The following is a 136,805-nucleotide window of genomic DNA, read 5'->3' as shown; positions in this document are numbered from 1 at the left end:
CCCCTGGCTGCTCCCTGACCCGGAATTCGGCACCAGGATGGCAGAACACGCTCTGGCATTGCCCTCCTGTGGGCTGAGGCTGAACCGCGCCCTGGAGCCACCTCCCCGCCCCCAGCTGTGGAGCACACCTCCCTCCTCCCCGCGGGGGGCGGTGTCCTGCGGGTTTATGGATGCTCCCCCGTCTCCTCTCCCACCGCCTGGCCCTCTCCCCAGCCCGCCTCACTCAGGCTGCACAGTCTCCTTGTCAACCGCTGGCCCCCGACACCTCTCATGTATCTCCGTCACGTGGGGTGGCGGGGAGGCAGATGTAATGTCAGCCTCTCCATGCACCCTCCCTGGCCCCAGCGCTTGGCAGCCCTGGATGTGTGGGTCCTGGGAGCCTGGCCATCCGGACGCTGCTCACTTGGGCAGCCTGGATCCAAAGCCTTAAGCCTTTACACGGGACCAATCCTCAGGGACACAGCCCATCGCCCTGGCAACCACCCCCTCGCTCCTGGCCCAGGAGCAGGTCCCGTCTGACACGGAGGCGAGGGCCGGGGGCCTGGGCGCTCAGGGGCCAGGAGGGCAAGCAGCTGGGGCCCGGCTGCCGGGGGGGCGGGGGCGGCGCCTCGTCCTTGGGGCTCCCCATGCCTGGGAGGCAGATGATGAGCAGGGAGCCAAGCAACAAGCCATTTCCGGCTCCGAAAGAAACCCGCTCGGACTGGGACTGCGTGGAAGTGACGGACGGGGCGGGGACAGCTTCAGGGACGGGAGGGCCACCGTCGTGGCTTTTCGTTGATTAAGGGAGAGCCCTGAGCCCCGGGGACTGTCCACGTAGCCCTGTCCCCTGTCCCTCCTGGCCCTGCCCGGGGCCCGGAACCTGGGCCCGTGGAGAGGCGTCGCTGGGCAGCTCAGGTGGGGTGGGGGTGGCCCTTTCTCATCGCTCCCAAGGGCACAGGGGTCCCCTGAAGTGGGGTCTCTTCTCTCGCCTCCTTTCTTTCCCAGTTTCCACCCACAGGCCCAGGACGCCCCGGAGCCCCTAATCCCTGCGCTGCCATCAGCCGCCTGCCTTTCTTCCCGACCTTATCTGCCTCCTGCAGGCACGGCGGCTCCCCTGTGGCCACCCCCTCCCTGCAGCCTCGCTGCCGGGCAAGTGGGTGTGTCCTCTCCCCCTCCTCTCTTCCCTTCACCTCGGTCCTCCTCCCCCTCTGCCCCTCCTCCCCTCCTCTCCCTTTCCTTTCTCCTTCCCTCTCTTCCTGCCCCCCCTCCCCACCTCGGGGAGAGAAAGGCGTTGGGGGAGGGGCTGTGGGCAGTGACCACTGTTCGCCCTCGTCCAAGGTCAGCTTCAGGGGCCGCTGGACAAAGACCCCTGTGGCCACGCCCCTCCAGGGGGGGAGCAGCTAGGACACCCCAGGGCGGCCCCTGTGGCCACGCCCCTCCAGGGGGGGAGCAGCTAGGACACCCCAGGGCGGCCCCTGTGGCCACGCCCCTCCAGGGGGGGAGCAGCTAGGACACCCCAGGGCGGCCCCGGGGCTGTTTTGCTGTGGAGCTGCAGGGCCTGGGAGCGGCACATTTCCTGGGTGGGAGTGGGAGCCGTGGCCTGGGCAGGCCCGCCCCGCAGCCCGGCCGCTCCTGCCGTGAGTCCACGCCTCCGGCGCCCAGGGGCGGCTCTGCCCTCGGCACCACGCGCTGCAGAGCCGGGGCCACGTGCGTGTCCTTCCTGCTCGCGGGGCCTGTCCTCCCGTCCGTCCGTGTGGAAGGTGGGTGGCAGCCCGCCCGGCGGGTGGCCCGACCCGGGCTCATTTCCGGCCTCGGCCACTTCCTGCCGGGGCTCCCTAGCAAGTGGCTTAAAATCGCCAAGTCTCACCCCGCCCCCCCCCCCCCCCGCCCCGTGAAATGGGCCCATGAGGCCGCCCCGGCGCAGGGCTGTGAGGCCTCAGGACCAGAGAGCACACGGCAGCGTGTGCCAGACGAGCCGGTGAGCGGCGAGCAGAGACCCTGACCCAGCAGACAGCGCGGGGACGCCTGTGGGAGGCGGGGCCTGGCTGTGCCCTGGGGATGCATGGAACATACCAGGTGATATGTGTGGAACATACCAGGTGATGTGTGTGGAACATACCAGGTGATGCGTGTGGAACATACCAGGTGATGCGTGTGGAACATACCAGGTGATGCGTGTGGAACATACCAGGTGATGTGTGTGGAACATACCAGGTGATGTGTGTGGACATACAAGGTGATGCGTGTGGAACATGCCAGGTGATGCGTGTGGAACATGCCAGGTGATGCGTGTGGAACATGCCAGGTGATGCGTGTGGACATACATGGTGATGTGTGTGGAACATGCCAGGTGATGCGTGTGGAACATGCCAGGTGATGCGTGTGGAACATACCAGGTGATGCGTGTGGAACATACCAGGTGATGCGTGTGGAACATACCAGGTGATGTGTGTGGAACATACCAGGTGATGTGTGTGGACATACAAGGTGATGCATGTGGAACATGCCAGGTGATGCGTGTGGAACATGCCAGGTGATGCGTGTGGAACATGCCAGGTGATGCGTGTGGAACATGCCAGGTGATGCGTGTGGAACATGCCAGGTGATGCGTGTGGAACATGCCAGGTGATGCGTGTGGAACATGCCAGGTGATGCGTGTGGACATACAAGGTGATGCGTGTGGAACATGCCAGGTGATGTGTGTGGAACATGCCAGGTGATGCGTGTGGAACATGCCAGGTGATGCGTGTGGACATACAAGGTGATGCGTGTGGAACATGCCAGGTGATGCGTGTGGAACATGCCAGGTGATGCGTGTGGAACATGCCAGGTGATGCGTGTGGAACATGCCAGGTGATGCGTGTGGAACATGCCAGGTGATGCGTGTGGAACATGCCAGGTGCGCCGTGCAGGCCGCGCTGGGCTGTGCTCGCCTCTCCTGCTGCCCTGGCCGCTCCGGAGGCACATCTGCCTGCCGTGCTCCCAGGTGGGCAGACAGGTGCCACCCGGCGCTGAGACCGCCCACCGCCCACCTGCCGCTCAGCCACCCAGCAATGGGCTGGGCAGAGGGCGTGGGAGGCTCACCCAGCACCTTCTGGGCATCGGCCGCTGGGCTGTCTGAGTCCCCCACCCTCCCCCCTCCCCCACCCCCACCCCCATGAAGCGGAGACGTCAATCAGGGGGAGCCCGCAGGCCTGGGGACAGGAGCCAGGACCAGTGGGGGGGAGGGCGGGGGGCTCCCAGGGGCAGGCCCACAGGCTCGGGGAGGGAGGGAGCTCAGGGGCGGCACCACCCCCAGACGGTGGGGCAAGCGGTGCCTCGAGGTGAAGGGGGTTCCGACCCAACAAGGTAAGAGGCGCGGGTCAGCCTGGGCAGGACCGGGACCCCAGGAGGCGAGGGGGACCCAGGCCTTGGTCTCCTCTGTCCTGGGAGAGGGGCGCTCCTGGGCTCCCGGGAGGGGCAGGAGGCCCAAGCCCCCCCTGACTCAAACAAAGCCCCCCACCTCACCCCACCCAGCGGCTAAAAATAAAAGCAAGGATCATTTCCCTAAATGAAACCCCCACTTAAACACTTAAAAAGCAATAAAAACTCCATTTCCTTTCTCTCAATTATTTTACTTATTTCATTTTCCAAAGGCTCACCCTGCTATGAAGATGTATTTTTCCCCATCAGGGGCGGCGTTCCCCGCCATTACTCAAAGTGACTCAGCCTCTCTCTGCCTGGAGGGTCCCTGTCTCCCCGCAACCCGGCGCCCTGAGGGCCGGGGACGGGGCCACCTCTGCCTGTGGCCGGGACACTGCGGGACCCACCCGCCGCCCTCTAGCTTGTGCCTCAGTTTCCCCGGCCGCCCGGCCGCCCAGCCCACCCGGCGGTGCCGGAGGAAGACGGCAGGGCCGTGGTTGCGGCAGCCGCCGGCGCTCCATCACGCGCCCCGACACGGCGTCATTAGTGCTCGGTGACCGGCTCCATTTGTATTGTGCCCGCCGCCTCTCGGCTAATTGTTCTCACTCACTCTTTCCATTTTAAACGGCGTCTGGTTGGCTTTTAATTTTTAATTATTGCTGCGTCCCCTTCCTTCCTAATCGGCCGGGCCCTGCCGGGGGGGCCCCGGTGCCGGGGCTGCAGCGGGCGCCCTCGGGGGCCCAGGCCTGCCCACCTCCGGCCTCCGTCAGCCCCGGGTCACAGCCTCGCCCGGAGGCCGGCACACCTGGTTCCCGGTGCGGTGACGGCTCCGGGTCCGACCCAGACACACGGGCACCGCCTGTGAGGGCTGCGGTGCAGACCCCGCCCTGCCTGTGGCCACTGGGGTGCGGAGGGACGGGACCACTTGCTCTCCCGCGTCCCTCCCCCTCCCATCACCTCTGGCCGGCTTTCCTCCTGGCCCCGGGCCCTGCGGTTTACAGCACGAGGGTCCCACTGCCCAGAGGTCAGAGGCCACTCCGCCTCCCCTCTGGGCCTTAGCTCCCAGACTCCCGCCCGGGGTGCCCTCCTCCCCTGGGCCCTGCGGGAGGCTGCTCAGTGCGCCCCGAATCTGCTCCCCGGTCTGTCCATTTGTCTGCCCATCTGCTCGGCGTCTGCCCGTCTCTGCACGTTCCTCTCTCCATCTGTCTGCCCAGCCCGGGGGTCTCCCGGTCCGAGGTGCTGCCTCTCTCGGCATCTGCCGAGCTGGGCCCTCCCCGCGGAGCCTGCCCCGCGCCCCAGGCCCTGGCTGTCCCTTCTCCCCGAGGCCCAACTCCCCGAGGCCCCTCCCGCGTGTCTCCTGGTGGCGAACAAGCCACAGCCAAGTTGCTGGGAAGGTCCGACATTGACCTGACCTCCCTCCCCAGCCTGCGCTGCACGTGCTGCTGGCTCCGCCTTCGCCCCCGCAGGCATCCCTGCCGGGTGTGCCCGCTCCCCCAGCCCCCCCCCCCCCCCCGGCGGCCACAGACCCTGCCACCCTCCGGCCTGGACGGCTGGGCCCCGCCCCAGGTCTCCGCTCTCTGCTGTGTGACTTGGCCAAGATCCTGCCCGTCTCTGAGCTCCCACTTTTCTCATCTGTAAAATGGGAACAAACTACAGTTTCTTTAAAAACACACACATTTTTATTGATTTCAGAGAGGAAGGAAGAGAGAGAGAGAGAGAGAGAGAGAGAGAGAGAGAGAAACATCCATGATGAGAGAACCATCCATCCGCTGCCTCCTGCACGCCCCCCGCTGGGACGGAGCCCGCAGCCTGGGCCTGGGCCCTCCTGGTTCCTGGGGGGACGCTCACCCCTGAGCAGCCGGCCGGCGAGAAAGAACGTGAACTGAGCGGCTCCACGGGGCCAGGCAAGGCCGCCCTGACCCCGAGGCGCCGTCCGGAGGCGCTCTCAGCACCCGCTTTGCTGAAGCGCAGCCGGGGCTCCCTGCCCGGGCTGACGGGCTGACGGCGGGCACCGCGCTCCGCCCTCCTCCCAGGGGCTGCGGGAGCGGGCGTGGGGGGAGGAGGGGCGCCCCGCGAGGAGAAGGCGGGGGCTGTGGTCCGCGCCCCGCTCCCTGCCCCGCCCGCAGCGGCCCGCCCGACCCTGAGCGGACGGACACCTCGGGTCCCTCCGCCCCCAGAGAGGAGGGGGCCCCGCCTCCTGACCCCACCCCTGACCCCTGACCCCTGACCCCCGCCCACCTGGCGCGCCACGTGCCGCGGAGACCGGGCCTTCGGAGGGGCGCGGAGAGGTGAGGGCGGCTCCGGAGCCGCGGGGCGGGAGGGGAGGCGGGCAGGTGCCTCCAGGCGCCCCGCTCGCTGGCCGCCCCCTGAGCGGCCCAGGCGACGCGGGCTCCGGGCCCGCACCGGGCTGGGCCCCCCCGCCGCCCCGCAGAGCGCCCCGTGGGTTTCCGCTCTGCTAGTGCGGGAGGGGTGGGTGTGTAGTCAATGGGGGAGCGGGAGGGAGGCGGTCGGGGAGGGGTGGGTGTGTAGTCAATGGGGGGCGTGCGGGGGGCCGTCTGTCTCCCCGGAGCCGGGCTCGGCCACCGCACAGGCCATTGCGGAGCGCGGCGCGGCCCATAAACTCCGCAGCGGCCGCGCTAATGGGCCCGGCGCCCCGACAGCCCGGCGGCTCCGGCTGCGGGTGCGGCTGAGGGTGCGGCTGCGGTGAGGCCGCCTCGTCCTTTGAAAGCCATCGGGCACCGGGCACCGTGGTGGCCGCCGCTCCCCTGCACCCTCCATGGCTCCCTCTGCCGCTGCCATCACGGCCGCAGGCCTGCGCGGTGAGGGGCGCCCTCTGCCTCCTCATGGCCCGCCACCCGCCTGCCCGGACCGGCTGTTCCCCGAGTGTCAGGGCGGGCTTCCTGGAGGAAGGGGTGAGCTGGGACACCACTCCTTAGGGTTAGGGATGGGGTGGGGTTAGGGTTAGGGATGGGTTTAGGGTTAGGGTTAGGGTTAGGGACAGGGTTAGGGTTAGGGATGGGGTAGGGTTAGGGTTAGGGATGGGGTTAGGGATAGGGATGTGGTTAGGGTTAGGGTTAGGGATGGGGTTAGGGATAGGGATAGGGTTAGGGATAGGGTTAGGGTTAGGGATAGGGTTAGGGATAGGGATGGGGTTAGGGTTAGGGATGGGGATAGGGACAGGGTTAGGGATGGGGATAGGGATAGGGTTAGGGATAGAGATGGGGTTAGGGTTAGGGATAGGGATGGGGTTAGGGTTAGGGTTAGGGATGGGGTTAGGGTTAGGGATGGGGTTAGGGATAGGGATAGGGTTAGGGTTAGGGATGGGGATAGGGACAGGGTTAGGGTTAGGGATAGGGATAGGGTTAGGGATAGGGATGGGGTTAGGGTTAGGGATAGGGATGGGGTTAGGGTAAAAATCGATGAAAAAACATCCTCAGGTGAGGATTAACAAGAAGAAAGATGGATGACACAACAGGAGTCTCCTTCCCAGATGAATTCCATTCTGTGTACCGTGCACGTATGTGCACCAGTTTGGGGGCCAGTGTGACGAAGGCTCATGCTCCCTCGGGTAGGCACGCATGTGTAGGAGTTTGTGTGGAGAGAAGTGGCGCCTGGGGTGCAGGCAACTCTCACAAGAAGTTTAGAAAAGAAAAGTTCCCCGAGGGTGGGCGAGGGTAGGGGTGCAGGGGAGGGATGCATGAGAGGGGTGCAGGGGAGGGTCCAGGGGAGGATGCAGGGAGGGGTGCAGGGGAGGGATGCATGAGAGGGGTGCAGGGGAGGGTCCAGGGGAGGATGCAGGGGAGGGGTGCAGGGGAGGGTGAAGGGAAGGATGCAGGGGAAGGGGAGAGGGGAGAGGTGCAGGGGAGGGTGCAGGGGAGGGTGCAGGGGAGGGTGCAGGGGAGGGTGCAGGGGCAGGCAGCAGCTCCAGTGTGGCCGCTGCCGTTATGGTTGTGTGGGTGCAGCACCCCGTTCCCTGCACTGCGTCCCTTCCAGGAGAACCTCTCGGCTTCTCAGGAGCGTGTGAGGCTGCGAGGTCAGCTCTGTCATCACCCCCATTTGCTGAGGAAATGGAGGCTCGGAGGGGTGAGGCGACCTGCCCGAGGTCACACCGCAGGATCCCGAGCTGGGGCTCCAGAGCATGGCTGGGCCTGAGGGGCGGGTGGAGGCAGGACGGAGGGACATGGGCGCTGGGCAGTCGGGGCCGAGCACTGAGCTCTTGGCTGCTGCGGGCAGGAAGCGAGGCCGGAGGGGGTGTGCCAGCCGAATGGCCCAGCAGAGGCTGTCTTCACAGCAGTGGGGGACGCAGCTGCACCCCGACCCCTCCCCGAGCATGGCAGCCCCACCCCCCAGCCGGGTCCCCCTTCCCTTCCACCCTGTGAGCCTCTGCCTTCCCATCGGTACCGCAGGGTGTGGACGGGGCCGGGGCAGGAGGACCTTCAGGAGCTCTGTTGTAGACATGTGCACACGTATGTGGGTTCACGTTTCTGTGGGGGGCGGTGTATGCCCAGAGGGAAGTGCAAGTACAAAGTGGGATCCAAAGGAACGTGGGCATGTGCTGGTGTGGGGTCCAGTGCGTTCACATAGCGGAGGGGGCCTCCTGGGTCCGCTAGGTCAGCTCAGCCCACGGCGGGGGAGTGGGGGGGGCAGTGAGTGTGGGGGAGAGCAGCAGCCTGGGGCAGGTGAGGCCTGCTCCTGAGTCCAGGGGTGGGGGCCGGGGAGAGGGCCCAGGGCAGGAGGAGCGGGCAGAGGAGGCCCCTGACGTTCCCACCTGCTCCCATCCCTGCACCCGCTCCGGCCCCGCTGCTCAGGGCAGGCACAAAGAAAACCATTTTGCTCCGGCTGAGGCCGAGCCAGAGATGGAGACTGTGATAAGGGAACTGCAAGGTGAAAGCGGCCAGCCTGGCCCTGGGCCGGGCAGGGGAGGGTTCAGCGAGTGGAGGGGCTCAAAGGAGCTCTGGGGCGAGGAGGCTGAGGAAGGGGGGTGAGGGGAAAGGCTGCCCTGGGGGCCAGGCTGCAGGAGGGGAGGACAGGCTCAAGGGCAGACGCCAGCGATGGACGGATGTGCGCGGAGCAGGTTGGCACTGAGGAGGGGCTTCTAGGCCTGATCCCTGCGGAGGCCTCCAGGAGTCCCCGCCCCAGGCACTGCCCGCGTCCTGGCGTTGTCGTCCAGCGTGGGCATCGGGGCAGCCGGGCAGGGGCTGCAGGGCCGGGGAGCCCAGGTGGCAAGAGGAGGCCCGGGTGAGGCTTTGGCCCTGAGTGCCAGTGGAACATCAGTGCCAGCCTCAAGGCCACTGAGCAGAAAAGTGGGGGTGGGGGAGCTGGTACCAAAGGCCGCTCCCCTCCCCACTTCAGGAAGGCGGGCATCCTTCATCCCAGATGCCTGGCGTCTGGCGGGCACCTTCACCAGAGGTGATCCCAGGCCGAGGTCCAGGCGACGGCACCCCTGGGCCCACTTGCTAATGGGGAGCAGGGACTAGCGTGCAGGCCATGCCAGGCTCCCCTGGCCGACCTGCCCCGCGCCCCGTGCTGCCGCACTTGGAGGTCAGCAGACTGGGCGGGAGGCCTGGGGAGTGGGAGCAGCCGGATGGGTGGGCGGGGGCAGGTGAGGACGAGGGGCAGGGTTCCCGCAGGTGCTCCTGGAGATGCGGGATCTCACCCCCAGGGACCCCGCCCCCATCTCTGGAAGGATCCAGCTCAGGCCCCTGGCCAGCACCCTGCAGATGGCCCTGTGGGATGCCCTTCGGAGCGGGAAAGGGAGCCGGGCAGGCCTCCTCCCTCCGTGGCGGCGGCGGAGAGTGAAGGACCCAGAGGTTGTTCCTGGGAGTGGGGTTCCTTTTAGTGCGTCTCACTCGCTGCAGAAACAAATGGGCCCCCCAACCGGAAGCCCGGGATCCTCTAGAACAGTGGTTCTCAACCTTCCTAATGCTGCGACCCTTTAATACAGTTCCTCATGTTGTGGTGACCCCCAACCATAAAATTATTTTCGTTGCTACTTCATAACTGTAATTTTGCTACTGTTATGAATCGTAATGTAAATATCTGTGTTTTCTGATGGTCTTAGGCTCTACAGCAGCGGCTCTCAACCTGTTGAGAACCGCTAACAGGGTCGCCTAAGACCATCGGAGGACAAGGTACCGGGCGGTCAGGGCCTCGTCCGTCCTCAGCCCATCTGTCTGCGGTTGCTGCCCTGGCTGGGGCGGCCTCCGGAAATGTCCCGGCAGAGAGGAAGGGGACGAGGAGGGACCAGAGAGGAGGGTTTGTGGGAAAGGGGACTGGGAACTGAGTGGGTGGGGCGAGCTGGGCTCTAAGCGGGCCTCCCCGCAGGCCCCAGACACAGGACGAGAGGGCGGGGCCTGGGCTCTTCCTGGGTGACAGGGCCTGGTGATGGGTTCAGCAACGCGGAGAGCTCCTGCCTCCCAGGGCCCGGCCTGAGCCCCCCTGCCTCCCTGCCTCCCTGGCGGTGCCTGGGGTTCTTCCTGGGGCGTCTCATGGGTCTGTTGTCCCCCAAATGAGTGTACCCCCCGCTGCTTGTGCTCCTGGGATCTCAGGACCAGCATGTTTGTTGACCAGCTGAGTCCTCCTCCCCCGGCTCCCCCACCACGCCCAGCCTGCTCTCGGGTCCTGTGGACCATCTTCCCACACTCCTTCTTCTCAAAGTTTTAATGTAACCACGCCGCCCTTTCTTATCCCTGAAGAATCAATATTTTCTCTGTCTTTTGACACTTATTTTATTTTTACATGCGGCCTCCCAAAGGCTGTAATTTACAGCTAATACCGTACAATCAGACACAACGGCTGGGTGCCCGTGAGCGGGAGCAGGCCGGCTCCCTGCCGAGTGCCCCCCGGCCCCTCCGCCACCCACTCCCAGGGTGTCCGTGCCCGTGAAGCCCTGGGCGCAAGAGCCACAGGGAGCCTGGGAGAGACGTGGGCCATGACCTCAGCCACTGTCTGGGGCCACAGGAGTGGGTGGGCTCTGGAGACGCCAGGGCTGTGGGGGCTTCCGTGGCAGGCTGGTCTGAACAGAGGGGCAGGCAGGGTGCTGAGGGGCTCCCTGCTGGGCCGGCCTCAGCCGCCGCGAGTCCCCCCAACTGAGGAGCCAGAGCAGTGCCTCTCTGAGCCGCCCGCACCTCCTGTTCCCCTCCCGCCCCTCCTCTGCTGCTACGGAGCTGTTCCCGAGTGGCTCCCGCACTGCAATCTATGGCGCTGTTACTGTGTCAGTGATTTAAATCCTCTGATGGAGCCAGTGACAGCTTAAATGGCTGCCATCCCCTCCCCGTCCCCCCAGGCCCTGGCGAGGCCCCATAAGGGGAAGAGGGGTGGGCTGGGCGGGGATTCAGACAGTATTTCCCAAGCCCCAGGGTGGCCGGGCCGCTGGGTTTTGCTCCTCTGGAGGGGAGGGAGCCAAGCGTGTCCTCGCCCTCCCCTCACCGGTGATCGAGGAGGGAAGATAAAACCCTCCATCCGTTCCCCGGGAAATGGAGTGTCTGGAACGCGCTCGGTTCCCCCTGCCCGCAGGTGAGAGGCCGGGAGGGAGGGGGCAGGGTGCCCAGTGTGCCGCGGTCCTTCTCAGGGGCCTCGTGGCCTGTGACTGTGGGGAGCCGGACAGCCCTGAGCAGCAGGCCCCGCCCCCACCTCAGCAGTCACCCCCAATTATACTGATGCTCAAACTCGGGCCCCGCTTCCTCTCCTGGAGGCTCCACTCCACTCAGGTGTTGGACCCCGGTTCCATCTCTGTTCAGTGTGTTGGGTGGGAGGACATTATACGGATGGGGAAACTGAGGCACCTAGAGGTACAGCTGGCCAGGGGCACCCAGCAGGCCGTGGCAGTGCAAGTCCTGGCCCCCGGGTTTCTGGGTGGGCAGGGGAGCATCCTGAGAGTGGGGCTGGTTCCCTCCAGGCCGCCCCCTGGCAGCCGGCAGCAGAGCCTAAGCAGGGCACTGGGGGGGGGGGGCGGCGGGGGTCAGAGGTAGGGGACGGAGCTGAGAGGTCCTGTGCTGGCTGGGGTCTCTCCACACTGACTCAGAGAATCTATGAGCCCTGGCCCGATTGGCCCAGTGGATAGAGCATTATTCCTCAGACTGAAAGGTCCCGGGTTTGATTCGGTCAAGGGCACGGACCTCGGTTGCGGTCTTAATCCCTGGCCCCAGTCAGGGCACCTGTGGGAGGAAACCAATCAATGTGCGACACATGGATGTTTCTCTCTCTGTCTCCCCCTCCCTCTCACTCTCTCTCAACAGCAGTGGGAAGGTATCTGCACCGTCTGGTCCTCTGGCTCCGGGTCCCAGCCCCGCTCAGTGCAGCCCCGGAAGGGATGGCCTGGCCTGTAACCAAGCTCCAGGGCCGGGGCCGGACGGGCCGCACGTCGGGGAAGGGCAGGAGGCCTCAGCGCCGCTGCTGGGGGTCAGGGACAGGACTTGGCCTTCTGGAGCCCCGGCCTCATGGGGACAGAGGAGGCCCTGGCCGGGCACTGGGTGACGAGAGGAAGCAGTCCTCGGGCCACGAGACCACCCGGAGCCCCTTCAGGTCTTGGGGTTGTGGTTAAATCAGAGTCCCGAGAGCCGTAGGAGGGGCGGCGGGCTCCCGGGGAGGGGAGGTGCTCCAGGCAGAGGGAGCCGTGTGTCAAGTAGCCCTTGAGGGAGGAGCCCGGACTGTCCCTTGATGGAGAGGGGCAGAGGTGACAGTTCGGTCAGGAGGGACAGACAGACAGGAGGGGAAGCAAGGTGAGCTGGTTTGCTCAAGGTCACCAGTTTGCATGTGGCTGAGCCGTGGCTTGAGCCCGGCCTGCTGCTGCCGCTCGGCTCCCAGCCGGGCCGGGACTCAGCTGAGCGGGGCTGGTGGCTGGGCAGCCTCTAAGCCCTGCAGATCCCTCCCGGGAGGAGGAGGTGTCAGAGGAGTAATTAAATGACCGAGTGAGCAGGGCAGCCGCCGGAACGAGCGCCCGGCCACGCCAGGTGCCCTTCCCAATAGCCACACGTCCCCGTGGGGGCTCCCGGCCTGAGCGGGCAGGAGGGGCTGCTCCCCGCGGGGGGTGGAGTCCGGGGGACCTGGCTCTGTGCGGACCACACAGGAAGTGGGTCCAGAGGGACCCCTGCTGCCACTGCCCTGTCCCGTGGCGCTCAGGGGCGGAGGGACAGAGTCTGGGTGGCAGGGGTGGGGTTGCAGGGTGGGGCAGGGGCTGAGGTCTCCGGATCCCCGTTCCCCTTGAGCAGGCCCCTGGGATAGGGCTGGGCCTCAGCGTGAGGCAGGCCGGGGTCTCTTCCGACTTGCAGAGCTCCCCCTCGCCTACCACCTCCCCCCCAGATCCACAGCCCTGACTCAGCAGCTTCGCCCAGCTCCCCACACGTCCCACCCCAAGCTCTTTAATGACTTTTTAATAAATTGAAAAATTGTTTCAATACCAAATGCGATCCCGGGACATTGTTCGTGACTGTATTGAGCTGAAGTCAAACGCTTTGCATTAAATCCGGCTGATTAATAATTACGAGGAGCAAGTCTGTCTTTACTGTAATGTGTTTAGGAAAACTGATGGATTTAATTTTTTTATCGGCCAAAGTAAGAAAATGTAATCTTTCTGAAAGTATCTAATACAACAATGCACCATAATTAGTTTCTCTGGAAACAGGCATAATGGACTGGAATAATAAATCACTCCCTTCGCCCGTCCCTCTGATGGAGGAGAGATTGCCCCTCCGGGGGGCTGGGAACAGGACTGGGGAACAGGACTGGGGACTGGGGTGGCCGTGGCTCCTCCCTGCTGAGTCAGTGGCCCTGGGGCCTGCCCCGCCCTTCACTCCAGGCCAGAGGCCAAGCCTCTGTCAGGAGCTGGGGCCCAGGTTCCAGAGTGGGGGTGTTCACTCTCCTTCCCCCTCTCTATGCCCCCCACCAGCCAGACCCGTAGCCACGCCTCCGACAGTCCCCGGGCAGTGGTGACAGGTCACTCTGGGGAGTGTTTTGGGGCCCAGGGATGCGGAGGCAGAGGTGGGCAGGGGGCACCGGAGGGTCCGTCCCTGTGGCTGGGGCTGCTCACCACGACCGCCTTCCGCTGAGTCCCCTCCCCGAACGGGGGCGCCCAGGGGGAGAGGCGCCAGGCGGAGGGGAGTGAGCAGGAGGGTCTGGCCAGCCGCCCACTCAGAGTGGCCTCTGCCCGGCCCTGGGACTGGCCTGCTCCCACCTCCTCCACACACAGCTAGGCCCCTGCTTTGCCAGTTCTGGGTCCCGCCCCACTCCAGGGCAGCTCTGCCGGCAGCGTCCATAACCCTCACCCGCTATACCCCAACCTGGGCCAGCACCCCAGGTGTGGGCTGTCCTCATCAGAAGCTCCCCGGGACCCCAAGTGCTTTCCCGCAGCGGCTGCCCCTCCCCCGGCCCCCACTCAGCATCGGCAGGTGACTGTGTGTGTTATTGATCGTGACCAGCTCCTGTGGCTCGGGGATGGGTGACGTGGGGAGAGCCACCTTTGGCCCAGCACCGGTGGCCTCACCTGGATGCAGACCCTCCGGTCCTGCCACCTCCCGCCCCCCTCCCACCCTGGCCCCGGCTGTGCTGGCCGAGCAAAATGAGCACTAAGCTGGGAACCTGGGCCCTGGGACTGAGTCCCAGAACCCCAGACCCAGTCCCCGGAGCCCCACGCAGTCCCAGCCCCAGTCTCCAGCCTCAGTTTCCCCTGGGAAGCCAGTGCAGGTGAGAGGTTTGTGTATAACTGGGGCGCCCAGATGGTGCCCACAAATACCTACACCGCCCAGGACCAGCCAGCAAGCTGGTCCCCCGGGGTCCCTGGAGGCCCCCCTGGCCCCCCCACTCACCCTTCTCCTCTGCCTGGGCCTGTCTACTGAGGCTCCCACCCTCCGCGCCAGCCCCTTCCTCTCTGAAACCTCATGGGCTCTGCTGCTGGCCTCCGCCTCCGCCTCCCCCATCCCAGCCCTTCCCCCCCCCTCGGCCAGTCACAGCTCAGACCCCGGAGCTCAGCTCAGACCCCCTCCCTTCCGAGGGCTGCCCTGGGACAGGACGGCTCCCCGGTGCTCGGCTCACTCGGCCTCACCCCGGGGCATCCTTTCCTGAAGCAGGAGGCTCAGCGGTGACCCCAGGGGGGCCGAGGGAGCCCCTTCTTGACCCTTGAAGTCCTGCTGGGCCAGGGGCTGGAGTACGGGGCGCATGGGTCCGGGAGATGGAGGCAGAGACAGGACGGGAGTCCAGAGCCCCTGGCGGCAGCTGTCACGCTCCCGTTCTCCTTGCTTCCCCGCTACAGGAGGCCTCCCTGCTGCCTGCGGCCGGCGGGCGGCGTGTCTGCCCGGCGCCACCGCCCCTCCTGCTGCTGCGAGACCGCAGGCCTCGGCGCTCTGCCGTGACATTTTGCAGATTTGGGCTGTGCGCTCAGCGGGTGTCGGGGTGAGGATGACCGGGGACAGGAAGCAGGAAGAGAAATAACCCTTCACCAAGGGAAGCCGCTCCCATCGCAGTTTCGCGGCCTGCTGAGCCCCTCCCGGCGGTGGTGGGAGGGAGGCCCTGTTCCGGAAACAGGTGGCATCGGGAGGGGGAGGGGACGGTGGCAGTGATGGCCAGCGGTGTGCCAGGAGGCCAGGCTCTCACCGGGGTGAGCCCAGCGTGGCCTTCCCCGCTCTGTGCCTCGGTCTCCCCACCAGCCAGGCACCTGGGGTCTTTGGGGACAGGGGAGAGTCGGACGAGGGGACAGTGTGTGTGTCTCGAGTCGGGAAGAGCAAACACGGTGCGTGTGATTGGGATGGTGATCGTGGGCCCTGGTTGGGTGCTGATGCCACTACTAGGGTGACGGTGACGGGGACAGTGATGGTGACGGTGACGGTGACAGTGATGGTGACGGGGACAGTGATGGGGACAGTGATGGTGACTGTGATGGTGACAGTGACGGTGATGGTGACGGTGACAGTGATGGTGACGGGGACAGTGATTGTGACTGTGACGGTGACAGTGACGGTGACGGTGACGGTGACGGTGATGGTGACAGTGATGGTGACAGTGACGCTTACAGTGACGGTGACAGTGATGGGGACGGTGATGGTGACAGTGACGGTGACAGTGATGGTGATGGGGACGGTGACGGGGACAGTGACGGTGACGGTGACAGTGATGGTGACGGTGACAGTGACTGTGATGGTGACGGGGACAGTGATGGGGACAGTGACGGTGACGGTGACGGTGATGGTGATGGTGATGGGGACGGTGACGGGGACAGTGACGGTGACGGTGATGGTGACAGGGATGGGGACAGTAACGGTGACAGTGATGGGGACAGTGACGGTGACGGTGACGGGGACTGTGACGGGGACAGCAACACTGAGCCCTGAGCAGTGTTGACGCTGGTGTTTGTGCTGGCGATGGGGTGCGGACAGCCGTCGGTTCGCTCCTGGCCCCGGCCCTCACTCCCCCCGGGGCACGGGCGGCAGCGGCCGCAGGACGGAGGCCCGGGATGTTGATTACCTCCGCGGGGCGAGCTAATTGTCCGCCGACCTCTGCTCATCCGAGCCCTGCCTGCCTGACCGGGCGAGCCCTCCAGAGAGCACCGCACGGCGGGGGGCAGAGGTTCCCCAGATACGCCACCCCGAAGGCCTCTCCCCTGCGTTCTCCTGAGCTGGTGAGCAAGGCCCTGCGGTTTGGGCACGGGCGGGGCGGCTGTACAAGCATCAGATGGTGTTTCCTGACTCCTGACGAACACAATATGGAGTCGCCATGTGGCAGAGATGTGCACGGGGTGCAGGGCTGGGGGGTTCTCAGGGCCGTGGCTAACGAGTCTTCCTTCTCCCAGACACACCATCAGCAAACCGTGCCCTTCCATGCAGGGCCCAGTGCTGGCCACTGGGGGCGCCACCGACCCAGCCATGATTCTGCCCGGCTTGCCCTCCGGGAGGCCCAGCCTGGCTGACCGACAGGGCAGGTCTGGGTCCAGACACACCCAGGGACGGGGTTGACATGAGACCTGGATGAGGGCCGGGGCACAGCAGCTCTGATTGTAAGCACCTGGACTCCAGCCGCCCTCCCTCCTGGTACCGAAGGGCAAACTGAGGCCAGGAATGGGTGAGGTGGGTCCCAGGCACAGGGGACCTGGGGGCGCACTGGGCCTTGTTCCTGCCTCGGGGCAGGGCCCCTCACGCACCCCAGCTCCTCACGCTCAGCCTGTGGTTGCCGGAAGGCACAGATGAAGACTTTTTAATCCCCCGCCTTGTTTTCGCTGAGTCGGGCTTCTCCATCCCCATCTGAGGGGCTCGGCTTGTGTGCTCCGAGGGGGGAGATGCCTTCATTTGAAAGCAGAACTAAAAGAAAAGCATCCAGGGCCCCATTTCCCTGCGCAGACGTGATGAGCGAACCACGGTCGTTAACATGATAAAAGTCACTTTGTCTGGGTGTAAAATTCATTCTCCTCATTTGGCACATGGCGCATTTGCATCCTGCCGCAGCTCCTGGGCGGCCTCCTCCCCACGGCCCTGAAATTGTTCCCATTCCCCCAGCCGGCTGGGTCCCCGAGACCTGGGCCTGGTGAGGGCGGGGCCACGGCGCTGGGAGAGGCCATGGCTCAGGTGTGCCCTGGGCCTGAACCCTCCCACGAGCCTCGAGGGGGATCTTGAGGCCCCATAATCCTTGGCCAGACCTGGAGGGGACTTGACAGGGTGGGTGAGTGGGGCATCAGGGACCCCAAGGCGCCCCCATTGGCCCAGTTCTTGCCCTGGCTCTCGTGTAGAGTGCCCGTAGAAGGCCGCCTGCCCAGCAGCTTGCCCCCGTGCCCCCTCCCCCGTCCCCCGCTCAGCCCCAGGGGTCCTGCCTCAGAGGCAGGGCCTCACGGGGTTCCCGACTCCTCCGAGAGGAGAGGGCTTTGTTTATGGTCCCCTGAGCAACTGAGGCAGGGCTCTTTCCTTCCCACCACACCACGGCCAAATCCCACCGTCACCTGTGCCAGGCCCACCAGGGTCCAATGCCAGGGCTGAGGCAGCGGCCTGGGTCGGCCTGCCATCCTGTCCGAGAACACAGTCTTGGGGCCCCCCTGACTGGGACTGTTTCCTGAGCCCTGGTGGCAGTTCCATGGCCAGACGCTGCGGCGCTGAAGCGTTCAGATGTTGTCTGTTCAACCTGAGCCTCGAGGCGGGCGGGCGCCATAGGGCCTCACCGGGCACCATAGGGGCCATTGGACACAGAGGTAAAAAAGCAGAGCCCCCTGCCCTCTGCCCAGCAGGCTAAAGAGGACCCCCGGCCTCCCTGAAACCCCTGCCCCGGCGCCTCCCACAGAGCCTGGGCGGCTCCAGGAGGAGGCGGCATCAGCCTAGGCCCAGGTGCTGGCCACCTGTGCAGGGGCTGCGGAGGAGACGGCCTGGAGCTCTGGGGGTGGGGGCTGGGAACCCCCTTCTCCAGGCCCTGCCGGCAGGGCAGCCGTGGGAAGAGGGAGAAAGGACTGGGACCCAGGGCCCCCCCCCCCCCCCGGCCCCAGCTCTGGGGCTTAGACCCAGTTACTGACAGAGCTGCCAGCTGAGGTGGGCAAAGAAATAGAGAGAGAGACCCCTCTGGCGGGAAGGGGCACAGTGGGCTGGGTGGGGAGTGGAGGAGGCTCCAAAGGGGTTGGCAATTGGCCCCAAGGAAAAGGAGGAGGGGCCCTCGGGTAAAATGCTCACCCGGCCGGGGGTGGGGGGGGGCGGGCGCGGGCCTGGGCAGAGGGGCTCAGAAAATGCCAAGGAGCCGGAGGGAGTCCCGGGTCACTCGCTGCCCTGCCCCCTTGACCAAGAAGCCTGGGAGAGGCTGGGGAGGCTGGGGAGTGGCAGGAGGTCCCGTCACAACGGGGGACGCGTCTGGTCCAGGGGCAGCAGTGCGGGCTGGAGGCCCTTAGAGGTGACCTTGGCTTCCCTGGGAAAGGCAGGCCCGGCGAGGCCTGGTCCAACTGCAGTGGGAGGCCCAGCTGCGCCTCCTCCAGGCCGGGCGAGGGGGTGCCCTGCCCCACACCCCACCGCTTACTTCCTGCCTGCCAGCCAGAGCAGAATTCGGGGACCTGGGGTGCCTGTGGAGGGAGTTACGCACCCCCCCTCCCCCCCGCCACGAGGGTGCGGGAGGCGCAGTGCGCATGGCGGGCGGGGCCCGGCAACAGCTGTTCACTCACTGAAGCTATTTTATAATATTGCCGGAGCTTTTAAAATAATCCCATTTCTGCAGAATATTCCCAGCTAATTGGAGCTGTCTCTTTCTTATTAAACAGAAAGGTTATAAAAATGTGTGTTGAGGGTTTAAGAGCAATACCTCTCGGCTGCTCTGACTGTTATGACAAGGATAACGTGCCGGGAGCCGTGCGTGGCGGGCTAGACGGGGCGGGCACTGGCGGCTGGGCAGGCCGGGGGCAGGGGCCGGGGCCGGGGCCGGGGCCTGGGCAGGGAGGCCAGGCTGGCTCAGCCCGCGGTGCCCGCACAGCCCAGGCTTGAGGAATGGCAGCCTTCCCCAGAACAATTGCTCTCCAAACACTTAGGCTGCTGTGACAGGGCTGTCCATCACCGGCCTCTGACTGGGGGATTCGCATCACTTACTGAGGCAGCGGAGGGGGGAGCGACTCCAATTAGCGGAGCCAGGAGGCAGCCGAGTCCGCCCAGACCTCAGCGATCGCAGGCGGGGGACGTGACTAAGTACCCCCGTCCGAGATGGGGGGCCCGGGAGAGAGCGGCCTCTGCCCCTGTTCCAGCAACTGAGGACGGAGCTCAAAGGCCCCCCGTCCACCGGCGGGGGCTCAGGCCCGCGGCGGGAGGAGGCCTTGCCCAAGGTCGTCCCAGGAGCCTCGGAGCCAGCCACGCCTTGTTCGGAGCGGGGCCTGTGCCCGCCTCTGGCAGGGAGTGTGCGCGCCGAGGCTGCTCTGGGGCCTCTGGACACCCCTGGACCCACACCCTCCATCACCGCGCCCCACCTCAAACTGTCCGGTGTGGGGGAGCTGCACCAAATCGAGTGTGAAATGAATTCCCTGTCGCTTAGAGACCGGTGGAACCCAGTGTTCTGGAAGAGGCACGCGGGGTCCCCCGGGCCCTCCCCGCTGGGCGCTACACTCATGTGACCAATTTAACGGCAGATCTGTCTGGTCCCGCGACCCTTCCGGAACCGCTCTCACAGAAGCTTCCAGACTGAGCTGGGCACGTGCCTCCTCTCGCTATTTGTCGCATTGCCCCACGGGCCGCCCCTCCCCGCTGTGCACCTCAGCAGCTCCAGGGGGGCCTGTGCCCGTGCCCCGGCCTCTCTGACCGGCCACTGAAATGGGTGCCGCCCAGGCCTGCCCCCGGCTGGGGCTCAGTGCCAACCCCCCGGGGCAGCCTGGGCGCGTGCGGCAGCCGAGAGGTGAGGCAGTGGGGCCGGGACACCCCGGGCACCCCTTCCCCGCGTGCTGATGACTCGGCCAAGGATCAAGCCCCCGAGGCTTCCCAGCAGCTCTGGGAGGAAGATGAGGGGCTTATGGAGCCCATTTTGCCTCCAAGAAGACGGGGGTGCAGGGACCTTGGGTAAGGAGCTCCACGTCCCCTGGCCCCGTGGGTGTCCGCCTCCCGCCGCGCATCAGGCCGAGGCGCCGGGACGACTGTCCTTTCCACCCTGTGCTCCTGGGACATTTCTCCCATGATTTGCGGCCGCAGCTGTGTCCGCCCGACAGCCGCCGGGCGCCCTGGCCGGCCCGCTCCGGTGCCCGCGCTCTTTCATCACGGAACCGCCGCTTCTCGCCACAGAGCAGACCTTCGCCGCCTCGCTGGCTTTCCCGGAGCAGATCCCGCCTTCGCGCCTTCGCCCAGCCCCCAGCGCTGCCCTCACCGGGCACAGCCTCTCCTCCGCCTCCGGGAGCCGTCCCACATGCCCACAGCGGAAAGCAGCCCCGGCCTCGCATCCCAAAGTGCCCTGTTCAACGCTCCTGGGCCCGGGGTCCCCAGAGGGGAGAGGGTGGAGGAGGAGTGAGGGGCCTGCCTTCGCTGTGGGGCTGAGGCCTGCTCGCTGGGCCTGTGGAGTCAAATCCCCAGACCCTTCCTAAAGCCCAGCCTGGAAGTGTGTGGTGGGGGGCGGGGGGGGGGGGCGGGGGAGGGACAGGCAGAGCAGAGGGGCTTAGTCCAGGCGGGAGAGAGGGGCCTCCTGTTGGATGTCGTCAGACCCAAAGGCTGCGGCACTGCCTGCCACCCTGGCTGGGAGCAGACAGGAAGTGCTAATTTGCATGTCATGTGCATAGTTTTGCATATTGAAATAAGACGGGCTTATTCATACATTTTCTTTAAGGTTACAACACGCTCCTCGTGCCGTGACCCAGCGGGAGCTGCACTGGGAGCCAGACCCAGCAACGCGCTCGAACTCCTGGGCCTCGGTTTCCTCATCCGCTCAGCGGGGCTGACGCTGCCCACCTGGAACCCGCTGAGAATGGGGCGTCTTCCCGCCCAGGCCGGTCTGTGGTGGGAAGGAGGGGAGGAGGGGCGTGATGGGTTAGGGTCCTCATTCACGTTCAGGAGGAAACATTAGGAATTCTGCTTGGAAATCTCGGGAGAGCCAGGGTGACCCGGACAAGCCCTTGTCTTCTGCACAGAGAAGAGGAAGTTCTGGGTCCCCGGGGAGGTTGGGGTGGGCACACTCCAGAGGGGAGCTGAGCCAGAAGCTGCAGCTAGACGCTCAGGGAGGCCAAAGTGTGGTCCCCAGGCTCCGCCAAGAGCAGGCCTGGAGGGCGAGGGGGTCAGCAGGGCCTGTGGGAAGAGGTTCCAGACCCGCCCGACTCTGGGCAGGAGCCGCTGGGCCAGGGCTCTGGAGCCTCCCGCGTGTGTGTGGGGGGACACTGAGTGGCGACCTTATGCGGAGCCCCCAGGCCCATCAGACACACGCAGTTGGCCAAGAGCTGCACAGGAACCGGGGAGGAGTTCCGAGGGCCGGGTCCACCCCCCTCCCAGGGACCTGGCCTGCAGGACTGGCCGGGGTCAGCATAGAGAAGGCCTGACCCCAGGCCCGGCCTGATGGCGGCGATGGAGTGTCCCGTAGTCATTGAGCCTTCGTCAGCACTGGATATGCCCTCCCCGCCGGGGGGCTGAGCCTGCCTGGCACACATGCCTGCACTCCCGGTCCGGGCACCATCCCCCACGCCTGCCGTGCCTGACTCATCGCCAGCCTCCTGTCCACGGCCTGCTCCCGCACCCTCAGCAGCTGGCTTGGATCTTCAGCAGGACCCGCAAACTGCTGAGTCCACATCCTCAGGCTCCCCGAGGTCTCTGTCTCTCCGCGTGTCTCTCCGCCCGCCTCTGCCTCTCCGAAGCTCCTCCTCGCTCATTTAGAAATTAAGACCTCAGCAGGATGGCGCTCGGAGCTGCCAGGCCGTGCCGGGAGGCCTGGCGGCAGGCGGGCGTGGAGCCCTTCCAGCCGATGGGCACATACGCAGGCCGGAGCCTCCTCGCCCTCCTCTGACGCTCCCGGCCTGCACAGGGGCAGCCTCCAAGCTCCCCGCCTGCCTGCCTGAGCCCCGCACGGCTCTCTGGCCGCCGCCTCCGCAGGGAGGAGCTCGGCTCGGCCTGGAGGTTCCCAGACCTGCAGGGTCTGTCTCTGGGCCCCCAGGGGCCCTCTGCTGTTTGCATCTGTCCTGGCACCTGCCTGGCTCTGCCGGCCACAGCACTGGCCCGTAGCCGACACCCAAGATGGGGACGGGGCCAGATGTGTCCACCAGAGGGTGCCAGGTTGGCCCCACGCAAGGACCCAGGGCCTGGGGTCTGGTTTCCGGTGCCACTTCACTCGGTGACTGTGGGCCCAGCCCAGAGCGCCTCTGAGGCCGGGTTTGCCGTTGACGGAATGGAGGAGGGGTCCACAGCGGGCCTGCTGCCCTCGACAGCCACCTGGGGCTCCACCATCTCCAGACGCAGGTGCTTCCTCCCCGCCAGACCCTGACGGGATCCAAAACCCTCCAAGCCACGGTCAGCTCTGGCACTGTGCCCTGGACCACCTCCCCTTCCCCACCTCACACCTCTGGCCAGCGCTGCCCTCCCTCAGCTAGCCCACCTGGGCACCATGGCCCCAGGCCAGCCTCTGCCCTGCCAGTTTCTGGCCACCCTGCAGAGCCGGTGGCTCCTGGCAGGACCACCGCTCCCTCCTGTGCCTCAGCTGGTGCCCTTCAGGCAGAGGAGAGGAGGAGCCGTGTCCACCGGCCCAGCCCCTGCCTTGCCCCTCTGTGGCCCGGCCCGAGGAGCTGGAGGCCCGGCCTCTGCCTGCCCGGCCTGGGCCCATCTGTCTTGCGTGTCTCCAGGGCATCCCCGCCAGCAGAGTAGCCTCCGCCCAGCGGGACCGCCCTCAGCAGACCCTGGTGGCGCCCGCCGCCCTGGGCCAGTGCCACTGAGGGTCTCGCAGGGAGGGGACTGGCCGGACACCCCCTCCTCGGAAGGCCGGGGCGGCTGCTGAATCGTAAGTGCGCTCGGGTTCCGCTTTCAGCCAATGGCCTGGCTTCTTCGACCACAGATCCAGGCTGAGAGGGGCCCCTCGGGGATCTCTATCCCCAGGCCTCTCCCACCGACTGACCGACCCGGGTGATTCCCTGCTCCTTCCTCCCAGCTCCCTGCCCCCCCTCACCTCAGGCTGGGCCCCCGGGAGAGCAGCAAGGGCTGCAGGTAGAGACCCGGACCGAGCACCAACGGGAAAACGGACAGGTTCTTGGCAGAAAGCCTCCCGCTCCTCCCTGCCCGGTGCCCCGGAACCCAGGGGAGGCCCAGAGTAAGCCCAGAGTGCCAGCAGCCGGGTGGCCGGGCAGCCTCTCTGGGGCCAGCCACTCCCACCGCTCTCCTCCCGGCCGCTGCCGCTGCCTCCCGTGGCATCTGCCTCTCAGTAATCGAAGAACACCTGGCCCCATCCGTCTTCCAGGCTCCGCAAATGAAGTGCTAACTGCCCCTCACAGGAGCCGCAGCCATCAGTTAGATTAAGCGATGGCGAGCCGGGGCCTGCCCAACCCTAACCGCGCGGCCGCCGAGGCTGAGCCACTGAAGGGGTGACGGGCAGAAGCCAAAGATGCTTTGAGCAGACGGCGCGGGAGCTCCGAAGCCTTTGCTCAGGGCGTTCCCCCAGCCTCTTGCTCCAGCAGTTACTTCCTGGGTCCGGCCTGGATCTCCAGGGCCACGGCACGCCCATGGGTGCCAACTCGGTCCCTCGGCGCCTCGTGCGGCTGTGGGGCGGCAATGGCTCCCCCCTCGCCCACGCCCTGAGCAGAGCTGCCTCCTCCGGGAGTCACGTCGCCGGCCTGCTGGGTTCATTCAGGTTGCCAGAGCGCCCTGTGCCTCAGTTTCTCATTTGCAAAACGAGCAGGAGAGGGACCGCTTGCTTTCAGAATGGCCGACAACTGGATCCCGAAGCAGGCGGGGATGGGAGCCGGCCCGAGCCCTCCCCAGGCCCGTGGGGGAGGCCTGCGCCCGCACCTCCTCTCCTCTCTCTCCGGGGGGCCTGGGGCGGCTAGCAGAGGAGGCAATTTGCCGTGGCTGTTTGGCTGATGGGGCGTTAGGCGTGATGGAGCGTTCGGCGTGATGGAAGGCGGCTTCGCGGCGCCTGACTTTGAGCCGCTGACACTGCCTTCCACCTGAGGCAGGGAGCGCGTCTCGGAGAGGGAGAGCGCTGTCAGCTCCCGCCGGCTCCGGAGACGTTTATTTATTTGGAAGCTGAACAGACACCTAATGCTCTTCCGAGGACAGCGTCGCTCTTTTATTGTCCTCACTTTCTCTTGCCACCGTGGGCTGAGGGCCTCGGGGCGGGGCAAACGCAGCATCTGGGCCTGCGTGCCCTCACACCACCACGCGTGGGACGTGGGGTGGCGCCGTGGGACCCCCCAGCAGGTGTTCAGCTCAGGGTCCTCCCAAGAGGGGTGCTGAGGACTCTGAGGGCCCCGGTGGCTGGGAGGGGCCCGGAGGATAGAACCAAACCTTGAACCCTGAGCCCAGAGCCTAGCCTCTTTGTGTGTGTGTTTTTTAAATATATTTTTTATTGATTTTTTTTTTTACAGAGAGGAAGGGAGAGGGATAGAGAGTTAGAAACATCGATCAGCTGCCTCCTGCACACCCCCTACTGGGATGTGCCCGCAACCAAGGTACATGCCCTTGACTGGAATTGAACCTGGGACCTTTCAGTCCGCAGGCTGACGCTCTATCCACTGAGCCAAACCGGTTAGGGCTGGGGTTTTTGTTTGTTTGTTTGTTTGTTTGTTTTTATATGTATTTTATTGATTTCAGAGAGGAAGGGAGAGGGAGAGAGACAGAAACATCAACGATGAGGGAGGATCTTTGATTGGCTGTCTCCTGCACGCCACACACTGGGGACCGAGCCCTCAACCCGGGCCTGTGCCCTGATCAGCAATTGAACCAGGACCTCCTGGTTCATAGGTCAACCCTCAACCGCTGTGCCCCCCCAGCCCGGGGAGCCTAGTCGCTGCTCCCCACACTCCGCCCCTCTCTGGGCCCCCACTTCCCCGTCTAGGAGCAGGTTGGACCAGACCGCTCCGAGGAGACGCCAGGCCGTCCCGAACAGCTCCTGGTGGGAAGGGCACCACCGAGACGGGCTCCTGGAGGCAGCAGGCCCGGTGCCCCTCCGGCTGGGCACCCCTGCCCGTCTCCATCCTGCCTGGCCGGGAGGACTGGGGCTCTGTAAGGGCCGCGAGGGGCACGCTGGCTTCCCCGTGCCCACACAGCCAAGGGTCCTTCTGCAAGGACGAGGCCCCCAGGCTCCTGGAACCTCCTGTCCTGACACCCCGATTCCTCGTCATCCCTGGGCCAAGCCTGGCCCCCCGCCGCCTGTGAGGGCACCCCCTCGGCCTCCCCGCCTCTGCCGGGGGCACCCCCAGTGGGCTGTGTTCCTCTCTCCCCGCAGGGAAGCGGTCAGGGGAGGAGGCAGCTGGGGCCCGAGGAGCAGCCTCCTGGCTCTCCCCTGCACAAACCAGCCCAGTCCTGCCTCGGGCTACCTCCCGCCACCCATGTCAGCGTCAGCCCCCCCGTCCTCTGTGTCAGCTTCAAGGCCCCTTCCTTCACAGCACCCTGCCCCCCAGGCCTCCCAGCACCCAGCGGCCACGTGGTGTCTCACCCACACGACGCAATCACGCACGGTGTGAGGTGTTCCCGTTTTCCTTCGTGTCGCATCGCCCCGAAAGGGAGAGTCCCGGGGGGCCAAGGATCGAGCATCCTCCACCTGCCAGGGCCCACCCCCTCGCTGTGCCCTCTCGCAGTCAGATCATCGGAGGCCAGGGACTGAGGGTGAAGGAGGGCTACCGGGAGCTTCCGCTGCGCACAGGGACGCCCGGTTGCCCCGGGAGCTGCACCCTGGGCTCTTGGCCTCTCTGATGTCGGAGGGCGTGATGGGACCCCGAGGCCCAGGGCTGGGGCTCTGACTGGCCTCCTTCCTGGTCACAGGGAGGTAGATCTGGGGTAACAGCCCGGGTCTCCAGACTCAAAGCTCCCAGGGCCTGCTCTGCACTGACCGCTGGGTGGCCTCGGGCACGCCTCCTCCCCCCTCGGGGCCTCAGCTGCTCCTTCTGTCTAACAGGGTCTGCAGCCTGGGACGTGGCCCTAACCATGCTGTGCAGGCGGCGGCTTACCCTGCCTGAAGGGGGCACTGCAGCCCCTCCGTTTATTGCCATAAATGGCACTCCCTCACCCCGAGTCCGTCATTGTGAGGAGGGGCCCTGTCTCATTGCACCGGGCGGCCACGCTGCCTCTACACCATGCCCAGCCAGGGGAGTCCGTGGGACCACCGCATCCCTGGGGGTCCCCAAGGAGTGAGCGGGCGAGCACTGGCTGCCAGCCCATTCACGGAGCGTGTCCCGCTGGGGGCCCTGGGACCACGGAGTGGTCCTGCTGCCCCGCCCCTCCCAGCCAGGCACCTTGGCCAGGTGGGTAGCTCAGGCTTTTGCTGTCGAACACGGCCTTGTGCCGGCCAGGGGAGGCCCCGGCTCTTGGATTTACCCCCCAAGACCCCCACCGGGGGCTGGAGCCGCCGCCAGGAGACCGAGGGTGCTGTGCGTAACTCTTACTCCCCGCTTACTCTTAATCGCCTCCCCTCCGTATTCGTCTTCCTTTAACGGCCTGTCAACCCGAATCTCCCGCCTCTCCCTCGGCGCCCGTGGCTCGATTAGGTGCACATCTGTGGAGACTGGAGCCACAGTGCCCAACTTCCGCCCCTACTCGCGCCCTCCTCCCCCCCCCCCCCCCCCCCCCCCCCGCTCCGCCTGGACTCTATGGGGGCAGCTCTGCCATCCCAGGGTCAAAGGGCAGGGAGCCTGCCCCTGACATTTCTCACCTGCCACTGCCGAGTGTGCCTTGGAAAGGGGCCTCCCCAACCCCGGGTGGCAACCAGGAGGGTGAGGCCCTTTAGCTGGTTCCCTGGGGCCACGAACATGGGTGTTTGCCCAGCAAACAGCCGGCGGAGGATGCCGCAGCCTGGAGGAGAGAGACGTTAGAGATGGCGCCAGCGGGCGGGGCTGGGAAGCGGCTGGTTAGCCCAGGCTTGTTGACTTCTATGCAGGAGACTTTCCCCCAAATTCTGTCCAGCCTGGGGGTCCCCCTGCCCAGAGGTGGGCGGGAGCATCTGGCACAGTCAGGCAGTGGCTCAGTGAGGCCCGCTTGTCCCCCGCAGAGCCGGCCGGGCTCGGCCTCCCAGGACCCAGCAGCCCCTCCTGTTCACTAGACCCCAGGCCTGTCAGGAGTGTGGGGCCCAGGGCCCTGCCTTCCTCTGATAATGTTTTGGGGGCCTCGTACTTTGGGGCTGAGGACAAACCTGTCTGGCCCCTGAGGCTCATCAGGCCAGGAAAGGAGGAGGGAACAGCCCAGTAGGAGCGGGAGCGAGGAGAGGCTGTCCCCAGACCTGGCCCCGCCCTCCTCAGTCCAGGGGCCACCAGCTTGTCTCCTCAAGGGCAAACCCTCTGGAGGCCACTGTGAGTGGGTGATGGCCTCTCACCCAGGGAGCATGGGGGTGGTCTCCGTCCCTCACTCCTCGTGTTAAGCAGAGTCTGCGGGCAGTTCCTGCTCAGAGGGTCTGGCCCCATGCCCAGCTGGCAAGGAGCATTCTCACACCCGCTCTGCACCAGGGCACCTTGGCGGGGACCTCCGGGGTGCTCCCTCTCCCCAACCATGAGTGCTTGGGTTCACTTCCATTGTCACTTCATCCTGGGAAGGGGTGGGAACCCACACAGGCATTCACCAGGAGGAGGCTGAGGCTCGGAGGCCCGCAGGCGGGAGAGGAAGAATTGACAGCAGCCTCCAGGACAGCAGGGTTCTGTGCAGGGTGTCTGTGTGTGTGTGTGGAGGGGGGGGGTCCTGCCAGCGCTGGACGAGGCTAAGCAGAGGCCGAGCACACCCCCGGGGCTGGCGCTGGGGCCGTCCACGCAGAACTGACACGAGTGGCTGCAGAGGGCTGCGCCCTGCACCCTCAGCCCGCACAGCGCGCGGGGGGCCCAGGTCCCCGCGCAGGGAGCAAGGAGACTCGGCCCTTTCCTTCTGCCCCGGGCGGCCCGTCTCCCCTCGAGGGCCCTGGAAGGCGGCTGCAGCCACGGGGGTGAGGGCGAGCCGCTGCGCGCTCCGTCCGGGCTGCAGGCTGCCGTCCCCTCGACCGCTGCCCCCGGCCCCGCGGCTGAAGGTCGAGCCCTCGGAAGGCTGCGTCGGCGCGGCGGGCCGGCGGGGCAGCGCGGGGCCGGCGGGGACGAGGGCGGCGCGGGCACGGGCGGGCGCGTGGCCGCGGCGGGGGCGCGCGGGGGCGGGCCGGCGGGAGGAGGGCGGCGCCGGCGGGTTGGCGGCCGCAGCTATTTGAGCGCGGGTCCCGGGCGAGCGCTCAGAGCGCCCGGAGCCCGCGCGGCGGAGACATCGCGGCGCAGCCGGCGGCCCGCAGAGGCGCCGCGGCCCGTGCAGCCCGAGGTCCCGGCGAGGAGGCGGGGAGAGGCCCAGAGCGCCCGCCGCCCGCGCCCCCCTCCCCGCGGCGCCGCGTCTTGAATGGAAACATGGCGGTGCCGGCTCGGACCTGCGGAGCCTCCCGGCCCGGCCCCGGCGCCCCGCGCCCCGCGTGCGGGCCCCCGCGCCTGCTGCCGCTGCTCCTGCCGCCGCTGCTGCTGCTGCCGCTGCTCGCCGCCCCCGGCGCCTCAGCCTACAGCTTCCCGCAGCAGCACACGTAAGTGCCCGGCCGCCCGCACCCGCCCCCGCCGCGCCGGCCCCCCGCGCCCCGCAGCGGCGGCGGCACCGAGTCCGCTGCCCGCGGCGCCCGGGGTGGCAGCCCCCGGCCCGGAGGGCGGGCAGTCGCGTCCCGGCGCCGGTGGCTGCGTCGCGAAACTTCCCCGCGGTGCCTCTCCCCCCGCCGCGCACCCCGCACCCCGCCGAACGGAGCGGCGCCAGATCTCCCAGCCGGGGGTGGGCTGGGGTCCGAGCTGGCCGGCGGGCTCCCCTGCCACGGTCCCGGCGAGAGGGAGACCTGGGCTCGGGTGAGGGGGCGGCGCGACCCCCGCCTCCTGGGTGGGCACCTGGCGCTCTCCAGCCAGAGGCGCGGGCCACCCCACACCTGTCTTCCGTGCTTTTTCCTTGGGGGGGGGGGGGCCGGATGCAGAGAATGTGGGCGCCTGGTGGCGGCTCAGGGTCCTCTGTTCCTGGCCGCCCCCCTGCACCTGGGGGAAGGGTGCCCTGGCGAGCCCAGTTGGGAGGCGCAGGTCCCCGGGTGGGGGCAGAAGGTGAATGAATGGCCGGGAGCGGGGACCCTGCTGCGGCCCCAGCAGGAGCATCGCGTCTCCTGGGCCTGCCCAGCCTCTCCCTCCCCAGGAGCCGCCAACTCCGCTTCCTCCCTCCGGGTGAGCCGGGGCAGGTGTGCCCGGGCTGGGAGTGGGGCTGGGAGTGGGCATCCGGGGCACGGGGCCTCTAGGACGGCAGCTGTTTCTGTGGGCACCGTGTCCCGGCCTGTGTCAGTGCCCAGACCGCCCTCGCCCCTATCGGCTTGGGGTCACAGCAGCCACCTTGCTGCCTGTTATCGCTCTCGGCTCCCCGGGGAGCCACCTGTCCTGTCTCCACGGGGGATCTGGAAAGCGAGTCGCCGGGCTGGTAGGGGGAGGGTCTGGCCTCAGGGAGGGAGGTTGGCTGTGCCTCTGAGACCCGTCCCCCGAGGAGAGTTCCTGCTCCAAACCTGCCACCGCCGTGTGCAGGTCTCCCGGACGAGGCGCACGGGGAGGCGCCGCTCCCGCCTCCCCCCTCCTGCCCTCGCCCTCCTCGCTCAGCCTGGCGGTGCTCAGGCGGGTGATCAGTTGGCAAATTACAGGTGCCGCACGGACGTGTCCTCTGTCAACTGTCTGGATTTTTCGTGTGTGTGGAGGGGGGAGGGGTGCGCAGGGAGAAGAGAATCGCATGGAAGTTCGGGGCTTACGGGTGCGTTTTTGCCTTTCATTTGCTGGGAAGGAAATGGACTTCGGCCACGACGTTGGAAACGAGAGCGAAAGCGTGGTTTTTGTTGTTCCTTTCCCCGCACAGCCGAGCCCTGGCGGCTTCACGGGTCCTCCGTGAAGGTTTCCACAGACGCCCCTTCCCGCCTCTCCCCCCTCGCTCCCTCTCCCTCCCACCTGCAGCGGGTCAGCTGGCTGCGGGGCCTGCGGGGGTCTCGCCGGGAAGGACAGTGTGAGACCCTGGCAGGAGCGGCCACCTGTCCCTCGGCCCCCAGCAAGGAGACGGGAGGCGGGTGATGGCAGCCGGGTGATTTCCAGCTGGACGCTCTTCTCCTGGCGATGGAGTCGGAGCTGATTTGGGGGTTTGGGACACGTCTTGGAAACCATAATTCGAGGACGAGGTGGGGGTAGGGTGAGGGCTGTGCGGCTCTGAGGGTCCAGGGGGAGGGCACGAACGTGTGACGACACAGGGTTTGACCGTGACAGCCAGCGCCCTTCAGCCGCCCTGGTCCTGCCGGTGTGATGCCCACGGACGGATCCTTGGAGGGAGGAGGGGGAGGAGGGGGAGGAGGCCCTCCCGCCCTCGCCCCCATTCCTCATGGCCACCATGGCTGGGTGGAGTTGGGGCTTTCGTTGAACTGACAGAGGGCCGAGGCTGCTGGGGTTGGGGTGTGGGGGTGGCCGCCCTGAGCTCTGCAGGGTCGGCGTGGCCGGCCGGGGTGAGATGACACAGGTGGCTTTCTGAGGTGGGAGGTGGGGCCCAGCCTCATGGCCCTGGGGGACAGCCCTCCGCGGAGAGGCCCCAGGTGGGGAGTCACGTCCTCATTAGCGTCTGGCAGCGCGACGGCCCGGCTTCTCACGCTGCTGGGCTTTAAGCAAGTGCGGGCTCGGGGCTGGTGGCCGTTACCGCTGTCCTCGCTCCGGCAGGCGCGTGGCTCTGTGCCCGCCGGGCGAAGCGGGCCGAGGGGGAGGGCAGAGGCATTGGTGCTGGAGAGAGGACAGGGCTTTGGTTTTGAGGGGGCTCTGTCACCCCCCTTGGACCTGGATCAGGGTTTCCAACAAGGAGGCGGCCACATGGGCACAAGGGCACGCGTGTACATCCCTGCACGCGTGGGGCCGGGAGTGGGGTGGCTGAGGCAGAATCGGCGCACACGCCGGTCACGGCTTCCTCCTGCTCCCAGTTCTGCTCAGCCCCGCGTGGTGGCAGGTGGCGCGATGGCGTGACGGCGCCGCTTTGCCTCTCCTTGTCTCCTTCCTCCCCAGGCCGTGGGCCTCCTGCCCTCCCTGCCTCCTCCTTCGGCTCTCTCATCTTTTCTCACCGCCCTGCGCTTTTTGCTGGTCCCTTTCATCTCTCTGCCCCCTGCCCTGCCCGCTCTCCTGTCACCTCTGTTGGACCTCTGTCCCTGAACCCTGGGCCGCTCTGGCCCCTGCTCCTCGGGGCCCCAGCTGAGAGCTGCCTGCTTGGCCCTGCTCTGCCCCAGGGATGGTGCCAGCCAGCGCCGGCCTTCCTCTGGGTGTGGGTGGGCATGGGTGGGGGGCAGAGAGGAGCCTGGGGGTCTGGACGCCCCAGCAGATGAATGACAGCTGGGGGGTGCGCTCCTTCTGAGGGCCTCGACCGAGCATGCGTCAGTCTGGCTGCGGTTAATGGTGGGTGACGTGTGTCTGTCTGGGCCTCTGCACCTCCCTGTGGCTCTCCCGTTAGAGGGAGGCGGCGTCACACATCTGGGTCCCCGTCTCCCCAACAACCTGCCGCAGCTTTTCCAGGAGGGGGGGCGGGGGCACGGCGTGGAGATGTGCAGAGCTGCCAGGGCTCACATCCCTCCCGGGGTTGAGGGTTTGGGGGGACCCTGGGCTGCTGGCCCCCTGTGCCCCACCTTTATGGGGTGCCTCTTCTGGCCAGCTGTCCAGGCTAACCCCGGAGACGGGAGGGAGCCCGTTTGAAGATGAGTTCCCTCCTCGTCTGCGGCGAGTCTCACTCTGGGCTCTTAGTCACACTGGTGTCCCCAAGGAGAGACTGAGTCACGCGTGGAAAGAGCGGGTCTGTGCTGAGGCCTCCTCCCCGCTGCCTGCGCAGGTGGGCGCGGCCGGCTCCTGGCACCTCAGAGGCGGGCGGGGGCCGGCCAGCTCCCGGGAGGAGGCAGTGTGGGGCATGCTGGGTGTCGGGCAGGCCCTGGGGCTCATGCTTTGGTCTTCAGAGCTGACCCTCTCCATGGAGATGATCTTACCTCAGTTTCCCCGACTGAGATAACAGAATTGCTTTCGATACCGGGGGTGAGAATTAGTGGGAGAGGGCGGGGCCCCCGGTGGGCAGGGCGGGCTATGGTAACAGCCTGATGGGCCCCACCCACGAGGAGGCCTTGGGCTGTGCCGCTCGCTCAGGCTGTGCCCATCCACATGGGATGTCGGCTCCTTGAGGCCACCTCCCTCCCTCCCTCTCCTGACTGTGGGGGACGTCGCCAGGCCGATGGCGGCCTCCCCTCACTTAGCCCAGGCCAGGCCCCTTAACCTCAGAACCCAGGGTCCTGCCCGTCCCCATACGGGGACCTGCCCAGTGCCCACAGCCGCTGGGTGAGGACTGCTCTGGCACTTAGCTGCCCGGCCAGGGGGCCCAGGAAGTGGGCAGCGGAAGCTCACACCTCAGTCTGGACGGGAATGAGGAGGCCGGTGAGAGGCTCACGCAGGCCTCCCGCTGTGACCGTGCTGCCCCGGCTCTGCCCTCTGAGTGGCCTTCCTGGGCCGTGGCTGCCCTGAGCCGGGTCCTCAGGGCCCCGCGTCCGCCTCCGGCCCTCCCGCGTGCGCAGGCGGTTGTGGGCCAGGCCCGCCTGGCATGGGCGTGGGCAGCAGAGACGCTGTCTCGAGCGGCCGCGGTGCCATCTCCCCTCAGGCTCTAGGGTAGGGGTGGAGCGGGTCATGGAGACCCGGGCCGCATCCTCTAGTCCTGGGCGTTTCCGTCGGCCCCAGGGGCTGCAGAGGACTCGGTCCTTACAGACTCGGTGTCCTGCTACCTGGACAGGTGGGGCCGGGGGGCCGGGAGCCAGGGTCTCCTGGCTAGGGGACTCTTCACGGGGCAGCTGGAGTTCTGGGAGTCGAAGCGGGCAGCATGTGGCACAGGCCGTCTGGCAGCGTCCTGTCCTCGGTCGGTGGGGTCTCTTTCTCCTTCCCTCCTAGCGCCTCCCAGCGGCTCCCCACCTCCCAGCGGCTCCCCACCTCCCTGCGGCTCCCCACCTCCCAGCGGCTCCCCACCCCCCTGCGGCTCCCCACCTCCCTGCGGCTCCCCACCCCCCTGCGGCTCCCCACCCCCCTGCAGCTGTCCTCTCAGGCCTCCAGGCTCGAGATCTGCCTCTAGATCTGGTGGCCTGTGTCTTTAAGTGATGGGCCCGGGCCCTCAGGCCTGGGAGGGCGCCCCAAGGCCCAGGGTACCCTAAAGGCAAGGATGGGGGCTTTCCCACAGCTGGTCATGGGCCTCCAGCCACCTGAGGGCCTCCAGCCTCATGTCAGGCTGAGGTTTTTCTTGTGGAGCCTGCCAGAAGCTGGAGAATCAATATTCCTGTTCCCAGAGGGAGGTGCACGTGTGGTTTCTGCCTTTTCCCTCTCCCTTCCTCTGTTGTCCTGTGTAACCTGAGGAGGCACGCACGCTGCCTGTGGCTGAGAGAGGGGAGTTGGCGGGGCAGGTGCAGAGGCTCTCTCGGTCCCCACAGGATCTCCTGGGGCTGAAGGAGTCCAGGATGATGTCCTTCAGGCCCACAGAGCTGAGCCCGCCGCCCTGACCTGCCACTGCGGGGCTCAGGCCATTGGTTTAGTGTCCCCGGCCCTGGTCCTGCTCATGGACCACCTGGGCCCCCTCCTAGCCCACGGGGCCCCCGCCTTCTGCTGGTGCTGGTGACTGGGCCTGTGGGGTGGGGCCTCACAGAGTAGGAGACCTGGTCTTGTTGGGATTCGTGGGGGCAGGGGGGGGGGATCTTCACATGGGGGACCTAAGAGTCCCCACCATGGGCCGGCCTGGTCCTGGGGCCTCTGTCAAAGGCAGTCTCAGCCCAGCCCGCTCCTCTGGCTGGGGAAAGTGGTGGGGACCTTGGACAGGGCCCTCCCCAGGCCGCAGCGTCCTCTCCTCCAGGGCCCTGGGACTGAGGACAGGCCAGGCTCCCCACTCCTCTCCATGCGGACCCCCAACCCCATGGGCCTCACTCCTCCAGTGAGGAGCCCGCACCTCCCGTCCGGGCCTCTGGCTGCTCTTTGGGCGCCTGGAAGCTGCTTCCTGGCCTGACCCACTTTGAGCTCCGATCAGCCTCATTGTGTGGCAGAGAGGGGGGCGCAGGAACGCTTTCCTGCTGATCATTAAACCATCTCCCCCCCCCCCCCGCCCCCGGCTTTGGGAAAGGCTCCTGAAATAAAGGGGGAAGGAGTGGGGGAGGAGGTGGGGGGTCACTCCCTCTGCCTGTCTTCCCTGCGTGCACCCTGGGCCCGTGCTCCCGCCTCGATGCCTTCCCTCCCTCCTGGCCAGTCCTTTCTGAGGGAGCCCCCTCTGGGCACCCACGGAGGCTGGGCCGCGCCGCCCGCCCGCTGTTCGACCTTGGGAACTTCCTCAGCCTCTCTGGTCTCGGGCCTCATCTCTAGCAGAATTCCCTCGATGCTGTTGCCTCAGAGGGTGGGGGTGTGACAGGTCCGGAGGGATAGGCCTGGCCCCAGAGTGGGGTGATGCGGGTACATGGGCCCTGTCTGGGTCTAGGAGGGTCCTCAGTCCAGTCAGGCCTGCACCCCGAGGGTCAGCCACCTGACCCGTGGCCCATGGCACCCACCACGCAGCCAGGCCCTAGGAGCACCTGGGACTCAGTTGTGGTTTCTGGGTCTTTTCTCTTGTGCGTGGCCCTTGCCTGGGCCTGTGCATACATGTCAGCTTGTGTGTGGAAGTGTCTACATGTGTGTGCTCTTATGTTTTTGTTCACACGTGCTAGATGTGTTCATGTCTGTACACATGTGTACGAGTGTCCATTTGTATATGAAGACATGCTTGTGTGCCCGTGTGCATGTGTATGAAAGTGTGTGCCCGTGTGTGCATGCTTGCGTGTTGTGTGTGTATGTGCAGGTCTGTGTGTTCGTGCATGCTCAGGTGTAGGTGTGTGTGTGTACGAATGCGGGTGTGGGTGTGTGCTTATGCATGTGTGCACATCTGTGTGTGTGGGCATGTGCACGGTTTATCTCTGCCCCCGGATCGCGCCCAGTGCCCACCTCCTGCACCTGCCTTTGCGGTTAGTGCCAGGGCTTGGCTGGGCAAGTGCTGACAGTGAGCAATGAACCCGCCTGGTTGTTAGGACCGGTGTTTTGCAAACTTTTCTGTCAGAAACAGCCTGAGTTATGGCTGAGCCGGAAAGTTTGATCATCTACCAACTGGCTCGCTGACAGTCTGCAAGGAAACACACGGGCTGCGTCCTTGTAATCCCGATATTTGCAAGTTGAATCGTATGTAGATGCTCTGGGAGGCTTGGACTCAGAAGCGTGGTGAGTTCTTCCTGAAGCAAAGCATCTTTGCAACAGCCCTTCCCCGTGGGGACCCGGAGGGGGGGCGGGTCCGGGCTCGCAGTGGGGACCCGGAGCGGGGGGCGGGTCGGGGCTGGCAGTGGGACCTTGCGGTGTGACCTTGGGCTGGCGGTTCTCCCTCTCCGAGTGGGCGCTGTCCTCTGCACACAGCGGAGGGAGACAGGCTCTGCTGCAGGTTTGGGCTCCTCAGGAGGCATCTGTGCAGTAGCTGCAGGCGATCTGGGGTGCAAAAGCTTCGCTTGATGATCCCCGCGTGTTCCTCTGTGGGGGGAGGGGGAGGGGTCTGGTGAAGACACTTCCTTTCAGGCCATTTTTGTCACTGGCCTTTAGGAGCCGGGCTGCCTGAGGGTCCTGTGCTGGGCGCTGGGCCTGGGCCCTGGGCTGAGGGGTTCTGATGCCTGAGGGGCCGGGTTTGCTTTCCTGCATTCTCACGTATTGGCGGTGCCCGGATAGGCCGGAGTCCTTGGCATTCGGGCAGCGGTTTCCGCAGAGGACGGAAGAGAAGGGCGTGGGAGCCCGAGGGCAGTGAGGGTGCCCGTGGGGCCGGGAGCGTGGGCAGGGCCGCCTCCTTGGGCACCGTGGGCCTTGCATGGTTCCTGACTTGGGAAGGACACATCCCAGCCACAGGTGGGACCCCGACACCTCCATTGTGAGACAGGGAAACAGGCCTGTGGTGGCGGAAAGGAGCCTTCAGGGGTTTTACTGCTGGCTGCACGCACTGGGGGGGTACGGGCCGGGGGGGGGGGCAGGACCCAGTCCCCGCGCTCAGTACAGGCTGCTCTAGGCGCCATCCTGCTCCGCACCCCTGCACTGGGCGCACATCTGGTTCCCGTTCCCGTAAACAAACACCTCCTACCCCGGGGTGTGGGAGAATCGGGGTGCGGGAGCATCGGGACCTCTCCTGCAAACCCCGCAGAGCCAGGAGCCCGTGCCGTGCGGCCCAGCTCCCGCCAGGCCCGCGTGCGGGTTCCCAGTCGCCAGGCTTCCGGGCGGCCTCGGGAAGGACAGCTGCGTCGCCGGGCGGGCGGGCGGGAGCGGGCCAGGGCCCCCGAGGCGGGGGGAGGCCGCTCCGCTGCGTGTCTCCAGGCTGACGTGGCATTTAAGCCTTAATCACCTCGCCCGCAGCCGCGTGCTCCCGGCGCCGCCTGGAACGCTGCGTTTGAGGCCTTAAAGGTCAGCCTGGTGCTGCCACCCGTTCCCGCCGACACGGCGCACCGCCCACCCCGGCCCGGCCCGCTCCGTCTGTCAGAAAAGAGGAAGGAGCTGCAGAACAGGCCTGTGCCGAGGGCGCCCACAGGTGGGGCCCCCTTCTCCGCTGCACTCAGGCCTTCCCGGTCCCCCACCCCCATGCTGCAGTGTCTCCCGTGGAGCGTGAGCTGGGACCTGGCACCCCAGAAGCCTGTCCTGGGCGGAGCCCTGCTCCTCAGCCCGGCACGCTGGTCTCCGGCCACTAGCCCTGGACATGGCCAGGCCCCGGCCAGGCTGACCACCTGCAGGTCCCAGCGGCGCTCTGGCCTCGGCCCTCCTGCCCTGCTCGCCGGGTCCCTGGCCCAGCCGGCCTCCTCTGGCGCCCTCCCCGCCGGCCTCTCCCACCTCGGCCCAGTTCGCAGGGCCTTCCCAGGAACTGGCATTGAGCCCACTGCTGCCCCTCGAAAGCGGCCTGAAGAGTGCGTTCGGCTGCAAGGAAAGGCGGCCGCTTCTGTGTGCACCTTGGTAACCTCAGGTGACCGTTGTGCACCCTCCAAAGGGAGCCCAGGGGTGGGCGTGTGGCGCTGTCACGAAGGGGACAGCCCGCGCCTGCACGCGCCTGGCCGCCGCACCGGTAGTGTCTGTCTGTCTGTCCTGCTGACACCCTCCGGGCAGCGAGATGACGGCCACAGCTCCAGGCATCACAGGCAGAGACGTTAGCATAAAAGAGGAGGTGTTTCCTCTGGGCTCCTCCGAAGGGGAACCTCACCCAGAAGCCGCTAGCCAACGTCCCCCATTGGCTAGCACGGGGTCACATGTCCACGCTAAGCCAATCACTGAAGGTGCGCTGTGATCGGCTCCGGCTAAGCAGGGTTTACCCTTGAGCTAAGGATGGGTCACCTTGGGGCTGGCGGTGGGAGGTTCTTGCAGACGTGGGTTTTGTGGGCAAGCATTGGGGGCAGTATCTGTACAGACAAGCCATCTGCACGTGGGGTGGGGCCGAGGAGGACGGCGGGTGGGAGGGGAAGGGAAGAGAGGTGTCCATGCTGGAGGGAACATTGGTGCCGGAAGTAGCTATTTTAACCACATCATCCATCCGTGAGCTGGACCCTCACATGTGCTGTCCAATGCGATTGGTCCATGTCATTCCCATTTCACAGACAGGAAAACTGAGGCAGCAGGGCTGCGTGATGCTGAACTCACACCGCTGGGGGGAGGGGGAGGCAGGATGCACACCCGGCACTGGGGTCCGAGCAGCCGCCACGGCCTCACACCGCCCTCCTGCAGCTCACCGCCTCCAAGCAGCCCCCGCTGCCACAGGCCCTCGGGTGCCTCCGCCCTTCCCGCTTTTCCGTTACACCTGTCCCTCCGCAAGGCTGCGTGCAGCAGGCTGAGGTCCGCAAAGGGTGGCATCATGGGGGCTGCTGGCTTTCTCACGGACCGGGGTGGGGGGGTGGGAGGGGGGGCACCTGGGCTCCCTGGAGACGCTGACTGAGGGGCTTGTCCGCTGACGACCTTCTTCCCACACCTCACTTAGCTGTGTGCCGGGCCGGCTCTGGGGAGCTCACGGGCTGGGGGCTCCTCGGTGAAGAAGAAAGGGAAGTGAGGCTGAGGAGGTGATCATGCCTGGCTGGTGCTCCCCGAGCATGGGGTGGGGGTGGGGCGGACTCCTCTCCAGCCCCATTTCTGACAGGCGCTCTCAGGGTCCCCCCGATTCCCGTGGTCCTGGGCCTCCACGCTCCGGGCAGAGGAGGCTCTGGGGAGAGGGTAAGCCACTGATGGGGGGCGAGGACAAGGGGCAGGGGCGGGGGGGAGCTCGCCCGGCTTGATCCAGCCCCGGTTCCCCAAGCCCCAGGCAGGTCCCCTCCCTCTCTTGCTGACCTGCCCCCAAGGCCGCTGCACCCCTGGCCAGTGCCTCCTGGCACCCAGATGCCTTGGGCTGCCCACAGCTCATGACGGGGGCCTCCCAGCCTGAGGCCCCGCAGCCCGAGTTCCCGGCACAGAGCGGATGGAGAGGGGAAGCGGGGCAATCCCGGGGCCATCCAGCCGGGGGATTGCGTGGAGCCAGCGCAGGGAAGTGTATTTCACAGGCGTGTCCAGACTGGTGCCATCGGGAGGCCGTTACTCCAAGATGGAAAAGGCGGGCACTTCACGGGGCCGGGTAGTGGGACCCGGAGCCCTGGGCTCTGTTGGCCTCCCTGTCCCCCTGCTGCCCACGAGAGAGCCTGGTCCAGGGGGCAGTGATGGAGGGGGCGGAGCGGGGTCACAGAGAGTCTCCTAGGTGACCTTGAGTCACGTTGTGCCTCCTTTTCCTAATCTTTAAAATGGGATCCTATTTCCCGTGTGAGGATGGAGCATCTGGTCATTCGGCCAACATTTTTGGAGCACCTACTGTGTGCCAGGCCCTGTACTCAAGAGATGGTGTTTTGGTGACAATATCTACCAAAAATTACCAGGAGGGTCTTATTGCTGGAGCCCCGGGACCGGCGGGGGCGAGGAGCGGGGAGCGTAATAACGTCACCCTCAGCCTCTGGTGTGTGCTGGGCTGAGGCTCAGAGCTCTCTGCTGCCCCAACCCGGGGTCAGAGCACAGTTACAAAGTCCAGGGGGCGAGGTGGGCTGCCTGGCCGGGGGGCTCTGCACAGGGCTGGTTGATGGGCCCCGGCTGGTGTCTGTGGAGCACATGAGCGAATGGAGACTGAGCTCCCACCTCCCTGGCAGGCTTCGCCCCTCCTCCCCTTTCCCCGCCCTGCTCTGCAGTGCCACCTGCACCTGTCAGCCCCCGAGGCTGTTCAGGCCCCTCATGTACCTCCCACCCCACAAGGCCCCCTGGACTCCCCTCCTCCCTTCACTCCTCGGTCCGGACCAGATCAGACGCCTGCTCTGCTGGAATTCTAAGCTCCCGAGGGCAGGCCCACATCTGCCCTGCTCACCAGGGGCCAGCCTGGAGCCCGGCTCATACCCCGGTGAGTGAGTGAATGAATGAATGAATGAATAATGAATGAATGAATGATTAATTAATGAGCCCTAGCTGGTTTGGCTCAGTGGATAGAGCGTCGGCCTGTGGACTGAAAGATCCTGGGTTCGATTCCAGTCAAGGGCACATGCCTGGGTTGCAGGTTCAATCCCCAGTGGGAGCCGTGCGGGAGGCAGCCAATCAGTGATTCTCTCTCATCATTGATGTTTCTATCTCTCTCTCCCTCTCCATTCCTCTCTGAATTAAATAAAATATATATTTTTTTAAATGAGTGATTAATGAATGAATGAATGGTGAATGAATGAATGATGAATGAATGAATGAATAATGAATGATTAATGATGAATGAATGAATGAATGATGAATGAATGAATGAATGAATGGTTAATGAATGATGAATGAATGAATGAATGATGAATGAATGAATGAATGAATGGTTAATGAATGATGAATGAATGAATGAATGGTGAATGAATGAATGATGAATGAATGAATGAATGGTTAATGAATGAATGAAGGAATGACGAAGGAGGTGGTAGGGAACGTGCAGGATCCGGGGACACCTGCAGTGCTTTGGCAATGGCAAGCCCTGCTGGGTGTGCCTGACTGCCTCCCCTCGAGCCGGCCCCGAGGGCTACCCAGGCTGGCCAGGCAGTGGCTCCCGTCGGCCGGGACTTCCTGGGGCAGCCCCTGGCTCCCCGTCCTCGCTGCAGCCGTGGGCCCCGCACAGCCCTCGGGGGGGTTGCACTGCTCAGGGCTCACCACCGAGCACAGGAGGAACCTGCAATCGCACGCGATTGGCATGTGGCCGGCTCCCTCTGAGACGCCGGCACCAGCGAGAAGCCAGTCTCAGGGGGAGGGGGCATTCTTTCCCTACCTGGTCCAGGTTCCGCGGGGGGTTTGGGGGGGCTCTTCCCCGCACTGCTGCGACATTCCCGCAGCAGCGTAGCTCCGGGGGGGCGGCGGGGGGGAAGGAAGGAGTTCCCGATTGCTCCCAGCTTGGCTTGCTTGGGGAGGCCGTGGGGATCCTGATGCGGGGCTGGGCCCCTTCTCAAACCTGGAAAAGCTCATAAGTGAGGGGTGGCCCTCACCTGCACCCTGTTTCCGAATTTGAGTCTTGGCTGTTGGATTCCACCTTGGAATGGGGAGACTTCATGGCCTAGGGCAGTGGTCGGCAAACTCGTTAGTCAACAGAGCCAAATATCAACAGCACAACGTTTGAAATTTCTTTGGAGAGCCACATTTTTTAAACTTCTTCTAATGCCACGTCTTCAATATAGACTCGCCCAGGCCGTGGTATTTTGTGGAAGAGCCACACTCAAGGGGCCAAAGAGCCGCATGTGGCTCGCAAGCCGCAGTTTGCCGACCACGGGCCCAGGGGACAGGGCTAGGGCTCCGGAGCCATGCTTGGTTGGGTTCAAGTCCTGGCTCAGTACAGACTGGCCGTGTGGCCGGGTGTGTGGCTTCCCCCCCGGACCTCAGAGTCCATCCGTGAAGGGGCCCCGATGGGTCTGCGCCTGGACCAGGTGGGGGGTGGCTTCAGGGGAAGCACATGCCGAGCGCACAGTAGGGGCTCTGCCTCACCAGTTCCCTTCCTTGTGCTCGGCCACCTGCTGGATCCGACCCCCTTTCCCAGGCCTGGCTCCCAGGCTCTCTCCCCGGCAGAGGGAGGTGGCAGGGCAGGTACCAACCGGGTGAGGCGGGGGGGGGGGGGGGGGGGGGGCTGTTTGAGTAAATCGAATTCCAGGTGTTTCTGGAAAACTCTTTTCTTGCCAGGCAGCAAGCTAAGCTCTGCCCGGAGCTTGGTGACAGACGAGGCCGCAGCCCCCGCCTAAGGCCAGGGTCAGCATAGTGGGGTGAGGACTGTGGGGTGAGGGGGTGGGAGAAACCCGGGAAGACGTCCTGGTGTGGGTGGCTTGTCAAGGTGGACCAAAGCTGGCCCTGCTGGGTGAGTTCTGGCCTTTGCTCCTCGCTACCTGGCTGTCCTCAGTGGCCGGCCAGCCTCCACGGGGGTGGGCAAGTGGGGGGTCTGCACTGAGGAGGGTCAGAGGATCCTGCATCCTGAAGGGGGGTCTCTGTGCTCCTCGAGGCAGGAGGCTGTGTTGAGGATACACACAGAGGACGGCTATTTGTGGCTCAGCGAGGATTTGACTCACGCTGGGGGCTGGGGAGGCTGTGCAGGGGGGGCGACGGGGACGTGTGAATGACAGAATCTGGCCAGAGCGGGGGTGACACGTGCCCAGGGCTGTCTCGCCCCCCCCCCCCCCCCCGCCAGTCGGGGTCCAGCTGCAGGAGCTCCTGGGTCCTCCCTGACGCAACCTGGTGACCCTCACCGGTGCCTCCACCCTACAGGGCCGCCCCGGGGACCAGGCGTGGGCGGGGCTCCATCACAGCCCCTGGCGGGCACCCGGGGCCTGTGTCCAGGTAGCCACGTCCCGAGAGCCAGCCTGGCGGAGCCTCTGTGTTCCATGGGCCTGGGCAGGGGTTACGTTTCCACTGTGTCCGACTACCTGGAAAATGGGGGGAGAGAAGGCGGCGCTGCAGACCCCCAAAGGCCCCACGTGTCTGCAGGAGGCTAGGGCAGGAGGCTCGGCCGGGGAGCAGACCGGGGAGCCTCTCAGGGCGGCTGGCGGATACCCCGCGTCCCTGGCCTGGATCCTTCGCTTTGCTCTGGGGAGGCCGCGGCTAGGCCACCAGCGCCTCTTGCTCATCATGGAAGGTGACAGCGCTGGGGGACCGTCGGGTGGGCCACTCCTTCCCGCACTTGCTTCTGGCTTCTGGGAGGAAGTGGCTGCCCCGCACCGGCCTTTCTCAGAGCGCCATGAATTATGCACAGACACCACGGCCCGGGCAGGCCCATCATAAGTGAGCTTTAATAATTCATCCGAGAGCAGCCAGGGAGGCGAGGGCCTCCTGGACCTGCCCCAGGGCGGCCCCTGCGTCCGCAGGCCTCCACGGCACCGCCCCCTGCCCCTGCCCCTGCCCCTGCCCCTGCCCCTGCCCCTGCCCGCACACAGCTGGGCAGGGTGCGGAGGTCGCCCGACTGGGAGGCGCAGCCCGGAGCAGGTCCAGGCCGGAGAGCAGGAGCCTCCTCCGGGCTCAGCCTCGGGAGGAGGCCTCTCGGGCACTGGGTAACGCGTTGGCCCAGGAGGGCGTGCGGAGGTCAGCGCTGCTTGGGGAGAGGCGCGGCTTCACGTGGGGGGCGAGGTGGACAGGCCAGCGCTGACCACTCACGTGTCCTGAGAGAGGCTGGTGGCCCAGGCCGGGCTGGGGCCGGGAGCCGGGAGGTAGTGGGCACAGCGTGAAGGCAGGTTCCAGGCCCCCGGAGGCTTTGGCCCGAACAGAGGGAGCTGCCATCAGCTGAGCGGGGAAGCGGGGAGGTGTGTGTGTGGGGGGGGAGATGGAGAGAGAGAGAGGATCCAGAGGGAGGTCAGGGTCTCAATGTGGGGCCCATTCCCTTTGAGAGGCCCGTTAGCTTTCCCAGTGGCCGCCCCCACCTGCCCCACCCAGCGCTGTCCTGCCGTGCGCCCTTCCCCTTCATACACCCCGTCCCCTTCATACACCCCGTCCCCTTCATACACCCCGTCCCCTTCATACACCCCGTCCCCTTCACCTGGTGTTCCACCCTTGGGGGAGAGGGGAGAGGGGGGAGGAGCGTCGTAGACTGCTCCTAAGCCCCAGTGGAAGGGGTTTATCCAGGCAGCCTGCCTGGTAGAGGCAGCCTACAGCAGGCCTCCTTGGGAGGGGTGAGAAGGCCTGCAGCGCCCGAGGTTGGGGGTCCCAAGGGCCTCCCCTGCCTGCCCTCCCCCTCCCCCGCTCCCTCCCCCTCATCCCTTCTGCAGGGTCCAGCCGCCCACGCCTCCCCGTGCCCTCTGAGGGTGAACCTGCCGTGTCACCTGTCTCTGGATTTTTGATTTGTTTAATTATAGATGAGTTTTCTGCATAATTTATTCCAAAAGCCTGGATTATACTGTACAATTAAATCACATTCTGATCAACAACTCCACATATAAAATTAACAACTGGCAGCAGCTTAATCTATGCTGCTGCATCTGCACGCAGGCTCCCCGTCCCTCTCTGCCCCTTCTCCCCCCATCTCCTTCCCTCCCGCCCTCTCCTCCTCTCCTATCTTCTCCCCGCTCCTCCTGGCCCCTCCCCTCGGGGTGGGGGCCTGTGCAGCTGGCCTCAGAGCTGCAGGCCCCTCCCTGAGCCCTCTGTCCCGTGACCACGAGCCTCCCCAACCTTCCAGCTGGGTCTGCCTGCTGAAGGGGATCCCTCACCCCACACCTTGCCTGAAGGCGACACCCCCTCTTCCCTCCCACCTTGGTTCTGACCTTGCCCTGGAGACTGAGGCCTGGGGTCCCGCAGCCTCTGGGCCAGCATCTTCCTGCGCCCTGTGCCCACTCCTGGCCCCTCTCAGCGAGGGAGCAGGGGGCTGAGGGGAGCTGCTGGGGATGCCTTTCCACGGCACTCCCCCTCCCCACCTCCTCCCCCGAGTGCAGGCATTCCTGGGAGATGTCCTGAGTGCTGGGGGTCGGGCGAGAGGGGGCTGGATTGAACGAGCTCGCCCTCAGGGGGCTGCCCAATAATAGCACTGCCCGTCAAGGTGGCACGTGGACGTGCCGTTACTCAGCCGGTCATTGGCACCCTGCTCACAAACAGCGAAGCCGGGATCGGGGGCAGAACGCTCCAAGGTCACACACAGGACACACACACACACACACACACACACACACATGGCACAGCCCTGGAAGGCGGGGCCGCGGCCCTGGTGGTGCCCGGACCACAGGTCTGGCTTCTCTACGCACACGGCCCGGCACCCATCCTTGTCACTGGCCCCAGGTCTCATCTGTGCCATGGGGCGCCGGGCCAGGGCCCTCCCGGGGTGAGGCACGCGGGAGGACATGGCGGTGCTGGGCTCTGCCCCGGCCGCCGTGCCCACAGCCGTCACCGTGCCGCTGCGGCTCGGGCTGCACGTGCCGCCTCCCTGCGCTCCTCGCCGTCTTGCTAATTTGGCTCTTGGAGACACTTGCGGATGAGCAGTGTCATCTCAGTGAAGGGCCTGGAGCGTCACGGGTGCCAGGAGCCAGCAGGTGGGCCTGCCGCTGGGAGGGTGGCCCGGGCCGCACTGGCTGAGGTGGGGGGGGGGGTGCTGGTGGAAGCCCCACAGGATCTGGTCCATTTGCCTTCGACCCTGTGGGGCTGTGGTCCTTCCAGAGCCCTCCTGCCTCCTGCTGGGCGAGGACGACGATGCCGACCAGGACTCGGCTCAGGTGGGTGGGGGGTTTCTCCAGCTGCGGGGCTGGCACCGGGACACCAGCCAGACCCGGGCACCCACCCAGCCGCGTCTCTGTGAAGATGACACGAATGGCCCAGCGGGTGTGGCTTCGCGATGGAGCACTGGCCCAGGGGCCAGGAGGTCACCGGTTCGATTCCCCATCGGGGTACACCGGGGCTCTGTCCCTGGTAGGGGTGCATGCAGGCGGCAGCCAGTCAGTGATGTTCCTCCCTCCTCGACGTTTCTATCTCTCTCTAAAAATCAATACAAAACATATGTTTTTTTTAAAAGATGAAATGAAGGATCTGTCATGGTCTTTTAAACTCCTGGACACACACAGTGCTTTCCTGGCTGGGTCTGGTGCAGGTGGACGGTCAGATAACTTGCGTGCGGTGCACGGAGGGAATGGGCAGAGCAGCCGGGGCCCACCCACCAGGCCCCGAGCGTCCAGGAGTGGGCGGTGTCCTGGGGGGGCGGCCCCTGCAGCCCACAGCAGAGTGCAGAGCTGCTCAGCCCGGCGGGGGGGAGGGGGGCAGAGGGGAGGCTGTGCACGTGTGTGCATGCACTCGTGTGCGTATGTGTGTGTGCACATGTGTGTTGGGGACAGGGAGGGAGAGAGGAATGGAGGGAGGGAGAGTGAGTGTGTGTTTTGGGTAAGAACTGACTTTATCCTGAGATTTGGCTCTTCTGAAAAAGATGTTTTAGGGTTGAGATAGCCTGTTTTGATGAAATGGTGGTGATTATAATAATAATAATAATAATGTGTTGTCTGAGCAGAATAAAAACCTGACACCCATGCCTGGTCTTCCAGTTAATTTTCTTTTATCTGTGGAACCCTGGAACCGAAGACCTACAGACGCACTGGGACGGAGTCAGCGGCCGGGGATGGACCAGGGCTGTGCTCTCTCGCGGGGGAGGGGAGGGGGGACCGTGATTGGTCCCTTTGCCGACGTATACCTGTTCCCGCCGCGGCCGGTCTCAAGCTCCCAAGGTGACGCCCGAAGGCAGAGTTGGGTGGAGGTGCACCCTGCGTGGCGTTCTGTGTCCACCACTTCCTGGGTGGGTGACCTTGGGCTGGTCACTTGCCGTCTCTGTGCCTCAGTTTCCTCATCTGTACGTTCGGGAAGGTGGCGTTCGCCTCTTCCTGAGGATTGAAGCAAGGACGCCGGTGCCATGGCTTGCCCCGTAGGGGTGTCCTTGTACGTAACGGTCCCGGGAAGGAGTATGATGGGCATTCTGTCCCCTCAACCAGCCAATGGCTGAGGTCAGGGTCACGGCCAGGCAGAGCTGATGGTTCCCTTGGGAGATGAGCTCCCTGACCTCACCCATGCCTGTGCACCTGCCTCGCTGGACACAGGTCATCTGGGCGTGAGGCCCGCCAGGCTCCGGCTCGGGAACAAAACCGCCACCTGCCCCTGTCCACCCGCAGCCGGGGCCACGCCCTCCGTGCCTGGTGGGCAGGAGCCAGGGCCGAGCCGGGCCCGCGTTCTCCACCGGGCTTTGCCCTCCCCCAGCTGGCGGTCGATGCCTGATCACCCTTCGTGCCTGACATGCAGCCTGGCCTCTGCCCGGTGCGGGGTTCGCTTCCCCTGTGGTGGGGCGTGGAGGTGGGCGACACGCTGCGGCCCAGCCAGCAGCAAACCGAAGCTAATACCTCTTTCTTTTGATGTTGATTTTTTTTTTTTTTCATTTCGGTCCTGACATTCAGCTTGGCAAATTGCAATTAGCGATCCGCCCGCCTCCTGCTCTGAGTTCCCATGCCAACGGACCCGGGCACACACAATGGCACAGCCCCAGCCCCCAGCCACAGGCCTGAGGAGGGATGTGGGGCAGGTCTTCGGACCCACAGAGCTAGGAGGGTCCTGGCACCGCGTGGCACCGGGGGGGGGGGGGGGTCAGGGAGGCAGCAGGCCCCTGGCAGGCGCGGGACCAGGTGCAGTCCCCCACGTCCTCGGGCTCCTGGGCCGGCCCTCCAGAGGCGGGGGGCTGGCACCCCTCGCTTGCCCTCTGGGGCGTGCTGGACCCACGGCGTATTGCGTCTCTGGCAGCCCTGGGAGCCCTCGCTGGGAGGCCTCGTTCTGGCTGTGGGACTGGGAGGTTGAGATGCCTTTTCAGATGCATTCGGACGAGGGGTCCTGGTCCCCGCGGAGGCGCCTGTGGCCGGGGTTGGGGGGGGGGGCGGGACCATGTCTTGGGGACCCTGTGCTCACCGATCCGGCGCTGCCTGAGAGGGGTCCCAGGTTAGAACCTGGGCCAGGCCTCTCCCCAGACACCGCCCTGCGCGTGGGTTTGGGCTGAGAACACAGGGCCACGTGACCGTCTGTCCGTCCCGTCCGTCCCACGCTCCCTGGGCGGCATCCTTGGCAGGTCCTCGTGTGTCCTTCTCACCTCTCAGGCGGCCCCTGCTCAGGCTGGTGGCTCAGGTGTGGGACGCGGGGGGCTTGCCGTGTCCCCAGAAAGGGGCAGGATGTTCTGAACTGGCCCTGTGTGTGTGTGGGGGGGGTGGGTGGGGGTAGGTCCTAGGGAACATGCGGCCAGGGCCCTCGATCAGCACGTTTCCTGGGCGCTGGAAAGGCGAGGGCCGCCGAGCTGTGTCCACTGCTCCGAAGAGGCCCAGTGACTTGGTGGTGGCAGCAGCCACTCGTGTCCCTCCCTCCCCCAAACCCCACCCAGCCTTGGGGACAGGAGGCTCCGAGCCCAGCAGGCTCCCTGGCTCCCTCCCGCCCTCCTCCCCGGGCCAGTCCCATTTCGGGGCCGCTCTTCACCGCGCAGTCTCCCCGCAGATCCCGAGCCGCTGGGCTCCCTCCGGGCGGCTAAGGTGCCATCGGTCCTCCTGCCGGCTGCCCGCCAGGGCCTGGGCCTCGGGGCTGCATTTCAAAGGAGTCCCGGGGGCACGCGGGTGTTTGAAGGGGTGGCTGCTGCTGGGCCCCCCCCCGGGTGCCGGGCCGGGCTGTTCCGGGCACCAGGCGGCCCCCTGACCTCTCTCCTCTCTGCACGCAGGATGCAGCACTGGGCGAGGCGCCTGGAGCAGGAGATCGACGGCGTGATGCGCATCTTCGGGGGCGCCCAGCAGCTCCGGGAGGTAAGCCTGCCCCCGCTCCCCTTCTCGGACCCTCTTCCACGTGGGAATGGGGGGGGGTCTCCGGAGATGAGGAGCGAGGACGGTTTGGCGGGCCTGGTTGAGGACCCGGGTGGTGAAACATGCATGGCTGAGTCACTAGAAAAACAGCGACTCCTCCGGGTCTCGGCCTGCCCTTCCCGAGGTCGCTGTGCCAGGTGCCCCCGCCGCCCTGGTGCCAGGCTCTGCAGGTGGTCAGGTGGTGAGGCTGGTGTTGGAGGCAGCGTCGGGGGCGGCAGTCCAGGCCCTGGAGGGTCCGGCGGATGCAGTCGCGCACGTGAGCCAGAGGGACTGCCCGCGGGGCGTGGGGTGGCCGGTGCCGCCCGCCCAAGGCGCTGCCGGGCAGGATGAGCTGAGAGCTCGGCGAGATGAGGATCCAGGGGCGGGAGGGGTGATGGATTGGACCGAGCGGCCACATCCATCCTGGGAGATTATGTTAATGTTTGCGATGGGGATGTGGAGAGCGGGCCATCCGTCACCCCCGAAGGCTGCTGATGTGTCGCTGTCAGTGTCCTGAGCCATCGCTTCTTACGGGAAAGCGCAGAGGCCCAGGGAGCCGCGCTCCAGGCGGCCCGGGAGGTGCGACCAGGGGCCTGACCGGCATCTCCTGCCCGGGGTTCCCCCGCGGACAGCGGAGTACACGGAGCCACTCAGAGCCCTGGTCCGGCTCGGGGAGCAGATTCTCCTCTGTCCTGCCGTCCCTCTCGGTCAGGGCCAAGGTCAGAAGGTGGGACCTCCGTGGGGCAGCTGCCGGGGGGCTGTTCTCGGTCGTCTCCCCGCGCGGAGCTCATAGCAGGTGCCGGGAAACGGGTGGCAGACGCGGGCCGTGGATGGAGGACCCTGGACAGCAGATACTCATCTGGGTCTGAGGAGGTGCTCACAGGCAGAGGGGCTCCTGGAGCAGGGGATCGATGGCATGATGGAGGTCAGAGGTCGGAGCCGCCCATTTGCTGGCTGTTCTCCCCCCGGGGCCCAGCCTCCCTGAACCCCCGTCCCCGGTGGCGGTAACCCCCGCCCACTCTCCCCGTGGACTCCCCATGCCTCGGCCGCGCTCTCCGCGACGTAGGCAAAGCTGTTCCGGGACAGAAGCTGGTCTGTGCTCAGGAACGGCACGGGCGCTCGCCGGGGTCTGACGGGCAGGGCCACGTGCCGCGTTGGGTTAGTGAACAAACGGGAGTCCCCCGGGAGGTGGCCGCGCGCCCGTCCGGGCTTCCTGTCGGGACCTGAGGCGCCCACGTGAGGAGTAACCGGCGCCTCGGGTCAGGCGTGTCCCGCCCGGAATCACCTCCAGGACGTCAGGAGAGTCTGCCACCGAGAAAGGAACCCGCACGGTTCGTGCCCGGGATTCGGTTCTGTCTGAACCACTGAGCCTCCTGGTTTCGGGACCCGGGCGTGGCTGGGAGGCCTGGCGGGGGGTGAGGGTGAGCACAGCAGGGGCAGGCGGACACCCCGTTGTCAGAAGTCAGACTCCCTCACGGATCATCTTCCCTCCGGGGTGGGCTGTTTCTTTCTGACGGCAGTTGGGCCGTTCCAGTACTTTCATCAATGAGCTCATCGCCCCCCTCCCCCTCCACATCCCCCTCCCCCCCCCACCCCAAAGTCCCGCAGCCCTGGAGGGGCAGGGCTGGCATGGGCGGGGCTTCCGACTCCTGTCCGGGGGCTCCTCTGGAGTGCCTCCCTCTTGGAAGGGTGGGCCTGGGGCAGTGGGCGCTGGGCTGGGGCAGGGCCACGTGGGTGTGGCCGTGGCCGTGGCCGTGGCCCGCCGAGAAGTGCTGACCTGGCGCTCGGCTCCCCTGGCCGCCCTCCGCCTGCCGCCGCTGCCAGCTCTCCGGCGGCTCTGTCCTGCTCCACTTTCCTCACCTGCTTCCTCAGCCTCTCCCTTCCCGCTGACAGCCCCGGCGGCTTCTTGGCACAGGGCGCTCGGCGAGGCGGGCGGCCGGGAGCAGGTGAAGAGTTCCAGCGGGAAAGGGCCGCCCTGGGGGCCAGGAGGGAGCCCCCCCCGCCGGCTCCTACCCCCGCGCCCGGACTGAGCCCCCAGGGCTCTCCTTCCTGTGCCTAGGAGGGGGCCGTGTGCCCAGCCCGTGCCCGGCTCCGAGGGGTCCGGAGAGGCTTGCTGCAGAGCCCGCGGACCCTGGCACCAGCTCTCCCCTGGGGCCGCCCGCCCGGGCCTCCCTGAGCGGATTCTGAGCTGCCTCCAGCGCCCTGCAGCCGGGTGATCCTGAATCCGGGCACCTTGGCCTCCTTCCCCTGTCCCAGCCTTCGAGGGGCCCCACCCCCAGAGGCCGGAGCCACGGCGCTGGCAGCTGCACGAGCTCCGAAACTGCCGACGGTGGCATTCAGGAGCGTTTTCCTTGCCCGGGCACTTTCCTCCCCAACCTCACCACCACCCCGGGCGGGGGGACTGGTGCCGACTGTGGCCCATTTACAAGTTGGAAAGCATCACTTTTCCTCCTCTAACCCCAGAGCCAGCACATAGTAGGAGCTCCTGCTGTGGCCTGGAGCTTGGTGGCCTCCCTCCCTCATGCTTATGGCCAGGCACCATTGAGCCAGGCCCCCCAGGTACCCAGCCTCCCCTCCCCGGCCCGGTCCGACTCTGCCCGGGAGCAGGTCACAGAAGGGTGGCGCCTGCTGCAGCCTGCCCTGCCCACGGCCCCTGGGGGCTGAGCGAGGCCTGCCAGGCCGCCTCTCTCCCCTCCCCATCAGCACCATATTGTCCCCATCCTGGGGGGAGAGCAGAGAGCATATGCTTGGGCTCTGAGCTCATTTACATAATGAGGCTGATCAGGATGAATAATTCATCGGGTGCCTGGGGGTGCATGGGGGAGGAGGCAGAGACGGCCAGTCTCCCCACTCGGAAGCCCACGTCCCTCCGATGGGTACAGGCAGGGAACCACCCCCTTCTGACGGGGTGTCCGGGGGGAAGGGGGACAACTCTGTAGACTTCTGTGGTAAAGCACAGCAGGAGAGATTGCAGTCGGACTGAGGAGGGACCGGAGATCCTCAGGGGCAGCAGCCCGGGGATGGATCCTGACCGGGGAGGCACCGTCCTGGAGGGGCGGGTGCTGCTGATGGAAGAGAAGAGCCTTGGTTGGGGTGGGGGCCGGAGGGGAGGGAGGGAAGGCTGCTGGCCAGAGGGGGCTGGGAGCAGAGAGCTGGGACGGCCACGTCTGGGGACCACAGGCCACCCTCTGGAAGGCTCAAGCCGAGTCTGGATCTCTGAGGCTCTTAACTCCCCCGAACCTGGGCTCCTGGTCGGGGCAGACATGGCGTAGAGCCCTGCCCGTATCGCTGACCGCCTCAGCCCGCATGAGGCCGTAGCCCGTGGTCCTGACATACCAATGGGAACCCAAGGTCCTGGCCAGCTGTCTCCCCAGCCCGTCCCACCCGGAGCCCGCCAGGCCAGGCCTGAGGAGCTCAAGGCAGAGGTGCACCCGGGGCTGCCTGGAGGAGGCCCCCTGGACTGCTGAGCTGTGTCCTCAGAGAGCAGGGCCCCAGGCCTGGGAGCGCCCCCCCGCCCTCCCCGCTGTGCCCTCCTCTGTTTGGTCCCAGGGACGGTGCTTCTGAGCTGTGCGGGCGCCGCCGTCCCCGCCCACCCTGCCTGCCCCCGGCCATCCCGCGCAGTCTGCTCCGCGCCCCGGGAATGTGTAATTAATATTTGCAGCGCGCCACATCTGGAGCGGCTCTGGGCGAGGACCGCAGTCTGGCTCCGTCGAGGTCCCCTTCCTGTGGGGCTCGGAGGGACTGGGATGGGCCGGTGGGTTCCTCAGAGACCAGCCTCCCTCCCCCACCCGCGCTGCTGCCACCAACTCCTGGAGCGCGTGCGCACTCACGCACCGGCTCAGGGGTGCTGGCCCAGGCTGCGGTTAACCCCCCCCCCCCCCGTTTGAGGAGGGTCCTGTCTAGGCCCCTGGGCTGCTCAGGCGGGGTTAGCAGGGCCCCAGAGTGCCGGCCAGGGAAGCTCCGAACCCCATCAGGGCCGGGGCTGGGGCAGAAGAGGCCGGAAGCGGGTGGGGACGGTGCAGGGGGCAGAAGTAGCCCTGGAGGGTCAGGAAAGGGAAGCTCAAGCCGGGTGACCCCAGACCCCACAGCTGGTTCCATCCGACGCTGTGGTTCCCCTGCGCCCAGGAGACAGGCCTGCAGCTCCTGGGCCCGGCAGCCCCTCACACAGGCCCCGAAAGGTCCCGGCTGATGCGCAGAGGCGGGCGGGGTGAGGGAGCCCCCCACCCCCCCTCTCACCCCCACCCGTCGCAACCCCTCCTCCCCCAAGCTCCCAGAGCCCCCACCGTCCTGGGGGCCGTGCGCTTGCTCCTCCTGCAGCCCCGCTCCCCGCCACCTCCCAGCGGGACCCAGCGGTGCCCTCGCTCTCGTGGCGAAGACAATCCGGGACGTGAGCGGTCGGGTGGCAGCGGTGGGGGTGCGGGTGTGAAATATGCTGCTGGGTAGGGATTGCTGCTGCTCGCCTCCCTAAAAACCCACATATATTATTCTTTAATGGAAAGTTAATTGTCTTATTATTCCCTCCATATGGTCCTCTCGCTCAGCTCCCAGCGGGGATGCTGGGGCTGAGGGGGCTCCTCAGAGGGTCTGAGACTCGGTGAGGCCGCCACGTGAGCAGAATTGGATACAACAGGCAGGGACACGGGAGCAGGCCGAAGCCCCGCCCGGACCCCCTCTGTGTCCCCCCCGCCCAGCCTGCTCCCCACCGCCTTCCTCCCCAGGCCCTGTCCTGGGAGCGGCCCCTCTGCCTCAGCCAGCGCCCCCCCCCCCAAACTACAGGGTCCGAGACCGCTCTCTCCCATTCCCGCGCGGGGAGATGGGGGTTGGGCGGCTGGTGGCTGCCCGCCTGCTTGCCGCTCCCACGCGCTCCCGTCGCCGCAGGAGAAAACTCCATTTCTGAGAAGGTTTTTAAAAGCCGATTCAGCCGTGGCAGGAGCGCCTGCCTGAGGGCCAGCGCCCTGGCTGGGTCTCCGCACCCCACCCAGAGAGGGGGTGCAGGGAGGTCATTGTGGGGGAGCGCTGCCTCCAGACGCCTGCTGGGCCCCCCACCCCCGCTCATGTCAGCCCACCTTCCATGGCACCGGCCACTGGAGCCTCCCCGACCTGCGGGGCAGCTGAGGGTGAGCGGCACGGTGCCGGCTCTGCCCTGCCTCCCGGCTGCTCCCAGCGTCAGGGTGCTGGTGAGGGCAGCCGCTCCGCAGGCAGCAGAGGCAGCGACAGGAAGGTCCCCAGAGGCGAGTGGGTGGTTGCATCCTGCCGTTTCCCAGTCTGGCAGGGAAGGCGGGCGCGGGGCGTCCTGCGGGGAGGCCTCGGGGTCTGCGATCCCTCAGCCGGAAGCCCCTGCGCAGGTTCCCGGGGAGGCTGTGGGCGTGGAGGGGGCGGGTCTGGGGTGAGGGACCGCTGGGTGGGACCAGCGGACCCGGGTCTGGTGGTGATCGACATGAGGGAGGGGCCATCGGCTTTCAGCTTGGGTCTGGTGGTGAGCGACATGAGGGAGGGGCCATCGGCTTTCAGCTTGTGCCAAGAGGCCGCTGTGGCCGCACGGTCAGTGCCCAGAGGAGGGGCACCAGGGCTCGGAGGGCGAGAAGGGCTGTGCTTCTGAAGGCGGGGCTGCCCGAGGCCCCACGCTGGGAAGGGGCAGAACTGGGATTTGAACCCGGAGCCTGTGCCCGCGGCAGCCACTGAACGGTGGCCCGTGGTAGGCGGCGATGGCGGGGCTGCGTTCCCACGCTGGGACCCGGGCCGTCTGGGGCGTGTGGTCCTGCCTTTCTGAGCCTTGGCTCCCCGTCCGTGAAACGGGGATCCGCGCTCCTCTGTGCGCACGGGAGACGTGAGGGTCTCAAAAGAGCGGGGGCCAGGAGAGGCTGCAGACGGCACCCTGCAGCTGTGGGGGTGCCTCTGGGAGCCCCCGGGAGCTCGCCACCGCTTTGGGGGGTTCAGATGCCCGAGGTGTCCCCCTGGCTTGTCTGAGCCCAGGAGTTCGGAAGTCGGGTCCCTCTTCCCTGCCGTGTGAGTCCGCCGGGGCTCGGGCTGCCGTACGACCCCACGGACGGACTGGGTGGCTTACAAACCACAGGGACCCGTGGTCCCGGACACTGGGAGGTGCAAGGTCGAGGCCTCGACAGACCTGGAGTCTGATGAGCCACTTCCTGGCTCACAGGTGCTGCCTTCTGCTGTGTCCTTACATGACGGGGGGCAAGGACCCTCTGGGTCTCCTTGGTTGGGGCGCTGCTTCCATTCATGAGGGCTTCCCGGGAGCCCCCCTCCCAGAGGGGATCAGGTTTCTACGTGTGAATCGGGGGGGTAACGCCTGCTGATCGGGACATCTTCGGGGACCATTTGAGACCATCAGGGCCATGAGCCAGGGAAGGGCGGGCAGCTTCTTGGGCCAGGAACCCGAGGAGCCGGCTGCAAGGCACCCCTGGGGCGGACAGGCCCAGGTCAGGGGGAGGAGCCCTACACCCCAGAAGCGGCCTGGGACCCGTTTCTCCAATCAGTCAACCAGGAGGCTCAGAGGAGGGCTGGGGCGTGGCTGGCAGGGGGGTGGGGTGGCAGGAACCCTGACCTCTGGGCGGGCCCAGGTCTGGGCACTGGGTCAGAAGATGGAGTGGCCGAGGCCAGGGCTGCGGATAGCGGGCCCTGATGGCGGCCCCGGTCTCTGCGGGTGCTCTGACCGCGGCCCCTCAGTTTAAGACAGAGAGTCTCAGAGGTGCGAGCGGAACCCCGGCCCGCGGACCGCACTGCTCTCTCTGGAAGTTTCCGTGGACAGCCGCGGCTTTGCTGCTGGCCATTCCCTGAAGTGGGCGCCCCTCGGTCCTTCCAGCTTGGGAATCTGGGATGTTTGTCCGCTTTCCTAAGGCAAGACACGCCCCCCCCCAACACACAGCTAGTGGCCAGCTTCAGAGGGACCCCACTTACAGGTGGTGGAGGAGAGGCCAGACCGCTCCCCTCCCCCACCCCGGCCCCTGCATCCACCTCTGAGAGGGATGGGGCTGCAGGTCCGGGCGTGGGGGGGGGGGGGGCAGGTCTGGATGATCCAGGGTGGGAGATGGGGGCTGGGGTGGCGGCCCCCGGGGATGGCTGACCCCATCTGCATTCCTCCCTCCGCCTCCCCATCCTTCGCCGGGTCGGTGGCAGCCACGGAGACGCTTGCCTGGGATTCGTGGAGCCCCCAGCGTTTCCAGAGTCAGGGAAGTAATTGGTTCTGACAAACCACAGCCGGCCCGGGGGCAGCACGAGCCGCATTTACCGCGACCGACCGGGCGGGAGACGGCGGCGCAGCCTGGCTCCCTCCGCCCGCTCCCCTCCCTGTGAGCGGAGAGCCAGGGTGTGGGGACCAGCACAGAGCCCCGACCTCCACTCCCACACCTCCCTCTCAGCCCTGGAGCCGGCCAGCTCGTGTCGGGGAGACCGAGGCAGAGCCCGGACCCTGGGCGGCCTCCTCAGGGCCCTCCTCTTCCGACCTTGGTTCTCATAAACCAGGGAACCAGGTGTCCGACCCCAGGGCTGGGGCACCCCGGGGTCAGGATGCGGGTGGGGCTGGGCCCTCACCGGCGAGGCTGTGCCGCCCACAGGTGCCTGCGGTGCACACGCGTGCATACGTGCCCGCCAGGCTGGCGTGGAGGAGGCGCTCAGCTGGTAACGGTTCCGTGAGGGCTGAGGAGGGAGAGGCAGGGCTCTGGTGTCCACAGGACCCTGGGAGCCATCCAGCCCCACGGGGCGGGGGAGGAGAGGCGGTGAAGGAGGGCAGGCCCAGTGCATCGGGGTGGAGCCTGGGTGCCGCCGGCCGGCCCGGGAGAGGAGCCTGCGTGGGGTCTGCTGGCCGCTCTGTGAGGGGTGCAGAGTGCAGGGGCCACGGAGAGGGAGGGGCTCAGGAGAGGAGGCGCCAGGTGTCTCCTGGGTCCAGGAAGGTTGGGCTGGCCCAGGAGTGTGGCCTGGGCGGAGGGAGTGAGGATGACGGGGCCTCCCAGCCAGCCGTCTGTCCCCCCGCCGTTAGGTTTCTGAGCTTCCTCCTCACCATCCACCTGCCTCTCTCCTCTCCCGGCCCCTCCAGGCCTCTCCCCAGTTTGAAACCGGCCGGCAGCGCCCCCCGCAGGAAGCCCTCCGGGTCGGTGCAGAGGCCAGTGGGGTCCGAGGCTCCCACTCCCTCCCACTTTTGCTCCCTTTGGGAACACATAGAAGGCAAGAGCTGCCGGGGCCCTGGGGGAGCCCAGCCCGGTCTCCCCATCGCACGGGGTCGGGGACCATGACCAGCGGGGCAGGGCCACGCCCAGGCCTCCCAGGAGTCTCCGGACACGGGCAGCCAGACCGAGAGGGCAGCCGGCTGGTTCTCGGCCCCGTGACTCGGTGGGGGGCACGGTCTCTGGCCTGCGGCGGCTGGGAGGGGGCGTGGAGCCGGCCACGTGTGGGAGGGAGGGGAGAAGTGTGATGCTGCCTGTGGGAATGTGTGCATGTGTGCACACATAGACGAGAACATGTGAGTGTGTGTGTGCGGGTCGGGGTGTGAACAGGTGAGCACTTGCTGGTCTGTAGAAGGGAGAGGTCGGGCCTGCATGAAGTGCTGCATATGTGACCAGACCTGTGTGTGTGTGTGTGTGTGTGTGTGTGAGCATGTGACCCCACAGGCCTGTGCTTCGAGGGGGTGGCCAGGGCTGCGTGTGCATGCATGTGTATGTGGCTGAGTGCAGCGCTCCGTGCGGAGGGCAGGTGTGTGCAGGCGCCCTGCGGGCCAGGGTGGGGCTGCGAGGAGGCTGGAGCCAGGAGCTCTGTCGCCAGAGCAGGCGAGAGCTACTTAACTGGTTAATGAGCGAGGCTGAGAAGTCGCAGCTGTGGGTGAGGCGCCCGCCCCGCTCCCGCACACGGCACAGTGCATGTCCCCACGCGTGGTGAACCGCCAGGCTCTCTGCCCGGGCTGTGCCCAGGGCCCTGTTGTGACGGTGTCCTCACCCTCTGTGTGTCTGCGCCCTGGGGCGGGGGCGGGGCTGAGCCACCTCACTGTGGAGAGCAGGGCCCTGTCCCATTTCACAGACGACAGAGCTGTGGCGGGGAAGGGGCCTCCTGGTGGGGGGAGCAGCCAGCACAGGCCACTCCCACGTCCCACCCCAGGCCTGTCCTCTGCGCAGGGCCCCATCCCCGAGCCTGCGGGCCGCGCCCCTCCTGTCCCCAGAGAGAGAGCAGCCGTGCTCCGGCTCCTGTGGCCCCACCGGTTCCTGCCCTGATTCCTCCGTGCGCACGCCGCTCCGGGGCACCGTGGTCCCTGAGGGGCTGCCCTGAGGCCCAGGGTCTCACAGGGGGCGCCCCGCCCAGAGCCGGCCCTGCCACCCCTCGTCCTCGTGCGGGAGACCGCAGCCGGGCCCAGTGGCAGCCGCTGTCGCCGTCAGGTGCTGGCGGGGGAGCCTGCGTCCTGCTCCAGCGACGGGCGCGGGATAAATTGGTGCGTCGTGAACGTGTTCTTTTTGAAGAGGGACTTTCACACTGGGGAAAGCTTTTAAAGAGAACATTTATATAAAAAGCAATTACCGTGCCAGTAATTTTTACGTATCCTCCCCTCCCCTCGCTGCCTTTGTGCTCGAACGGCACCGCCTCCTGGGCAGCTGCAACCCGGGCCCAGGCCTCGTGGCTACGGCTTCCTGACCCCCTCCCCCCCAGCGCTGCCTCCGGGAAGGCCCCGGGTGCAGGGCGGTGCGGGCGTGCGGCTCCAGGAGCGAGGCCGGGAGGGTTTCGGTTAAAAACTTGAGGCTTTGGCAAGTTCCTCCCCGTGGGCCCTGTCCGAGCTGCTCCCTCTCCCGGCTCACGCGGGGTTTCCGGCCCCTCTTGGCAGCAGCCAGGCACTTAAAGGCACCTGCTTCCCGGCAGCCTCTGGCCCGGGTCCGTGGGGGGAGGTGGCGGCGTGGGAGCAGGTATTTTCCTCCCCGGGAGCCCGTGCCGGGCACCCCGCTTCCGCAGCCGTCATTGCTCTCACAGTCGATGCATTATGTAAATTGTCTCTGTGGCTGAGTGGTGCAGGAGCTGCTCAGGAGGCTGGGGGGGGGGGGACGTGCAGGAGGCTGGGGGGGAGTGCAGGAGGCTGGGGGGTGCAGGAGGCTGGGGGGTGCAGGAGGCTGGGAGGTGCAGGAGCTGCTCAGGAGGCTGCGGGGGGGGGGGGCGTGCAGGAGGCTGGCCCTGGAAACCCACTGCTGTGGACCAGGGAGGGCCCCTCCGCCTCCCAGCTCAGACTAGGACCCCCGGGGCTTGCCCACTGTCTCCCCACCAGACCACAGCTTCGTGAGGGCGGAGGCTGCACCCCACAGCAGACTGGGGGCTCCCAGGAGGCCGGGTGCTCGCCCTCATTGGGCAGGGCCATCCGGTTGAGCCTCTGCCTCCCGCCTCAGACGGCACCCAGGGCAGGACAGGAGCCCGTCCACTGCCCACGGGGCATGCTTCTCCCGCCGCCGCCCTGGCACACGGCCTCCGCAGAGACCGTTGGCAGAGCTGGCAAAGGTCGTGCCCACCCATGGGGCTGGGTGACCCACCACCCGCCCCGGGGGACCCTGGGGCTCCTTCTACAGCCAGTGCCCAGGGAACTCGGGGTATAGCAGGGTGACGTGGGGAGCAGCATCACACCGGGGGCACAGGGAGTTCTCGGGTCCCCAGAGGCGGGGGGGGGGGGGGGAGGCCTGGTGACAGAGGGGCCCTGCCTGGCTCTCCGCCTTCCCCGCTGAGACTCAAGGCCTGCCGGGGGCATCAGACGTGCCAGGGGAACCCACCAGCACCACTTCACAGGCGCCCCCTCCCTCCCGGGCGTGGCTGCCTGTGGGTGTGAGCGCGGTGGGCCGCCTGACCCGGCACGGCTTGGCCGGAGGCCGGTGCGGAGGCAGGGAGTGCGGCCGCGGCTACACGGACAAGACCCGGGCCTCTTCTCCCACTGGCACTGCCCCCGGCGGGTGGTTTGCTTTCTGATCGCCCCCGACATTTGGGAAATGTGGGTGTGGGGGCGAGGGGTCCGCGGATCGGGAAGTGAGGCCTCGGACGGCCTTCGTCTGCAGTGAGGACACAGCGGGGACGGCCCCGCCGGGCGCGATGCCAGCTGCTGCCCTGGGGGCCGTCTCGCAGCCAGAGACCCGGTGGAAGCATCAGTCCCCCGTCCCCGGCGCCTCTGCCTACGTCTTTCTCTTTCCTCCTCTCCCGCCCCCTCCTCCCTCCACGGTGTTTTCTGACGGGTCTAAATGGACTTTAATGCTCGGTTTTTAAACCGGCATCACACACGCGCACACGGCACGGAGCCGTGGTTTCCCCGCGGTTGTGTGGGAGCCCAGCAGCCCCCCTCCCCCATCCCCAGAGGCTGTCACTTTCCAATCTCAGAGCCCACATCTCGAAATGACATACTTATGTCACCACTTCACGATCGTTCGTTTTAGCGGATCTGCTGGAGGGGGAGGGGAGCAGGCTGAGCTCCCGGCCCCTCCCCCACGCCCAGAGCCGTCGCTCTCCCCTCCCCCCCCCCATTGTCACGCTGTGATACATCGGGCCAGGGCTCAGCGTGGACCTTGTCCTGACCAGGCAAGTGCTCAGCGGAAGCGTACCCCATAGTACACACTTTGGGGGGCAGTTTTTACGGTTTTTTTCCTGCAGGTAAACAGCCGTCTGCTGTTGGTTTGCGGCATTTCCTGTGAATTCTGCCCCAAACTCCCCACCCTTTCCTCTGACCTCCTCTCGCACCTGGGGTTCTGGCAAGTCCGCCGTCCGGGGCAGTCTGGCCTGGAGCCTCCGGAACGGGCTCCTGTGCCGACGACACAGCCTGTCCGCCCGCCCGCCCGGGGCTCGGTGCCTGGGACGCCCGCACCTCCCTCCTGGGCCGGAGTGCCCTCTCTCCTGAGAAGAGGGACGTGGGGGGCAGGCTTCTGAGCTTCCGTGTCTCCGAGAGCCTCCCGCCCCCCACGCTGGGCAGAGCTTTTCTGTGGGTGCGGGAGTCCAGGGTGGAGACACTTGCCTCAGTTTCTAAGGCAGCACCCGCTCCTCCCAGCTCCCGGAGCCGCTGGGAGGGGGTCCGGACCCCCTCGGACTCCCATCCCTCTGGCTTTCCTCTCCAGAAACGTGTCGATTCCCGCCCAGCGCCCCGTGTTCCGGCCGCACCCTGCTAGGCCTCCGTTTCTTCTCCTTCCTCCCCCACCCGCGGGCTCTTCAGCTCTGGGCAGCTTCCTGCAGTGATTTTCTTGGACTATTTCCTCCCTGCTCTCCGCCCTCCTCTCTTCCGAGAGCCTTTCATCGAGGCCCTTGTCCTGGCTTCTCCTGCTCGTTCCGAGTCCCCGTCCCGAGCCGTCGGATCAGGAGCGCTCTCAATGCCGCTGCCATATTTCTCACTCGCGGGATCTCTCTTTTTGGTGCTTTTTCAAAATAACATCTTGCTCTTGTTTCCTTGTGGCTGTGGAGTCTGTAAGCTCTCTGAGGAGTGTATCGTGGCCCTTTTTTAAAACTTCATTTAGGAATAATTTTAGACGCAGAGAGGCTGCCAAAATAGTGCAGCGATTCCCTGCTCCCTCGCCCAGCTTCCCCCCGAGTGAGCACCGCACCGCGATCGCACAGACGCCCACACGGAGACGCCCACGCGGGGGCAGTGCCGCGGACCAGAGTGAAGGCCCTGCCTGGGCCTCGCCGGCTCTCGCACGAATGTCCTTTGTCTACGCCAGGATCCCCCGTTCCACTTAGCTGTCCTTGGTCTCCCCAAGTCTGCTGGGGGAAGAGAGAGAAACATCCACGCGAGAGAGACACGTCGATGGGTTGCCTCCCGCACACACCGCGGCGACGGGGACCAGGGGTCACACCTGCAGCTCAGCGACGTGCCCTTGACCGGGACTCAAACCTGAGGCCCTGCAGCGTGAGGGCTGATGCTCTAACCACACAGCCACACCGGCCCCGGCCGACCTTGACCCCTTTTTTAAAGCACTGGTCAGTTTTTGTGTTTAATGTCCCTCGATTTGGGTTTGTCTGTTTTCCTGGGATTAGATTTTAGGAAGAACGCCGTAGAGAGTGGGGTGTCCTTCGTATCGGGGGAACGTGACGTCAGCCCAGCTTACTCTTGGGTGGTGTTAACCGTTTGGTTAAGGGGGGGTCTGCTTGGCCCCTCCAGGGTACAGCTGCTATTTTTTCCTTTCTCCCTAATTTCTTGGGGGCGATCCCGTGAGGCTACGCAACACCCCTGCCCCTCCTCGCACTCCCCGGCCCCTGGTTTTAGCATCCATGGAGGTGGGTCTTTCTCATCCCCGATTGGTTGTAGAGGGAGAAGGGAGGGAGCTATTGCCCCCCTCCCCCCACACTCACACCCAACACCTCCCACACACTCAGGTGGGGTAGCCCAGGTGGGAGGTACCAGCAAGTGGGGTTACCCAGGGCTCCCACAACCAGGGCAGGACCCGAGGCCGGGCAGTGGCTGCGGCCGTCCCCGTGGGGCAGCGGTGCTAGTGAGCCCAGCCTCTCTCCCGCTCGGCCCCGGGTCTGAGCTCCCCGGGGGGGGGGGGGGGGCAGGCGCCGGGAGACGGGCACGCGGGACCACCCGCCAGGCCCGGTGCATTGTGTCCTAGTGTCACTCCACGAAGGACGAGGGAGTGAGACGGAGGCGCGGCACTCCGGGCGGGCGGCCTGTTCCTGGGCGGGCCCGGGGGGACGGGGACCGGCAGGGGCTGAGGGGAGCCCCGGTCCCGGTCTTGGCTGTGCCCCCTCTGCCCTCTGCAGCGTGGCCTTCCTCGCCCTGCTTTTGAGTTTTTTCCTCACAAGCAGGTGGGGGGACAGGACCAGCCATGCCCCTGGCCGGGGGCAGGCGCGTGTAGAGGAAGGGCAGGGGACCAAGGCCCAGAGGCAGGGCTGAGGGAGGAGGGGCGGAGGGGGTGCGAGGCAGGTCTGGGAGGGCAGCGGGGTCCTCAGTCCCCCAGGTCATCTTGGCCAATCTCTGGGGAAACGGAGGCCCGAGAGGTCAGGGCCAGGCCCTCGGCCCCACAGCAAGCTGGCGGCAGACCTGGGGCCAGAACGTGGGTGTCCGGACCCCATCCCAGGCCTGGGGGCAAAAGGAAGTCACAGCGTCATTCCAGCCGCAGCCAGCAAGACTCCTCTGTGTGACGGACACACTCAGCCGTGCTGAGAGCTGGCCTCCCCACCCCCCACCCCCACCCCAGCCTGTGTGGGAGCCTCTCCCACCCCCCACCCCGCCATCTCTGTCCCTTCCTGCCGTGGGTGCCCCTCGTTTTCTGGGGAGCCGAGCGGAGACGGACTCGGTGCTCATTCAGAGCCAGCAGCCTCCTTTCCGCGGAGGCTGAGGAGCAGGCGGGGTCCCGCCGTGGGCCAATGACTCCACCGCTCGGTGCCTCAGTTTCCTGAGTCTGTAAAGCAGGGCGCACACACCCCGTTCTGCCCCCCTCCTGGGTGTCACGAGGCTCACAGGACACCTGCCATGAACATAGCTCCTTTGGGGCTGCGGACACAGGCGTCGCCGTCCTCAGGCGGCGGCTCCTCAGGCGGCGGCCGGGGCCGGGGGGACGCTGTCCGGCCGCCAGGAGCTGGTGGTGGTGGGAAGGGGCGGGCGGCGGGGAGCTGCGGCCGGGCCTGTTTTGCTGATGGCTCCTTTTGCTTTCAAGGAGATTAAACTATTTTTAGTCTGCGCCGCGGCTGCCGAGCATCGGAGGAAGCCTTCCCGTTGCCGAGATTTTCTGGAAGCTGCCAAGTGTGGTCTTCACCTCCGTCCTGGAGCCTCCCCGAATGGGGGGGGGGGGGTAGGAGGGGGCGTCGGGACGGGCGGGGTGCTGTTGCTCCCCAGTCCTGGCTGCGCTGGGCCGCCCTGGGCTGTGGAGAGCCGTCGTCTCACGCGCCCGGCGTTGGTAACGCTGTTTTAAGAAAGTAATTTATTTTCTAATTATTCCTTGTCCTGCATAACTGTGCGTCGCCAGAGCGTCGCGGTTTAAACTCTCTCTGCGCCCGCCGCAGGCGGCTCTGGCGCGAGGAGGGGGCTGAGAGGTGTGACTTGGACTCGTCCTGGCGGCCTCGCGCTCCCTGTAAATACAGCTGTTTTTCATGTTTCTGAGCTGGTGGCCCCCAGAGCCGGCGACTGCGCCGTGCAGTTCACCGTGAGGGCGGCGATGGAGAGGTGCTGGCGGGGGGGAGGGGGGGAGTAAGCCACCAAACTCCTCCTCCGAGCCTGTCTGTGCCCAGGTGGGCCAGGGTCCGAGCGCGGGCCTGGGCTGTGGGGATGCAGAGGTGTGCAGTGCCAGGCTGCATGGCGCCGGGGGTCCGAGAGGGGCATCACGTGGCCGGGGACTTGAGCCATGGGGTGTGATGGGGAAACTGAGGCGCAGAGAGAGGCTGCTTTGGAATGGAGTCGGCCTCACGGGCAGTGTGGGCAGCGTGCCTGGGGCCGGTCCCGTCCCAGGGCGGGAGCCTTCTTCTCCGAGGCTCGGCAGGTTTTCAGGTTGGGATCCGGGAAACCCAGGGTGACTTCACGGGGTGCGCCCATCCCAGAGCCTTGAGCAGGGGCCCCTGGGGTCCTAGCACGCAGGACGGGACCTGACTTTCCCCCTCTCTGCCCCTCCCTAGGCTGCGGTGTGAGGGTGTTGCAGGGGCTGTAGGCACAGTGGGTGGGGGGCAACTCCCCGGGGGAGCAGGGACCGGACCTGGCTCCTCCCTCACTAACGGGCTCTTTTGCAATGAAAAAAAAATACGTTTTTTTAGCTCACTGAGTCTAAGAGAGAGTTTTATGCTGAATTTTAAAATACCTTCTATTTTCCTGCCTCGGAACTACTAATCTCCCGGGCCGAGGGATTCTGGGACAAAGGCAAGGCCCCCGAGTGGAAACCTGTGAAATTGGCTTCGGCGGCGTTCGTGTTTGCAGTTGGAGATTGAAACTTGCTTCCCGGGTCTGCGTGGGGGCTCCGCGCTCCTCGCTCTCCTCGGGGACGGGGACGGGGACGGGGACGAGGCGAGGACTCGCAGGGAGGCCAGGAGGCTGAGGACGGGCTGGGAGGCGAAGGGAGCCCCTCCCGGGCCGTGAGCTGGGCCTGCCCCCCACAGCCTGTGCTGGGCTGGGGGTGTCCTCTGCCCGAGCTCCGGGCACACAGCAAGTGCCAAGTAAATGCTGGGCAGCCCAGCTGGGTCCCATCGCTTCCTCTTTCTAAGCCTCCTGGACCCCCTGCCCCAGTGCTCCCACATCGGGGAGGGGGAGGGGGCTTCGGATCCCGACTGAGGGGCCAGTTCTGGTGCCTGTGGGTGCACGCGCCCGCCCGCCCGCCGCCCGCCGTGTGGCCCATCAGGCGGCTTGTGAGCTTGATTGCCTCTGATTGGCTGCAGCTGAATTCAGCAGAAACTATTATTTGCCCTTGATGAGCCAATCACGTGGCCTCATTGGCCATTCCGAGCAGGCACGGGAGCCTGGGGGAGACGGGAGCCTGGGGGAGACGGGACCCAGGGGGGCCGAGACCGAGTCCGATGGGATGCTCATCGCGTCCCCTGTAGACACGTCCCCTCTGGGAACCAGGACGTGCAGAGTCACAGAGACCGAAGTTGAGGGTGGGAAGCCAGAGTTCCCTACGGGGCAGCTGGGAGGGGTGGGGGGCAGGCCACTCCTGTTTCTGCCTCGTGGTCCCGAGACCTGAGTGTTCCCTTTGAGGGACTCGGCACTTGTAATGGTCGTCGATTTAGGGTGCATACTGTGTCCTGGGTGATGGCGAAGGTGCCATTGTAATAACCCGATGGTTATTTTATTTATTATTTATTTACTTTGCTGCAAAAAGCTTTATTGTTTCATTCGGTCCAGTGCATGGGGGAGGGCTTCAGGGTGGTTAAAAGAGTGGCTAGTAGTTTGGTGGGGGGACTCAGGTAAAAGCCAGACCTCAGGGGGGTGCAGAGGGGCCCCACAAAGGCCTCTGGGCTCCCAGGGCTCCTAGTCGAGCTTGAGGGTGAGCCTTTCGAAGAGACACTCGCCCAGCCCAGCCTGGGGGCCGGCAGCCTGCAGAGCTGAGTCAGGGGTCGCCCCTCTTCTTGGTGAGCTTCACCTGCTCACCCCGGAAGTGGCTCTCCAGGAAGCCACAGCGCTCTGCGCGGGCAGAGCCAGGGCCCGCAGCTCCAGCCGGGCCTGGCGCAGGTTCCTCTCCAAGGAGAGGGGGGTGTGGAGCCGCAGAGACAGGCTGGCCAGGCGGTTGGCCGCAGCCTCCACCCGGTGGAATAATTCTGGTGGATTTGGGAGCTCATGGTTGTTCGGCAATAGGGAGTTGAGGTAGATAAAAACCCGGTCTCGGAGGTGGTTCTGAAGGTGGTGACTGGATTAGACGCAGGAGAGGGGCCGGAGGCTGGGAGAAGGGGCGCCCCTGGGTCTGTTCCCTCCAAACTGCTGAAGCAAAAGACAGACCCGGACCGCCGAGGGCACTGCCAACCTGGTTGCTGTTTGACAGGAAAGGAGGCGCGGGAGGGCTGGCTGTACGGACAGGCCGCGTGGACCACTTGGCCAAACGCTGCCCCTAACACTCCACGTCTGTTCCCTGCGGGTGGGTGGGGAGGGGTGGACAGAGGCAGTTCAGACGCATGCCCAGGGCAGGTCTGAGTGAGGGGCAGGTGCTTGCCAGTCACACCTGGAAACGGGCGATTGGTCGGCAGAAGCTTGGCCACTGCAGGTGTGTGAAACCTGACGATGCAAACTTCCAGACAGAGGACCTCCCTGCCCCTCTCGGCTCTCCTGTGGCCGGGGGTGCGCTCCCCTGCGTGGCTCGGGGCCAGGTGGGACCCCACGCATAGACGGATGGGCTTTAATTAGCCTGGGGGCTGACCCACCCCCGGTCCGCCGCTCTCCCTCCTGACGGCGCTCTCTCCGGACGGGCTCGGGGGAAATAGAACATTAAAGACTCGGGAATAAACTCCACGCCGGTACAGTCCTCTACCACCTCTCATCCTCCCGTGGGGCTTCTGAGAAGTCCTATTTCCGCAGAGCCCCCCGAACCGCCCCCCACAGACAGCGAGGACCCCACCGACGGCCCCTCCTCCCTGGGCTCTGCCGTGCTGTAAAGGGCCTTTCCACCCGAGAGACGTGGAGACATACGTCCACACGGGAGCACGTGCAGTCATGTTCACAGCCACATTGTGTGTCAAAGCGAAACAACCCATCCGTGCCCGGCGGCGTGGCTCAGGGGTTGATCGTCGACCTTCGAACCAGGAGGTCGCGGTTAGATTCCCGGTCAGGGCTCAGGCCCGGGTGGCGGGCTCGATCCCCAGTGTGGGGCGTGCAGGAGGCAGCCGATCCATGCTTCTCCCTCAACATGGATGTTTCTGTCTCTCTCTACCTCTTCCTTCCTCTGTGAAATCAATAAAAACATATCTTAAAAAACAACAACAGTGGAACTCAAATGTGCGTCAGCTGACGGATTGAACAAACGTTGGTATGTCCACGTAATGGAATATTACTCGGCAATGAGAAGGAAAGAAGTTCTGATGAGGCAAATGTGGACAGGTCTTGAAAACACCGCCCTGCTGGTGTGGCTCAGTTGGCTGGGTGGCCAGTTCTGTTCCCAGTCAGGGCACATGGCTGGGCTGTGGGCTCGATCCCCCGGGGATCCTGCAGGAGGCAGCCAATCGACGTTTCTCTCTCCCTCTCCCTTCCCTCTCTCAAAAAACAAAAAAAAAAAAATCCAGAAAAATATCTTTTTTTTTTTTTAAGAAATGAAATATTATGCCAAGTGAAAGGGCACATAGTATATGCTTAGATTCATACGAAACGACTAGAATGGACAGATCGGCAGGAACAGAAGGTAGATCAGTGATTGCCAGGGACGAGGGAGGCAGGAATGGGGTACGTGGTTTCTCTCGGGGGTCAGAGGAATGTTCTGATGGAGTGTGGTTGATGGTCGCACCACCTTGTGAACACAGACAATCATGGAGCTGTGTGCTCGGAAAGGCGAGCTTTCGGGTGTGTGAGTGAGGTCTCGGGAAAGCTGTTACTGAGGGGACAAGTCATCCCGCCGTTGCCAGGGAGGGGAGGCCCGTGAGGGGGCCAGTGGCTCCTCGTCCATTTCTCTGTTGTTCATCCTCACCGAGGATATTTTTCCATTGATTTTTAAAGAGAGCGGGAGGGAGGGAGGGAGGGAGGAGAGGAGAGAGAAACATTGATGTCAGAGAGACACACCCATCGGTTGCCTCCCACACGCATCCAGACTAGGGCTGGGGATCGAACCTACAACCCAGGTACATGCCCTTGACTGGGAAACGAACCTTGGTCTTGGGCCGGCTGGGTCCCTTCCGAGGGCTGGACTCTGGGATGACGGATGGTGTCTGTGCAGCCGAGTGACCAGAGTTCAAGAGCGTGGCCGCCATCAGGCCTCCTGCCCCTCCTGCCCCTGGTGGAGGGAGTAAAGTGATGATGTGGCCCTGGCCGGTGTGGCTCAGTGGATAGAGCGTCAGCCTGCGGACTGAAGGGTCCCAGGTTCGATTTCGGTCAAGGGCACATGCCCGGGTTGCGGGCTCAGTCCGCAGTGTGGGGCGTGCAGGAGGCAGCCGATCCATGATTCTCTCTCATCATTGATGTTTCTCTCTCTCTCTCCCTCTCCCTTCCTCTCTGAAATCAATAAAAATACATTAAAAAAAGTAAAGTGAGGATGTGGCTGTCCATGCAGGGGCCTGAGGGCCATCGGGAGGTGGACCAGGGCCCTTGCAGGGGCCGTGGCTGGTGGCGTGGGCGAGGCCTCTGCAGGCCGGGTGGCACATCTGAACGACTCCTCACTGGCAAGGACGCCCTGCAGGGGAGGAGATGGCTCCGAGGCAGGTCCCACGTCCAAGACCAGCCCAGGGTCAGGGACCCTGGGTCCCATGGGCCGAGAACACCCACGACGCCAGCCCCTGTGGCTGGTGTGGCCGTGGCCGTGGGCAGCGAGCAGCCGGCACGCTGAGGGGAAGGGAGGGCTCTGAGACGGGCATGCGCGGGGCGGGCGTGCCTCTTTAAACCACCCTCAGCCTTAGTGTTCCAACAGCCTCGCTCCTGTTGTAAAAGCCTTTTCTTTCGAAAAATAAAAGGAGATTGGAGGCGAGTACAATATTTGGCTGTGGTGGCTGCTAATTTGGCACCGAACGTCACCTCCGCCTTCCTCTTCCCCGATGCCAAGCTCCTTCCCAGGCTCCGGTTAGGCGGGGGGAGGGGGGGGTAGAGGAGGGCGGGGAAGGATGATGGGTGTGCAGGGCGGGCTCCAGAGCCTCTTAAGATTCGAGATTCATTTCCTTAAACACACATTGTCTCACTCCAATTTCACGTCCCAGCAGTTCTGGCGAGGAATTAGCAGCCCCTGGGAGAGAGCAGCAGGTTCTGTTTACACGGGCGGGGCGGGCTGGGGGCCCCCGGGTCAGTGGGCCTCCGTCAAAAGAATGCGTGAATCCGGCCCCGCTTCACGTGGTCAGAGTACTGGGAGGGGGGCTATATAATGACTTGGGGGCAAACTGAGCATATTGGGTTCTCAGATCCAAAAGGACCCTTGAGACCGTTCGGCCCGACCCCCCACTGAGAGGACAGGCTGGACGGGGGGGGGGGGGGGGGGGGAGGCCTCGGTGACAGTGACTCTTGGAATCCGGAGGCCCTTGTGGTGCTTTGAAAAGTCCGGCTGCCGGGCCCCCTCCACACGGGCCCTCACTCCACCTGCGTCTCCTCCACGGCCCTTGTCACCGGGGAGAAGGTGGCCCCGGGGCCCGGGCTCCGGCTCCTCCCTGTCCTGGTCAGGCCGTCGTGTGTGGTGGCTAAAGAGGAGGCTGAGGAGGGTGACCCTTCAGCCCCCTCCCCCAATGGCACCCTTTCGACCGCGTGACAGCCCCAGGGTTCAGGCCCCCTGGCCGGGCTTGTCTCGGGGTGTCCTCCGAGGCCGGGGCTGTCCTGTTCTTCCTCTCTGCCCTCCCCCCGCCCGTACTCGCCCTCCAGTCGGGGCACATGCCCAGGTGGCTGGGCACCCCCTCGATGCCCAGTCAGGGCCGAGCGGAGGGGGGCTGGCAGGGAGGCGGGTCCCGGCTCTCCGAGGCGGCTGCTCATTCATCACCGCGGGAGGGGAGGCCTGCTCATTTGTCAGCCCATTAGCTGGGCACGCGAAGCACACGGACCCGGCCCTGCCGCCCTCGCCCCACCTGTCGGACGGCCTCCTCTGGGCTCCCCGCACACAGAGGTCCGGGCCGGGGTCACGGGGCAGAGTCGCCCGAGGCTGAGCCCTTGGGGAGGCAGCCAGGGTTGGAGGGTTCCTGCCCCCGCTTCCCCGACATCCCTGCACTTGGAGTTGTCACTCCGGCTACGCTGTGGGCTGAGGAGGGCCCTGATTTCAGGAAACGGGGGTGGGGGGTTGGGGGGGCTAAGTGTTCAGAGAAAGGCACTTTTGTCTCACCCACTATCAGCAAGGAAACCAGTTGTTTTCTAGCTCCTCTTGTCTGCGGGGTGGGGGTGGCCAGGAAGGATGGCCTGGTCCCATTGTCCCCCCCCCCCGCCCCCAGCAGGGGGGGAGTCTGCGTCCTGGGTTCCTCTGTTGCAGCCTCACATGTAGAAGGCGCCCCTGGGTCTGTGGGGCCGGTGTCTGGGAGGGGCCCCCAGCCGTGGAGCCAGCACTGGTGATGGGCAGCAGGTAGGGGACTGGGTCAGCTGGAGGGACCCCGGGCCGTCCCATGTGCGTAGATGTTCCCTGAGGCCTATTGTGTGCTGTGCTTGAGTGAAGGGACACGGGGAACTGGGGGGAGGGGTACCTAGGGAAGGGGAGGGGCCTGTGCAGGCAGGAAACCAGCTGGCAGGAGTCCGTTCAGAGACCCTCGCCTGGCCAGCGCCGCTCAGTGGTTGAGCCCCGACCTATGAACCAGGAGGTCACGGTTCGATTCCCGGTCAGGGCACATGCCCAGGTTGCGGGCTTGATCCCTGGCGTGGGGCGTGCTGGAGGCAGCCAATCCATGATTCTCTCTCATCATGGATGTTTCTCTCTCTCTCTCTCTCGCTCCCTCTCGCCTGTTCTCTGAAATCAATACAAATACGTTTTTTAAAGAAAGAAGACCCTCGAGGAATGGTGACTGAGCAGGACAGACCCGGCCTCTTGCCCTGACCCTATCCTGCCGCCCCAGGAGAGGGCCACGGGAGTCCACCCTCAGGGTCTGCCCAGCCCCGGGGACGGGCCCAGAGACCTGCTCCGGGACCTCTGAGCGGGCTCCTTTGCAGGGTGTCCAGCGGGCCCGGCGGGGGCGGGGGGGGGGGCGGCGGACAGATCTGCCCGGTCCTCTCCGTGCCGAGGAGGAAGTAGGGCTGCCTTACGTAATTGGGGCGATTTGTTCCGCCCTCGTCCTCCTGGCGCCGTGTCCCTCGCCGCCTCCTTGCTCACGGAGCCCTTGACAGAGCTAGAGGCTCAACCGTCCCCCCTCCCGCTGGAGATCGCTGAGCAGAGGACGCGGGGACCCGCAATGTCATCTCTAAGGCCTGTGGGTGCCCAGGCCTGGGGAAAGGGGGGGCGGGTAGAGGGGACCAGGTTACACCAAGTTACAGGGATCCGCGCCTCCTGTGCCCAGCCTGCCGGGGACCCTCAGGTCCTCAGACAGCTCGCACCCGCAGCCCATTGCCCAGGCCCGGTAAGTGTAGAGGACACAGCTGCCGCTGCCCTGCCGCTGGGCACCCCCCGCTCCCCGCCCCCCCCCCCGCCCCCCGCAGCTGGCCTCGCAGGCCCTCAGGCCGAGCCGCTCACTCACCTCCACCTCGGCTGGCTCTTCCCCTGCCAGGGGGGTGCTCCCTCTTGGCCTGTCCATTCACAGCCCTCTGCTGGGGAGCCTCCCTGACCGCCCCCGCAGAGGAGGTGCCAGCAGCGGGAGCCTGGGTCCGCCCCTCCCTCTCGGACCTCGGTTTACCCACCTGTACCCCGAGGTCCCGGACTTCCGGCCTTGCGAGGCAGAAGCACGTCCTTGGGGCGTGCCCACCCTCTGGTTGTTCTGCCCACAATCCCACTGGGCACAGGGGCTGGCGACAGTCCTCAGGGCCCGGGGGTCCTTTGGGGGCCGGGGGAGCCCCTGAGCGAGCAGGGATCCGAGTGGATGCCCGGGCAGGTGAGCGAGGGGCTGTTTGTCCTGAAGAGGCTGTGCTTCCTGGGAGGGAGACACCAGGGTCCTTTAAGAGACGAGCTCTCCGGGGAGATTCAGAAGAGGATGAGGTTTGCAGACACCAACTCCCTGACCCCCCTGAGCATCGCCGCCCTGGGGTCACGCAGCCCCCCGCATGGCTGAGGGTGCAGCCAGGGGGCTTCGCCGCGGAGAGTGCCTGGGGCAGGGTGGGGCTGAGGCCGCTCACAGGGTCCCATGGGATGGAGACCAGCTGCTGGGAGGCGGGCGGGGTCTGGAACGGGCCTGTGTTGAGGTGCGTGGTCAGTCTGTGTCGTCACGGAGTCCCAGCTCCGCCAGTTTCTCTCTGTGCCTCAGTTGCCTCATCTGTGAAGTGGGGACAAGGACTGGGGCTCGTGAGGATTTGACGCCACAGATGGGCAGCTCGGAGGCTCGCTCGGCCCGCTGGCATGGGCAGCTCTCCCCGTGGCACTCAGCACCCCGTCCAGCTGGGCAGAGAGGGGTGGCCCCGCGGGGGTGGGAGCCCCGGCGTGGCCCCGGCCTCCCCGGAGCACAGCGGGGAGCGCACTTACTTCGGAGTCCATGGCTGTTCAGCCCCGGCGCCCGCAGTGTTTGCGGTGCAGCCGGCGTGGGTTCTGTTTGCACAGTTCATTTGCATGGCAAACACCGTGCGGGCGCAGTGAAGGCACACGCCGGCCCGGTGGCTGCTGGGATGCTGCCTGAAGGAGAGAGGGCCTGGAGCTGGGGGTGCTGGGAATTGTCTCTCCCTCAGCGAACTGAGGGGGAGCTGAAGTGCAGGGAGGAGCAAGGCCTGCATAGGAGCCCCCACCTCTGGGAGACCCTTGTTTTGGGGTCCAGACTTGGGACCTTTCCTCGGAGGGCCCAGGAGAGGGGGGGCCTCCCCTGGGGGGGTCCCTGTTGTGGGCCTTCCCTGAGCGCGCCCACCGCGGTGCAAGGCCCGGGCCTCGGTCCCGTCGGCTTAGGTGTTGATGCTTCCGGCTTGCTCCCCAGAAGGTGTGAGGGCACTTACAAGGCTGTGTCACATCCAGGAAGAGCCTGTAAACTGGGAGAAGGAGAAAAATAAAAGAAAAACTAAGGGAAGGGCCTGGAACGGGGAGGTGCCGGCAGAGGACACAGACTCGCCGGCCCGCGCCATCGGCTCCCTCGCGCTCCCCGGGGGCGGCTCCAGTGTGGCTCTGGGGCCACGGCTTACCAGTGCCTGACGCTCAGCCCGCTGATCAGAGGAGGGAGCCCGGCCAGGCCCTCCCCGGGACCCTGGTCTAGAGGCAGCCGTCGGGCAGGCCGGGTCCTTGCCCCCACCGGGCCCCGCTGCCAGGCTGTTAGCCTCTCCAGTGCCGTGTCCAGCTGGAGGACTGAGGGCCGTGACCTTCAGGTGGCCGCAGTGCCCAGGGCTAGAGAAGGTCCTCTCTTAAAGCATTCCCGTGGCCGCAGCTGCCTTCCGAGGTGCAGATGGAGGCGCACGGAGCCCCCCAGCCGGGGCTGCTGGCACCCAGAGCCAGTGGGCCGGTCCGACTGGACGGTGAGCCTCGGTGTGCGGCCCGGGCAGGATGTAGGAGGCTTGCTGGGCACCGGGTGTGAATGCCGTGAGGTCGGTGTGTGTGGCGCTGTCCCGGGTCGGGCGGAGCTCCGCTGTGTGCTCAGGTGCCGGGAGGACCCTGGACGGCTTTGCCCCGAAGGGGACCCTTGATGCCCGGGAGGCCCAGCCACCTCCCTGCTTACCTCGTCTCTGTCTTCTCCCCCACGGGATGCCCTGGTCTCCTGTTTTCCCACGAGCAGCAGCCCAGGGCCCCTCGGCCTGGGAAGTGGGGCCCTCGGGCCAGCGTGGGGCACGGAGAGCTCTCTAGACCTGGGGAGCAGCCCTTGTGGAGCCAGCAGCACCTCGCCTTGGACCTTCCACCTCCGAGGAACGTCCCGGAAGGCCTGGCTGCGGCAGCTCGGGGCGGTGTGGACAGGGAGGGCCAAGGCTGTGCGGCCCCACGGCGGGTACCGAGCAGCCAGGACTCCGCCCCTGGCTTGTTAGCCATCCCCCCGAACGCATGTTGGGGCTCGAGGGCTGCGAAGTCTCCCCTTGGACAGGTTCTGACCCTCCTGGCACCCCAGTTTTCTCGTGCGTAAGACAGGAAGCCAGCAGCTGCTGAGCCCCACTGGGGTCCTCGTCACAGGTAGGAGGGAGGTAAAGAAAAACCAGGTGGGGACACACACACACACACACACACACACACACACACACTCAGGCGAGCTCAGGTCCTGGCCTCCAGGGTCCCTGAGGGACCTGCCCCAGCCCCTGAAGAGGGTGGCCCACCTCGGCCGGCAGTGCTGGGGGCGGCGGGGGCGATGGGGGTGATGCGGGCTGAGGAAGCAGATTTTGTCCTTTGCTCTCTGGCCTTCAGAACCAGGCCTCGGGCCCAGCCTCGGGTCTGTCTCATGAGGGTATTTGGGGGTAAAGTCTGCCAGCTCTGGCCTGAGACCTCGGAATCGCCTGGAGCTGCGCTAGGAGGAGGCCTCCGCCCTGACCCGCCAGCACCTCCCACCCCGGCTCCCGGAACCGTCCTGAGAGCCGGAAGCTGAGAGGGCCTCGCAGGCTGGGGAGGTCTCCCCGGCGGAAGACAGGGGCTCAGAGGGCGAAGGGCTTGAGGAGGCCAGACAGCAAGACCGTGACCAGGCTGGGGTGTCTCCTCGGGCTGTCGTGTGGGGGATGGGGACTGTGGCGTACTCCGAGGGCAGGGTCTGCGTCCACGCCACGCGGGGCCAGGGCTGCTGGAGGTGGTGGCCCAGGCAGAGGGCAGACCCGATGGGTCAGGGAGGCGGTGGCCCAGGCAGAGGGCAGACCCGATGGGCCAGGGAGGCGGTGGCCCAGGCAGAGGGCAGACCCGATGGGTCAGGGAGGCGGTGGCCCAGGTAGAGGGCAGACCCGATGGGTCAGGGAGGCAGAGGAATGATGGGTACCGGGCCTGGAACCGGCGGCTGGTCCGTCCGAGAAGCCCCGCCCCTCGGCCCCTCGCCCGCTGCATCGTCTCAGCCGTGTTCTCCACCTGCCGGCTCGGGCTCCTGGCTCTGCCATGGGGCCGGTCCGTGCCTGCCTCCGAGGACAGTCATGAGGACAACTTGGTGGGTTACGCGCCCAGCCCCTCCTGGCCACACGGAGGGCCTGGCGTCACTGTCACCGCCCGGCTGCGCTGAGAGCTCCGGAGTCCTGGCGGGAGGAAGGCGGGGCCGCGGGTGGGGAGGGTGGGGAGAGAGCTGAGCCAGGGCGGGTGGCAAGGGGGCCGGGACGCAGCAAAAACAATCTGTTTCTCATAAACACGAGCGCCCACGCCAGCCGGCCGCCACCCGGCGACTTCTGCGAGTTGGGAAAGTGTGGCTGTGTTTACTCGCACTCCCCCGTGCCAGCTGGTGTGCTGGGCACAGCTCCCCTCCCAGCTGCCTCGACAGCCGGCGGCTCCCCGCTCAGGGAAGGGGGAGCAGGCAGGGGCCCCCAGATCTTGCCTGCCGTTGGGTTCACCTCGGGCTCAGACCTTCCCTCCGATGCTGTCCGGGACCACACCGAGCGGAGAGGGGCCTGTGGCTCGTGTCCACGTGGCCGGGCCGGGGCCCCGCTCCCTGCTCTCCAAGATCACCTGACCAGACAGAGTCCAGGCCGTCTGGGGACCCATGCCGTGAGTTTAGGCAACAGGTATTCATTCCTCTAGTGGGGACCAGCCCCCCTCGCTCCCCACCATCCAGCTGCCATCTCAGTAGGTGCTCCCCCCTGGGGTGTGGACGGCACCCAGGTACCTCAGCACCCAGAACCAGTGGGTGCTCACTTCAGGGGCCCGGGTGCCCCGCACCTCGGGCTCTCTGCTCTGCGAACACCTTGCCTGAGCTCGGCAGCTGCAGGAGGCACACAATCGCCCTCACGAGCGCAGGGCAGGGTCCTGGCGGGCAAGCAGTCTCCGGGCATTGCACCGCCGCCGCCGCCACCGCCGCCGCCGCCGCCGGGCCGGGTCGGGCATCGTGGGCCCCAGGGGAGGGGAGGACTTGGAGGAAGAGGTGCGGGGAAAGGGCTACTTAGGCAGGCGCCACGCGGCCCGGCTAGAGCTGTAACCTGCGCCCTTGGAGGCGGGTCGTGGGTGACGGAGATGTGGCCCGGACGGACGCATTTGCTTTGAGGTGCACAAGAGGGTGCCCTCTCCCAGCCCCCCCGGGCTTGGCCAGTTGGCATTATCACCTCCGTGGTAGGGAGACCCGTCTGTCTGTCTGTCGTCTGTCGGATTCCTTTCGCACCTCCTGCTTGTCCCCAGAATATCCCCTGGGGACACCCAGGGAGGAGAGTCACTCGCCTTGAGCTTCCCGTGGGCACAGCCGTGGGGATGCTGTTCTCTCCTGGTGGCAGCTGAGTCCAGGGACGCTGCAGGGTGACCGAGGGTGACCCCCTTCTCAGCATCCCGGGCAGCTGGGCTTGCATACCTCCCGTGATGGGGAGCTCACTCTCTCTCCAGGCAAAGCGCCCAGGACTTGGGAGCCCGAAGTGTGAGAGCGTTCCTCCAGTTCCCCCTGAGCTGGAGCGGCCCCCTCGGCTTGGAGCCGGGTCGAGGCCATGGCTGCTCGGGGCCGTCCTCACCGGAAAGGTGACAGGTCTCCATGCGGGAGGCCTCGCTCCTGGCAGGCCTGGAAGCGTGGGTGGAGAGCCGGGGTCGGCGTGGATTTGAACTCAGCTTAGCTCCCGTCCGTGTCAGAGGAGCAGACAGGCCACCCCGGAGGGGCCGCGCCTGGCAGAGCGGGGTCGGCGTGGATTTGAACTCAGCTCAGCTCCCGTCCGTGTCAGAGGAGCAAAGACAGGCCACCCTGGAGGGGCCGCGCCTGGCAGAGCGGGGTCGGCGAGGGGCAGTGCAGGGAGTGGGCACAGATTGGCCCTGGCTCAACTGGGAGGCTTTGGCGTATTGTTTTGTGTTGGATGTTGTGTCTTTTGAAAAAACAAGAGATTGAGCCTCTTTATGACATAGATTTTACAGCGTAACGAGCCAGCGTAATTTCCCATTCTCGGCAGCAAGTGCGCTTTTTACACTAATTGCATAATTAGACATAATGCACTAATTGCGGTAATGGATGACAGTCAACTAAACTTTAACTTTAAAAGTGGGGGGGCGTTGCTGGGGTGGCGGCGGGGGCTTTGTGCCCTGTGCGTTTTCCAAGGGAACTCTGCTGCCTCTTGGGGCCCAGGGGTCACGGAGCCATTGGGGCCTTCTCGCCTGTGATCTAGGCCACACCCCCTCCTCCTCCGAGAACCCCCACTCTGCACCACCTTGGTATCAACCTCCCTTCCCCCCAGCTTCCTTTCTGCCCCCCAAGCTCCTGTGCTCCTCCCCCGGGCAGCCCCCCTGGCTTTCCCTGCTCCGGCCCTGCCCCTGCCAGTGCTCCTGCCTGGAGTCCCTTATCCCCCTGCACCCTGTGCCTGGCCGACCCCCGCCCAGCCTTCCAGACTCTGCTCAGGTGGCCTCTCCCCTGAAAAGCCACCCCAGTCTTTCCCTGGTCCCTCCCTCCCAGCGGGCCGCGCCCCCAGGTGCCCACTGCACACCTCTCCGCTCCACCTCTGTGCCCGCAGTCTGAAGGGGCACCTGTCCTCTCGGGAAGGTGAGTCTGGTCCATCTCTGCTGCCCTGGGCTCCAGAGGGCCCCCCCAAAGACTGCGGGGTGCCCTGGTGGCAATGTGAGGACACGTGGGTGGGATGAGGGGCAGGAGACGGGGTCCTTAAGGAGACAGTGACCCAGGAAGCCCACCTCCTCGCTGCCCCCTCCCTGCCTTCGTGTCCCCCATCGCAGCCCGTGCAGGGCCACGTGGTAATGGCCTGGGTAGGCGTCTGCGTCCCCTCCAAACAGGAAGTTTGTTCCATGAAACCCCTCCTCAGTGTGAAGGCCAGTTTTTATACTGTGACAGCTGGCATCGTGGTGGACAAACCCTGCTTGTGACTGACACTGCATATCTGTATGGCTGACGACAGAGCCGACCCGCCATGGGTGGTGGCAGCACCGCATGGCCACGGGGGACCCTAGCGTGGCAGCTGGGGACGCCAGCCGCTGGTGAAGCGTGGCATCGAACCCCTGCCTGGGCACCGACGTGAGATCTGAGGGCTCCGGGCCCTTGCCCTTGCCCTACCCCTACTCTGAGTCCGCACCAGGAAGGGGGGGGAGGCCACAGCCGGCACCAGGGGGCTCTCAGCCACAAGGGTCCAGGGCCTGGGGCGTCCCCAGAGCAGCTGGGCTGGGGTTCTCGTGCACCTGCTGGGGGCCGCCCCTCAGTCCCGTCAGGAGCTGGGCTGCGGGCTCAGGGCGGGGCGGCTCTGCCCTGCATGTTCTCAGAGGAAGGGGTCCCCAGGTCCCCGGCTGCCCCATCAGTCCGTCCTGTGGTCTTCAAGGGTGATTAACCCAGTCGTTCCCCACAAAGGCACGAGACGGGGCAGCAGCTTGGCAGCGCCGAGGGCAGGGGCTTTGCCCTGACGGGCTGGGGTCCCTGACCCGATCATGTCCCGTCCCCTATCACCCCACCTCCCTGCTGGCCCCACTCAGGGTCCCTGAACCCCATGACCCCCTATCTTCCACCCAAGCTTCCCCTCGTCCCTGACACAAGGGTACCCCATTCCAGCAACTGCCCCCGCCTCCAGCCCAGCCCTGTGGCCTCCGGCGCTTGCCCACAGGCCAGGCCAGGGAGCCCCGTCGCTGGTCCACGCTGCTGTCTCTCTAGACCTGCTGGCACGAGGGCCGGGCAGTTGGAGGCCCCACACTGCTGCTCTCGAGACCAGGGGCCCGACAGCCAGATGTGGCGAGAGGGGGCTGCGGACAGGAAACCCGCAGGCGCCCGATCGTGGGGCCCAGCTCCCCCCGCCTGCCTGGCACCCTGGGCAGGGGGAGGGGTCCGGGATGCTGGAGGCCCCCGCGGAGCCCCCCACGGAACCCCCCGCGGAGCCTGGGCCTCTGAGGGGACAGCCAGCGGCAGGGCCCGGCCTGCGTCAAATCTTTCTCGTTCCATTTTCTCTCTGATTTAATTTTCCGGAGATTGGGGCCGTTCACCTTGGCTGCGGAGAGGAGCCGAGCCCGCGTGCCTGTCTCGCTCACAGGGTTGGGCGGTTGGTTAGTCGCTCAGGCTGGTTCTGCCAGGCCTCCCCTCGCCCCCTCCCAGGACGGCCGCCCGCCTGCCACGGGCCACCGGCCCTCAGCATCGCCCTGGCTCTGCCCAGGCCCCCTTCAGACCCACCAGACCGCCAGCTTCCCCCGCACGCCCTCTGCCAGAGGCCTCACCTTCAAGTGGGCTAAGTGCTCGGCACGGAGCCGTGGGGTGTGGCCTGACGCAGGGGCCGTGGTCGGACGGCTCAGGTCTGAGCGCTGCCGTGGCCCTGTGTCCCGGCTGCCGACGGGTGTGACCTGAAGGGGTCGTCGGATCAGGGCGGTCCAGTGTATGAAGCACCTGCCCAGGGTGGCCAGAGCCTCCCCTCGGGGAACGGGGCTGTTCTGTGGCCTCCGCGGTCCCTCCTCCCCCCCTTGCCCCTCCCGCCCTCCTTTCCTGTCCCCCCACCTTCCTCTGCCTGGACAGGGTGGGTGCTGCTGGCTTCCGGGGCTTTGCCGCTCAGGGTGGTGGGGGCCCGTTCAGGTCACTGGGGCTTTGTTTCGGGGTGGCTGTCGTGTCCCGGGCGCCCCTCTCCGGGTCAGGACTGTTGAAGGCCGTGGGGACCTCGCTGGCTCCCCGCCCCGTGAGCATCAGGTGCCCATCCGAGGTCACGTGCCTCCAGGTGCCCTCCAGGCTCAGCTCCCTTTATGCAGAGCCACCCAGGAAGCAGGCGGCTGGGAGAGGGCCGGGTGCCCCTGAGCCTTGGCCCCCGACCCGGCAACCCCTAGGCTGCCAGACAAGCTGCTTAATGATTCCTGGAGCTGGAAGGGAGGGCTGGGCCAGCACGGGGGAGGGGGCGGTTTAGGAGATGAGGGGAGAGACGGAGGGAGCGGGCTCAGTGGCTGCTGAGGGGTGGTCTCAGGAGAGGGGGACGCCCAGGTCAGTGGTGGCCACAGACTCGTGGTCTGGAATAGGGAGCTGGGACTCCTGGGAGTGAGAAGGTCCCAGCTACCCCCTGAATTCTCCTCCCGCCCTCCCCTGTGCCACTGCCTCTGCCCTCCCCTGTGTCACTGCCCCCCACCCTCCCCTGTGCCACTGCCTCCGCCCTCCCCTGTGCCCACCTGGCTCCAGACAGCCTGTCCCCGGCCACCCATCACCTCCTTGTGGGAGGCCGCCCCTCCCTCCCTCCCCGTCGCGGCTGGTGCAGAGCGACAGCCACCTGTGGACCTGCACCCCGTCTCTCGCTCTGGGCCCAGCAGCCGTGCAGGGTGGGGGGACGTGCAGGCTGCGCTGCCGGGCTGTGGGGTTTTTCCAGCGAGCTCGCGGCCAAGGACACCCGCAGGCATGCGATCTCGCTGCGGCTGCTGAGCCCTGCACCCCGTGCGCCCGGGCCTGCCTGTCCTGAGCTCCCCGGCTTCCTGCCGGGCCTGCGGGTGGAAGCACCTCCCCGACCGCACGAGGGGAGAGAGGACCCATCCCCCGGCTGGGCCCATCTGCTGGACTGTGTCTCCGGCTCTTCTGAGACACAGGGCTCAGCTCAGGGCCCCCCCGGGGGACAGGGCAACGGGAGCAGGGCCAGGAGAGTGTTAGCGAGAGGTTTGAGGCACCTGGGGCAGGAGGGAGGGGGTCTGTTGCACCCCAGGGGCTCATTTGGGATGGGGAGGCCGGCCTGGCTGGTGGCTGGGCCAGCCCCTGCATTCTAGAATTGTGTCCTCACCCCCCCAGCCACTCCTGGCTCCCGACCCCACCCGTGGCCCAGGGAGGAGTCGGATGGGCAGGGGGAGGTGGAGGGGAGCAGAGGCAGCGTCAGCTGAGGGGCAGCAGGAGGAGTCGCGGGGGCTGGGGACCCAGAGGCCCGCAGGTGCATGCAGGAGGTGCCACGGGAAGGGGGGTCCCAGGGGTAGATGAGCTGCAGGCCAGGGTGGAGGCGTCAGACCGGGTCCAGCGGGCCCCAGAGCTCTGCTCTTGAACCTGGACCTGGGCCCCGGGCATCGGCCGAGGGGCCACGCACACAGGCCCGGTGCTCGGGGAGAGACCGAGGAGGGGGCTGTGGCGTCCCTGTGTCTGGCTCCCGTCGTCACCCCCAGGACACAGGCTGAGGTGTCGGAGACAAGGACAAGATGGCCAGGGAGGAGGGGGGCGGGGTCTGGGGGGGGGCAGACCCCAGAGACCGAGGCTGTGGGCCCAGGAGTGGAGCGCGGCTTCGGGCCCTCCGAGTGCAGATCTAGCAGGAGGGGGTGGGCGGGAAGGGGGCCGGTTCCTCCTGCCGGGTCCTGGCGCCGTGGACGGTAGCATCGGCGACCACGGCGCGGCTCCTGCTGCGGCTGGCTGTGGCGCGCGGCTGCCGTCCTCTCGTTCAGTAGATCGGACAGAGGCTCAGGGAGGGGGCGCCTCTCGGCGGGTCCCCTGCTTCCCAGCCCTCGTGCCATCTGTTGGGCGGTGGAGGGTGACCCTGCCACCTGGAGACCCGCTCTCTTGGCGGTTCCCCGGCCCTGCCCGGTCACCAGTCACCGTGCCAGGCTGCGAGGGACACGGGTCCCGCGGGGAGGAACCCTGCGCTCCCCGGGGAGTTGCGGCAGGTCACGTGGCCCAGCCTCAGGCCTGGGCTGCGCTGCTCTGGACGCCCGGGATAGGGGCGCCTGGAATGACCTTGACGGGGCATCAGGTGGGAGAGCGGCATCCCGTGCCCGGAGCCGCCAGGCAGCTGCGCCCCCTGCTGGCACAAGTGGGCCGGGTGCGCTGCGCCGAGGCTTCGGCAGTGTGGCGGGGGCTGGGGGTCCGGAAAGGGGTGTTTTTGGTTCCTGAAACCTGGGCGGGAGGGGCAGGGAGCATGGGGACCTGGCTCCCACTCACAGGCGTGTGTCCTTGATCCGCCCTCGCCCGTTTCGGAGCCCGCTTCCCCAGCCGTGGGCTCTGGGCTCCAGGCTCCCTGCACTTCCCAGAGGCTCCCGGGCCCTGACCCCTCCTTGACCTCTGCCTCCATGGGGGACCTCTGTCCGAGGCACGGCCCAGCCTGGCCTGGCGTCCCCTGGAACTCAGCAGCTCCTGGCTCTTTATCCCCGCAGGTCGCCCTCGAATCGCCTGCTCTGTGGGAAGGAGCAACTTCCCCACAAATTATTTTGTTCTAAGAGAAGGACAAAGAGAAAAGAGCGGCCGGGAGGGACAGGGTGGGGGAGGGGAGAGCGAGCCGCCTTGTGCGGAGCGTTAACCCTTGGGCTGCCAGGCGCTGGTGGGCAGGGCTCTGGAGGCGCCCAGTCCCCCCTCCGCCCGCCCCGTCAGATGCCCAAGCCTTATCTCCCCTCCCCTCTGTCACTCTCCGACCTTATCGCTCCTGCCTGCCTGTCACTGCAGCCTCTCCCGCCGCCTCCCGCCTCCTCCTCCTCACCCCTCTCGGTCTCTCACACCCCTCCTCTGCACAGCCCGTGGCGGGAGCTCGGTCATGGTGGCACCGACCTGCCTGGGTCACCTGGATGGACACCTGGACCCAGTCAGCCTCAGGCATTTGCAGGGGTGTCCAGTGCATGCACACCGCCCCCCCCCCGCAGGCATCCAGCTACGAACAGAAACGCCCACGGATCTGCTTCTCCGACTGTGCGAGCCCCCAGGCTCTGTTCCTCACACCCTCCCCCCGCACCCCAGCACGCAGCACGGCACAGGTGGATGTGTGCTGAGCCGTAACACGCTCGCTCACGCAGATTCGGACTGTCAGAGTTACACGCCCATGTGCACGCCCCCCCGAGGGGGAAGGAGGGGCAGACTCGCTCCCCCCCTTCCTCTTCTTCCCTGGTCTCTGCCCCCACTCTCTGCCTGGAATGACAGAGGATCCCCTGGGGCACCCAGAGCTCCCGCTACAGTTTCTGCAAATGCCCTGGGGCAGCGCCAGCGAAAAGGGGTGCAGCTGCCTGAGCCCGTGTGGAGGGGTGGCGGTGTGGGATGCCCGTGGGGGTGGAGATGTGTGTACACGCGTGAGCGTGAGGGCATCTTGTGTTGGTGTGTGGTGTGCTATGTGTGATATTGCCCCCGCCCCTTCATGACTCCTCTCCAGCCCACCCTCCCCCTCGCCGCTCTCACCACGCAGCCAGGCAGGGGGTGCTGCTCACGGCCCCTGGGGGAGGAACCCTGAGTTCCAGAGCGCCGGCGACAACCACAACCAGGGCCCGCTGCGGCCGGTGCTGTGTCCTTCCTCCAAGTCCAAGAGCGCACTGGCCCCTCCCAGACCCCGGCGCTCTGTCTCCGTGACCGGGGGGGGGGGGGGGGGCAGGGGCGTGGAGGGGGGGCATGGGACGGTGGGACACCTGGCCTCACCCCGCTCTGCTTCCTCCCAGATCTACAGGGACAACCGGAATCTGTTCGCGGTGCAGGAGAACGAGCCTCGGACGCTGGTGGAGAAGGTGGCCGGGGACATCGAGGGCCTGCTGGCCAGGAAGGTGCAGGCCCTGAAGGTAGGCGCGAGCGTGGGATGGAGGGCGGACCCGGCGGGGTGGCCCTGCACCTGGGGGCTTCGTCCTCACCCCCCGAGAACCCGCGGCCTCCTGGCGCCGGGAATGCAGGCCGGCCGCCGCGGGGACGTGGCAGCGGCGGCGGGAGCGGGGCGGTATGATCTGGGCAAGGCTGCACGCGGGGTGACCTGGGGTCTGGGGGACCCGGTGTGGGTATGATGGAGGGGCCCCGGCCGAGTCCGCCTCTGCCTCCTATTGGTTCTCCCCTCGCTCTGCTGTTGTAAGTGTCCCGGGGCGAGCACCTGCAGGACGGTGACCTGCCTGTGACTGGAGGCTGGGCCGCTGGCCCGATGGGGAGGCCGCGTGAGGGGAACCGGAAAGCCCCGCGGAGCAGGCTGTGGCCACGGTCGGAGCCTCTGCTTGCCCGCGGCTCTGCCTGGTCCCCTGCCTCCCTCTGGGCCTCGGTCTCCCCTCTAGACTCAGAGTGGTTGGGCCTCTCGGCTCCGAGCACAGCGGCTCTGTGAGGTGAGAGAGCCCCCCCTACCCCCGCCACCCGCTGTCCAGAGCTGGCCGAGCCCAGGGCAGCAGCGGGGAGGGGCTCCTGGAGCTGCAGGTCACACCGTGAATGAGGGAGGGGTCCGAGCGGCCCCCAGATCAGAGGCACAACTGCAGCCGCCCCGGCCTGTGTCAGAGACCAGTCCAATAAGAAGGAGGGACGTGCAGCCCTGGCCGGTGTGGCTCAGTGGTTAGACCGTTTGGCCTGCGCACTGAAGGGTCATGGGTTCAACTCCTGGTCAAGGGCACCCACATACCTGGTCTGAGCCACAGGTGGGAAGCAACCAATCTATGTGTCTCTCTCACATCGATGTTTCTCTCCCTCTCACCCTCCCTCCCACTCTCTCTAAAAAAGTCAACGGGAAAAAATCCTGGGGTGAGGATTAACAACAGAAACGGGGAGGGAGGTAGCGCTGACACAGACACGGGCGGGACTTGGAAACATTAAACGAAGCGAGAGAGCCGGCCGCAAAGACCCCCTAGCGTGGGATCCCCTTCCTGCGAACCGCCTGGAGCAGACAAAGCCATGGCCTCAGCGCTCGTTGGTGGTTGCTGGGCGGGGCGGGGCGTGTCTGCTGATGGGTCCAGGGCTTCTTTCCGGGGTGATGAAACGTGCTAAACTCGGTGTGGTCGTGCGCACCGCTCTGAACACGCTAGAAAACCACTTGTGTTGTTTGTGTGGGTGAACTGTGTGGCCTGCGGATCACATACCAATAAAGCTATTGAAACAAACACACACGCAGTGAGCCAGCCCACGGGAGCCGTGCCCAGGCTCAGGCCACGTTCAGGGCAAACCCCACCACATCCAGCCCCAGGAGAGAGCCAGGACCCCTTCTCCAGGAGCGGGGTCCCCTGCCTGCCCCAGTGTGACCTGGATCATGGGATGGGGGGGGCCTCCCACCCCCTGCGGACCCACAGGACCGGCCCCGCGGGGCAGGCCAGGGGTCAGTGCCCCTCCCACTCCCTCTGCAGCCCAGCCCGCGGCCTGTGCAAGTGGCACTACATGCAGGTGACGCTCAGGGGCGCAACGATAGGGAAGGACGCGCCCTGGTGGGCTGAGTGTCCCACGTCCTTCTCGCAGCAACCCCGTGAGGGACGCCCACTTCCCCGAGAGGACCGTGAAACTCGGGGTGCCCTGCAGCAGGTCAGGGTGTGGCAGAGCCCGGACTTGAACCCAGGTCACGAGGACCCTAAGCCAGGCCCTCCCCTGCCCACGTTATCCCCGAGGTGAGCAGGGAGCCCCCAGCCCTCCCTTCCCGGCCCTCCCCCGGCAGGTGAAGTCCCCTGCAGCGCCCCCTGGCGGCTGCCCGTGTCCCAGAGTAAAAGGACGGTCGTCCTCCTCCCTCCTGGGCCTTCATTATGTTTAAATGTGCCTTTCACCAACGTCTGGCCCTTCCGCCTTTCCCACGTCTGTTTGCAGCCCGGGTGCACGTGGAGGGCGGGGTGTTGGGGGTCTGGGCCCCCCGCAGCCCCACCTCATGGTTCCTCTCTCCCTGGACCCCATCCAGTAGTCCAATGCCAATCCTCTTGCCCTGGTCTGGAAGGTGAACGTGGGTCCTGCAAAGAGGGACTGAGCATCGCAGGACGGGAGGTCGTCGTGTCATCTAATCAGGGACCATCAGTGTTGGTAACGCGTCTCCACGCCGCACAGGTGGTTTATGGGCCACGCGTCCGGCGGGAGGCGGTGGTCGGGGCTTTGCCGCACGGGCAGCCGGCAGCCCCGGGTCTGGGAGACCTGCTGGGGCCTCGGCTCCGGAGACACGAGGGGACCTCTCTAGGAACCCCTGCCCCCGGGAGATGGGTCCTTTGAGCCCGGGCCCGACTGCTGAGTCCCAGGAAGGGGAGGGAGATGCCTGCTCCTTACAGCAGGTTGGGAACAGAGTGGGACCCCACCGGGACTCTCTCCTCTCCTCCCCCGGGGCCTCGGCCCCCAGCCCCTCTTTCAGGAAGGTCACCGCTGCGTGGTTGTAGTCCTTCCTCCGTTCACTGAGGGCCTACTGTGTGCGGGCCGGCGCTGGGGTGGAGCTCTCACTCCAGTCCCAGCCCTGGCCTTGGTTTTCCCCTCTGTAAAGTGGGGGCATGAGACCATCCCTGCCCCATGCTTCTGGTCCCACGGCTCCAGGAGCCATCATTTCTAAAGGCCACAGTGGGAACAGTGTCCTGAAGGCTGTGCCGCCTTTGGCACCATCCCTGGCACCATCCCTGGCACCTCTGCTGCGTGGATGGGCTCAGAGGAGAGGCGTGGGAGAGGCACTGGCTTGGATAAGGTGAGGAGTGACCCCAGTGCGGGCATTCCAGGCTCCTGTGGAGGCCAAGGCCAAGGGCGTGGGGCCCAGTGGGCTTGGTCCGTGGCGAAGGGGAGGCCCAGGGCCGGAGCAGGTCTGGGGGCCATCGGTGGTGGTGAGACGTCTGCTCTCGAGGGGGCTTTCACCTCCAGCCTCAGACAAGCCGGGGGCGGTGGAGAGGCCTCCTGGGCACCCAGGACGAGACCAAGGCCTGAAGCTCGGCCCTCCCCCCCACACCCACGTTCCACCTCGGCTCTGCCCACCGTCCGGGGCCAGGACCTTCCAGAGGGGCCAGGACCTTCCACATGGCGTTTGGGGCCCGGCTGGCACGCTGGAGCCCTCTGAGGCGCTTTTACATCGCGACGCCCAGGCCCCAGCCCAGCCCGCCGCGTCAGACTCTGTGTGTTTCACGCTCCGCAGATGGCTCTGTGGAGGTTCAGAGCCTGGGGCGTTTCCCCCGAAACGGCAGAATGAATTCCTTCCCATGATTACCGGCCTCCGTCTGCGTGCCTGCCACGTGCCCGGCCTGAGATGAGCTGGAACATGCCAGATCGCCCCACACCCTCCCTGCCAGCCACGAGCCACTCCTCTTATTATTCCCATTCTACATTTGAGGACACTGGGCCTCAGACTGTTAAGCCATTGGCCCAGGTCTCCCAGCAAAGGCAGGCGTGAGATCCGGGCAGCTGGGCTTCAGCCCCCACCCACTCCCCTCCCCCCTCCTCTGTGCTACCACCAGGGGCCACGTGGCACTTGCTGTCCACGGGGAGATGGGGTTCTGGCCTCTTCTGTGATGACCCCGTGACCTTGGGCCCGTCCCTGCCCCCGCAGCTCCTTCCTTGGTCTCCCAGTTCCAGGAACCATCCATGGAGACAAGGCACTGAGCACCCCCTCCCTGCGCACCCCCACCAGGCCCCGGTGGACGGGACACGGGGTGCTGCTGCGGCCCCGGTACCGGGGGCTCCAGTGGGCAGTGTTCCCACCGTCAGCGGCCTCTCCGGGGAGCGAGCATCATTTAAAGAGTAAAATTAAAAACCCTTCCGCACGCAGCCGCCCTGCTTTTGCCGCTAATGGCCACTTAACCCAATTAAACGGATGCTCTGTTGGCAGCGTGACCGGGTCTGTTCAGGAACTGGCTCTGGGCTGGGTGCTCAGAGGAGCGGGAGTGAGCCAGGGGCCAGGGCCGGGGGCGGATGGTGCCCGTCAGGAAGGAGAGTCTGCCCGCCCCCCAACCCCTCGCCGCGCTCTCTATCCCAGGCTGCCCCTCGCAGGTGTCTCAGCGTTGGTATGGCTGGCGTTGGAGCAGGTCTGTCTGTGTGCGGCTGCTCGGTGCCCGATAGGATGCAGGCAGCAGGATGCCCGCCCCCGGGTGTAACAGCCAAAAATGTCTCCAAATATTGCCAGCTGTCCCCTGCGGGCAGTGCCCCCCCTCGTTGAGAACCCCTGGTCTAACGGACGGAGAGGGGCGGACAGGCTGGGTGACAGGAGGAAGGTCCCTTCAGTCCGAGGGGCAAGAGTGAGCTCAGGGCTGCCTGGAGGCGGCGGCAAGGATTTGGGGGGGAAAGCTCGGCATCGAGGCAGCTGGCGGCCACCGATGCCTTCTGACGGGGGTTGGACGAGCAGATGGCGAGGACAAGAGCCGTGGTGTCACCCAGCAGGAGCCTCTTAAACGTTAGTCGGGGCTGCGGCTCTGGGTTCTCGCTGAGGCACAGCGACGGTGGGCAGACAGGCAGGGGGTTCTGCGGCCGTGCCAGCCGCCTCCGCCCACCCGCCTCCGGGCAATTAAAAGGTGTGTCGGTGGGGCTGGCAGTGGCTGCTGCCGCCCTCCATCCCCAACATGAAGAGATCTTGACCTTCCACTTTCCCGCTCGAGACAGGAGGCGCGCACGTGGCACCAATTAGGCGCGTGTGTGGGCGCCGAGGGCCGGCAGCCTTCTCTCCCTGATTGCGTGTTTTTTCAGCTAATTATCTCCCCTCACCCAGACACTGCCCCTCCTGGCGAGGTGCCACCGCCCCAGGGACGGGGAGGGGGAGCGGGGATGAGGGAAGGGGCCCTGTGAGTGCCTGTGTGTGGGACCCTGGACCACCCCTGCAGGGAGAGGCCAGCAAGTGAGCCGGGAGGGACTTGGGGGGGCGAGTGCTCAGGAGAAACCCCAGCACGAGGTGCTAGAGCGACCCCCCCTGATCGGGGTCGGAGGGAGCTAGCTCCTTGGAGGAGGTGGCCGCGTGCGTGCAGGAAGGGAAGGGAACTCCGTCCTCTCCCCACACCCGCGGGAGCCGTGGGCAGACAGGCTGCTCCCGCCACCGGGGACGTGAGTGTGGGACGGCCTCCCGGCGGGCCAGAGCCCAGGGACCCCTGGGGGCCTCCGGGCTGAGCTGGGGCAGGGAGCTGGTGTCCTGGGAAGGAAGAGGGAGACGGGGCAGGTGGTGTGTTGTGTTTGGGGGCGTGGTGTGGGGGTGTGGTTAGGACGCGGGGTGTGATGTGAAGTGTGGCTAGGGCAGGTGGGTGGGCCGAACGATCCTCAGAAGAAACACATGATTCCCTCCTCTTCCCCCACCTGCCTGAGCTAGTGGTGGTCAGAGGGGCCTGGCGCTCTCTGGGGGCCTCAGGAAAGGGGGGGGGCTGCCTCTGTCTGGGGGCCTCGGGAAAGTCGGGGTGTGGGTCGGGGCTGGGTCTCTCCTGGCTCCTCCTCCCAGGTGCCGCAGGAGGGGTCCGAGGTGCTGTGGTGGCTCCTGAGCTCCCACCGGCCAAAGGAAGGGTCTAGGGGCCTCGGGTCCAATGTCCCTGAGGCCCACAGAGCCTGGTGGGTCAGCCCTCCACCCACCCTCCCTGCTGCGTTCTCCCCAGTGGCTGAAGGTCGGGGGGGGGGGGGGGGGAGGGTCAGGCCGGAAGCTCCGCGCCCTGCTTGCCCTGACAGCATCGCCCACCTCCTGGGGGACGGGCACCTTGGCTGAAGGGCCCCAGGCCCAGGCCTCACCCCCAGACGGGGCCTCTGAGCCTGCTGCCTGTGGTTCTGCTCGGGATGCCAGGTGCCTGCCCTGGCAGTGCCCTCAGTCCCAGCACACCTCCCACCGCCGGCCCGCCCTCTGTGGACCCAGTCTGTACGCGCCGGGAGGCAGGATCTCGCTTGGCACGAGGAAACAGGCTCGGACGGACGAGGCCAGCCCAGCCCCTGCCTGGCTGAGACGGCCAGGGCGCCCTGCTCACCCGGCTCGGGGGCCTGTGTGCCCGCCCCTCCCAGGTCGCCCAGAAACCCAGAGGAAGCAGGGCCTGCTGGCTGGGACAGAGGGAGCCAGGGTGGCGTCTGCCAGGGGAGGGCAGCGCCCCAGGGAGGCCCCCGGGGCAGGACCTCAGGACGCCACTGGGGTCCCTGGAGAGGGTGGCGGGCTGAAGAGGGCGGCAGATGCAGCTGGGAGCCATGGGCCTACACCCCGCCCTCCATGGGGGGTTGGGGGGATCTAGGACATGGGCGAGGGGGTCAGCCAATGGAGGAGCGAGCGCTGAGCCCGGAGGAGACGGAGGAGACGCTGGACCCCACTCCCCAGAGAAGCGTGCGCTGAGGGAGGCTGTCTCCCTCCCGGGGTCCTCCCAGCAGAGGGGGCAGGTGCCACAGGAACAGACCAGCCTAATTTAGGATCCGAGAAGTGAGAGATTTAATTGAATCTTAATAGCGTCTGGCCCTTTGTTCTGAAATCCTCGCGCGTGAGGGCTGGGGGAGGTGGGGTGTATCTGAGGTAGGGCGAGCAGGTGGCCTGGCTCGTCCCTGTCCTCCAGGACCCCGGACGTCAAGGAGACAGGCCAACAAGCCGTGGGGTCCCCCTGTGCAGAGCAGGCGACACGGGGCGAGGCTAAGACGCCGGCCTGGAGGAGGTGGGGTCTGAGCCAGCCTTCCTCGGAGGTGGAAGGTGGCGCAGGGAGCGGAGGAAGGCACAGCCTGAGCCTAGGAGCGAGGGTGAGCGGAGTGACGCGGATGTTGTGGGCCGCGGAGGGACCCCCGCAGGTGCGGCCTGTGGGTCACTGTGTCCCCCGCGTGGGAGAGGGATGGAGAGGGGACAGAGGCCGGGGGCAGGGCTCCCGCCTGCGATCTGGGGCCGGAGCTGCACCTGTCAGCCTGGCTCCTCCCTCCTGCAGGCAGCCCCGGGGCAGCCAGTCGCCCTTCTCCCCCCATTTCTGTGGCTTAAAATACACAGCAAACGAGGCCTCCGCTGTGGCAGCCGCACTTGGGGAGCAGTGAGCCCACGGGGCTGGTGGGAGGGCACCGGGCATAGACCCAGCCTGGGGGCGGGGGCGGGGGCGGGGGCGGCCGGGCACTGAGAAGGCAGCCCACACCTGGGGGGCGGCCAGCCCCGGGCGCCGTGCTCGCCCAGGGGGGCCCTGACTTTTCCGAGCGGCGTGGGCCTGGCTCATCACGGGTAGCAGGTGCCCAGGTGCCTGTCCCGCCTTCAGACTCTGTCTCCTGGCCCTGCACCAGGTGAGCGGGTGCAGGGGGCGGGGACAGATTGGCGGGGAGCGCAGTCCGCTCAAGGTGACAGGGATGTGACCCACGCCACAGGTGGAGCCAGGGTGGGCGCCGTGGGTCGTGACCAGGCTGGGGGGTGGGAGTGATGGAGGGGCTTGCCTGCTGGCCTGGCTCTGCCGACTCTGTTCCTTGGAGTCCGACATCCCGCCTCGGACCACAGTCCTCCCGGGGCTGACCTTGGCTGCCCCCGAAAGAACCTCTGGCCGCGCCTGAGTCCCCTCCGGAAGGCGCACCAGGGCACAGGGTGCCGGGGACCAGGCTCGGAGGAAGAAGATGCCAGGAATTGGGGGCTCACCCACGGCTCTGCCGCACCCTCACTCTGCCCCGGGCCTCAGTTTCCCTTCCTGTGCAGTAGGGACACGCATAGCCTCACCCATCTGTCATCAGAGCTTGTGCCCAGGCCTCGGAGACCCCGATGCAGGAAGGGATGCTCGTGGGGTGTCACCGGGGATGGGCCCCGTGGACACGCCTGAGCCCCTCAAGCCCCACCCAGCGTGTGGGCCAGCCCTGGGCTGTGAGGCCCTCCCGCCAGCCCGCCCCTCTCTGGGCACCTCGCCGGGCCCGTCCCCAGCTCCCGCCCCCGGGCCACGCTGTCCGGCTGGGGACGCGTCCTGCCTCGCGGCCCAGGCGGCGGCGGGCGTGTTGGGAGGCCGGTCACGCGGGCCTTTGTGAGCCTCCTGTGTTTGCCCACGCCGCTCGGCGAATGGGAATCGCGTTGTGTTTGCTGTGTCAACACCAGCTGGAGCCCAGTTACGGCGATAGCGGAGGTGCCAGGCCCCAGCCGCCCGCCGCCCGGGTCGGGCAGCTCCAACCTGGGACGCCCCCCCCCCCCCCGTCCACCCACAGGACCGCCAGGCCGGGCTGGGCAGCTGTCTGGAACCAGCGAGGGCAGCCCCCAGCAGGGAGCTGACTCAGGAGGGTCCGCACCGTCCCCACTCGGCCCCGCTCGGGAACTTTCGGGGAGGCGCGGCCTTCGGGCCTTTGAAGGCTAAGCTTGGGGGCTCCCCCACCCTCAGGCAGAACCCCTTTGACTCCCCGGTCCCAGCCCCGGCCCTCCCCTCCCGTGTTCGCAGTCATCGAGTCCAGCAGTCCCAGGAGAGGAGGCCCGAGTGGTCAGGCAGATGGCCAGACAGGCAGCGAGACGGGGTCAGAACTCCAGGGGGGACTCACGGGGGCCTGAGCAGGCGAGCTGACATCGGTGTGAGCTGTGCAGGCATGGGCTGGGGGCGGCTGGGCGGGGAGCCAGCCCTGGGAGGGACACACAGGTAGCCTTCGGCTGGTGGCTGGAGGCTGGATTGAGGGATGGCTTCGCAGACGGACGGGAACAGAGGCCCCGAGCCTGGAGGGAACCAGGTCCCCGCCTTTAGCCCAGGCTGTCCCGCGGCTTGGGGACCAGAGCAGCTGGCCGCATGGCCGGGCCTCTAATTCTATTTGCTTCGGGAATGAGACTCCCCCCGCCCCGCCCCCCACTTCATCGGTAGGTTTTCCAGAAATGAGCCTGGGAGGGTGACTCACCCGGGAGGCAGAGGCCTCGGGGCACGGACCAGGCAACTGGGTCAAGAGGCAGAAGGCCAGCTCTGGCTGGTGTGGCTTCATGGTTAGAGTGTTGGTCTGTGCACTGAAGGGTCACGGGTTCGATTCCCAGTCAAGGGCACATACCTGGGTTGTAGGCTCAATCCCTGCCCTCCCATCTCCCCCTTCCCACCCCCCAGCGCCCACCCCCAGTCAGGCTTGTTCAGGAAGCAACCAATCGATGTTTCTTGCTCTCTCTCTCTCTCTCTCTCTCTCTTTCTACCCCCCTCCCTCCCTCCCTCCCTTCCACTCTCTAAAAACCAATGGAAAAAATACCCTCAGGTGAGGATTAACAAAAAAAATTTAAGAAGAGGCAGAAGGCCAGGTATGGTCTCAGCTCCAGCCCTGATACCTCAGCTGCACGGCCTAGCCTGGCGGTGTCCTTTCTCTGAGTCTGTTTCTCTGTCTGTAAAGTGGGGCCGTAAGCATTCACCTGGCAGGAGTGCCGGATTGCCGAGAGGCCGTCTGAGCTGAGACTCGGCTGCTCGTAGACACGTATGTGCCGGGGTTATCGCTGCTGCAAGGCGGGGGCTTAGGAGGTCCCTGGCACTGACCTCGCTTTGGGATTTCACGGGAACCGGGAAGCGCGGAGGCTGAGGCGGGAGGGGAGGAGCGTGCCTCCCAGGGGGCAGGGAAGAGCCTTCTGAGAAAGGGAACAGCATGGAGGGAGCCTGGCGGGGGGGGGGGGGGGGGGGGGGGGCCGGGAATCAGGCAGAGTCCAGTGTGGCTGCCGGAGGAGAGCGGGGAGGGGAGCAGGGTCAGGCCCTCCGAGTTCTGGATTGGGGTGTGGAGTTTTACTCCAGCCCACGGGAATCGGGGTGCAGAGTGGAGGCCATCGCGGTTGTCAGGAGGGCACGGGGAGGGAGAGGGGCTCGGGATGGCTCAGCTGCAGCGGCTCAGGGAGGGGAGTCAGGGCAAGTCGGTGCGGAGCCGGAGGCGGGTTGAAGGCACTTCCCGGGACAGGCTGCGGAGTAAGAGGGGGAGCCCCCAGGAACCGACTGGGATGGTCTCGCAGGAGGGACCCGGGTGACTGGGGTGCAGCAGTGGGAGCCTGCAGCCGCGGGGGCGGGGGGGGGGCGGCCTGCTCCCCAGACCCATCAGTCCCAGTGCAAGCTGAGCGTCAGTCGCACCTCCCAGCCCAGAGCCCTGAGGGCCTGAAGCCCTTCGGAGCTTGTATTTCAGGTCCTCGACGTGGGGCCCGGGGGCCACAGGGCCTGCTGGGGGCTGCTTTTAGACTGCGCTTGGGGGTCCCACCTTCCTGTGCACCCAGAGTGCCACGGGCCGAAGGGCTGGGGAGTGGGGCGCCATGAAGTGGAGGCAGCACCCTGGCTGGTGTGCCCGGCCCCGGCCGGTGGAGGGCCCGTCCCGGGCAGCAGGTACGTGCCGGTCATTGAAACAGAAGTGGCGTGTCTGCTCAGCCTCTGGGCGCAGTGACAGCCCGTTAGCGGCACGGCCACGGCTCCCACAAGCGCGAGGCCCACCCCGACACAAGCTCCGGGCGGTGTGGGGGGCGGGGGGGGGGGGGTGTGAACACGTGAGAGCGGGTGTTCTTCCCTGTCCTGGGCCATGTGCACGTACCGTGGGGGTGTCCGGACGTGAGGGTGACCTTGTGTACCTGCACACGCCGGCTCCTTAGCCGAGGCCCCGGCTCCCACGCGGCCCAGGACTGAGCTGTGGGCCCCGCTGAGCGAGAGGCCGCCGCCCCACGGCCCTGGCGCCGGCTCCGTGTCTCAGGCTGACACGGCCTTTCCCCGGCACCGTGAGCACGCCAGGCCTCCCCTGTCGAATATTCTCCTGCTAATCTCATCTCCCTGTGTGACTGCCATGCAATTAGCTCATTTTGCAAAATACTGCATCTGTCACATTTCCCCTCAGTTTTCCCTTTTCCCAGGAAAGGGTGGGAGGGGTGGAGTGGAGGGAGATTTCTGGGCATGGGACCACCTCAGGGGTCTGCTCTGGCCCCACCCCCGGCACACGGGCCTCCCCCGTGACCCATACATGCACACATCCCAGGCCCAGGGTCTCCTGAGCAGGGTGGTCGGAGGCAGGGCCTGAGGGTGGCAGGAGGAAGGGATGGTGCCGACCTGCCCAGCCCTGTCCCAGGAGCACCTCCGCACACCTGCGAATACCCCGGGACTTAGCCCACGCCGGGCTCAGACTAGTGAGCTGGCCAGTGGCATTGCCCATGGGCGCATGCGCATGGCAGGCAGGCTGGGTGAGCAGGCAGGGTGCTGGGGGGCCTCTGCTCGGCCCAGGTGGCCGTGCAGGATGGGCCGAGCCTGAAGCCAGGTGTGCAGCGAACACCCGGGTAATGGGAACCCCACGACCTTCATTGTAGCTGCCCACGTCCACCCACTGGACAGGCCTCATAGTGGGTGTGCTGCCCTCCCACCCGCCCCCCACACAGGGCCTGGTCCAGCAGTAAGGGGGGCAGTGGACTGTGGACAGGCACAGGTGGAGCCCCCCAGTGGGTCACATGTGGCCTTGGCCTTGGCCCTGACCAAGCATGACAGCGGCAGCCACAGGGCACCAGCCTCCTCCTCCTCTTCCCTGGGAGCAGGAGGTGGGGCCGGGCAGAGGGAGCCGCGGAGGGAGCCACGCGGCTGAGCACCCTGCTCCCCTCGCACCCATTGCCTGGATGGGAAAGTAGAGGCTGCCAGGCCCCATCTGCACAGAGAGCCTTCAGAGGCTCAGACCTGCAGCCGGGGACCCCCGCTGGAAGGATGGGGCTCAGAGCCGTCAGCAGCGCGCCCTTCTTTCCCAACCCCCCCGAGCGGCCCTCACTGTCTCCCCGCCTTCTCTTCTTCAACTCCCTGGAGATGTGCATTCTCTCCGACTCTGAATTAGAAACGCTCTCCTTCCTCCCCCGGAGGTGTGCTTCCCGGTGATCTTCCTCTGAGGAGGAGGGGGAGGAGGAGGGGCAGCGGGCAGGAGTGGAGGTCAGGCCTTCCTGGGTCTCCACGGGGCACCCAGAGGAAGCAGGGCCTGGCTGTCACCCTCCTGGCCTCCTGGCTCTGCGGGGGGCGGGGAGGGCATTTCTGGGGGCCGCGCCCTGGCTGTCGCCACCAGCGTGCGGGCTCTCCCCGACCACTCACAGGACCACAGCACATGCCCCTCGTCGCCGGTAGGAAGGCCCTGTGTTCCTGGGAGAGGGCTGTCGGCTGCCGCAGCCTCGGGGTCACCCCGCAGCCCGCCGGTCTCGGGCAGGGAGTGTCCCTCAGGGTCACTGACCAGGGGGATGCAGCCCAGGTTGTGTCATGGGCCTCAAGGTCACCCGCTGGGTCCCAGTGCCTCTCACATGTAGAGTTCCCAGCTCGGCTCAGGGACACCGGGTCAGGGGCCGGCTCCAAGGCCAGGGTCCCAGGGACACAGCGCCCCCTGCAGCCCAGGGTTGGAATTGCAGGCCGAGGGGCGGCTTTGGGGGAAGAGCCAGCTGGGCTGGGTTCCCTCATTCCGTTGAGCCTCAGTTGTCCACCAAGAAGGGCTCGGTGATTCCCGGGCCGCTGACCACGCCAGTGGTTGTGAAGATGGGAGCGCCGACTCCCCTGATGGGAGCCCCTCCGAGGCCCCTCTGCTGGGGGCACAGCGGGCGCCCCGCGGGCACGCACAGCAGCAGGGCGGATGGCGGCCTTCCCCCCTCCGCCGCCACCCGTCACGACAAAGCCTCTTCATTCCCAAATGAAGTGATTTGTTCATCTGAGTGAGGGATCGCCACTCGGCCCCCGGAACAGCTTGTGGGCTCCGGGACCCCGCGCCGCAGCCTGGCGCTGACTGCAAGGGGCTGTTTTCGATTTAAATGTGAATTGAATGAGGAGAAAAATGTTTCTCTTGGCAATTCCATAGGAGCGCGCTCTCCTGACAGATGTTGGCGTTTATTACCCCATCGGCCGGCATTTCGTGGAGCAGAATTGCTAATTATTTCCGAGGCCGGGCCGCAGCGCGGAGGGGAGGGTGGTGGTGGCGGCGGCGGCGGGCGGCTTCGGGCAGCATCTGCCGACAGAAGGGCGCGGGGACCACGGCCCAGCCCGCTGCACCCCGTCCCAGGGTCGGGGGGCCTTTGGGTTTTGCTGCGTGGAGTGGCCTGGAGGAGGCAGGGAGCCTGCTCTTGCCGGCGCAGCCTTGACCTTGAGTGAGGACTCGGGAAGGTCACCTGGGTCTTGGAGGCGGGTCACGGGCCTCTGAGTGGCGGCAGGGAAGCGGCTCCGGAGGGGGTGTCCTGGCCGTGTGAGGACTGGCCCCAGGCAGGGGCGCGCTCGCTCGGCCCGGGGCTGCGTGTCTTCCTAACCGTGGGCTCTGCGGGCGCGTGGGGGTTGACGTGACCTTGTGCTGTGTTTGTGGGTCTACCTGGCGTGACTGCGCGTGTCTACGAGGAGAACTGCTCGGGCCTTCGGGGTCCGGCTCGGATTCATGTCCGTCCTGGGCCTCAGAAAGGGGGACCAGGCTGCCCAGGGCGCACACAGCCACGGTGGGGGTGCCCACGTTTCGAAGGGCACGTGGAGGGTGGACTGTGGAGTGGGTCCCCTGGGGGCGTGTGGCCCTGGCAGCCAGACCCCTGTCCTTTCGGTCCACCCGGCACAGAGGCCTCCACCTCACCTGGGCGCCTCGGAGCCGGAGCAGGGAGCCAGCATTCCTTCAGGACGGGCGAAGACCCGGACTCCAGGTCAATGACGCTGAGGGACAATGCCTCCTGCTGGGCCCCCTGAGACCCAGCCCCCCCGCTCTCCCCTCCTCACCCCACTCTCTGTCCTGAGCCGAGACACGTGCCGGATACCCTGACTGCCCCGCCCTGGCCAGCTCAGGATGCAGCTCCTCACTCCCCCATGCTTGGGTGTTCCCCCACCCTTACGCTTCTCCACCCCCCCCAGCTCCAAGCCAAGCAAAGCTCAGCTCCCTAGTTTCACACAAAGGCAGTGGCAGCATCTGGGCAGGATGTTATGACCCTAATCAGCTCCGATCCCCGGGGTCCGGCTCCAGGATCCAGGCTGAGACCAGCGGAGCGCGGGCAAGGAGGGTGCCCCCAGGGCCTGGTCAGGGGAGACGGCGTCTCAGGCCACAGCAGCTGAGCCCCGGAAGATGGCCTGGAGCCCTGTGGCCTCCTGGGCTCGAGCCCTGGGCCCTGGCAGCCATCCTAATGGGGAGGGGGTGCCCAGCGCCCCCAGGCTGAGGTCCTGCAGGGGCCTCTGACTGACCAAGTACCCTCTCTCCCCTCTGGGTAGAACTCCACCGTGACATCCGTCCATTAAACAGGGCATGTTCAGAAGAGAAAATTGCTACTATTTTCCCCCTTTTACTTCACTGTCATCAAAAATTGATCCCGTATTGCATCCTTATTTCAAAGAGTGAGCTAAAAAAGTAAAGTACAATCCCCACTCCTCGGAGCAGCAGCTGCATCAAGCTTCCCACTCCTCCCACCCCCACCCCCACCCCCCAAAAAATGAAAGAAAAACGTGGCCATTGGAGGGAGGGTGCAACTGCAGGCCCTTCCGGGGCTGTTGGATGTGGCCAGGCCCTTGGGGAGCGAGGAGGGCGGGGCGCGTGTGCGGGCAGGAGGGGATCTGGATCTGGTGAAATGTGGGAGGAAGTGGGGTAATTGGGGAGGTTAATTTGGATTTAAATGGAGCGATTCGTTATCTCAATAAGAAGCGTCTCGTTTTCCAGGGAGACGGCTGAGCCTGCCAGATGCCGGCCTGCCCATTGGCTGGCGATGGCTCCGAGCAGGGCCCTGCCGCCCCCCTCAGTCCGTCTAGCCTCACAGAGCAGCGGAGGGGTCGGGGAGGCGGAGACGGGGGTACAGGAAGGGGGAAACTGAGGCTGGGGAGAGCAGCTGGCTTGACACCCCACAGAGCACTGCGGCCTTCCTGGCCCCCGTCCAGTGTTCCTGGACCCATGGGAGAGGCGCGTTGGGGTGGGGTGAGGGGTACAGTTTAATTTGATTTGCTCCCCAGTTCATTCAGCAAAGTGTTGGGAAGCTCTTCAGGGAGTAACACATAGACTGTGAACCAGAGGATGAGACAAAAGAGCCAGGGTCAGCCGCCTCAGGGCCAGGTCCGGTTGAGTCTCCAGGTTGACCCTGAGCCTCCTGGTGGCCAGAGGAAAAAGGGAAAGCTCGTGCTCTGTGCTCTCATCGTAGGAGATGAGACATGACTGGGAGCTGGCACTTGGCTCCGGTGCTGAGAACGTCCCTCCTCCCAGGCCTCAGACCCCCCCCCCCCCGCTGGTCTCCGCCAGGGGTGACAGGCGGGAGCGGCCGCAGCACTGGTCACACGGGTGCGGCCAATGCAAGTCCCAGGGCTGCAGGCCTGGGCTCGGCAGCTGGACAGACCGAGGTGTGGGCCCCGGTGCCTCCTCCTGCCAGGTCTGCCGCCTTGGGGTGCTCAGCTACGTGTTCTGAGCCTCCTTCCGGAACGTGGACAGCAGCCCCAGCCTCGCCCCCATGGCTGTGTTGGTCACATGTGGACTGTGGGCCCCCTGAGTGATACCTGCCATCTGAAGGCTCCTGTGGGCAGCTGGGGGGCGGGGGGCGGGGGGACCCGTGCACAGATGTCCTTGGTCCGAGTGCGGATGTAGCTGGCTCTGGCTGTGCCGTGGCTGCGGGTGGGTGGGGGTGAGCATGGAGGCGAGTGGAGCCCCGCCCTGCACTGTGAGTGGGGCCGGGACTGATTCATCGGGCGTCTCTGCGGGCAGCACAGGCCGGGAGCATGTTTGTCGAGAGAAGAGGGGCCCTGGCCGGTTTGGCTCAGGGGTCAGTGTTATCCTTGCACCGAAGGGTCACGGGTACAATTCCCGGTCAAGGGCATGTACTTCGGTGGCAGGTTCGATCCCCGGCCCTGGTTGGGGCACATGCAGGAAGCAGCCAATCGATGTGTCTCTCTCATATTGATGTCCCTCTTTCTCTCTCCCCCTCCCACTCTCTCAAAAAAAAAAAATTAATGGAAAAAATACCCTCGGGTGAGGATTTTTTAAAAAGAAGAAGAAAGAAGAGGGCCCTGGGTCACCCTTCCATGGACGCCGTCCTCTGGTGTGATCGGGTGGATAACACACAACAAAGGGGTGACCTGCAGAGGGGCGGGCTGGGAGGGGGCTGAGCCGTGGACAAGTTGGGGGCTCGTGTGAGGAGGGGACCACCAGGCGGAAATGAGGCAGGTGGCGGCCACAAGTGGCCACTGGGCCAGGCCTGCGTGGCGGGTGGTAGGGGCTGCGGGTCCAGGAGCACCCCACACCCACCACGGCGGGGAGCAGCCTGCCCCCCCTGGGCCTGGGAGGTGAGTTCAGGACACGGAGGTGAGGACCCACCTCCCGTGTGGAGTGCAGCAGAGCACGTGTTAGCAAGCATGTACATGCACACATGTGATCCCATGCTCACATGTTCTCATACATGTGCTTTCTCGTGGCCACAATGTATTCTCGCGCTCGTGTGTATACATGAGTACGCACTCAAATGAGAATGCACACGCACCCGCCTTCTCTAACGCCAAGCCCTCCACCCCCAGGATTGCTCACCCCCGGCCCAGCACAGGTGGGAGGGGGAGCTGGCTGGGTGACCTCTTCTGGGACCTCTCCTGCCTCCTCTGGCCGCAGCCTGCGCTCCAGGAGCTCCAAGGTCACCTAGGGTGACAAGTGCAAGGTCATTCAGTAAAGCGGAGGCTTAGCTCAGGCCCACCCAGGCCTCCTGCCTGTGTCCTTCTCCCAACCCCTTGGTGTCCCCCGTCCCATGCTCTCTGCTCCACAGCCAGCCAGTGGCCCCCTTCCTCCTCAGAAAGGGCTCCTGATCACAGCGGGGCCCAGGGACCCCCCCGCCTGCCCTCAGAGAGCTGTGACCACAACCTGAGGAACCACCTGAGCCTCGGTTTCCCCATCTGCAAACGGGGACGGGGATGGGGACGGGGCCTGCTTTGTAGGGGCCGCTCTAGGGACGGATGGACAGGGCTGGGCATGAGGAAGGCTCAGCGGGGTGGCCTGTGGCAGCAGGTCTGCGTGGCCGGGCTGGTGCCGGGTTCCACAATGCCCTGTTCCATGAGCACATTGCCCAAAGCCCACACGGGCACCTGGCCGAGGGTGTCTCCGGGAAAGGCCTGGCCTTCTTTGCGGTGTGCTCTTCAGGCAGCCCCGGGCCCACACCCCGACCCCTGGGTGGCCTCTGACCCCCTCGGTGACCCCCCTGGTAAGCCCACGTGGCCAGCACGCCAGGGTTCTGTTTTCTCACGGACGCAGCCGTCTCCCTGGGGGGGTGCCATTTCCCATTTCACCGGGAGGAAAACCGAGGCCAGTAGAGCCGAAAGCACCAGTCAGGACAGGTCTGAGTCCTCTGCGCGTCCATCCAGAAGGTTCTCTCCCACCCAAAGCTTGCCCAGGGGCCTCAGCAGCCAGGATTCAGGGGTCCCTTCCCCGGGGGACTCAGGGCCCCTCCCCGGGAGATGGCACTGTAGAGCAGACTCCCAGCCCCCCGTCCCGGGGGAGAGGGTCAGAGATGGAGGTGGAGGGGGCAGAGATGCCCCCAAATAGTTGGGCACGTGCTACGCGGCTGCGGCCCCACCCTCCCCGCTGGCACCAAGGCTCTGTGGCCGTAGCGAGGCATCTGGGGGGCCCGGGTGGGCCCTGCCTGTCGAGGAGCAGCCGTGCAGCGTGGGATGGGCACGGGCCCGGGCAGGAGCCAGGCCGCCTCCGCCGCCCGCCCTCCTCTCCCTGGGCAGCAGCGAGCAGAGGCCATTAGCGCCCGGCCGCCCGCGTCCCACGCTCTGACAACCGCCTGAACCGCTGTCACCAAGGCTCCCGCTGTCCCGCGGCCGCCTTGACTCCACATAATAACCAAGTATCCAGGCTGATTGCGGCCGCAGGACGCAGCCAGGATTCAGAGCGGCTTTTACCCGGGGCGTGCCCACGGGCAGCGGCTTCGCCCACCCCACCCCCCGTCCTCAGGCCTTTGTCTGCCCGTCGCCCGGCCCAGGCCCCCGCTTCGAGTCCGGGCTGGTGCCCGTGCTGCTGCCACCGAAGCCCGGGGCGGCGATGGGTGGAGTCCCCGGCATCCACGCCCAGCAGAGAGACGGCCGAGCGGAACCATCGGCTCCCACTCCCGCTCTGAGTGACTGTGGGGAGCCCGTCTCCTCCTGGTTCAGCCCCATCTCAGCCTTGGCGTCCTGGGCAGCGGAATGGGAATGGCGATCGGGGCCCCATGGGGCTCAGGGACCGTGTGTGGAGCCAGGAGTGAACCGTGATGTCCGTGGGAGAGGCTCGGCCACGCTGCCACGCGCTGTCCCGCCCAATGTCTGCCTTTTTCCCCACGCAGGAGCCTCACTTTAGAGATGCGGTGATCAGGGTTCAGAGAGGGGCAAGCATCAGTCACCCATGTCACACACACAGCTCCTGGCTGTGCCCCAGGGGGCGCTGTGGCCGCTGATCGGGGAGTAAGCTAAGCCCCACCCTCCCAGGGGCTCTGCCAGAGCGGGTGAGCACCCCTACCCTCTGCTGACCTTGAGGGCTTCCTTCCCCAGACACCCGGTTGCAAGCACAGTGTCCTGGCCAGATTGGGTGTCGAATATGAGGTCTCCGTGTGTGGGCTCCCCGCCTTCTGACGATGCTGGAGGGGGCGGGCAGAGAACGCCACTACCTCCATCGCCGAAACCGGTTTGGCTCGGTGGATAGAGCGTCGGTCTGCGGACTGGAAGGTCCCAGGTTTGATTCCGGTCAAGGGCATGTACATTGGTTGCGGGCACATCTCCCAGTGGGGGATGTGCAGGAGGCAGCTGGTCGATGTCTCTCTCTCATCGATGTTTCTGGCTCTCTATCCCTCTCCCATCCTCTCTGTGAAAAATCAATAAAATATATTAAAAAAAAAAAAAAAAAGAGCGAGTGATCTCCACCGGTTCATCAGACTTTCCTCGGAGAGGCAGGGGTGACCATGAGGAGGCGCAAGGTGCTGGCACAGGTGTCACGGGCGCGGGTGATGGGGATAGAGGTGAAGGTGGTGGGTGGAGGTGATGTTGATAATGAGCTGGTGGTGGATAGTCATGGTTGAGGCGACAGCAATGGTGTTGGTGACTGTGATGATGAGGATGAAGGATCGATGGTGATGGTGCTGAGGGTACCACTGGGGATAACAGTGGCAATGGTGATGAGAATAACTTTGGCAGTGATGCTGGGAATGATGCTGGCAATGATGAGGGGGATGTTGGCAGCGGGGATGGGGGTGGAGGTGGATGGGAATATTGGTGGCAGTCATGGGAATGTTGATGGTGGTTGGGGGTCAGTGATGGCGATGGAGGTAGTGGTGATGGGGGTGGTGGAGTGATGTTGGAGTGGGAATGGGAATGTTGATGACGGTTGGGGGTCAGTGATGGCGATGGAGGTAGTGGTGATGGGGGTGGAGGTGGAGTGGGGATGGGGGGTGGTGGAGTGATGTTGGAGTGGGGATGGGAATATTGGTGGCAGTCATGGGAATGTTGATGACGGTTGGGGGTCAGTGATGGCGATGGGGGTAGTGGTGATGGTGGCATGGGAGTAACATTCTGGTGCTGGTGGGGGCCATGGTGACAGTGGTGTTGGGGTGATAGGGGGGCAGGACTCCCCGTGCAGGGAACCTCACGGGGCAGTCCACCAGGCAGCGGTCCCACACGTGGGCTGTGCCCTCACTGGAGGCAGGACTCAGTGGGGTTTGTTTTATTCTTTTTGTTTTTGTTTTAACCTCCAGTGAGCACAGCCTTCTGGGTAATGAGATGCAAATTGACAGGAAAGACAATGAGCCAGCCTGCGGCCGGTGGGGCAGCTCTTAGAGTCAGGCTGATTGCCTCCGTGCCAATTTACATGGCATTAGCTGTGCCCGTCTCCTCCAGCGAGCTTGTGCACTTCATCAGAGGTCACCTGATGGTCGCTTTCAACAAGAGGTGGTGACCTGTGATCCAGGCCAGGGCCAGGGCAGGGCCACTCTGCCCCTGACCTGATCTGGGCTCCAGGGTGTGGCCCCAAGGAGTCTGCGCCTGTGGGGAAGGCCCATGGACGGGCTGAGGGGTGGGGGACATGAGGCCAGGGCTACGGACAGGCCTGGGCTCAGGGTCCGGGCTCAGGGTCCGTGCTTGGCAGGCCCAGGAGGCCTGCGTAGCCATCACAATGCTCCCATCCGAGCACGTGTTGCCAAGGCGGCAAACGGGTCTCCGGCAGAGGGAGGCCTGGCCCGGGCCTGGGATGCCTCCGTACAGGCCCAGGCTCTGCCCCGAACTGGCGCCATCGCCTGGGTGGTCCCTCCAGGTCTGGGCCCCCCCACTGGGCAGCGGGGCCCCGGCCTCATGGTTTCCGCGGTCTTCAAGCCCGGCCCTGCCTGCTGTGCACTCAGTAAGAGTGGCCGGGGCCAGTTCTCCGTGTCACGCTCACACGTGGCATCCTCTGGGCAGGCCTGCCCTGTCACTGTCCCCGTCACCCAAGGCTACCCCGGGAGCCCTGCCTGGAGTGGGACCCAGAGGGGCCTAGACCCGTGGTCGGCAAACTGCGGCTCACGAGCCACATGCGGCTCTTTGGCCTCTTGAGTGTGGCTCTTCCACAAAATACCACGGCCTGGGCGAGTCTGTTTTGAAGAAGTGGTGTTAGAAGACGTTTAAGTTTAGAAAATTTGGCTCTCAGAAGAAATTTCAATCGTTGTGCTGTTGGTATTTGGCTCTGTTGGCGAATGAGTTTGCCGGCCACTGGCCCAGACAGTACAGAACCCAGGTGGATGCCCAGACCAACCCTCCTGCTCTGTCCGTGGTGCTGAAAGTCTGGGCCCAACCTGCCCTGGGGTCCCTGCTGCCCGTGCTCCCTGACCCCTGCACCCGTCACCCAGTGCTCCCTGACCCCTGCACCCGTCACCCAGTGCAACCAAAGAAAGACCCTGCTCCCCGCCCCCCGCTGCCCCAGGACAGAAGACAGTGGGGCCGGGGGCTCTCTCCTCCTGCCCTCCACCCCCAGCCGGGCCAGCCCCCCATCGAGCACATCCCAGTGTCCCATCCCTCTCCCCCCGAGGTTGGGCCTAATCAGAGCTAATCAGAAAATTATGAGCTGCCTGATTACTGATTAGGTTCCTAATGTTAATAGAGTCGAGAAGGACCCGCTCAGGCAGTGTTTTAGGGAGAAGTATAAAAATAACATCACGGGAAGGGGCATGGCGGCTGGAGGGGCTCCGCCGTCCTCGCAGACGGCGGCTCGGCTCTGCTTCCTGTGGAAATGCATCTCCTAGCCGAGGGGCCTCCTAGCAGCGAGTGTCCCCAGGCAGCTCTTACCTCCGCGGCCTCCGGCAGGCCCGAGCTCAGCACTGGGACTGGATTGCCGTGGGAGCGAGGCGGTGTAAAGAAGAGCTCACTGCCGGCCGGCGTGGCTCAGGGGCTGAGCGTCCACCTAGGAACCAGGAGGTCACGGTTCCATTCCGGGTCAGGGCACAGGCCTGGGTGCGGGCTGGATCCCCAGTGCGGGGTGTGCAGGAGGCAGCCGATCTATGATTCTCTCTCATCACTGATGCTTCTCTCTCTCTCCCTCTCCTTTCTTCTCTGAAATTTCATGTGTGTGTGTGTGTGTGTGTGTGTGTGTGTGTGTGTGTGTGACCTTGGAGGGCAGGAGGGCAAGGCCAGGTGCCAGTTGTGCCCAGGAGGCTCTGGTGTTGGTGGTGCACTTGACAGGAAGGCAAAGCCCCTGGCATCTCCATCTCCTGCCACGCGCGAGTCCTGGGTCCTGGGCAGCCCTCGGCCATGCCGATGGCCTTCTCCCCACCCCTCGGAGCCCAGCACAATGGGAGATGGGGACAGGAGCTGCCCTCAGGCCGTGGGGAGTGAGGCTGTCCCCACAAAGCTCTGAGCACGTCGGATGGTAGTGGTCAAGGTAGCCACCCTCAGGGAGCAGGCCCTGTGCCGTGCAACGCCCACGGGCGACAGGCTGTGCAAGGACAGGGCCGAGTGGGGTCCCCTGGTCCCTGACTGTGGATGGACCTGCTTGGAGCAGGCGGGACAGAGGGACAGATGCCCACTCGGGCCAAGGCAGCAGGAAGGAGAGCCGGCAGGGCCGGGACCCCCACCCGCCTGCCCGGCTGCCCCGATTGTGGGTGCTGGGGCTCCAGCTCCCTCCTTGCTAAGCTGCATCTTGCTTCATTATTGTGCAGGTATTTTAATTATGCAGATATGTTTTTAGACAGTTTTAAATATGTATATTATTTACTCATTAGACCATAACAGCTCTGGAAATTGGAAATCTGTATTCGGTATCTATCAGAGCACAGTACAGAGCTTACACGGGGCCCGCGGGCAGGGAGGGAAGAGGGCGCCCTGGTGCCTACGCCCACCCAGGGCCTGGGCCCAGGACACCACGGTTGGGGGTGGGCTCAGAGCAGCATCTGGGAGCCCCGTTACTAACCTCCTCTCCTGGGGGACAGCAAAGGAACCATCTGAGGCGGGTGAGGGGTCCTGCGGCCAGGCCCCTCCTGCCAGGCCTGGCGCTGCCCCGGGGCGTGCGCTGTCCAGCACGCTGGTCCACCCACGTGTGCTGCCTCCACTTCCTCACCGGGGCCGGGGCCCGTGGCACCCCACCTGGGAAAGGAGGGGCACAGAGGAACCCACCTCTCGGGGGTCTTGCTAGGGGTGGGGTGGGGAGGGCGAGGAAGAGGCCCCGTCTCCCGCCCGTTGTTGGGATTCACTGCGCACTCGCCGTGGGCAGCTCCTGGGGATGGGAACAAGGGGGCTGCCGGGAACCTACCCGCTCTGAGTGGGTCCAGTTTACACACAGACACTCGCGCAGAGAGCCACTCGCTCAAGTCAGGCAGGATTTGAACCCAGGCCCGTGCTCCAAGGCCCCAGGGTCCAGGCTCTGACCCCCGACCCCGGGGGCTCCTCAGGCCTGCCCGTGGGTGGTCCCAGCCCTCCCCCCTCCACCCCCCCAGTCTCATCCTCACGCCTGACCGGACACAGGCAGCCACACTGCCCACCCCAGGCCATTCAGATGCCCGGCCCGGCCCCCCGCACCACCGGGCCTGTGTGCTTAGCAGTTTGCCCGCGTGCGGCGCCCGGGGACGGGCTGATTGATCTGTAACACCGAGAAAATAATAATGGCCTGATCGTTCCGAGGATTAAACGTAATCCTTTCGCTGCGGCTATTGCAACTGTTATTCACGAGTCAGCGGCTGACCCCCGCCTCTGAGCCTGAGGGGCCCCGAGAATTCAGGGCGGCTGGGTGCTGGGGCCCTCCCCCTGGGCTCCCCTCCCTGGGCCAGGGAGTCCGAGCGGCTGCAGCCTCGTGTCCCGGCCTGTGAATCCCGGCCACAGAGCTGAGCCCTGGGGCGGCCAGGAAGGGGCGGCAGCAGTTGCTCCAGGCTCCCTCCCTCCTCACGCGTCACCCCTCGTCCAGGCCCGGTGCCGAGCTGTGTCATAGGTGCTCCGTTCACAGTCACGTGACCAGTGGTGTTAACCATGCGTGTCACCACGCCACACGGCCACGTCCTCTGCAGAAGGGCACCGCAGGCTTGTGCACGAGGGGCCTCGCCGGTCCTGGGGTGCGCGTTAGGAGGAAGGGAGGCCCCGGATGGAGAGGGGGCAGGAGGTGGGCACACGTGGGCCCTGGGGCCTCAAGGCAGCTTTGTCTCTTTTTCCCTCATTGATTCTAGAGAGAGAGGAAGGCAGAGGAGAGAGAGAGAGAAAGAGAAACGTCCATCAGTTGCCTCCCGCACATGCCCTGACCGGGGGTCGAGTCTGAGGACTTTCGGTGCATAGAACGACACTGACCACCGAGCCACACCAGCCAGGGCGAAGGCTTTGCCTTTTATATGCAGAGCCACGGGGGGCTGCTGAGGATTTGGGGGCTGGGGGCGGCCACATGCTCAGATCCACATTTTAAAGGCTCCAGGTGCCATGAGGGGGTAAATGTCAAAGGGGAAGAGAGGACGCAGGGGCCTGAGGGAGCGCAGAGCCTGGGGGCATCCTGTCCACAGGTGGTTTGAGTGATATCAAAGGTGGGGTGTCAGGGGCAGAGCCCCAAGGTGGGCTTCTTCCAAGGGCGGTGGTGTGAGCTCCCGGGGCCTTGGCGTCACCCCAGGAGGGTGTCCAGGAACTCAGGAGGGGCCAGAATTGGAGGCAAGACATGGGAGGTACCTGGGAGTAGAGAGGCTGTATAAGGGGGGGCACCCAGGCAGAGCCCCCCCAGGCAGAGCCCCCCCAGGCAGGCACTGCAGTGATGGGCAAGCAGAGGACAGAACCTGCAAACAAGGCCGGTGAGGGAGCAGGAGAGGAGGGTGGAGGCCAGGAGGGGCTCAGCATTGTGCAGTGAAGGGTTTGACTCCAGGAGGGATTTTTCTGCTCTGCCTCCGGACCCCCAGGCTCCCAGCCCTCCCAGCATGCAGTGAGTGCAGGCTCCACCCCTAAGGAGCCCACTGTGCCCACACACTGTCCCTGCTGGGAGGGAGGGGCAGCTGGCCGCTGCGTCCTGACCCGTTTCCCCCTGGTGCGCAGCTGCCGGGTGTCAGAGCATCTCCCCTGCAGGGCCCGCGCCCTGAGCACCAAGGCCGTGGCCCTCTGAGTCGGCCGGAGGCCAGGAGGCAGGACGTCGCCACTCTACCCATGGGATGGAACGGGGTCCTGGTAGCTGCTCCGTCCCTCACGGGCATGTGGGCCCTATGGAGCGTGCCTTCTGACCTTGGTCCTGGGCAGGGCAAAGGCAGCGGTGAGGGCCAGGCGTGGGGCCCCAGTGCAACCCAGACCCACTCTGTGACCTGGGGCAGGCTGCTCACCGTCTTCATACCTGGGCATCCTTTTCTTATTGATTTCAGAGAGGAAGGAAGAGGGAGAGAAAGACAGAAATATCAATGATGAGAGAGAGTCATTGATCGGCTGCCTCCTGCAGCATGTGCCCTTGACAGGAATCGAACCCGGGACCTTTCAGTCCTCAGGCTGACGCTCTATCCACTGAGCCAAACCGGCTAGGGCCGGGCATCCTCTTCTGAGGAGGACATGCCATCACGTTGTGAACCGTGACCGGTACATGTATGTCGCTGGCCTCGGGGAGGGCTTGGCATGCAGTAGGGACGGGCTCATGGTGACCGTCATCAGCAGGACTTCGCTTAGCTCCATGGCGGCCCTGGAGCGCTGTCTTCAGGAGCCTGAGACTTCCTGGGGGCGGGACCTCAGGGTCCGAGCACCTCCCCCGGGAAGCCCTCCCTGATGTCCCAAGTTCCCACGGCGCTGAGCACCTCAGCTATTCCTGCCCTGGTCGTCCTGCCTGGTGGCGTGTCTGTCCTCCCCTCTGGACCGTGAGAGGGCAGGGCCGGCAGGGCTGGCGCTGCCATATCCCCACACATCAGCAGGGTGTGGTGCCCGGCATGCTGGGTAACAAGGGGGGGGGGGGCGGACATCCGGCTGTGCGCACAGGCAGAGGCCTCGATGGAGGCGGCTGCAGGAACCAGCCCCACACGACGGGCCAGGCGCCTCCGGGCAGAAGGCGTGGTGAGCCGGCTGGGAGGGGCTCAGGAGGCCAGAGCAGGGGCAGCGGTGGTGGGGCTGGCTGGGCAGAGGTGGGCGATGGGCGGAGGTGCGTGAGGGAGGCGTCTGCCACTCGGGCGTGTCACGCTGGGCTGGGGAGGGCTCCTCGGCCTCTGACCTCCCTGTGCTCTGTCCGCAGAGATTGGCCGATGCCGCAGAGACCTTCCAGAAAGCCCACCGCTGGCAGGACAACATCAAGGTGAGAACTGCGCCCGCCCGGCCCCGCACCTGCCCCCCCCCACACGCCAGGCGCCGCTGGAGGACCCGCTGCCTGCACTCGGGGTCACAGGCCCCGTGCAACCCCACACGCCACGTGCTTCTCTGGGCTTCCGTGTCCCCGCGTGACGAGGGACTGGCTGGAGCGGCGGCGGCCTGTCAGCTCGGACGTGGTGCTGAGAGGGGCGTCCACCTGCCGAGCCGTTAGGTGCCCAGTCGGTGGCAGGGTGGGCGCAGCTGTGGGCACGCAGCCCCGGGCCCGGCTGCTCCTGTCCTGAGATGAGGCAGGCGTGGCCTGAGATGCCGCTCCAGCGGTGGGTGTGGCCACAGGCCCGGCGGGGCCCAGCCTGGATCCCGGTGCTCACAGTGCCCTCCCCAGCCCGTCAGCTCTCCTGTCTGTCTGTCCCAGCCTCGGGGGGAGCTGGAGTCACCCCTCCACAGGTGCAGGGTCAGGTCCTGGTCTTCCCGGCAACCGGGCTGCAAGGCGTTCATCAGGCTGATGGCGGCCCATCAGCCGACGCCGCCAGCCCTGCCGGGGCTGCCAGGGGAACTGGCCGCCGCTGCAGGTGGGGACTGGCCAGGCCGAGGGAGAGATAGACACTTGAGGCTGCGGAAGGCACACACCCCCTCCTGGCACCGTGTCCTTCCCAATGACCTTCAGGTGTCAAACTCGGGCCCTTTAGGAAAGCCTGTCCATGGGCCTGGCTGGGTGCCTGGCTGGGTGCCCTGTGGACAGCGTGACCAGGAGCCGCTGGGACTCGGTCTTCTCGCCTCTGAAATGGGGAGGATGGCACCCGGCAGTTTTCTGGGCACAGATGCTTGGCCCACGGGGGCCAAAGTGGAACCCACTGCACGATCAGCAGCACACAGTAGGTCTGCACATAGACTCTGGGAAACGGACAATGGGGTCCCCTTACCCACACACACATACACTCTACCACCCCCAGCCTGGGGACGTGGGGTCCTGGAGTCTCCAGGGTCAGAGCTGAGACAGGAGAGGGAGGGGGAGATGTCTGGCCAGGAAGCCCCCTGCCTCGTCCCAGGTCATGACCTCACACCCTTGGCCGTGACGGGCAGGGAGCCTGTAGTCACAGCCTTGGACGCCTGAGCAACCAGGGCCTCGTTAGCAGGCAGCACCTCCGTGGCCCGCTCACTGCCAGGCAGCAGGTGCTCTGGTGCGTAACGCTGAGGGCAGATGGCGGCGGCCCGCCTGGCGGACACTGCGCCATCGTTATCCGCCGTCTACCCCGCCAGCAGGAAGGAGCTGGGCCAGGGCATGGGTGGGGGAGGCGGGGGAGGCCACCCCAGGCCCTCAGTGCCAACACCAGGACCCGTGGGAGACCAGCCCTGCCCTGGGAGTCGCATGGAGGACGCAGTCCTACCCCCGGGAATCCGACGGGGGAGGCAGCCGACCTCGGATTGTCTGATGAGAGAGGCGGTTCTGCAGCCGGGCCCGGCTCGGGGCACCGGCTGGACAGACAGGTGGCCTCCTGGCCTGAGGTCCGCCCCGCCATCAGGCTGGCTGCCTGCCTTGCCGAGCGGCGACAGACGGCTCTCCCAGAAAACAGTCCCCGTGGCCGCGCCGAGCTGGCGGTGAGCCAGGCAGGGAGGCCGGGCGCCCTCACGGCGAGGCCGGGCGCTGGCCCGGGCCCTGCACAGAGGCCTGGCGGACGGGCGGCAGTCAGGTCTGGCCAGGCCATGGCACCCGCCCTCCAGGCACCGCATTGCTACTCCCCAGGCCCCCCTGCTCACATCCTCACCCTGTTCCCCACCTGCCAACCCCCCTCGGGCCCTCTCGGGCTCAGCGCCAGCTAAGGAGTGTGTGTCAGCTGTCGGCACCGGGGCACGTGGGCCCACAGCCTGCCCTCACGTGTCACTGTGTACAGAATCCACGTCGGGGGGGGGGGGTGAGTTCAGAGGGGGGATTCCCTCACCCCGCCCAGTCTGAGCAAAATGGCCCATTGAATGCCAGGAAACAGAGGGGGCAGGGGGACCAGACTTTAAAGACGCCCCTTTCACCCCAACCAGAGGGTTTCTGGCACACCCAGGCCCCTCCCAGGGCTGTGAGGTTGCAAACATAAGGGGGGCCCCTGGGGGTAGGGGTGGCCCTTCCCCCTGGGGTGGCCCAGCTCCCTGTCCCCTGAGCCGCCTCAGAGGAGGGGGCATCATCCTGATTATAAGTGGGAACCCTGACCCCGAGGTTAGGCCTCCCTGGGGCTACAGGATTTGGCGGTGAGATGGGGTGACACCTGGGAGTCCTCCTGGGGCCCCTGGGGTCTGCACTCACTGCCCAGGATCCCAGAGCTCACACGTGCAGGTCAAGTTCAAGGCCAGCACCCTGCGCGCCATCGCTGGGGGGGTGATGCCTCCTGTCCCGCCCAGAGGTGGGCACTAACGGTGGACACGGCGTAGTACAGGCCACAGCAGACACGGGCCTTTTCGGGACACACCCCCTGCGCCACGTCACAGCAACCACAGCTGTGTTCCCGTGTACTTGCACACGTGTGGCCTTGCCCGCCACCACCCTCCACCAGGGAAGGGCATGGGCTGGCCTCCATGGCGGGGGAGCTGGGGAGGAGTCCCGCCCACGTGCACCAGGCCCTGGGCACAAGGGCCGCGCGTAGGCTCCCGAGCCTCACCCGAGTCCGCCGGGGCTGGCGTCCTCCTGCGACACGTTCCCCCGGGCCCTGATCCACCAGCATGTGATCCTCCGCTGCAACCGGGAATCGGACAGAGAGAAAGGGAGCCTGGAGCAGCCGGGGGGGGGGGGGGGGCACGTCCATGCCCGGGGGCTCCGGGGGCAGAGGGGCCGGCAGGACCCACCCGGCCTCCGAGGGAGCCTGGGAGCCTGGAGGCCTGAGTGACGGCCCAGCCGCCCTTTCCCGTCCCCGCGGAAGGTCCCCCTAAAGCCGGGGGGTGAAGCCCCTGCTAATCCGAAGTCCCCGCCGCGCGGCCTGTGTTCTCTCGGAGGGAAAGGGCGCCAGAGCCGAGTGTACGGCCCCTTTCAGATAACACGTCACATTTCTTCTCGCCGGCAAGTGTGCGGAATTGGTATTTTTCCCCCTCGGTTTAATGGGTTTGTGTGTTCAGGAGCGATCTGCATCAACCGAAACTCCTCATTGTGTTTGATGGAATGTCAGCTTTCATTACGCACTCAGGGCCGGAGCCGGCGCCCTGGAGCCAGGCCCCCAGCTCCTGGAGCTGGTGGGTGGGAGGGGGGGAGTGTTGGGGGGGGTGGAGATGTTCGGGAAGGGGGGTTGGACTGGGGTTCGAACCCTCTCCGCCCCGGTGCCCTCGTGTGTGTGGCCGGGTCGCAGGGCTATTGGGAGGCCCCGTGATTCCGCGTGTGCAAAGCGCTAGGCAGAGCCGACGCCTCGGACTGCAACCAGCAGGGCCCGGTCCTCCCTGCGTCGGAGGCTGTGGCCTTGCCCGAGATGCCGGGCGGGGAGTCCGGGTCCCAGACGCCTGCACGGTGCCTGCGGGTCCAGCCAGTCCCCTGCACCCCAGACCATTGGTGGGGAGCACCTCACGGCTCTTCCCCGCCACAAGCCCTCCGGCCGTGGCCTCAGACAGCACCTGGCTGTCACCAAGGCCAAGCCCCTCCCGGGAGCAGGAGGAGCCTGAGCTCAGAGAGGGAGCCGTGCAGGCCTGAGGTCACACAGCACCTGGGCCCAGCCAGGCCCGGGCGAGGGGCGGCCACCGCGAGCAAGCGCTGGCACTGTTTGCTGTGATACAGCCACAGCCTTGGGGTACACTGGTCATCACCCCCACTTCCAGATCACACAGAAACAGGCTCCCGGCGAGCGGGTGGCTGCAGGTTCCACTGTACAAAACAGGGCTGAGGGGCGCGGGGGGGGGGGGGGGGGGAGGGGGCGGGGGCGTGGGGGCGTGGGGGAGGGGCGCGGGGGAGGGGGCTGAGGAGCGCGGGGGAGGGGACTGAGGGGTGTGGGGGACGGGGCTGAGGGGCGGGGGGGGGAGGGGGCGGGGGCTGAGGGGCGTGGGGGAGGGGCTGAGGAGCGCGGGGGAGGGGGCTGAGGAGCGCGGGGGAGGGGACTGAGGGGTGTGGGGGACGGGGCTGAGGGGCGCGGGGGGGGGGGGGGAGGGGGGGGAGGGGCTGAGGGGGGAGGGGGAGGGGGCCGGGACACTGGCCTCTCCCAGGTGCTGGCCCTGCTGCCCATCAGGGCGGGGGAGGGTGGCCCTCCTCTGCGGGTGGCATCGGTGGCACCAGATTCACCTCCTGGCGGCCTCTCCCAACCACCTCGGTCCTGATTAAAGATCATTAGACATGAAATTAGCCCGTTGGTGTCCCGGGCCTCCCGGGCGGCCGGTGATTGTGACGTGCAGATGGCCGAGAAGCCGGGCGCCGGGCGGGGCGGCTGGCAGCGGGGCGGGCGCTGGGCCGGGCTGTGTTCCCTCCCCCGCCTGTTGTGTAAACCTCCTGCGTTTCACAACAAATCACAGATAATTAATAAGTACATGCCGTAATGAGCAGGCTTTCTAATCGGAGAAATTGGGAGACGCGGTGTGGAGTCACTCTGCTCCCTCCGCCGGGCTCAGCCGGGCTCGGCTCCCTCGCTCCTCCTGGTGGTGCCTCGCCCTGGTCTGCGCAGCCAGGCGGGCCCTGGCCCTGGCTCTGTCCCCCAGGGGGCCGCGGGGAGGGACCTGGTCCTGGCGTCAGATCTGAGGACCGTCCCATCTCCTGGGGGAGGGGCATTGCCAGCCTGAGGCCCCCCCGCCTCCCCGCCTCCCGGATGGCAGTTCCGGGGCAGGAATCTGGGGGGTCGTTCCAGGCCTTGGGGCGGGGGCCCGGCTGCACCTCAGGAGGCCTTGAGCCGGGGTTGTTGAGGCCTCTCTCCCCCGCCAGGAGGAAGACATCGTGTACTACGACGCCAAGGCGGACGCGGAGCTGGTAAGTGCCCCCTGTGCTGGGGGAGGGGCGGCCGCTGGCCACACGCCTCTCTGGGCTCGGCTGGGAAATGAGGGCGGGACTCAGCACCCTGGGATTCTGAGCTCGAGCCTGCAGGGGAGTGGAGGCTCAGACCCCCACCCTGCACCTTCCACAGCAAACCCCTGGAGGCCGGACCCGCCAGGGCTGTCTCTGTGGCCCTTCGGGCACAGCTCTGCGGCAGTGGGCGGCGGGCCGGGTCCTCCCGGGGGTCAGCTCAGGTGCCAGAACTGAGGGGCCTGGGGTGCATTTGCGGAGGGGTTCCTGGAGGAGGCGGGCGGGCCGAGAGGCAGGAGGCAGGTGCGTTGGGGTGAGTGCCCCCTTCCCTGCCGTGAGGGGAACAGCAGCTCGGTGGGCGGGGCACCCCCAGCCTGGCCCCGGAGCAGGTGAGCGGCGCTTGGCCCTGCGCTCAGTGGGACTCCCCAGCTGCGGAGGCAGCCCAGGTCCGTGCCTGCTGCTCAGATGATGGGCACCTTTGGGTGGGAGGGGCCCACAAAGGAGACAAGAGTGTTGAGGGGGGCCTAGCCGGTGTGGCTCAGTGGATAGAGCTGCAGACTGAAGGGTCCCGGGTTCGATTCCGGTCAAGGGCACGTACCTCGTACCTCAGTTGCAGGCTCAGTCCCTGGTCCCAGTCGGGGCGTGTGAGGGAGGCAGCCACTCAATGCGTCTCTCACATCAACGTTTCTCTCTCTCTGACTCTCCCCTCCCTTCCACTCTCTCCAAAAGCCAATGGGAAGAGAAGAAAAAGAGAATAAAAGTCAATGGGGAAAATCCTCACGTGAGGATTGAAAAAACACGTGTTGAGGGCCGAGCGCGTGGAATAGAGTGTTTGGTCGGCTGTCGAGGCCAGGTCCGGCTGCCGGCCTTTCGAAACAGGTGTCACAGCCGCTCAGTCCCTGGGGTCCCCCCTGTGCTGGCTCGTGCAGGACACCCCGAGTCCTGGCTTCCTCTCCCAGGCCTGTTGGCCTGAGGGGTGTCCTTCGGGAGCAGGAGGTGTCCAGTGACACCCAGGGGTGAGCGGCAGGAAGGGTCCCTGCAGGGGGTCGCTGGTGCCAGGCTGGCCTGGGGGAGCCTTCAGCACAGGCAGGCGGGGCGGGGGGGGGGGGGGCGGGCTAAAGCAGGTGTGCTTCCCCCTTGGCTGAGCCTCCGTGGCGGCGCCCAGAGAAGCTGCTAAAATTAAAGCTGGAATCTGAAATTCAAATGAAGAGCGAACCTTTAATTAGCCCCTGAGTCTGGCTGCGCACCCCCTCGGCAGCGGGCTGTGATTTTAGCAATCAGCGCATTAGACGTAGACCGGGAGACCGCCGCTGCCCACCGCACACGCCGCGGGGCGTGGGGGGCACCGGGGCGCCCCTGGGCCAGGGCGGAGCCCCGCTCCCTGCCAGGACCCCCTGCACTGCCTGCTTCCAGCCCCGGGGTCTCCGGGACCCCCAGCCCTCTGCACACCTGCTGGGGGGCTGGATGTGGCCCAAGGAGGGAGACCCCCGGGCAGGGCCGGGCTGAGGTCGGGAGCCCGGGAGCCGGCCGAGCGTGGCCCTGTGTGAATTCCGCACACACACACTTGCCGCCTCCCCGGCTCGAGTTGTTTTGTGTGTGTGTGTTTTTCATCTTGGCCAGAGGTACAGTTAGAGATCTTTCTAGACCATTTACTTTTAAATTACCAGCCAGGAGGTGGGGGAGGGGGAGGAAGGGAAAAGTTCGCCAGCTGATAGCTTATCAGCACGGAATCCAAATGTCACATTAGTTGGGAAGTTGGGCGATTACGTTTCCCGGCGCCTTCATCTGCCGCTGACATTTCGGGGGCTTTCTTCTCCCCAGCCGCCCCCTCCTCCTCGCAGAACGTGAGTGGCTCGCGCCTCTGAGCGGCTGCTCCCCGCTTTCCCCGGCGCCTGGGGCCTGGGGGGTGCAGAGCGGGGGCGGGGGGGCAGCACATAGCCTGGGTCGTGCGGTACAAAACCCGACCCCTAAAGGGATGAAAAGGGGGTTTGCTGCAGGCCCTCCAGGAGGGCACGGTCCCCTCTCCCCAGACAAGACAGCTCACCCAGAGGCAGAAGCCGGGGTGTGAGGCCTGGCCCGCCCTCCCAACAGCCCGTAGGCAGAGGAGCGAGCCAGCCCTGCCCAGCTGGTCCCGGCCAGGCGGAGCCGTGGGGAGTGTTTGGACGGCTCAGCCGCTCACACAGCTTCCTCCCCGGGCACAAAGCCCCCCAACGCTGCCCTGCCTGCCTGCCTTTTTCCTGTCTCCCCTTCTCTCTCTCCCCACCATCCTCCCTTCCCCCTCGCACACCTGCGCCTGCCCACCCGCCTCGGCTGCACGTCAACACTGTGGCTCAGACCCGCTCCTGCCAGCCCGCGGTGGTGGGCGGGGGCCCACGGCGCATGCCCAGCCTGCCCGGCCGGAGACGTAGTAATTGGCACCTGTCAGAGGCTGCAGCTCATTTTAGAAAGTCAGCGGGGCCCTGCCGTCCCGCTGCCGGCAGGCTGGGTCTCCGTGCCAGCCTCTGCCCCAGCCCTCCCCCAGGGCTCCCCACAGCTCAGACCTAGTCACCCCGCTGCAGGGGGTGCCCCCCAGATGGCGCCAGGCCCCTCCCTGCTGCCAGAGGAACTCCATGCCGGGTGGGCAGGGCCCGGTGGGGGTCGCAGAGCTCCGGGAAGGGCACCCAGGCCTCCCCAGGGGTGCAGGAGGGGCGTCCGAGGGCAGAGACCTGCAGCCTCGCTCCTCACTGGCTTCTGGGTCCGCCTCCTGTGCTGAGGATTTGGTGGGTGGTTTTCAGGGATGTGGAGAAGGGTCCGTTTGGTTTTGGTTTTGGAATTTGGGGGGAGATATGGGTGGGGTGAGCAGGGCAGGTGAGAGTCACAGGCCGCCCGAGTGCGGGGACCACACCCCGTGTCTCTCCATCTCGCTCTGTCTCTCTCTGCGATCCTCTGATTCTGAGATGTCCCCACCCCCTGGACCCTGGCCCTCCCCTGCCTGCAGCCTCTCTGACCCCTGACACTGCGGGGGGGGGGTCCCCCTCTTCCTGCAGGACGACCCTGAGATTGAGGATGTGGAAAGGGGGCCCAAGGTCAGCACCCTGAAGCTGGACTTCGTGGAGGACGCCACCTTCAAGAACAAGGTCAACTACTCGTACACGGCGGTGCAGATCCCCACGGACATCTACAAAGGCTGTGAGTGCAGCGAGGTCGGGGCGCCCCACACACAGCCAGGCCAAGGCCCACTGCCCGCCAGGTCCCAGGGGCCTGGCCAGGGCCAGCCGCTGTCAGCCCTCCACGCGAGGTCACAGGGGCTCGCCTCTCAGACTCACCCACACGCAGGCAGCAAGCAAGCCGGCCACAGCCTCGCCGAGGCTGCAGAGCACGGAGCCTCGGCCCTGGGCACGGTCTGTGTGCGCACACGTGCCCCACGCAGGCATGCCCAGGATGGCCCCTCACGCCGGGCCGCCCCACCCTCCCTCGTTCCCTGGCCCCATGAGGAACGATGGAGGGGCTACCTCATCAGATGGACTCGGGGACGCGGGGGCGGGGGGTCAGGGAGCAACTCCCCACACGCAGGAACCCTGTGACAGACGCGTCCCTCCTCCTTGGCTTGGGGCAGGGAGGGGGGAGGCTGGGCAGAGGGTGGCTGAGTTCCAGGCTCCAGGGAGGGCAGCTTTGCACAATGAGGAAACCAGGCCATTGCAGCTGGAAGGATTTCAGTCAGACATCAGGAGGGACTTACTGGAGGTCTTGGGAGCTGGACGGGGAGGGGCCAAGAGTGGGACACTAGATGGGGAGCTCTAGCAGCAGGACTCAAGGCTCTGGGGTCTCTTGGTTCTGACTTAAATCTGGGGTGACCTACAGGGCACCTCAGGGTCCAGGGTGCCCACTGGGTAGAGGGCCTGGGGACAGAGGTTGTCTCCAGAATGCAGGGCACCCTCAGGGGCCACAGGCCCCGGGCAGCCGGAGGCGGGGGTGAAGGGGGCCGTCCCGCCCCCCGCAGGCCCCCTGCCCCAGCCAGCGGAGGGGCGCTATCACAGGCAGGCACCCTAATTAAACCAGGAGCTCGCCGCCCTCCCAGTCACCCCTCACTACCCACACAAATTACATTTTACATGTTTTTTATTTACTGTGTCACTTTTAATTAAATCTGTAATCGCCCGCCTGAGGGGGCATGGGCCCCGTTTCCCAACTCAGCGTGATCTGAGGGCGTGCGGGTGGGTGCGGGTGTGTGCGCGTGGGGCCCAGGAGCAGGCTCGGGGTGGGGGGCGGGGGTTGGAGCGTTTGCACACGTGTGTCTGGCGGTGAATGTGTGCGCACGCGTGTAGTTGGGGACAGCTACAGGGCCAGCCCCGCCGGGTCACGGGTCTTCTCCTGGCCCCTGACCTGAGCCAGGACCACCCTCTGCCGGCAGCTAGGCGAGCTCCCAGGACCATCTGCTCTAAGCCTCTCACTGTGCAGATGGGGAAACTGAGGCCCTGGCAGGGGGGCTGGGGGGGGGGACTCTCCCAGGACAGACGGGACTGTGTGAAGAGCCTGACTTCATTGTTTTCCTTAAAGAGAAAAATAGAAATTGTTCAACTCACTAAGTTTCTAAATTAGGAACAAGACCATGACACAGTGTTCAGTAGGCACAGCCAACGCTAGAAATGTGTTTTCTTTTCCCATTACGGTCAGTTACGGGAAGCTGCGGCCAGCGGGGGGCGGGGGGGGGGGCGCAGACCAGGCACCGCAGAGGCGCCTCTGGGAGGGAGCGGGCGGAGGGAGGGGGGCCCAGGGGGCTGGGAGGTGTGCCGGCTGCGGGCAGAGCGGGGCGCGTGTGTCTTTAACCCCCAGCTCTGCTCCTGCTCGCCGGAGCCGTGTTCGGGGCTGTGCTCTGAGCAGGGCCCTCTCTGGCCTTCCCTTGTGGTGGGTCTCTGACGGGGCCGTGGGGGGCCTCCCCTCGGGGAGGGCTGAGCGCCCGACTCCGCGGGTGTTTTCGTCGCACGGGCAGAGACGGGTGCACTGCCCCGTGAGACCGCGGGCCACACACACGGGCACGTTTAGGGCTTCCTGAGTCGGGGGCGGGGGGGGCACTGCTCCGGCCCCCTGAGTCCCTTCCCTGGCGGAGGGGTCAGCAGGCTCTGTGAGTGCACACTGGGGGAGGGGGGGGCACGGGTGCGGGCTGTGAGGACAGGACCCACTGGAGTCAGCCTGTAGGTGCAGCGTGGGTGCAGGATGACATGTGAGTCCCTGAACCCCTGGCAGCCGTCGGGGTGCTGGGCAGGTCGATTGGGGGGCGAGGGGATCCCACCCGCGGCTGGAAGGACAGCTTAGGTGCAGGTCTGCCTGGTGGGAGTGCGGGCCTGTGCGTGTGCGTGTGTGTGTGCGTGTGTGTGTGTGTGCGTGTGTGTGTGTGTGTGTGTGTGTGTGTGTGTGTGCACGCGTGCCGTCTGGGCGGGAGCGGGAGCTGGCGCAGCCCCTGCCCCTCCGAGAACCCGCCCGCCTGCTCCTGGCCCCGTTGATTAATCACGGAGCTGAGTGGCTTCCAGCTTATCAGGCACCTTAATAGCTGAATAATTCCAGCCCCATCATCGAGCCCTTAATTGCTTTCTTGTGGCTGCAGCCCCGAGTGCATGCTGAGTGGGTGAGCTCCCGGGGGACCCGCCGCCAGCGCGGGCAGCACGCTGGATCGGCGTCCGACCCGCAGCTCCCAGCCGCCGGGCGGCCCTCCCCGGGGCCACCGGCCACAGCTGCCCTCCGGTCTGTAGGGCCCGGCGGAAGGGTAGGCTGGGCCGCGGCTCAGGAGGGTGAGGGCCAGGAATTCCTCCCGGAGGAGCTGGTGCAGCCCCGTAGGGAGGGGGAGCCTGGCAGGCAGAGAGCGGGTGAGGCTTCCTACGTGGGGCAGGGGCACGGGTGCCGTCAGTGAGGGGCAGCCGGGCAGCCCAGCCGCGTCCCACCAGCCACCGCTCCCCGCAGCCACCGTCATCCTCAACGAGCTCAACTGGACCGAGGCCCTGGAGACGGTGTTCACCGAGAACCGCCGGCGCGACCCCACGCTGCTGTGGCAGGTCTTCGGCAGCGCCACGGGGGTCACCCGCTACTACCCAGGTGGGTGCCAGCCCGCCCCCCGCCCCGTCCGCTCGGCACCGCCCACTCCTGGCGTGTGGGGTGGGATGGTCACCCCACAACTGCTGCCTACGCGGGGCCGGGCCCTTCCCTGCCAGACCCACTCACCCCTTCCCCCCCTACAGCCACCCCATGGAGAGCCCCCAAGAAAATCGACCTGTACGACGTCCGAAGGAGACCCTGGTGAGCGAGCGAGGAGGGGCTGGGCAGGGACACCCCCTCGGCTCCCCGCCTCCCGCCCGCCCCTCCCTCCCGATATCCAGGCTGCGAGCAGGGCGCAGCCAGCTCTATCCAATTTTCATTTCACACATCGTTGCCACTGGAAAATGGATCCCATCACCCAGGCAGGCCTCCCCGCCGCCTCTGCCCCGTCCATGGCCTGGCACTCCACCCCCTCGGGACTGAGGGATGGGACAGTGCAGGTTCCCCGGGGGGGACGTGTCCTCTGTGGGGTCGGCCAGCCCCCCGCCCAGCTGAGCCCTCCCCTCCGCTCTGCCTCTCCCGAAAGTAGCCAGGACCTTCCCCGTCCCTGCCACCTGTTCAGTCTGCGCACAGCCAGGACTCTGCCCTTGGGGCGCTGTCCTGGGCTGGGAACACGACAGGCCCCCGAGACCAGGGACCGTGCCTCCAGCCCCCTCTCTGGGTCCCCTGCTCCCCCTCCTCGGGGTCGCTCCCATGCAAGGAGGGCGGGGCAGGTCGCTCATGTCATGAGCAAGGACGGTTTTGTTAAACGCGGTATCCTCCTCGCCCAGAGCCCCGTGGGGCCCACACAGGGGCTGCCCAGGAGAACAGGTTGAGTCGGTGTGTGGGTGGGCGGAGGGAGCCGCCGGTCCCATGCGGTGGCCCTCACCGGAGCCTCTCGTGGGCAGGTACATCCAGGGGGCCTCCTCCCCCAAGGACATGGTCATCATCGTGGACGTGTGAGTGAGCCATGCTGGCCGGTGGGGTGGGGGCGGGCGAGGGCTGGAATCTGCTGCCTGGGGCATCGTGGGGGAGGGATGGCAGGAGGACGCCTGAGGCCCACGCGGCACCCTCCCCCCCCCTCCCCCGCGACCTCCCCAGGAGCGGCAGCGTCAGCGGCCTGACCCTGAAGCTCATGAAGACGTCCGTGTGCGAGATGCTGGACACGCTCTCGGACGACGACTACGTGAACGTGGCCTCGGTGGGTGCCGGGGCGGCGGGGGGGGGGGGGCTGCCGCGGGTCCCCGCACCGGCCGTGCCGTCACGCCCCTCGCTGTCCCCGCAGTTCAACGAGAAGGCGCAGCCCGTGTCCTGCTTCACGCACCTGGTGCAGGCCAACGTGCGCAACAAGAAGGTGTTCAAGGAGGCCGTGCAGGGCATGGTGGCCAAGGGCACCACGGGCTACAAGGCCGGCTTCGAGTACGCCTTCGACCAGCTGCAGAACGTGAGCCGCGGCGGGGGCGGGCGGGGCGGGCTGGCGGGGACACCGGGGAGATCAAGACGAATGGCCTTGTTAGCACCCCACCGGCAGCGCGGCCCGCGGGTCAGGCCTGCGGGGGAGGGAGGCCCATCCCGCACCAGGAGGGGCTGAGAGCCCCCTGACCCCACCCCCACTCCCGCCCAGTCCAACATCAGCCGGGCCAACTGCAACAAGATGATCATGATGTTCACGGACGGGGGCGAGGACCGCGTGCAGGACGTCTTTGAGAAGTACAACTGGCCCAACCGCACGGTGAGGCCCGGCCCCCGGGGGGCGGGGGAGGCGGGGCCGGGAGGGGCGCCGCGGGACCGGGGCAGGCGCGGGGCAGTGACCGCGGGTCCCGAACAGGTGCGCGTGTTCACCTTCTCCGTGGGGCAGCACAACTATGACGTCACGCCCCTGCAGTGGATGGCCTGCGCCAACAAAGGTACCTCGGCCGGCACCCCTGCCACTCGGGCCCGCCGCCCCGTCCCGCCGCCTGGCCCGCCGCCTGGCAGGCCGGTGGTCCGCCTGTCCGTCGTAGGTCCAGCTGCTTGCTCACCCGCTGTCTGTGCATCCGCCCACACGTGTGACTGCCCACCTGTCGGGCTGACTTGTCCATCGCCCGAGGTCCTTTTGCCCCCCCGTCTGAATGCCCGCTGCCCCGCTCGTCTCGCAGCTTGTCTGCTCCTGTGTCTGCTTGCTGGTCCGTCTGTCTCTCCGTGCATGTGGGCCTGTCCCCTGGGTGGACGCTGAATGTCACTGTCGGCCTAGAATGAGGAACTTCAGGCCTCGGCTCCTCTGCCACCCCAGCTCTTACCCCCCTTCCTGACACCCCTGCACTCACAGCCCCTCCCCTGGGTTCCTCCCGTTGGCAGGGCGATGGCAGGGAGCATTGACGAGACATGATTCAGGGGAAGTGACCCCCAAAGGAGTGGGAGCCTGAGGGACAGGTGGGGGCTGCAGGCACACCCCAGGGCACAGGCCCCCGGCTGTGGGTCCTGAGCGCCCCCCGTGCCCCTCTGCCTCACCTTCCCTCACAGGTTACTATTTTGAGATCCCTTCCATCGGCGCCATCCGCATCAACACCCAGGTGAGCCGGTGGGGCCCCCTCCGCCCAGCCCCTTGCTCGCAGGGGGACGGCGCCTGTGATGAGCTGCTGTGGGGTGAGCGCGCCCCCTGGTGGCCTGATGCTGCATGGGGAGGCGGAACAGGGAAGGGACAGTGGGAGGGACCCCGTGACCCCTGCCCGCCGTCCCTTCCCCAGGAATATCTAGACGTACTGGGCAGGCCCATGGTGCTGGCGGGCAAGGAGGCCAAGCAGGTGCAGTGGACCAACGTGTACGAGGACGCGCTGGTGAGGCTCTGGGGTGGGGCTGGCGACCTCCCCCCCCCCCCCCGTGTGCCCACAGGGTCCTGTCCCTTGAGGGCCCCGTCATGGGGGAGACCAAGCAGAGGAGCAAAAAGGCCGCTGTTCCTCTGCTCTGACACGGGGCGGGGCCTGGCTGGCCACAGACCGACATCCGCTCTCCCTGCAGGGGCTGGGGCTGGTGGTGACGGGGACCCTCCCGGTGTTCAACCTGACGCAGGATGGCCCTGGGGAGAAGAAGGTGAGGGCGTGCCCGGGGAGGGCTGGCATGGAGGAGGGATTGGTAGGCCTGCCAATCGGACCGCTTGTGAGAGCCGCTTGAAGCCTTGGGCGTGGGGCGGGCAGGGGGCTCCCCGTGGGATGGAGCCCGTGACAGACCCCCGCCTCTGCTCCCAGAACCAGCTGATCCTGGGCGTGATGGGTATCGATGTGGCGCTGAATGACATCAAGAGGCTGACTCCCAACTACACGGTGAGTGTCGGCCTGCACGTTCGCCCCGCTCTGCCTCCCTTGGGGACACGGCCGGGCCCTGCAGAGGAGGCTGGTGGCGATCAGAACACCCCGGGGAGACCTCTGAGTGCAGGCAATCAGGGATGGCTTTCGGAGGAGGTGACCTTGGGCCTAGAGCTGGGGCAAGGGCCAGACCGTGACTGCTTGGGGCCCCCCCAGCCTCAGTACGCACATTCCTACTCCATTCTGCGGCTCCATGGGGACAGGCCACAGACAAAGCAAACGGGCGTGGCGTGTTCCCTCGAGACTGGTTTTCGGACACGGAAACGTGAGCTGATAGTTCCCGCACATCATGAAGCAGAATTGTGCTTTCGGTCTTTTCAATCATTTCAACGTGTCAGAGCCATCCGAGCCGGCAGCAAGATATGAACAGGCAGTGGCCCGGGGGCTTAGTCTGAGGCCTCCTGGGCCATCACATGGCAGGCGTGGCCCGGGCAGAAAGGCGGGGAAGAGGAGGGAATTCTCTGGACAAAGGCCTGAACGTGAAAAACAGAACCCTAAGCCAGGGGAGGGGCAGGAGCCCTGTGGCTGGCCCAGGGCCTGTGGCAAGGGGAGTTCAGGTCTCGGTTGTGTGACGCATCCTTAAACCTGAGCCACACGCAGGCCCCATGTCACGGGCTCCAAGTGCTGAGACCAAACTGCTGAGAGGTGAGTGTGGGTCCAGGAGGGAGCCCCAGGCCTGTGGGATCCAGGGTCCGCTCCTCCCCTGTGCTCTCCTGAGATGGGCACCAGGAGGAGGCAGGAGTGGGGTGGGGCCAGTGGGGGTGGGGCCACCGCTGATTGACAGCTCCATTAGAACCAGGGGTGGGAGGAGCCCAGGCTGCCAGATGAGTGGTGGTCCCACGGAGCTGGTCAGCAGCCTGCTGGGCTGGGCCTGAGAAGCAGGCTTGGCGCCCCGTGGCGTGTGGGGGCCCGGCCCAGGCAGGCAGATGGCACCCCTCGGCGGCATGGAAGGCAGGATAAGGAAAAGCTCTAGAGCCCAGGGAACCCCTGCCCAGCCCTCCAGGCCCTGAGCCTCCACCCCCCCAACTTACACCCCCAGCTTGGAGCCAACGGCTACGTGTTTGCCATTGACTTGAACGGCTATGTGTTGCTGCACCCCAACCTCAAGCCCCAGGTAAGCCATGCGAGTGGCCTGGAGGCAGGGGGGCCCTGTGCGATGGGGCCTCTGACCGCCTGCCCTGCCTCTCCCAGACCACCAACTTCCGGGAGCCTGTGACCCTGGACTTCCTGGACGCAGAGCTGGAAGATGAGAACAAGGAGGAGGTGAGGCAGGAGGGGAGCAGGGGTGCGGCCCCCGGAGCGGAGGGAGGCAGGGCCCCACCCTCCCGTCTCTGGCTCTTGCAGATCCGTCGGAGCATGATCGACGGCAACAAGGGCCACAAGCAGATCAGGACGCTGGTCAAGTCCCTGGACGAGGTGAGAGGTGGTGGAGAGGGACAGCGGCGGGCGGACAGGCCCCCCCCCCCCCCGCCTGCCGGCCCAGGTCCCTGACCCCGCCTCTCCTCCCAGCGGTACATCGATGAGGTGATGCGGAACTACACCTGGGTGCCCATAAGGAGCACCAACTACAGGTGAGTGGGGCCACGGTGGGGCCGGCAGGGGAGGGCGGGGGGCCCCACACCCGTGTGCCGTGGGGCGCCTGCAGCCGGGCCCTCACTTCCCCCCCATGACGCTCAGCCCCCAGGGGCCTCCCGCCCACCCTTCAGGAGCAGGCGCCCCGTTCTGGGAACACGGGACACACCAGCGGTGCATCTGCCGCTTCTCCGCGGCACCTCCCAACCCCCCTACCCCCCGCCTGGATGGTGCCCTGCTGTCTACACCCAGGTGTCTCCCTCAGCAATTCACGGGCCTGCTCTCAGCCCGGCCAGGTCCCTGTGGGGCAGGCAGGCAGGGTCCCCGTCTCATTCACACCCCATAGCGGCCTGAGCTGCCCCCCACGTTAGTGCCGGCCCTGCTTTCAGCGGCTCTCGGTGGCCCGAGTCTCTGGGGGCTGCGGACCCTCCTCCCCCAGCAGCGCCCCAGCCTGGCTCACTGGCAGTGTTCAGCCCCTGGTGAGCTTGCTGCTGGCAGATGGAGGAGGCCGGCGGGGCAGTTGGTATGTTGGGGGAGGCTGCTGGGCGTGAAGGGTGGGGTGGAAATCAGCTTTGGGGCTAGAAGTCCTGAGGCCTCGAGGAGAAGGTGGGGAGTGGAGGGTCCAGGCCCCGAGGCCACGACTCTCCCACCGCTAACCAGGGAAAGCTGTCCCTGGGGTCAGGGGAGGGGAGGCCTCCGCCTGGGTCTCCACCGGCTCCCAGGCCGTGGGCGGGGGTGCCGAGGCGCCCGCCTCTCCCCGGCAGTGACCTGCGCCCTCGCTCCCCGCAGCCTGGGGCTCGTGCTCCCCCCGTACAGCACCTTCTACCTCCAAGCCAACCTCAGCGACCAGATCCTGCAGGTCAAGTGTAAGTGGCCAGCCCCTGCCTGTGCCCTGCACCCCGCCTCCGCCCGCACCCTGGCACCCTGGCACCCTGGCCGGCCTCGGGCAGCGTAGCCAGCTGCCTGCAGCCAGGCGCCCCCTCCTGCCCAGTCTGCCTGCCCCAGGCGCCCGAGGGCTGGGCACCGCCCGAAAGTCTGTTGGAATCTGCATGCCTGCCTTTTCTCAGATTCGGTTCCAGACCATTCTCTCATGGCTTCCGTTGAGGTTCTGTTTTTGGTTTCTCCTACTCCGTGTCTTCCCTCCTTGGCCTGCCCGCCCCCCGCCCTGTACCCCCCTGGGGTGCATTCCTGGAGGACATGCTCCTCCACCCCCTTCTTCTCCCCGCAGCTCTCACCCCCGGGCGCCACCCCCGGGTCTCCCCCCTCGCCCCTCTGCTGCTCCCCCAACTCATCCTCCCTCACCTTCCTCCTCATCTTCTTTCTCCCTCCCTCTCTCCCTCGTTCCTTCCTTCCCTCCTTCCTTCTCTTTCCCCTCCCTTACCCCCACCTTCTCTATCCCCCCTCTTCCCTCCCTTTCTGCTCACTCCCTCCCTCTCCCACTCTCTGCCTGTGGCTCACCCCTGCATGTCCCACCCACCCTGGGCCTCCCGGAGCCTGTGGCCCCGCCTGCCCACCACCGAGGTCACGGGGAGGGAGGCTGGGGCTCCGGCCCCCTCGGGCGCTCCCCACCTGCCTGGCCCACTGGGGCTCATCTCCTTTGAGTTTCCTCGCTCTCTCTTTCTCTCTCATGTCGTTTTTTGCAAGAAGCTTCCTTTCGGTATGATGATAAGACACAATATTTTCATTCAAACAGCCATTGAATAAAATATTGTTTGTGCCCCCCCCCTTCCCCTCCCCCTTTTCGTTTGTTTTTGTGTTTGTGTTGTTTTGTTTTCCTCGCTTTCTCTCTTGGTGGACTGTCCCAGTGCCAATCAGCAAACTGAAGGGCAAGTATATTCAGAACCAGTGCACCCCCCTCTCCCCACCCCACCCGCCCTCACGGCCCTGCTTGCCCCCCTCCCTGCCCAGGACCGGCCACACCCCTGCTCTCCAGGGCCCCCTCCCAGCATCCCCTTGGCTCCTCCAGTTCTTGCCTTTCCTCGGATCCCTACTAGAGCCAGTGGCCCCGTCCCTGGCCTTACCTGCAGGGCGGTTCTCCAGCGTCTTCTGAGAGCTCAGGCCCCCTCCCCTCTCCTGGCTCCCCCTGGGCAGGCCCCGCCCCCCTTCTCTGTCCCTCCAAGGCAACTCAACAGTGGGGACAGGGCTGGATGCCTCTGCACCACCCCCCACCCAGCAGCGCAGGGGGCAGATCAGTGCTCAGAGGGACTGTGTGAGGCTCGCGGGAAGGGCCAGCCACTCGAAGCTTCCTCGGGATAGCTCTTCCTCTCTCGCTGGCGCTGACTGCAGAGGCGGGAGACGGAGGCTCTGGAAGCCTCCAGCCCTGACCCTGAGGCAGGCGGGCAGGACGGGCCAGCAGCCAGGCCACCTGGAGAGCAAGGCAGCCCCGACCATCATGGGCGCTGGCCAGGGTGCTGAAACCCAGAGCCGTGGCTCAGGCCACCGCCCAGCCCTGCGCTGGGTGCTCTCTGGCCCGGGGAGGTGGGCAGGCTGGAGCAGGTGTGCAGTGAGGGCAGACTCCGGACTGCGCGCCCGGCCGGGGAAGCGGGGGGCGTCTGTCTGGACCACACGGGCCAGCAGAGGAGCTTGGAGGGGATGCGGCTGGATGTGAAGAGCAGGGTCTGCGCTCAGAGGCGCCCAGGCCAGACTCCCGGAAAGGAAGGAAGTGAACGCGAGGGCCTGGTGAGAACGAGGGGGGAGCACACGCCAGGGACGGCCCTGGGCAGAGAGGAGGCCCCGTCCTCGGTCCACAGGGCCTGGAAGCCCTAGTCCTGCAAGGCGAATACAGCTGCCCCCGCGAGCCAGGGTGGGGGCGAGGGACAGGCCCCACTCCCACTGGTTTGAGTTGTCTTTTCTCCCCTTCTGCACCCCTCCCAGGGACCCCAGAACTGCAGGGCCTGGTCACAGTGACAGCCATAGCACAGCTCCCTTCCTGCTCCCTCCCCCTTTCTCTTTCTCCTCCCCCTCTCCTCCCCGCCCCTGCCCTCTCGGCTTGTGTCCAAACCCTGCCTCCCAGTCCTATCAGAAAGCAACAGTCCAACCAGTGACTGCCCAGCCCCCAGGCACCCCAAGTCCCCTTCCCTGGAATCTTGCAGTGCATTGTGGGAGTATTGGGGAACAGGGAAGACCCCTCCTCTGCAAAAGCCAAGCCCTGGGGTGACTGAGAGTTTGGAATCTGGGTGTGAGGCTGGCAAGGGGGACTCCCCAGAGGCTGAGGGCAGAGGAGGCCCAGCCAGGTGGCCAGTCCCAGATGACCCACAAACCCACGCGGGGGCAGCGGCATGCGCGCACACGCTCATGTCACTCACGCATGCGCGGGCCCAGTTGGTGGATCCCTCACCAGCACCCCATGCCTGCTCTGAGCCCACACAGGTCCTAGGAAAGGGGAGACCCCCCTCTTCCCTCTTTCCCCCCCCCTCATGCTCCCAGCCCAAGAGGGCAGGTGTGTAGATTCAAGCATCCCTCCCGTCCCCTCCCAGCCCCTAGGCTCTCCCCCCACAGCATGGGAACATTCCCGGGCACCTCAAGGTCTCCCCTCACCCAGCTCCTACCCTAGGGAGGACCGCCAGCCCCCACAATGCACTGCAGCCCACCCCAGCTGCCCACACCGTCTCTGGTTGGACTGTCTGTGCCCGTGAGAAACCCCCTCGGTTTGGCCATGTGGATGCCTGACACAGAACAAAAGCAAGACCTACCCAAACACAAACAGCTGCAGCAAAGAAAGAGGGGTACAGGTCCGCAGCCAAAGCCAGCTCCCCGCCCCCCGAGTCTCTGGGGGCGAAGGGAATCAGCATGCGGTTTTTCCATTGCGGATGCGATGAGAGCGAGACTGGCCCCCAGACCATGCATATATATAGCAGTGCGTGTATATATATGTGTGTGTGTGTCCGTGTATATGTGCTATACAGCCGTATGGAAGCATATACAGCCGTGCCAAGGGACTCGCTGCCGACAGAGGACCGGGCCCGGGCAACATATTGGCTATAACTGCCCTCCTGCGATGCTGTGGTCTCCACAGGCTCCACCCTCCCCCCCCACCCTTTCTCTCTGGCTCGAACTTGAACATGGACGTGGCGGGTTCCCTCTTTGCTAGAGTCTCCCCCTCCCTGAAGCCACCACCCCCGCCCTGTCCCTCCAGCCCCTTGAGCTCTGAGCCCCCTGGCCTCCCGCCTCCCCAGCCCCCGCCGGATAACCCCCGTTTCTGTTGCAGATTTTGAGTTCCTGCTCCCCAGCAGCTTTGAGTCTGAAGGACATGTGTTCATTGCTCCCAGGTAGCTTGCGTGTGGCCTTGCTGAGGTGTCCTCCCCTGGCCCGCCCCCTGCACTGCTGCCTGGAGCTGTGTGTGTCTGTGTCCTGTGCAGTGTCACCCCCTCCCCCCCCCCCATGCATAGCCCCGTATGTGCGCCACGTGCATACCCGGGTCATGTAGCTGAACCAGGCAGCAGTGCCGGCTGCCCTGCTCCCCTCCCGGCAGGCCTGGCGCGGAGGCTCCGGACCCTCTGCCCACCTTCCCTCCCCCTCAGGCAACCAGAAGGAGTCCTCTGTGCCCCGGGCTGGCCGGGCAGCTGCTGCTCTGGTTTGCGGTGCCTCCCCCGCCCCGCCCCGCACCCCGTCCTTGTCCTGTGTCAGTCAGTGTTTGTGTGGGTCTGAGGACGAGCCAGCCAGAGCCCCGTCGAGTCTAGGTGCGGTGGCTCTGGAGGACAGGGCGGAAGAGGGGACGGGGGCTTTGAGGGCCAGTGAGGGGTCAGGCCTGGACCCCCCCTCGAGTGCGCTCAGCATGCACACACATCCTGGGGGCACCCCCGCCTGTGGCCCACATCTGAAGGCGCCAGGGGGCCCCGGGTGGTAACACCCTCCCCTGCGACCCGGGCTCTGGAGGAGGGCAGGTGGGTGCCGCTAAGAGACCCGGGGACCCTCGGGCACCACGTCGGGCTCTGGACACGCCTAACCTCGTGTGTGCACGTGCGCGCATGCACCCGCGCATTTCTCGGACCCGGTAGCTGCGTGTTGGTGTTGTGAGTCGCTGGGTGTCTGTAAGAGCCTGGTAGCTGTGGGTGGCTGTGGGCAGCGGCCACTGTGGAAACGTGTGAAAGGCCCGTGTGACCCGCAGGGAGCTCTTTGAGGACAGGGACTGTGTCTGTTTCTGTCACCTGTGTCTTTGGCTCGGGAGAGCTCGATAAATACGTGCTGGGTGAGTGAACAATGTAACCCACAAACAGAAACGCACATGGGGGTGCAGGGGCACGCAGCTCAGGCTGTCACTCGGGGAACGTCAGGCGTGGCCTCTACACCGGAGTGGAAGCTGTGCACGGCGGGGGGCTGAGACCCGGGCCCGGTGCCCTCACCACGCTGTGGCCCCAGCAGGGCCCGGGAAGCAGCCACTTTAAAGCTCCCAGCACACGGCTGCCGTGCGGCCAGCGGGGAGGGAGGTCTCTGAGGCAGGGCTGGGAGCAGGACCTGGGCAGGAGAAACGGCTCCTCACCGGACTTCTGGGGAGCGGAGCCTAAACAGGCCGCATGCCCCGCAGCCCCCCCCCCCGCCCCCGGGCCCTGAGAGGGCCTGTCCACGCTGCTGCAGTTAGAAACAAGCTCAGGGAGCCGGGGGGAGCTGCCCGAGGCGCAGCCAGGAAGCGCAGGGTGATGCTGGGACCACCCGCTGGTGCTCACGGGCCAGGACAGCACGCAGGTGGGCGAGCCGCCGGAGGGCCTCTCCGTGCTCCATCCGGGTCCAGATACGCAGGAGAGGTGGGAGGCTCTGCGGGGCCATGTCCCGGAGCGAGAACCTTCCAGAATGGAGGAAGTAGACCCTCATTCTGTCGGCTCCGCCCCTCCCCAGACCCGGGAGCCCACCAGGCCCGGAGCGGCTGCAGCCTGTAAGAATACACCTGCCCGCCCGGAGGCCTGGCTCACCAGCCAATGACCAGGAAGACCTGTCGGGAAGCTTCGACCCTCTGCCCTGCCCAGCCCCCCAAGCCCACTCCTCTTGCCCCCCCTCTACCCCCAGAGAGTATTGCAAGGACCTGAACGCCTCCGACAACAACACCGAGTTCCTGAAAAACTTCATCGAGCTCATGGAGAAAGTGACTCCAGACTCCAAGCAGTGTGAGTGCCGATGGGGCGGCCCGGGAGCCGGAACCGGCAGGTGTGGAATATGCAGGCCCAAGCCAAGGGCACGGCGGGCCAGGGCACGGGAAGGCTCCCATTCGAGCCTTGAGGGGAGGGGCGTCCGTGGGCGGGGAGCCATGAAAAGCTGCCCCCGCCCCTGCCCTCCCGTTTCAGGCAACAACTTCCTTCTGCACAACCTGATCTTGGACACCGGCATCACCCAGCAGCTGGTGGAGCGCGTGTGGCGGGACCAGGATCTCAACACGTAGGCGCCGCCCGCGGGGGCTGTGGGGGCGGGAGGCCGGGATGGGCCGCGGGAGGCAGCTGTGCCCTCACCGCCCCGCTGCCCCCAGGTACAGTCTCCTGGCCGTGTTCGCTGCCACTGACGGCGGCATCACCCGAGTGTTCCCCAACAAGTAAGTGGCCTCGCCCATAGCCGACACCCTGCCCTTGCCTGGGACCCCGCTTCTGTCCTGCCGCCCAGAGGCCTGGGCACCTGTGAGACCGCTGCCCCCCATGAGCCACCCTCCCACCAACCTCTGCCTTCTTGGGTGACCAGGGCGGCTGAAGATTGGACAGAGAACCCGGAGCCCTTCAATGCGAGTTTCTACCGCCGCAGCCTGGATAACCGCGGCTACGTCTTCAGGCCCCCACACCAGGAGGGTGCGTGTCCCCCACCCCCAGTCACAGCAGCCGGGAGCTGAGCCCCCCTGTGTGCTCCTCCGGGCGGGGCACAGGGAGGCCCCTCCCAGACACGAGCAGGCAGAGATGGGCGACGGGGGGATGAGGAGAGGGCGGGGCTATGCGGAACACTGCCCTGGGTGCTGGGTGCTCAGTGCTTACCTACCGTATCCCGCACTCCCGACTGCCTCGCCCAGCCCTGCTGAGGCCTCTGGAGCTGGAGAACGACACGGTGGGCATCCTGGTCAGCACCGCCGTGGAGTTCAGTCTGGGCGGACGCACCCTGAGACCAGCAGGTGGGTGCCCACGGCGGGAGCCGGGAGGGGCCCACGGCGGGCGGGGTGCTGCCCAGGCAGGCAGGCGGGCAGGCACTGATGGCCCTTGCTCTCCCCCCAGTGGTGGGTGTTAAGCTGGATCTAGAGGCCTGGGCTGAGAAGTTCAAGGTGCTGGCCAGCAACCGTACCCACCAGGACCAGCCTCAGAAGGTACTTGGGCAGGAGTGGGGGCCGGAAGCCCAGCAGCTCCCATTCTGGAGCCCCGGGAACTCCTACCAGTCCCCCCACTCAGTGTCTCCGGAGCCTGGGGACCCCAGGGGTGGAGGGTGCTGGGAGGGGGAGACGGGTGGACCCCTTACAGTCCTTGCTCTCTGCCCAGCAGTGTGGCCCCAGCACCCACTGTGAGATGGACTGCGAGGTTAACAATGAGGTGGGTGTGCCCTGGACTTCTTATTCCCACCCCCAACTCCTAGGCCCTCCCCGCCCTGACCTCACAGCTGTACCAGAACGGCGGCGGGAGGGGGGGGGCGGTGCCCCTGCAGCAACCAGCAGAGGGCCAGGGTCTGGGGAGGAAGGTCTGGGCCCAAGCCCCTCTCCATCTTCCCCCCTCCCCCTTCTAGGACCTGCTCTGTGTCCTCATTGATGACGGGGGATTCCTGGTGCTGTCGAACCAGAACCACCAGTGGGACCAGGTGAGGGTCAGGGAGAGGACAGAAGGAGGGGCCGGGTCTGAGCCTGGGGGAGGGGGGGTGCCAGCCCTGTGACTGGTTCCCTCTCCGCCCAGGTGGGCAGGTTCTTCAGCGAGGTGGACGCCAACCTGATGCTGGCGCTCTACAACAACTCCTTCTACGCCCGCAAGGAGTCCTTCGACTACCAGGCCGCCTGTGCCCCACAGCCGCCAGGCAACCTGGGCGCTGCTCCCCGGGGCGTCTTTGTGGTGAGCCCCAGCAAGGCCTGGCCTGGAGCCGGAGGTGGGGGGGGGGGGCTGGGAGGCCTGCCGAAAGGTGACCCCCTCCCTCTGAGAGCGAGCGGGGGTGACCCGGTCCGGGCAGCAGTGCAGCGTGCCTCTCCCTGCAGCCCACCATCGCAGACTTCCTGAACCTGGCCTGGTGGACCTCGGCGGCGGCCTGGTGAGTCCTCCAGGGCCCGGGGTTGGGAGGGCTCCAGGGAAGGGGGCGGGGCCCTGGCTCCGCTGACCACGCCCCCTTGGTGACCCGGCCCTGCAGGTCCTTGTTCCAGCAGCTTCTCTACGGCCTCATCTACCACAGCTGGTTCCAAGCTGGTAGGAGTCCCCTCCTCCAAGCCCCTCTCCGCGAGGGAGGGCGGGGTCGGGACCCAGCGCGGCGGAGAGCAGCCGGGGCCCCAAAGGGCGCGGGGGTGGAGGGCTGCGCTGTGGCTGAGGCTCCCGCCGCGCAGATCCCGCCGAGGCCGAGGGCAGCCCCGAGGCGCGCGAGAGCAGCTGCGTGGTGAAGCAGACGCAGTACTACTTCGGGCCGGTGAACGCCTCCTACAACGCCATCATCGACTGCGGCAACTGCTCCAGGTGCTGGGGCGGCCGGGAGGGGCGGGGCGGGCCGGGTTGGGGGCGTGGTCTGTGGGAGGGGTCTGGCGGGGGCCTGTTGGGGGCGGGGCCTTTTAGGGGCGTGGGCGGGCTGAGGGCGGGGTCTGTTTGGGGCGTGGTTTGGTTATGGGCGTGGTCTATGGGTGGGGCGGGGCCAGCCTCTACGCCCCGCCTTCCTGTGCTGCCTCCAGGCTGTTCCACGCGCAGAGACTGAGCAACACCAACCTGCTCTTCGTGGTGGCGGAGAAGCCGCTGTGCAGCCAGTGTGAGGCCGGCCGGCTGCTGCAGAAGGAGACGCACTGTATCCTGCCCCCGCCGCGCCCCCACCCCTCCCCGTCCCCGCTCCCCTCGCGCCCGCACCCCCCCACGCCGCCTTGGCCGCCTCCTTGACTCCCCACCCATGCCCAGCGGACGGCCCGGAGCAGTGCGAGCTGGTGCAGAGACCGCGGTACCGGAGGGGCCCGCACATCTGCTTCGACTACAACGCGACAGTGAGTAGGGGATGGTGGACTGGACGCTCGCTCTCCGCCCGGGACTGCGCGGCCCCGGCTGCCGGGCTGACCGGCTCCTCGTGCCTCTGCAGGAAGATACCTCAGACTGCGGCCGCGGAGCCTCCTTCCCGCCGTCGCTGGGCGTCCTGGTCTCCCTGCAGCTGCTGCTCCTCCTGGGCCTGCCTCCCGGGCCGCAGGCTCATCAAGTCCACGCCCACACCTCGCGCCGCCTCTGAGCAGCCCCCGCCCGCTCCCCCCAGGCCTCCCGCATTCCCCGCTCCCCCCTCCACCTTAGATCCCCACCCCATCTCACTGAAGGACTCGGCGCCCCAGGCCCCTAAGGCTTAGCCTTGGCGGGGGGCAGGGGTGCCCACAGGAGGGCGCTGCAGGTCTTTGGCGCCCAGGCACATCTGCTGCGAACTGTCCGTGTCTCCGGACCCCCATTCCCGCTGGACTTACCCACCCCCAGGGTTGGGACAGGGAAGCCACAGTACTGGTGCCAAACCAGGCCCCACTGCCCACCCTGCCCCACGGAACTGCTCCAACCTGGCCCTGCTACCCCGCCTGGGACCAAGTGGGTTCCCTGGGGACAGTGGAGCCCTGTGCATCCCAGCATCAGGCCTGGCAGGAGAGGTCCTGGGCCAGCCCCACCCCTCCTGCTCCTCTCGGCCTACATCCCCTTCCCCCTCCACCCAACCCGGCAGGTGTCAAGCAGTGATGTTAACCTGGCTCAGACACACCACACACACCTGGAGCCCTGAAGGCAGGAACTGAACTCACAGTAGACACATTCCGGAGGACACACACACAGACAGGAACGGGGTGGGGTGGGGTGGGTGGGGCTCACGAAGCCTTACACGGGGGCAGGGTTGGCCGGAGGGCCGGCATGCGCACACTCCTTCTCCTGCTCACCGCCCGCCTCTAACCTGACCTGCAGCCCAGCTGACCCTCCATCGAAAGCTGAATGTCAAACAGTGCCAAAGGCTGGGGCGGGGGGCAAAGACCCCTCTGTCCCACCTGAGCCGCCAGTGTCCCCTAAACGCCCTCCCCCCCCAGGTGCTCATGTAACCATTTATCACTAGTGTCCGGCCCCTGTGGGACCACACGCCACTGCCTGCACCCCTGGCAGAGGGACCCTCACCACACAGCGCCCTTTGCCTTAGCAGGGTGACATAATCGCTCCTGGCTGGGCCACCCCCCCCACCCCAATCCGGCCCTTACACACTCAGGCCTGTGCCCACGTCCTCTCTCCTTCCCGTTCACACACTCCCTACCCCCAGGAGGCCAAACTGCTCCTCCCTGCTGAACACACACTTGCACACGCATCCACACGTATGCACACACTCTGTGCACACCGAGAGGCTGGGCCTGAGCACACTTCACACCATTCATTCTGGTCATTTCCTCCGAAGGCAGGCCAGCCTGGGGGCTGGTGGGGGACTGAGGGCCGGGGGTGCGGCCACGGGGCTCAGAGGACTGGGAGGAGGGGGGAGGGGGATGCATTAATTAATGGCTCCGTTAATTAATGTCATGTTGCTTGTCGCTTTCTCAGTGTGTGTGTCAGGTCCATGCCCGCTGCTGGTGCCGGGGTGGGGGGGGTCCATGCCGCACACCCAGCCTCGATGCCAGCCGTGTCTTGCGGGGGCGTGTGTGTAACTGTAGTGTAGTCAGGTGCTCAATGGAGAATAGAAAAGTAAAAAAGAATCAAACATATACAGAAAAATAAATATATATTTTAAGTTTAAAAAACAGAAAAACAGACACAAAACAATTCCCATCAGGTAGTTGTCCAACCCCCGGCTGGGTCCGATCCTTCTCATTGTCCGCCTGACCTGGCTGCCCCCTCACCTCGGGCTTGGGGAATCTGGGGGGGACCTGGGGGGCCATTTCCTCTTCTCTGCCCTTTTTTTTGGTTGTTCTATTTTGTACAGACAAGTCGGAAAAACAACAGCGACAAAAAAGTCAAGAAACTTTGTAAAATATTGTGTGTGTGATTCCTTGTAAAATATTTTCAAATGGTTTATTACAGAAGATCAGTTATTAAATAATGTTCATATTTTCACTTCAAATGGTTCCCATCCGCTGTGTCTGCCCCGGGGCGAGAATTCGTAGCGTGAAGAACCAAGTCGCCTTGACCTCAGAGCCCCCCTGAGCACTCAGCTGGGAGGGAAGGCCATGGCTATCCAGTCCCGGGGCGGGTAGGACACCAGGCATCCTAGATGCCACATACTTGAGTCCTTTGCCTTGCATAATCCCAAAAGCATCTGAGAAAAGCTGTTTGGAAAAAAAAAAACTCAAGGAGATGCGATGTGGTTTAGGAAGCACCAGCCATCAGTTCAGACCACCGGCCCAGTGGGCAGGTCCTCAGCCGACGTGAAGTGAGGACCCGGCCCGAGTCCAGGAGCCGGTGCTTCAGGGCCCAGTGCTGCTGCTCTGAGGAGGTCCAGGCCACCAGTGACCGCTGCTCTCCCAGCCCAGGGGAAGCCCAAGGCCTGGGGTCGCCATGGCCACGGCTGCTCGCACTGGAACCCAACCCTCTAGTTCATTTTAATCTCAACTCTTAATACACCCTAGTCTGCGTGACCTTTGAGTTCTTTTCAAGGGAAAAGACTTATAACCGCCAGAGCAGAGGTTTCCTGGTGCTACTGATATTGACAATACACCGCACTCACCGGTGGCTTCTGGCTGACTCCTCACCACAGCCTTAGAGTTGGGTACTAGTTTATCCCCATACTGCCGATGAGCAAACTGAGACTTAGGAGAGATTCCTTCTTCCCAGATGAGAAGGACAGGAAATCAGCAAAACTTTCAGAGAGGAACTGGTCTGTGTCTGGGGGTCCTTAGATGCTGAATAAATGGAGGGCATTCCAAGCCTTAGCGAGGACATCTTCCCTCGCTCCTCTGCAGGAGCTGGCCACCGAGCAACCTCTGGGGCAGCCCCCCTCCCGTGCCATGCAACAGCCCTGGAGGTCCTGGGGTAGGGCTGCCGGATAAAATATAGAACATTTTTTATATTTGGCTCAGTGGATAGAACGTCGGCCTGCAGACTGAAGAGAGATGGGTTCAATTCTAGTCAAGGGCACATGCCCAGGTTGCAGGCTTGATCCCCAGTAGGGGGCATGCACGAGGAAGCTGATGGATTGATGGTTCTCTTTCATCATCAATGTTTCTATCTCGTTCTCCCTTCCTCTCTGAAATCAATAAAAATATATATATTAAAAATATATAGAGAACATTCAATCAAATTTGAATTTCAGGTAAATATTTTTAGTACATCAATATTGCATGGGACATAACTGTACTATAAAAATGGAGACATGCTGCCCTGGCTGGTTTGGCTCAGTGGATGGAGCTTTGGCCTTCGGACTGAAGGGTCCCAGGTTCAATTCCAGTTGGGGGTGCATGCCCGGGTTGTGGGCCTGATCCCCAATGGGGGGCATGCAGGAGGCAGCCAATCAATCGATGGTTCTCTCTCATCATTGATGTTTCTCTCTCTCTCCCTCTCCTTTCTCTCTGAAATCAATAAAAGTATTTTTAATGGAGACATGCTTTATACTAAAAAAAAACACCTATTCATTGTTTATTTGAGATTCAAATTTGATTGAGCACCTTGTATTTTGATTTGTCAAATCTGGTAACCTTACCCTGGGGTGACATCTGGTGAGAACCCAGACCCCAGACAAAGACAAAGGGTGTCAACACCCTTTGTAATCCGGAAGGCTGTGCACATGTTAGCAGTAGCACTGAGATCAGTGGCTGACAGGAAA

The 136,805-nt window shown here is 65.9% G+C and overlaps 1 protein-coding gene across 4 annotated transcripts; it reads left to right on the top strand.

Moving 5' to 3' along the window:
• The first annotated feature begins 47,711 nt into the window (after positions 1 to 47,711).
• CACNA2D2 (calcium voltage-gated channel auxiliary subunit alpha2delta 2) lies at positions 47,712 to 133,274 on the top strand. 4 transcript variants are annotated; one of them, XM_008155324.3, is made up of 38 exons: positions 47,712 to 47,793; positions 82,296 to 82,412; positions 107,953 to 108,012; positions 112,894 to 112,938; positions 115,998 to 116,139; positions 118,906 to 119,037; positions 119,181 to 119,238; positions 119,925 to 119,975; positions 120,118 to 120,217; positions 120,302 to 120,460; positions 120,641 to 120,748; positions 120,845 to 120,923; positions 121,519 to 121,568; positions 121,743 to 121,832; positions 122,014 to 122,085; positions 122,241 to 122,315; positions 123,397 to 123,471; positions 123,549 to 123,620; positions 123,702 to 123,773; positions 123,867 to 123,928; positions 124,719 to 124,795; positions 125,735 to 125,755; positions 128,137 to 128,197; positions 129,930 to 130,027; positions 130,205 to 130,295; positions 130,384 to 130,446; positions 130,590 to 130,693; positions 130,909 to 131,007; positions 131,108 to 131,196; positions 131,369 to 131,416; positions 131,607 to 131,678; positions 131,771 to 131,923; positions 132,064 to 132,116; positions 132,213 to 132,268; positions 132,403 to 132,529; positions 132,739 to 132,848; positions 132,956 to 133,038; positions 133,131 to 133,274. In XM_008155324.3, the coding sequence occupies exons 1-38, from the start codon at positions 47,713 to 47,715 to the stop codon at positions 133,272 to 133,274; spliced, it is 3,249 nt and encodes a 1,082-aa protein (XP_008153546.1). In that variant the 5' UTR covers position 47,712. The 4 variants fall into 4 exon arrangements, with proteins under 4 accessions (XP_008153546.1, XP_054585582.1, XP_008153556.1 ...); XM_054729607.1 differs by lacking the exon at positions 125,735 to 125,755 and having other exon boundaries at positions 132,739 to 132,847; positions 132,949 to 133,038; XM_008155334.3 differs by lacking the exon at positions 125,735 to 125,755.
• The last annotated feature ends 3,531 nt before the right edge of the window (positions 133,275 to 136,805 follow it).

This window comes from Eptesicus fuscus, chromosome 18 (assembly GCF_027574615.1).
Source record: "Eptesicus fuscus isolate TK198812 chromosome 18, DD_ASM_mEF_20220401, whole genome shotgun sequence".
In the NCBI taxonomy this organism is placed as follows: Eukaryota; Metazoa; Chordata; class Mammalia; order Chiroptera; family Vespertilionidae; genus Eptesicus; species Eptesicus fuscus.
This window is presented reverse-complemented; position numbering and strand designations above follow the sequence as displayed.

Excerpts from the sequence above, each read along its gene's own strand:
- CACNA2D2 (XM_008155324.3), top strand. The coding sequence starts at position 47,713 with ATGCAGCACTGGGCGAGGCGCCTGGAGCAGGAGATCGACGGCGTGATG. Across the intron at positions 82,413-107,952 it reads GGAAGGTGCAGGCCCTGAAG|AGATTGGCCGATGCCGCAGA; the intron begins GTAGGCGCGAGC and ends CTCTGTCCGCAG. Across the intron at positions 120,461-120,640 it reads CCTTCGACCAGCTGCAGAAC|TCCAACATCAGCCGGGCCAA; the intron begins GTGAGCCGCGGC and ends ACTCCCGCCCAG.